General features: G+C 44.4%; 7 protein-coding genes, 1 long non-coding RNA gene and 1 other non-coding gene across 19 annotated transcripts in view; 4 read left to right on the forward strand and 5 right to left on the reverse strand.

The window, feature by feature from the left end:
• Positions 1–4022: 4022 nt before the first annotated feature.
• Positions 4023–31811, reverse strand: arhgef7b (Rho guanine nucleotide exchange factor (GEF) 7b). Of its 3 annotated transcripts, XM_031559176.2 has the most exons (22): positions 30859–31811; positions 29532–29615; positions 24693–24777; positions 24263–24396; positions 22580–22775; positions 20706–20794; positions 17075–17169; positions 16632–16727; positions 16285–16407; positions 15985–16123; positions 15739–15798; positions 12562–12708; positions 12054–12140; positions 11181–11259; positions 10884–11023; positions 10473–10694; positions 10229–10319; positions 9482–9571; positions 7667–7846; positions 5364–5463; positions 5218–5272; positions 4023–5124 (listed from the first exon to the last, which is right to left on the reverse strand). In XM_031559176.2, the coding sequence occupies exons 1-22, from the start codon at positions 31021–31023 to the stop codon at positions 5002–5004; spliced, it is 2580 nt and encodes an 859-aa protein (XP_031415036.1). In that variant the 5' UTR covers positions 31024–31811; the 3' UTR covers positions 4023–5001. The 3 variants fall into 3 exon arrangements, with proteins under 3 accessions (XP_031415036.1, XP_012675125.2, XP_031415037.1); XM_012819671.3 differs by lacking the exon at positions 7667–7846; XM_031559177.2 differs by lacking the exons at positions 4023–5124; positions 5218–5272; positions 5364–5463; positions 7667–7846 and adding an exon at positions 7867–8803.
• Positions 31812–31959: 148 nt separating this feature from the next.
• Positions 31960–45488, reverse strand: eif5b (eukaryotic translation initiation factor 5B). Its single transcript, XM_012819746.3, is given in 25 exon segments — positions 31960–32956; positions 33039–33200; positions 33428–33566; positions 33732–33896; positions 34014–34090; positions 34612–34743; positions 35078–35209; positions 35545–35706; positions 36026–36208; positions 36456–36587; positions 36716–36857; positions 37074–37141; positions 37575–37685; positions 37812–37919; positions 38323–38624; positions 39261–39332; positions 39471–39557; positions 39718–39810; positions 39978–40128; positions 40349–40560; positions 40884–41343; positions 41346–41624; positions 41949–42027; positions 42120–42224; positions 45368–45488. Coding segments are annotated over 25 exon segments (3696 nt in total). The 5' UTR covers positions 45403–45488; the 3' UTR covers positions 31960–32848.
• Positions 41322–51225, forward strand: rpl31 (ribosomal protein L31). Of its 2 annotated transcripts, XM_042702937.1 has the most exons (6): positions 41322–41327; positions 48453–48456; positions 49522–49625; positions 49826–49951; positions 50477–50589; positions 51160–51225. In XM_042702937.1, exons 3-6 carry the CDS (start codon positions 49522–49524, stop codon positions 51189–51191), a joined length of 375 nt encoding a protein of 124 aa, XP_042558871.1. In that variant the 5' UTR covers positions 41322–41327; positions 48453–48456; the 3' UTR covers positions 51192–51225. The 2 variants fall into 2 exon arrangements, with proteins under 2 accessions (XP_042558871.1, XP_031414654.1); XM_031558794.2 differs by lacking the exons at positions 41322–41327; positions 48453–48456 and adding an exon at positions 48696–48752.
• On the reverse strand, positions 46387–47730 carry lipt1 (lipoyltransferase 1). Its single transcript, XM_012819670.2, has one exon. It carries the CDS (start codon positions 47556–47558, stop codon positions 46419–46421), a length of 1140 nt encoding a protein of 379 aa, XP_012675124.2. The 5' UTR covers positions 47559–47730; the 3' UTR covers positions 46387–46418.
• Positions 51226–55256: 4031 nt separating the features above from the next.
• LOC122128597 lies at positions 55257–58017 on the reverse strand. The gene is made up of 2 exons (XR_006151475.1): positions 57856–58017; positions 55257–56895 (listed from the first exon to the last, which is right to left on the reverse strand). It is a non-coding gene; the product is annotated as an uncharacterized LOC122128597 (long non-coding RNA).
• On the reverse strand, positions 57154–57262 carry LOC116218275. The gene has a single exon (XR_004162779.1). It is a non-coding gene; the product is annotated as a U6 spliceosomal RNA (small nuclear RNA).
• Positions 58018–68980: 10963 nt separating the features above from the next.
• chst10 (carbohydrate sulfotransferase 10) lies at positions 68981–74350 on the forward strand. Of its 2 annotated transcripts, none has more exons than XM_031558916.2 (6): positions 68981–69174; positions 70040–70179; positions 70500–70591; positions 71579–71813; positions 72190–72295; positions 72417–74350. In XM_031558916.2, the coding sequence occupies exons 2-6, from the start codon at positions 70077–70079 to the stop codon at positions 72979–72981; spliced, it is 1101 nt and encodes a 366-aa protein (XP_031414776.1). In that variant the 5' UTR covers positions 68981–69174; positions 70040–70076; the 3' UTR covers positions 72982–74350. The 2 variants fall into 2 exon arrangements, with proteins under 2 accessions (XP_031414776.1, XP_031414775.1); XM_031558915.2 differs by having other exon boundaries at positions 68981–69161.
• An 8938-nt stretch (positions 74351–83288) lies between these two features.
• lonrf2 (LON peptidase N-terminal domain and ring finger 2) lies at positions 83289–93553 on the forward strand. The gene is made up of 12 exons (XM_012819767.3): positions 83289–85487; positions 87831–87949; positions 88303–88425; positions 88732–88881; positions 89064–89268; positions 89381–89483; positions 89621–89735; positions 90032–90153; positions 90280–90438; positions 90543–90705; positions 91123–91272; positions 91553–93553. Exons 1-12 carry the CDS (start codon positions 84692–84694, stop codon positions 91709–91711), a joined length of 2364 nt encoding a protein of 787 aa, XP_012675221.2. The 5' UTR covers positions 83289–84691; the 3' UTR covers positions 91712–93553.
• Positions 93554–101947: 8394 nt separating this feature from the next.
• LOC105893325 (mitogen-activated protein kinase kinase kinase kinase 4) overlaps positions 101948–143500 on the forward strand; it is a 53319-nt gene continuing 11766 nt past the window's right edge. For 3 of the 7 annotated variants that reach the window (XM_031558711.2, XM_031558716.2, XM_031558713.2), the window contains exons 1-15: positions 101953–102496; positions 102846–102911; positions 124884–124940; positions 133738–133863; positions 134222–134332; positions 134570–134660; positions 134998–135128; positions 135442–135496; positions 135846–135924; positions 136787–136962; positions 137168–137240; positions 137641–137851; positions 139082–139243; positions 139508–139594; positions 142768–142902. In XM_031558711.2, the coding sequence (XP_031414571.1) occupies positions 102440–102496; positions 102846–102911; positions 124884–124940; positions 133738–133863; positions 134222–134332; positions 134570–134660; positions 134998–135128; positions 135442–135496; positions 135846–135924; positions 136787–136962; positions 137168–137240; positions 137641–137851; positions 139082–139243; positions 139508–139594; positions 142768–142902 (1617 nt within the window). In that variant the 5' untranslated portion in view covers positions 101953–102439. Of the gene's footprint in view, positions 102497–102845; positions 102912–124883; positions 124941–133737; positions 133864–134221; positions 134333–134569; positions 134661–134997; positions 135129–135441; positions 135497–135845; positions 135925–136786; positions 136963–137167; positions 137241–137640; positions 137852–139081; positions 139244–139507; positions 139595–140672; positions 142903–143500 lie in introns of those variants that run through there. The other 4 variants (XM_031558712.2, XM_031558717.2, XM_031558718.2 and 1 more) reach the window with 3 other exon arrangements.

A 143500-nucleotide genomic window follows, 5' to 3' on the forward strand; every position in this document is an offset into this window, starting at 1 on the left:
TTTTTTTTTCTCCTTTGTATTCATGCCTATTGAAAGCGCTTTATTGCTTTCCTTTTGTAACGCTGACAGGGAAGGCTTTTAGAGTAAAACATTGGCAAAAAATATTGCACAGTTATTTTGCGCAATAAGAGAGCTAAAGGGTCCATCTAGTCCCTCTCCATCCCTTCCCTGCTCTCCTTTCTCCTTTCTCTGGCTCTTCTTTCAGGATGAAATGGCAAAGGCTGGAAATTAATGACAGGCTGCAAAGGAAAAAAGCAGGGAGAGGGAGGGACCGAGAGAAAGCCACCAGTTCTGGCCTCACAATACATGTCAAATCTAAATGATCACTAGCCTTTGAATGGTGTGAGTGTGTGTTGAAGGGGCTTTTTTGGTGAACAGTGTATTTATGGAGCAAGAGGGGTGTCTCACCATTGATTGGCTCAGTACTTGAAAAAAAAAAAGAAAGACACCTCTCAGATTTGCTGGGCGTCTCATTGTTAATGGTCCACGTTTGCTTCTGCTGTCACTTTTCTTGTGGAACAAGAACTATCCATGGCAGGCAGCTCTCCGAGCACACAATGCACTCCATTACACCCAGGACGAGAGGCCAGAGCCGGGGTACAGACACACCAATTACCCCTGCGACTCCAGTCCTGATGAATGCACTCTGCTAGGGAGACGAGAGAGCGGAGGGAAAAACTCAATAAGAAAAGAAAGTAGGAAAGAAAAGGAGCCCAATCTGTTCTGGGATCAGTTGCTTGTGTAATGAATGTGATTGAGTGAGAGTGAGTGAGTGACATGGTTAGCTAGACTGGATGGTTGGCTGTACATACAGAAAGAATCAGGGGGCTGACATGAAGGGCTGGACTTTAGGGGCTGGTTCACAGGGAATGACCCAGTCTCCAAGTCAGGATGCTGGAGTTCTGATATTAGTTCAGTAGTCCAGTTTACTGTATAATGAGTGCTTGAAATCATGTTTTTCCAAATAAAGAAATTATGTTCAGTCAATTTCGCTTGGAGCAGAGATTTGTGGGAATCCTCAGGGGCTGCTTGAAAAACAGAGTGAACATGCACTGAACAATCCATCATCATGGAGTCATATAATGATAAAGCACATTGTTTCTGACAGATATTTTACCATACATAGCATTTGTGGACAAATCAAAGAAAAACACTTTATTGCATTAAGTAGATTTAGTGATCCTGAACATATCTAAAAGCATGGACAAAGTTTATATTCTTTAATCAAGCTTCTGAAAGGCTCCCCTATTTTGTTTCAAATGTATAAAACCTAAATCATTGATTAAAACCACTACTATTGTACTGATTAACACTGTTAACTCCAAAACAAAACAACTGCACCGCCATCCTATCCATACATAGACAGACAGACAGACAGCAAAGGAGAGAGGGTGACAAAGGGTGACAGAGAGGGACGGGGTTATCTCAGCATTTGATCTGAAGGCCTAAAGATAGAATTAGATGTTCTTTCATGTTTTTATGGCCCTTTGTGTTTATGTAAGAATATTAACAGTAGACAAAGGTGACTTATCCATTATTCATCCTGCAGGATGGCAGACCTGGCAATCTGAAAAGGCTGACATTTGAGCTTTTCACCAACATCTGCAAAATTATATCCTTTCCCATTGTAAGTCAATGAAGTGGAGGCCCTGCCCATAAAGGAGGTAAATTGCCTTGTCAGTTTAATAAGGCCTCCGTAAATGCAGCCTTAACCCTGTATGGGGAGCCAGGTAGAAAAGGGGACTTGTCTTTCCCTTCTGATGTGGGACCTGACGTCTAGTGTTGGCAGAGTCCGCCTGCTGGTCCATTGGGAAACTGTGGTTAGGACTTGAGAGCGTAAAGATCAGAGTGCTTCCTCGTCATGTGTGTGTGGCCCAGGACGGCCCGATGGCTGGGCTTGGTTCTGCTTGTTAAACAGTGCTTAGCAGCTCAGGCGCTTTTGCACTTGGCTCTAATGTGTCTGACACTTGAGGAAAGTGTTGAATTACATTCACTGGGTGAGTCTGCTGAGTGCATGAGACAGCAGTAGAGCTGGAACCAGTGCAGAGACAGAATCTGTTTGAAATGTGTGGAGCATTTACACAATGTGTATAGTTTATCAACTTGGTAAACTCTGTTTTTTTTTTTTTTTTAAACTATGAAATATTTCATCTAATAACTGCAGAATTCTCCTAAGGCTTTCTTAGGCATTCTGCGACTCTTTACATCCCATTCATGTAGCACCTGTATCCACTGCAATCTCCTCTGAAACAATACGGCCTCTCCTGTGACAGTAATAGCCATCCTGTGTTTGTTTCTCTCTGTGCAGAAGGCAGCCGCCGCACGTCTCTGCAGAGTCAAGGCCATACAGAACATGGTAATTAGATACAGGTAACATTTTCCACTTCTTGTTTGTGAATGCGTGTGCTGGTACACACACACACACACACACACACACACACACACACACACACACACACACATTCAGCAAAGAGTGCTTTGTTTTCATGTAAATGTCTTCTGGGTGTCATTCTCTTTCCTAAATGTCATCTCTGCCTTTCTGAGCACAAAGGGGCCCCGTGCCTCGCTCCACGCCGGTTTCTCTCTCCTGAAGATCAAATCTTCCACCTCACATTCTCTCCAGCGTCATGGAGCCGCCACATTCTCTTCACTCTTTTCATGTTGCGTTTTACAATAAGATGGAGGTGGAGGCGGCTATATTGGCTAAACAAAACCATGTAAACAACTGCTGTTTTTTCTGTTATTTACAGCAGTGTCCTGACGCTGTATTTACAGATAGACCCTGTTAAAGCTTTGAATATCATTTTGTTTTGTTCTGAACGACTTTCATGTTATTGTACGGTCATTCTATTCCACGGTTCTAAATTGACGGAGATGTTCTGAGCAGAGTCTCCCTCAGTTTGGGAAACAGGATCATACACTCCAGGCTTGCCTGCCTGTGAGAACACAAGCCATAATGATGGAGACAATAGTCCAAACCCCGTCCTGCTCCATTTTCTCCCAGGCGTTTGGAGGTAAGGTTCCCTGGGAGCCTGAGAGGCGAAGGGCCTCCAGCCAAGCCCATCAGCAGCAGCAGCAGCAGCAGCAGCAGCAGCACCAGCAGCAGGCAGGGAGCCCATCTCTCCTGCCCCCTCACACCCCCTCTCCAAGCACTCCACCTGCCCACTCTCTCAGAGATCCAGACCCAGCACCCTCCATATCTCTCTCCACCCCCACACACACTCGTCTTTCTCCCTCTCTCTCTCCGTCTTTCTCCCTCTCTCTCGTGCTCTCCGTCCTGCATCCTTCACCCACCTCCATCCCCTGCTCCTCTTCTCCATCCCTCCATTCCTCGGTCTGGAGCTAAAAAGCCTGGATTACTGAGCCACAACAGAGGGAAGAGGTGGGCACAATGGCAGAATTATGTGGAAAGGGACTTTGCGGCTTACACCCCGACAATGACTGGGCACAGCTTAAAAGGTGTCCTCTTGTTTTCCCCGGGGAAAAAAGGTGCAGGGAACAAAGCATGGTTTATCACACAGGCTTGTCCAGCTGGCCAGCCCTGCGGAGGGAAAGCAGGCTTCATCTCCTTCACACGAGCACCTAAACGTACAGCATACACAGTATGCAAAGGAGACCTACGCTATAGAGGTATGATGTTAAACGAGGAGAACAACTCCTTGGTAATTATTCTAGATATTTCCTTGGCTCTATTCTCCTTGGCCCTTATGGTGGCTAAGGGTGCTCCACCTGCTTCACCGTCGGACGTTGGCACGGATCACTCGGCCTGTTTTCTCTCATCTAAAAACAAAACTGAGCCCTCGTGTCAAACAGGAGATCTCAGATGACGGGCATCCAGAGGACACAAAGGGACTGTTCTGAGAGGACGCTGATGAGGGTTGTGAGTGAGAGGCTGCGAGTGCCTGTATGTGTGTGTGTGTGTGTGTGTGTGTGTGTGTTGAGGGTGATGGCATGTGCTGTGCTACTAGGAGCCAAGCTAAAGTTAAATGTTTTTAGGCAACAAAGGAGATAGCACACAGGGCTCTCTTTACAGATTTAATCCGCAGACACAGTGATACAAGCTTGAGGGTGAGGGGAGCGCAGAAAGAGAGAGATGGAGGACAGGAGAGAGAGAGAGAGAGAGAGAGAGAGAGAGAGAGAGAGAGAGAGAGAGAGAGAGAGAGAGAGAGATGAAGTGAACAAGGGGAAGGTGCCATGTGGAGGAAAGAAAGGACAGAGAGATGAGAAGGTCTCCTGAGAAAGGGACAGAAGAGTAAAACTGTCGAAGTGAGCAGGCCTGGGGAGAAAGACTAACTCACCCTCTTATCTGTTACAGTCCTGTCATCAGGATATTTCTTTTAAATACATAAATTAGTGGAAGAATATAGACAATTTTTGACTGTCAGAAAAGTAGATTTGCATTCATTTTTTTTTCTCATTTTAAATGAGTAGTGCGTTCAAAGACCACCTTGAAATGCTAAGAAAACTGCTAGAAATGCAAGCAATTTTAGGAAATTGATTTCAAAGGCACATTTCTTAGCATCATTTCTAATACACAGGGTGTATTCATATATGTACATAATAAAATTACAAAGAGAAATAATCTTACAGAAAATCATCAAAAAGTCAAAAACCCATACTCAATTATCAAGTAACATAAAATAGCTAAAAAACTGAGGTAATTAAAAAAAACACAAAATATCTCAAAGAAATCAAATCAAGTGTAAAAGAAGTCAATGTGAAGAGCTTCCAGTATTGTTCTGCACAGTTTTCCATTGGAAACATCCAGGATGAGATGGAACTCATTTGAAAGGGCTTGGTCCTGACCCAGAGTCAGGTAGGTTTGGTGGGGCGCTGGCTCAACTGACTTGAGGTGACCACCTTTGGCTCCGAGGCTTATCCAACCTCGTTCAGCACTCATCCAGTTTAAAGCTATGGCATGGCTCTGGTCAAGGGGATTCACGGCTTCACCCAGGCATTCTGTTTGAGCCCGTGCAATCCCAAGGTCGACCATGAAAGCGTTCACAGGTTGGTCTCGTCCCAGGGGGGGTCGTTTGGGTTCTTCAGCACTTTCCTGACGATCTTCTCCAGCTCCTTCCGTGCCCTCTGCTCCTCTTCCAGTGTCCTCTTCATCCTCTTGTTGTCCTGTCAGAGCGGGACAGCAACGAAGGCACATCATCAATAGTGTCATCCACCAACAGTGACCAAACCAAACCAGAAGATAATGGGAGCACTCACCTGCTTCAACTCCTGCACCTCATCTCTTAACGCATATACTGTGTCCACCAAACTCCTTTAGAAAAAAACACAAAAGAAAAGTCAGATATCAAATGTCACAAATGATCACACATCACACGCTCTGAAATGTGAGAATCTCTTCTAACCTCTCCTCCACTACGGTTTGGCCATTGCTCTTCGTCTCCTCCACAATTATCTTCTCCTCCTCTGGGAAGAGCATGTGAGGTCCAGACTCTTTCCTGGACCCTGTTTAAAGACAAGAGGCGTGTCACCAGTTAGATGACCCAATGACTGACTGCGCAGCACAGTGACGGACAACCACACCGACTAATACTGGGTGTTCTGGTGCTGAAGGTGAAAGGAAGACCACACTTAAAAGGACACGTGATTGGTTGGTGGAGGTGGTGGGTCATGCACTGACACTGTCACTACAGGCAGGCAACATCAAAGACACATGAAACACCAAACACATGGGTTCACACTCTGGATGGATATCTACCCCAAGTTCCCCCTGGACTGAATGCTATTGAGAGGGTGCTTAAGACCACGGCCATCATCTTGTACGCTAACTGCTAAGGTCTTCTCCTTCCAGCAGTTAAGATGAGCTTGTTGATCCGTTACATCAACCTCTCCAGGACGACTTACAAAAAGTACAAACAAATACTAAACTCAAGAACAGAAACACCACAACAATAATGCATCCTTCAAACAGGGTTGGGGAGTAACAGAGTTACGTCATTCAATTTGAAAATAAATGTAACTGCAATCTTTTGCAGTTACTGAGAAAGAATATGTAATTAAATTACAGTTACTAATCGAAATGTTGGCGATTACAAAGGAGTTACGTCCAAATATATTGTTTTGGATAAAAAAACTTTAAAGCTTATATGTAGAATAAACCATTCATTCTGTTGCTTTTTGCCATCTAGACAGTCTCCATATTCATTTGGCAGCATGCTGATTTTGATCAGTTTAATCTGTAACCTATTACATTTCAAAAGTAACCTGCCCAACCCTGTGCATTAATATGAAAAGTATATGTTGAACAAAAGGGGACATACAAAAAAATACATATTTATTTTAAAATGACCTATTACAAGAAGTAATATAATATAAAATGTGTGTAACACAAATGTGCTTTCTGAAAAAGGATAATATACTGGGTACACATATATAAATACAAAGGCAAATATCTGTTGTGTATGTTTATATAATATCTATTTTGGCCTCTTCATGCTCTTTATTTCGACATAGAGAACTTCTATGCATTTCCGCACAGCACTTTTACAGCCCTTCTTATACGTCTGCTCATAATCACAAGCACTATATGCTCTATCTGTTTGGCCGTTTCATTCTGTTGCATTAACTAGCATGAAACCAATTCAGTTCTATTTGAAGACTTCATAACAAATATTCATACAAACCGTGATTTAACTCTGGGTCTATGGCTTGCCATGGCCTTAGCTCATCTAATGTTTCATTCTGAAACTCAACATTTTCATTGTGTGTTTTGAAGCCAAACTATCGACACTTGGCCAGATGTGGGAACTTATGACAAGGCCTCAAAGTACTGTATCCAAGCCAGTTTGCAGACAAAGAAAACAAACCAATATACGTATATGGGATTCTGGCAAACGAATCAGTGACTGAGAGTCCGGACCAAGACAGGGCACTCAGATCATAATTGAAATAGAACAAAGGGCTGGTTCAATTAGGCCATATTCAAGAGCTGATGCAATTTAAGTAATGGATTCACACAAAAGCTTTATCTGGACAGGTTCTAGAATCAGCTTTTCCATCATCTACTCACCAAGACATTCCTCGTCTATTATTACAACTTCTGCCACAGCACATTTTGCAGCTCATCACAAGAGAACACCCCCGGAGATCTCATGCTTACTGTAATATAGGCTACATGCTGTCATCTTAACTAGGGGATAATTGTGCAGCTTTTCACTTAAATACTTAAAGACCCTGTGAAGACACAATGCAGTACAGGGTGAATAAAGATCCTTAAACCATGAAACCTTAAAAGGGTGCAATCTTATGCTGAGCATAAAGATAGGCAAAGAATGACAGAGACATGTGTAAAAGATCTTCCACAAAACATGACAACATGCTTTCTGAATATCAGAAAAAATGCCACCCCTCCACCCACAACACAAAACACACAGAGAGGCTAGACAACACAGTCCCCACAGTCTAGACAGCAAGAGAATGGAACTACCTATGGAAACACACACAGGTGAAAGCATGTAAGACAACAAGCAGTCTGGCTGATGGGAGACTTCAACAAAAAAGTAGATATATAAACAAAAAGTCACAGTAACTGGGACTACAGACAAAAATAAAAAAAGGTAACACGGTCTACTGGAGTGTAAACTGAAAGCAGAAGGACGAGGGGTAGCGCTTTAGTTCTGATGGGAGATGGACGAGCAGCAGCTCTTACGAGAGATGGAACCCATTCTGTAACTATGGGCTGTCCATATACTGTCATAGTCCGAATCTTCAGAGAGGTCAGAGCACGGTTCCGTGCGAGAACCACCGCTCTGGACACCCACAGCGTCCACGCCTGACTGGTTGACCTCCACCAGCACATGATTATGCATCAAATCAGTCCCCTGCCATGCTGGGATGGGGTGGGGGTCAAGGGTCAAATCATACAAACGGGAAGGAGGGAGGGGCAGATGGGTGCGGGGACGAAACGAAAAATAATATTTACAAAATGGAGGATAAAGGCAGGGGGAGAAGAGAAATCAATCAAAGGTTTTGAGGGACAAAAAAGGGAGTGCAGAGAAAAGGAACAAAGGAGAGAAGAAAGAAACATGAAATAATAGAAAAGAGGAGGAGGAGGAACAAAAGAGTGAGTGAAAGGGGGAAAGAGAAAGAGAGAGAGCACATTGTTAGAAAACACACGGATGTTTCAGGATCATTAGCAAAGGCAAGAGGGAAAGGTATTCCTGCATCCATAGAGATATCTGACACATTTCATTCTGCATGGTCCAATCAGAGTTTAAGGATATGGAATAATCATGTCCTACTTTCAACATCAGTGGAGAAAAACAGTCGCCCGTGGCAATGTGTTTGTGCACAGTGCAGAATGACACAGTTGGACACGCCTTATGTCACAATGTGGAATGGCAAATAGATTTACCAGATGCAACTGAATTCTGACCTTACACAGTAATCACCAGGGTCATAAAGACATCTGAATGTTCGATGTTCGGTGAGGAGTTGAGAGAGAGGTTTTGCTGACATGTTTGATGTTCTGCAGTAAAAATGAGCTCTCCACTCTTCACTCTTAATACTACAGTCATTAGTACTATACACATTAAAGACAATATATCAACTAAAACAAATAAATGTGTGCAACGCTGAACTGAGCCTGTTGGCTAAGGAATGGGGTTTTCAGTTTTGCATGGGCAACCTTTGCCACTGTGAATAAAACCATCCCAGGGTTGTCATTTGTGTCTCTCTCCTCTACTCTATCTGTGTCCATCACTGTCACGGAACGGTCAGCTGGTGGCTTGGCTGCCACATCCTCCATCTTACTCCCCACGCAAACGTCCTTGCATTGCAGTGTTGTCTTGTGAGTGTGAAAGGAAAAGAAGTTTCACTGTTTCACCAAGAGCACGCACCATGAACTTCTTTGCCAAGAGTAAATGAATACTCAAGAGACACTAATGGTCTAGCTCCCATGCAGCAGTACAGCCTATAGTTCTGCCAAGTTGACACGGATATTCTACATACTTTACATGGACCTGGCATTGTTAGCATGCTAATCCTGCTAACAAGTAGCATTACCATATATATGCTAAAGCTTTACACACAATTCTGCAAAGACACAGTACAGCAATGATGACAGTAAGTTAAGTTATAGTCCAAATGCAATGCAATTTGACACAAGGGTGTAAAGTTGTGAACATATTTAAAACCTTGCTAATATCAATTGTATTAAAATCCAGTAATTTCTAGCAACCTAAAAACAATTAACACCCAATAATTCTGCACCTGACATGTCTGGTCTACTGTATGAGATGCAAATACGAAAACCGTATTACTGTCACTTTGGCTGAACTATTCCTTTAGGCTGGCAGAAAATGGCAATATATTCATAGTGGCGCCAAGTGACTAAATTGACTTCTATCTACTATTCTTGTCTACTATCAATATTTCATTGTTTGTGTTACTTTTGTGTTACCATGTAGAACAGTGCTTTGGAAAGCTCAGAATGCTTTAGACAAAATGAGTTTATGTCTCTTACTGGAGTTGAGTGTCTGTCGTGTTTTGGCACTGGTGCAGTAGGCCTCGATCACCTTCAGGATCTGAGCATCTTCCTCTAGAGCCGCCGTACCTGCGCACACACAAGTGGAAGAAGGTGAATACACAGGAAATTGCTGCTCTGCGAAGACCGCGCAAACAAGACATTCTTGCATTTCAAATTATAATCGCGACTTCCCTATTAGACTGGGCTTTTGATATGACACTGCTATCATATGGGACCACAGAAAACAGTGCAACCTTGTATCCTTTTATATTGGCTGAAGTAGACTTCAAGCTGCTATATGCAAGAATTTTAGTTTAAGGCATTCAAAATATAAACAGAATGTGAAGACATAACAGTTGTGACATACAGACCTATGTACTGTGTTGCTGAGATATCCACTAAAGTTAGCATGCTAACCAGCTAGCGTCAGTCTGGCCGCTCTTCTCATCATACTTTGTACCTCAACCTGGTAATTAACGATGATGGGGACACTTATGGTTGCCTTTCTTTCAACTCAGATAAATGTTTTCATGCAATGTGTAGCCTTTAGCCTCCGACATCTTGGACAAATTCAGCAAAAAGGAGAGGAGGTAGGGATTGACGAATGGAGTGACACACCGCCGCTAATCTGCGTGAAGTGGGGAGGATGAAATCATTGAGCTCGCTAGCTGACAGCTAGCCAGACCTGCACATAGCTCTAAAGTGTTTCTGAATAGGAGCCAGAAAGGAGGTGAGGTGACTTACTTTTCCTGACACCAAATTCCTCATCCGACGGCTTCCGTTCAGGTTTGCGCAGTCGCAGCTTCCTCATGCTCTTGGGGCTTTTGCTGAGGTCCTGCGGATAAGACGGGAAACCGATTACCTCATTACCTCATCATGGACTTTCACACTTTATTAGCGGTGTTCCTCCATGACAGAAATCCCATATTCTAATGGCCAGTGATCCTCAGGGCCAGCTCTCCGTGGGTGAGCAGTGACTGATTCTCACCTCTTTGTAGGAGAGAGCTGCCGATGGCCGTAGGGGGGGCGCGGGGCGCAGGCAGCTCAGGCTCCAGGGCTTCTGTGTTTTGGGCGGCTCCAGCGGCCCCCACATCATGGAGCTGAAGGGAGCCCCGTGGGTGGAGTGGTGGGGCAGGGTGTGGTAAGCGGGGGACCCCAGAGTCCCACGGTTCTCTGAATGTCTGGATGGGGTGACCGGGTGGGACGGGAGCTGGGAAGAAAAAGTATTTCTCTTTAAAGTGATGTTTAAAGGTCCTCATGTATGCATACATATGTGTGTGGAGAGGAGTGTGTGTGTGTGTGTGAGAAGAGTGTGTGTGTGTGTGAGAAGAGTGTGTGTGTGTGTGTGTGTGTGTGTGTGTGTGTGTGTGTGTGTGTGTGTGTGTGTGTAACAACTGACCGTGTGGCAGGGCACCGACTGTGGCTTGATGCTGGTTGCACCCACAGATGTGCGTTTGGTCTGTTTGTGCAGGTGCTCCACCCACTCCTGCAGATCATGCGGGCTGTTACACACCACCTGAATCCTGTCAATCATAGTCCCTGTGGAGACACACACACACACACATATAAATATATACACACATTGAGTATATATACATATATAGTATAGTATACCATTTTAGTCAAATACTGGGGATATTTTGAGGGGCTTATACTTCATGAAGCCTGGGCAGTTCTTTAGAGGCAAGTGTGATACCTGATATTTCAAAGGTGTTTTTGAGCTGCTCGCCGTCCTCCAGCCTGTTGAGGATCATGCCCGTCAGAGGCATCTTCCCCTGCGGACACACGGCACATGAGAGTCTGCAGGAGCGTGGAGGGCCGCCACACAACAGGCAGGCCATCGGAGAGGGGCTTAAATGTCCCCCATTCAGAGATTTAACAAAGACGCTGGGCCCCCACCACTCCCTCACAACACAAATGATGACACAAAACACACACAGGCACGGGCAGGAGGATGCCACAGTCTGAGGAGATCTAATCTGCGTAAGTGCTTAAGCCCCACACAGGTCCCAAAGGTGTGGAGAGACACAAGCCCTTTCAGAACAGTGAGGGAGAGAAGGCAGAGAGAGAGAGAGAGAGAGAGAGAGAGAGAGAGCGAGAGAGAGAGAGAGAGGGGGGATAAAATATGGAGATGAGGAGACAGAGGGGGTTTTCAGGTGTGTTTGTGTTTGTGTGTGTGTGTGTGCGAGTGTGTGTGTGTGTGTGTGTGTGTGTGCGTGCTAGGTTAGACACAGAAGCAATTGATGTTCCACATGGCATCAAACTGCTGAGCTTAAACAAGCAATGGGCTTTACACGCAATGGGTTTGTCCACCTCTTATTTTACTGCCCGTTTTTTAAACAAAAGAATGAGCTGTGTGTGTGCGTGCGTGTGCGTGTTTGTGTATGTCTGTGTGTGTATGTGTGCGTGTGTATGTGTCTGTGTATGTGAGTGTGTGTGTGTGTGTGTGTGTGCGTGTCTGTGTATGTGTGTGTGTGTGTGTGTATGTGTGTATGTGTGTATGTGTGTGCACGTGCGTGTGTATGTGTGTGTGTGTGTGTGTGTGTGTGTGTGTGCGTGTGTGACAGACCTGGTAGATGAAGCCACTCATCCTGGAGCTGGCAGAGAGCATGAGGAGAATATGAGGGAACAGCAGGAGGTATCGCTCCTGTTTCTCCTGGGAATGAAAGGAGGACAGAGAGAGAGAGAGAGATACATAAATAAAATATGATTTTACTGCTATATGGCACCATAAACCACACTGCCACGTTATGGGCATGTTATTACGAGGGCCAACAGAGGAGTAATCAGAGGTGAAAAGGTGAAACAATTTGTAGAATCGTCAAATTAAATATAGCTATCAAATATGTGGCCCCATCACTAACTTAGTGATGAGATCCATAGTTAGAGACAAGAGTAAGGGGAACGCTCATCAGTCTCATTCAAAAAGGATGTACACATGACTTCAGTCCAGTCCAGTCCACCTCATAGAGCCCAGTTAGGTAACCTGACTGAACAGAAGTGCAGAGCCCCAGTGTACAGCATGTCTAAGCTCCTGAGCTGGCAGCAGGGCTGGCCAACCAGGGTGGCGCCCTCACCTCACTGCCAGGGCTGAGGATGGACACGTGGGACATGTAGAGCACGCTCCCCAGGGTCCTAATGTCCTCCCCCTCCCAGCAGCGGATCGTCTCCGTCAGAATCTGCAGCTCCAGCTCCTTCCTCTTCCGCACCTCCTGGCACTGCGTCTATGGTGCACACACACACACACACACACACACACACACACACACACACACACACACACACACACACACACACACAGAGAGAGAGAGTCAGAATACAATTTCCAATACATGATAGCCACAGAGTCTCCATATAACCCTGCCTGTTTTTTTGGCATCTAGCTAATAACCCGTTCGGTGGCTCCTTATTTCCATTCTCCTCGTGAAGTAACCCTACCATCCCCCCCAACCAACACACACACACACAGTTGAGCAGCTCCACTAATACAAGCACATTCATGGCTACCCCAACATAAGGCACTCCAATGCCCGGCACGACACAGCCCGTCTGAGAATTGATGTAATTAGCTTGCTGAATTAGCTTACATCTAAGGACCAACCAACCGAATTCTCATCAAATGGAGGAGAGACAAAAAGAAATAGAGCAACAAATAGAGAGAGGAGAAAAAGGGAAAGCGATGGATAGAGAAAAAGAGAGTGTGTGTGTGTACATGTCTGTGTGCGTGTGAGTCTATTTGTGTGTGTGTGTGTGTGTGTGAGTCTGTTTGTGTGTGTGTGTGTGTGTGTGTGTGTGTGTGTGTGTGCCTGTGAGAGAGAGAGAGAGAGAGAGAGAGAGAGAGAGAGAATGAACCCCAGGAAAAAAAGAATCCAATAATAGTGCCACAGACTGTGTGCGATGCATGAACTCCCTTAAGGAACAGCAGGCCCTTGCCATCCCCCTAAATCTCAGCAAGCTGCTTTCTCTGAGAGCCACTGATAAACAGAGCCACATGTGGGGGAACAATGAGAGCAGGAAAGACAGAGGTGGAGAGAGAAAAAGAGAGAGAAAAGAGGGTTTTGTGCGTGCCCAGGGTGGGGTTTAGCCAATGAGTCCACAGCCCAACCCAGTCCATGGGCTTAATACCATCACTCTCTCGCTCCCACACACACACACACACACACACACTCCTCTGCCAAACACCATGTGCCTGTCTCCACAGCCGCACTGCCTTTGTATGTGGGCTGACGTGGAGGCAGGAACACAACAGGACAATCCATCGCCCTGACAACACAACCTGATTCCTAACAACACATCCTGCTTCCCAACAACACATCCTGCCTCAGCACCACCTTCAGTCAGTACATACATACATACATACATACATACATACATACATACATACATACATACATACATACATACATACATACATACATACATACATACATACATACATACATACATACATACATACATACATACATGCATGCATACATACATACATACATACATACATACAAAAATACACCATATTAACACACACACACACCCACACAAAAACAAATCTAAACAAAAACACTGTAGGTCAGGATGTTCACTTCAGTCCTGTGGCGGTCCCCTTACACGAGCACGGTGCACACGCTCCTGTCACACTATAGAAGTCACGGCCAGAGCCCCTGCTAGTCCTCTCTATTCACCCGTCTTCACCCCCATTGGTCAGCAGCACAATGTCATCATACGGGGAAGGGAGAAGGGGTACGGGGATGGACAGATCATCTAAGGGGAGGTGGAGCATTAAACAGAGTAATAGAGGGCGGGAAGATGGAGAGAATAGAGTACGAGTAGGAAAGAAAAGAGAGGCTTGACTTAAGAGGGACTATGGGCTCAGGCAGCAGGGCCACTCACTGGGCGTCATTAAATGGACTGTGATGTGCCTCAGGAGTCCTGCAGGGAGAGCCCACACACCACACATGAACACATGAACACAGGGAGAGCCCACACACCACACATGAACACATGAACACAGGGAGAGCCCACACACCACATGAACACAGGGAGAGCCCACACACCACACATGAACACATGAACACAGGGAGAGCCCACACACCACCACACATGAACACAGAGTCCAGCAGGGAGAGTCCACACACCACACATGAACACAGGGAGAGACCACACATGAACACAGGGAGAGCCCACACACCACCACACATGAACACAGAGTCCAGCAGGGAGAGTCCACACACCACACATGAACACAGGGAGAGCCCACACACCACACACCACACACCACACATGAACACAGGGAGAGCCCACACACCACACACCACACATGAACACAGGGAGAGCCCACACACCACACATGAACACAGGGAGAGACCACACATGAACACAGGGAGAGCCCACACACCACACATGAACACAGGAGGAGAACTAATGGTTCCTGTTTCACTGGGCCATAGGGCTCTTCTGTCATTAGGAGGAGACCGCTTCTTTAGGTAGTCACCATTCTGGACCCTTTCAAGGCAGAAGGGCCACCCCTTTCAAGAATGCTGAGAGATCAGGGGTGCTGAGAGACCAGGGGTGCTGAGAGACCAGGGGTGTTAAGAGACCAGGGGTGCTGAAAGACCAGGGGTGCTGAGTGACCAGGGGTGCTGAGAGACTATTGAGAGACCAGGAGTGTTAAGAGACCAGGGGTGTTAAGAGACCAGGGGTGCCGAGAGACCAGGGGTGCCGAGGGGCTGAGAGACCAGGGGTGCTGAGGGGCTGTCAGGAACACACTCCATCTGAACTCAAGGTGGAACATTCATCAGGCTGCCCTTGGTCACCAGATTTAAGCCACGGGCATTCGAGTAGCCTCTTGAAATATGCTGAGCCACACACACTGTGTGTGCTCACATGTGCCTGTCCTGTGCATGGCCCCTTTTCACAGGCGTTTAAATGTCGTTTAAAGACACGAGTCGAACAGAGAGAAGGCCATTCACATGGTGTTCATTTGGTAAATCTTACTGTACAGCAGGAATATACTGCCTTATTTGATTTGAACTTTGTGTATTCATTAATGTCAAGGTAAAAAAAAAATATGAATGAGGTACCTTAAATTGACCTTTAGAAAAAGCTTTCCTTTCTTTTATAAATTGAAAAATGACTAAGCATCCCATATCTTTTCAATTTCCCAGCAAGAGAGCAGTGTGGGCTTTGTATGTGCACTGAAAAGGAAGATATGTGGATGTGGATGCCTACATGTGGGGGCTGCGGCCATGTTGACTTACAGTGAGGCCTTTGAAGGCAGTCATACTCTTATGTAGGTCCAGGTGATCTGGGTGTTGGTCCTGTTAAAAACAAGAGATGATTAAGGTCCACACACAAACACACATACAATAACTTACACACAGCCACAAACAGGTTCACAAACACGATCCCAAGAGGCCCGCACGCACACGTGTGTGCACTCACACACACACACTCACACACACACACACACACACACACACACACACACACGAGCTGTGCCTCACCTCCACATGTCTCTCTAGCTCTTTCAGGAGGGTGGGGTATCTGTCCAGTCGCATGAAGGGCTTACTGAGGCCTGTCGTCAAGGTGAGGATGCCTGGACTGTTGGCCCCCTTGGACTCCATGAACTCACCCAACTCTTCACTACACACACACACATGCATATACATGCACACACACACACAGAACATACCAGAGGCTCTCAGGTTAATTAATGCTAACAGGACAGGCTAACATTTCCAACACCCATATGTATTCTCTTCTAGGTTCCAATGATATAGAGATGGTGTGGTTGAAGTGTGCACCTGTGCTGGGTGAGCACGCTGACGGCGGAGGGGTGGTTGGAGCAGTAGGCCACATACAGACTGCTCAACTGGGCCATCTGGTTCAGGAAGAAGCCCCCTATCCTCTGCTGGCTTTCTGGAAGTCTAAGAACACACACGCAAACACACAACACAATTCATTTCCCTCAAGACCCTCTACTACCAGTTCAAAGTACAAGAGCCCTCTAACAACTCGAGCACAGTCCCTTTTCCTTCAATGTCAACAGCAGCCACTAGATGTCACTGTGTTCCCGTGAGGCTGAAGGGGACGTGTGCAGGCGGCCTGAATGCGTTTGTGTGTGAAGCACGTGCACATGTGTGTCTCTTGCCTGGTGCATTCCTCCAGTGACTGGACCAGCATCTGCTGGAAGGTGCAGATGTCCTCTATGTTTCCCATGATATGACTGAGATCAGCAGGGTTCAGCCTGAGAGGAGGAGACAGATGGAGAGAGGAGAGGAAGAGAGGATGAGAGGAAGAGAGGAAGAGAGGAAGAGGCAGACGGAGAGATGAGAGGATGAGAGGATGGAGAGAGGCAGAAGGAGAGATGAGAAGATGAGGCACTGATGGCTGTGGGAATCAAATGTATTCGTGTGGCTATTGCTGAGTCTGCTCTTTGCAAGCCCCTCCCCCACCCAGACAGTCTGACACGCACACACACGCACGCACACACACGCACGCACACACACACACACGCACGCACGCACACAAACACAAACACGCACACACACACACACACACACACACACACACACACACACACACACAACTTACTTCTCTGAGGACTGAAGTGGGCGTAGGTAAGAGGACAGCAGGCTCTGGAGCTCCTTGGAGTATTCTGTCTCCGTCTCCAGAATGTTCTGTAGCACCTGTGAAGCAGAGCGCCAGGAGCCGAGTGAGTGGACAGGGTCACCTCCCATTAATGAGACATAACTGAGACATAACTGAGACATAACTGAGACATAACTGAGGGACAGCGTCTCACAGTCTATCACAGGACACAACCGGCCCACAACACTGCAGCTCTTTTTCTCTCAGAGCCACGAGTGCACCCACACTGGGCCAGCCATATCTGCTTGAGCCATGCCTTTTTGAAATGAGAAAAAGAATTGAACTGTACAGACCAACAAGAGGAGTGGGGGAGGAGGAGGTTGACTTGAATTCCTTCTGTATGACTGACAGGGCAATTACATGAAGAGCAGAGTAAGCTACAGCCCCCTCGACTGCAGGCAGGCAGGCAGCCTCACCCCCTCCCATCTCTCTCTCTCTCTCTCTCTCTCTCTCTCTCTTTCTCTCCCTCCCTCCCTCCATCTATAATGACATAAGGGCTTCGCTGAAACGGCAGAATCCTCATCTTTGATTTCCTCCCTCTCCTCCCTCTCTCGCTTTCTCTTCCCTCCATACCAACTCTTCTCTCGGTCCGGTGACAGAATGAGGCTAGTCTGTTCAACCCAACTGACTTCTGCTGCCTTTAACTTTGATGAGGCTCCATTAAGGACTGAATCAATGCAAGAGCACGGGGGGTAGCCTCTCCCATCACCTATGGAACACAACTCCTGCTTGCTCCAACTCCTAACTTTACTGCCTCTCCTGCAGGCTGGATTGATTAGAGTATACAGGGGAAAAAACATATATACTATAACTACAACAGCAGACTGCACTGCTGTTAATTCCTTCACATCTCCATCTTTGTGCTATTGTATTTATTCCATCTGCGCCTGTGAATAGCTTGATCTGATTTTCTGCTGAGCATACCTAAATGTGTGATAAAAATGTATGTTTTAGTATATGTACATACAGTACAAATATATCTCTCGTCCTTTTACTCTCACATTCAACTTCATTTTTTTATTCTACTATTTTTCACTGTACTGCTTCACCAGGTCACATTCCTCTGTGCATTGTGCGTGTGTCAAATAAAAACATGAACTGAAATACCTTCACACACACACACTCACACACACACACACACACACACACACACACACACACACACACACACACACACACACACACACACACACACACACACACACACACACACACACACACACACACACACACACACCATGGGAGCTGTGAGACCTGTTCTCCAGCACAAGTCAAGTCAAACAGAAACCCTGCTGATGTCTCTTTAGACGAATGAAACACTACTACAGCAGGTCTCTGTCAGAGACAGCAGGAGTGGAGAAACCCGATCGAGAGTAAACATCTCTGGAACATTCTTACAGAGAGATGGATGGAGGGAGGGATTGAGAGAGTGTGGGATGAGGGATGGTGAAAGGAGAAGGGATAGAAAGATGAACGCTGACATAGCTGTTGGATTGGGGCCAGGTGGGATGGGCGGAGATAAAGAAGAAAAGGAAAGAAAGAGGGAAGAAGGAGATAAAATAATGATAGATTCCACAGAGTGAGAGGAAGAAGAAGATAAAATACTGATAGATGACACAGAGTGAGAGGAAGAAGCAGACAGTGAGCGAACACGAACCACGAGAGAGGCCAGTGCAGCCAGACAACACACAGCCTCCGGCACAGCTGTCCACATGTCCAGTGAGACGGAAGAAACGACCTATATAACTCACTCATGGCCTCTCCCCCACACCACACACACACACACACAGACACACACACACAGAGACACACACACCACACGCATGCATGCACACACACAGACAAGGCAAGGCAGAGGACACAGGCCTAAAGCAGTGCTGAAGTCCGCTGGTGGGAGAGCTGATTTAGGTCAGGTGTTACACACACACACTCACACTCACATGTACTTATTTAGGTTTTATATATGCTATTGGACGCTGAGTTATAGTATTTAATGTGTTTTAATCTACTTTATATATGCCATTGGACACTGAGTCATAGTATCTTATATGTATTGATGTATGTTTTGTTTACTGTGTCCTGTATGTATGTTAGTGATGCAACAGTACATGGTATTATGTCGAATCGTTTGGTATGACCCATACAGTTCAATACATGAATATTACGATTTGCCTGTTATCGTCCAAAACGTGCTTATTGAGCTGCAGACTGAATGTTGTAAATTCAGATCCACAGAACATCTCTGGAACAGAAGGCTAGCTAGACATAGAGAAGCAAATTTGAAGAGGCACTGCCGTTTTTTTTAAATCCGCTGTGAGGAAACATGAGATTCAGCGTTCAATACGATGACGACGGTAAGAATACTGTAAACTGTACTTCTAAAAAGTACTTCTAACATGATGTTACATTTATGTCACCACTCGTTAGTAGTCCACTCGTAAGTCCACTCGTTAGTAAAACTGTTGCCTTCAAACAATAATTTGTGACAATAAATAAATACATAAATAAATAAATAAATAAATAAATAATAGAAGGGCACTCGGAGAGCACAGACCTCTGCCAAGGCCTAATGCCACATCTTGCAATGTTAGCGAAAGTGAAACAAAATTAGTTGAGCCGCCCCGTGAGTCGGATCTGCTCCAAAATTGAATGGGTTATTCCTTGGCCCATGCCCTTGGCCCATGCCTTGGCCCATGCCTTGGCCCATGAAACACCTTTGCACCAATGGAGCCAGTAGTTTTTGCTTAATCCTGCTTACAGACAGACAAACTGACAAACGGCACAAAAAAACATAACCTCCTTGGCAGAGATAATAACGAAAGCAGTCGGAATATTTACAGTCAAAGAAGTTCAGCCCTATTCAGCGGTTACTGATTGGGATTATGTCTTTTTATGAAGAAGAAAAAAGAACCGCATTACCAAATAGCTTGCCGCACACATTTTTCCACAGCAAGCGTCTATGAAACATCACAGGGAGAAATTGAAAACACATTGACCCTATCTATCTCTCTCCACTGATAACTGCACCTCCAGAGCAAGTGAAAGCTACCTCACTGTAGTAGAGACAGAAACCAGGCATAGTCAGTCATGGTGCCCTTTTTCTGAATAGTTAGTTTTATTTGCTATAGGCAAAATAAATAGTTCATTGTTTATTCATTTTTTTTCTAAAATATAAACATACCGAAACAATATCGTTACTGTGTTCCAAACACCATGATGCATACTGAGCTGTGGCCCACTGTATTGTTGCATCCCTAATGTATGTCCTTATATAGACATATAGAAAGTACTTATTAGGATTGCTACATACTGCACAGAGGTAGCTAGCTCTGGTTCGCCCTCTGTGTGTATTTATGTGTGTGTGTGTGTGTGTGTGTGCGTGTGTGTGTGCGTGTGTGTGTGTGTGTGTGTGTGTGTGTGTGTGTGTGTGTGTGTGTGTGTTTGTTTCTCTAGCTGTGTGTGAAGCAAAGGGAGCAGTAGAGGGCACTATGCGTCTTGCCATTAGGCAGCTTTCACCGAGGACCCAGTGGAAAAAAGTTTTGCACAAACACACACACACAATCATCTCACTCACCACATTGTAGTAGGTCTTGTTAATGGAAGTGGTGTCAGGTCCTTTGGGGGGGCTCTTGAGGGTCCCTGACTTGGGAGAAACGGATTTGTCTGGTAGAGACCAAGAGAGAAGGAGAGAGAGAGAGGAAAAGAAACAATGAAATTGGGTCAAACACTCGAATGAACATCTGGACTCCATTTTATCTCCATTAGATGGAACACTGCAAGTCGAACCCTGCTGGAAGGCCTTAATGGGGGAGCAGGAGACGGGAGAAAATAACATCTACTATTTATTCAGGAAGGATCCGGCAGCGTTGTTTGTGTGCACTGAGGAGAAATGAGATCTCCGGCTGCTCCACTTTATCCCTCTAACCTGAGGCACAGGCTCTTCCCAAATGAAAGAGGGAGCCAGCGATTGGGCCTCGTCCTTCTGAATGTGACCGTGTCTGTCCATATCTATGCACAGCTCCACGGTGCTGCACTTCTGCATTGGTCATTTAGATGGAGGAGATGTTAAGGGTACGTGATTGAATGGGCACAATGAGGCGGGTGACAATAGCTGGAGAGTATTTGGGGAATATTCAGGGATGGGAGAGGAAGCTGCATTCCCCTGGTCCGGCTGTTTCCTGTCTTTGTGCGCAGTGGAGCGTTTCCTTCCTGCTTTTCCAACCCAAGTGACCTGTTGTCCGCCCAACACACAGACACACACACAGATAGACTCCCACATGGATATGCAAACACACATGCGTGCACTCACTCACTCACACACACACACACACACACACACACACACACACACACACACACACACACACACACACACACACACACACACACACACACACACACACACACAAATAACAAATAGCCCACAATACACACAGCTGTTTGGTTTGAATCAACCCCCCCTTCTATATTTTCCATACTAGCCACAACAGAGTCAGGATCTGTGAGTGAGGAGTAGAAACTTTAAAACATCCCATGCTGTTTAATATTCTAATGGTTTAATATGAGGTCATACTACTGGCTCTAAATTTAAGCCAAGCTGGCCTGAATTAATTCAGTCTTGGCACCAGTCCTTTTGGTCAATAACTTTTTCCCTTTCAAATTAAGTCATCCTTTTAATGGATTGGGGTGTGCACTCATGACAGCTTGGGGCCGCCCATCTCTCGCTCTCTCTCTTTCTCTCTCTTTCTCTCTCAAAATTCTTTGGATGGCTGGCCTAAATACTGTCTTGCTCTACCACAAATAAGAGTAAAACTCCAACCGTATCTGCACTCAACAGTGAAATACAAGATTTTAAAAATGAAATATAAGATTTTAAATAAATCACAACATTTGGGAGCAAATTCTGTCAACAGAAAGCAGACACTCCAAAGAGTAATCCGAGCACTAAGGCATCAAAGAGCAGCCCACCAAAAACACAAACAGGAAATGGCTTGCTTAGATTCTCTTCCTATCTGATCTTCTCTATAAAGGACAGACTAGTTTTCTTGTGTTCCAACATTCATTTTCAAAAATAAGCAAAAAGCTACTACTACACAGTTAATTTCACAACAGTTCCATAGTGAATACCTTTTTACAGCAAAAAGAGGGAGTTCTGGGAGAGACTAGGTAGGTTTGATATCATCATTATATTTTATTTTAGTATAAGTTATCTCCTTAAGTTTGCACAAGGATGAATCCCAGCAAAGATCCTAAACGTGCACATACACCCACAAAAATGCATCAAGAAAAAAAAAAAAAATGAAACATACAGACTACTAGACACACACACACAAACACTCCACACAGATGCAACACAGTAACACCACACGGCCCCACCCACCCACACACACACACACACACACACACAGACAGACACACAGACCTATGACGAGAGACACATGGCAGTACCTTTGACCTCGCGCACATAGTTGCTGGGGAACCAGCCGCTCTTGCCGTTGAGCATCCCCTCCCACCAGCCCCCCTCTTCTGGGCGCATGACCTGGATGATGTCACCCTTGCAGAAGGAGAGCTCGTCCTCATTGGTCTGCTCGAAGTTGAAGCGCGCCTTCACCACCAAACACTGGCCCCCGCTCTCAGACATGTCCTAGAGGGACGACGGAGGGAGAGGTCAGACATTCAACTGACTTAATTTCATTCATTCATTCCTTAATTAATTAATTAATTAATTAATGGCATTACAGCCAGTTCTGTCATACAGCTGCGGTATACTCCCGCGGACGCGGCAACGTTTAGGTCTGCATGCGGTTTGCAACATGCAAATTTCATCACCAGGATGGACTGTGTGGACTGTCCCTGCAGCACCAACATTTTGTATCCGCGTGGACTTGTGCTTGTGTTTACTGCACATGTGCATGTACGTTTTGAAGGCACTGGCGGCTCAGGGTCTTTATTCATTTTTATCCAAAGAGACTTACAGTTTGAAGTAGGGGTGGGAAAAAAAAAATCGATTTTTCGATTTCTCTCGATTCTCTCTAGAACGATTCTGTCTCGATTCAGAAAAGTTCATAATCGATTTTTTAATAAAAAGAATACCACTTTTTTTTTTTTTTTTTTACACATCCATTTTGTGTTGAAATGCAAGCTGCATCGATTATTGCATTGTTCATTGAAAGTCATAATTGTGACAAGGGAAAGCTTTTTCTCTAATAAAAAATAGAGAAGGTAATTCATCTGTTGATTTTCTTTAATTATCAAACACAAAGTAGCAAGTGATTTGAGACTCTGAGTAGCAAACTCAAATGTTTTAAAAATCGGCATGCATCGATAATCGTTTTATCGGTTTAGAATTGATAATCGATAATCGGTTTAGAATCGATAATCGGTTTAGAATCGATAATCGGTTTAGAATCGAATCGTTGACCACTGAATCGGAATCGAATCGAATCGTGAGGTGCCAAGATATTCCCACCCCTAGTTTGAAGGCACTGGCTCAGGGTCAAGAGAACATAAAATCTATTTACACTATTTATTCATTTAACAGACACTTTTATCCAAAGAGACTTACAGTACAGATACACATTTTCATTAGTATGTTTGTTCCCCGTTTTAGAGTATACTTCAACCTACTAGTGTCACAGTCTTCACACTGCAAATACTGCCTCTAGAATGCTGTACCAAATGTGATGACGTCTTATGATATCACTAAAGCATGCCAGCATGCATTGTGTTGAATATCACACTGAACAGCTGGACAGCATGCTGACTCTTGTACTGCCTGGGCTGACTATATAACTCATCAGGGATGACCACTTATTCCTATCTACAGTATGGATCTCACAATCACTTGAGACAGGACTTCAGGAAGAGGTTCTTCTTCTTTCTATTGGCTTTCAATTTATGATGCACCTGAACCTTACTCGTTTTTTTACTTTAGCACTGCATTCCATCGTTATCTTTTCTGGATGGTTTTAAATGTTCTTTATGGTCATTTCTACCCATATCTCTTCCAAACTCTTATCAGTTCATTCCTCTGCCTAAGTGTCATGATCTGTCGTACTGGTTCTAAATCACTACTCATCCGAGACTGGGAGACTGGAGTCTGGTTTTTGACAATGGTCTTCTCACGCTCACCAGACTTCGATACTGATTGTGCAGGAGTCTTGAGGAGCGGCTGTGGGAGGTTTGGGAGGAGAGCGACTCGAAGGACTTTATCCGATGGGTGGAGGAGTGATGCCTGCATACGGAGTCTCCAACCAGTCCAATCTCTACATAGAGAGAGAGAGGGGGGGAGGGAGAGAAGGGAAACAGACCACAGAGTAGAGGGAAAGACACCGTCAACACCAAAACACCCAGGATGTCACACATTTAAACACAAAATCAGTTTCATCTTGCGCCATCTAACGTTGAAATATGCCCAAGCACACACACACACACACACACACACACACACACACACACACACACACACACACACACACACACACACACACACACACACACACACACACACACACACACACACACACACACACACACACACACACAGGAAGAGTGTTTTTACCTGCAGTAGCGTTATTCAACGACACCAAGGAATTTAACACCTTGGTGAAGTTCTGTCCCTGAAACAGGTCATTGACCTCAAATGTCTGTAAAACAAAGAGATAGAGAGAGAGCGTTTATTCTTGTCTAAGAGGCGTACATTAAGACAAACACAAGGACAATGTCTCTTCACAATCTCAAATCATTCCAAATGACTCCAACCAACCGAACAGGAACACATTCATATGTTATGTGTAAGCCCCTCAATGATCCTAAAAGCCAATTTACAAACATTAACAGTAGATTAGGGCCTCATTGTGAGACATAGCAGAGCGCATGGAATGCAATTCATTTCAGTCCACCTTTAAATGTCCAAATGTAGTTTATACATCCCTGAACAGAAAATTCAGTCCCTCCAGCACTAGCAATGATCCCCTTGTGGGAAAGCATCCCAGCAAGTAATCAGTGAACTCAGCTTCCTGGCAGACTTCCTGGTGAGCTTTAGATGCAAACTACACACACCAAGACACCACTCACAAGCCACAGTGTACACTGTTAACAGTGCCAAAAATAGCACCTATTGTCTTCTAAACATGACGATACATGTTGATGATTCTGTGCCCTCTTTAACGTGTAGACTTTAGTACCTTGTGCCCTTGGTTTCAGTCGAACAGACTCTTTTTAATGTGTCAGTGCCGAAAAGCACGCAGTGATGGGCTCTGGTACAGGACTTGGGCCTACAGCCTGCTTAGACATCACAGCCATTATTATGGACTGTGATCTTTCACAGAGCATCCCTCTGAAGGTACCCATTGCCAGCCATTACTGCCCAACAAGCAGAAGTTCTATATTAAAATGGGCATATGCAAATATGGTGGTTACAAACAACATCCAAACAAGATCTTCCACTCGCGCACGGCTCACTGGCTATCAGGAAGGAGCACATGCCAAACACAGTGCAGCCTGCTATTGGAATGCTTCACAAAGTGTGCTTGCGTGCGTGCGTGTGTGCGTGTGTGCTTGTGTGTGTGTGTGTGTGTGTGTGTGTGTGTGTGTGGGTGCTTGTGTGTGTGTGTGTGTGCACATGGAGTGAGATGGTTGAAAGCCATCCCTTCATTTCCCCTCTGTCCTCTTTTGAGGGCAAGTGTAACTGAAAATAAATCATTAACACTCAGCCCACTTCAACTACACTACACGACACATCAAAATGATAGTGTTACTCCTCACACAAACAAGCATGAACACACACTCACACAAACACACACACACACACACGTCTGACCTCCCTTGGCCTAGAGGCAGACTGCATCAGATTATCATCAGTCTAATCTGCTACTGTCCACACACAGAGAGCAATCACTAATCTAATCCTGCATGCCCTCTCTCTCAACACCCCTCTACACACACAAACATGCAGGCGCGCGCCGCGCACACATACACACACACACACACACACACACACACACAGACAAAAACAGTTTTGGTCATTTGCCTCCCAGCATCCCTCTAGTTTTGTTAGTAAAAGATAGAGTGAGAATCTAATGCAGTGAGGTCACTTTTTCTACTTCTTCTACTTTTCTACCAGATCATTTTGAAAATGATTCTCTCCTTGTTCTGTCTCAGGAGCATCCCTACACCTGTCCAGTGAAGACTAAAACCTGGGTTGAGAACACGTACCAGTAACGATGACGACAGAGAAGACACACTGTCTGATTCATTTCATTACATCACTGCAGGCAGAACTATCATTTGAACCAGCATGCCTTTTCAGCCTCAAAGGATGCTTCAGTTAGGCTAGCTATTAGGAATATGTCTGTCATGAAACATGAACAGGGACATGCGTAGTACAAGCAAGGTGGCACAAATGGCATTTTTAGCTGTGTCATCATATCATCCATGTCTCCTTTAAGACCAACAACTCCAATATGTTTCCAACACAGGCTTGACCCATGTCTGACTTTCGTTCACCAGGCTAAAACCCCGACAGTCAGTAATCACATATTAATCCTCCAGCTATCGAATCTAACAGCAATCTAATAACAACACAGTTTACAATGTAGATCACTGTCATATCCATCTGTTTAGAAGCTTATAAATGTAGCATACACAATAAAACGATTGGTGATCCTTCTAGACCTCCTGTGACTCCTATCCCTCAAGGCCTCGCTGGTGTAAATACCTACAATGTTTTAAAAAGGTTCATGTAATAACAATGAAAACATGAAGTGACTGCAAGCCTCGCTTCAGCTAACTCAATAGACACCTAATTAGCTAGCCATTAACTGAATTAGGCCTACTACCATTATCCCTGCTAACTAACAAAGGAATAAAGTTGCTATTAGCATGGCCAAAGACATCCTTATGGTTAATGGCTACACCAGTTAGAATGTTTGATCCAGTAGCACCACCACAAGCCAGTCTGAGGAGTTTCTGTCAGTCTGGTGAGCTCAAACTTCCAGACAATTACCCGCCTCTAATTCTGACTTTGTTTTTATTGTCCTCTTGACAAGGGCCAGATTGACGAAACCAAACCTTCTGGAGCTAAGGAAACTGGGCTACGTTTCCCGAAGCCTTCTTAACCCTGCGTCATTCGGAAGTTATACCTTAAGCTGTCCCTTAATGTTTAGAGGTGTTTCACGAAACGACCTTAGCTAAGTATACCTTCTGTAAGAGATACCTTCATAAGGTTGGTCTGGAGCACTTTTGGCTATACAAAACAAACGTCTTAGAGCCTAAAAATGTTGTGTTAGTGTCGTGACGTATGCACTGACTGCAGTGTAATACCAAGATGTGCTTCATTAAATAAAAAGAAAAATACAAAGGTATAAATGAAATAGCCGTTCATTTTTAATGTCTTGCAAATACAAATATATGAGTAACATCTTGCCTACTCCAGTCCTTATGTGGAAATTATTTTTTATTTTGACTTGCCTAGTATTTCTTGTTGACGTTCTTTCTAATAATCCCCTACACTCCAGTCTGGCTTAGGCCCATCAAACTCATCACACGCATGCTCAAACCCATGTGAATGACAAACATGACACATGGATTCAGCCTCTTAAGGTTTAAGTAGGAAAGTTTCTCTTAGAGGAACTCCTAAGAGATGGTTTGGGAAACAGGCGTAGAAACGTAAAAAACTTTAATAAGGCACACCTTTCATAAAATGCTACCCAGATCCTTATATGTGTTTGAATGGCACACAGCTTTGTCATTCATACCTAGAGTGGCACTAACCCACTTGCTAAAGAGACTATGTGTATGAAACACTCTTACATTTGCAGTCAGAAGAAGGCCAAAAAGAGAAGAGAGAGAAATGTGAATCTCCTCACTGCTGCACTGGGACAGTAGCAGTGGGAGAGGCACGACAGGGAGTGGGGAGACAGCAGAGCTCCACACCAACAAATGACACCTCCACACCAAGGCCCACAGTAAGCCGAGGCTCTGAGAATGGGAGCGAGGAGGCATACATACATATTTTATGAAATCTTCGACAGGCATGACACTTGCCTCTTAAGCATAAGCAGTCCAAGTTATAGATAGTCACATAATGGTGGAGACAGATCAAATGTGATAACACGACCAAGAAATGTGATGACATGATAAAGACCCAAAAATATGTAAACACGAATCCAATACCAAATCCTACAGAGCCCCTTAAGGGTCATAGGACTTTTTACAGGGACTTTTTTCTGATGTTCTAGGTTCATTGCCAAAATGTTTAAGCATAGCCTGACTGTCGTAATTTAAGCCTTTTCTTTAGTAGTTTTCACAATGTGTTTACAGGGACTCTGTATTTGTGGTCACTTTAGAGCTTTTTAGACATCTCTCAGAACATGGAAAGTTGCTATAGTATTTCATATCTCATTCCTACCGATATCGAATTGGAATTCAACCTAACTGAATTTAATCGAATTGTTAGCTTGTGAATTGTAATCGACTCAAAGCAGGTCATCTATGCCAATACCCAGCCCAAACTACACACAAACACAAATCACGCTTGGCTTTTTGTATAAGAATATATAGGGATTACTGGATTTTTCGCTCGGTAACAGTAGCCTAGCACTCATCTCCACAAACGACTTAATGTCAAATCTTTAACGAGCCCAAGACAACAATGTTCAATGTTGACCCTGTACTGAGACAACGTTCCTTGACATATTACAGAACTGCGTTATTAGTTCACGACATTACAGAATTCATTAAACCACCCGATAACAGCTCCATGACCTGGCCATGCACCTTGGTTTGGGCCCAGTCACCGCGTGAGCATAGCTAATTGGGAGGAAATGTTCAACTCCATCTGTCACTCTTCCAGCACGAACGGCAGGTGGGGGATACGGCTACTTGCAGAGTCCCTTCGCTAAGTTAACTAATATTTTCAGTAAGAACAATCACCCTGCATTCAGGTTGAAGTGAAGATATTAGCTCCCAAAACGTTTGTAAAATAACGTTAATTTGTAACAGGGAAAAGGATAATCGCTGACTCTGAGTCACCTCAACACATTTCTTAACAGAAGACCAGGCCCACAGGCTACAGATGGCAGCTAGGTAGAGTAAATCCGGGCAAGCAGTGACAGCAGGAGTCATGCTCACTTCAATGTAACAACAGTTGTTTTGAGTATTTTTTTCACCCATCTATATTCATACATGTGCGAAATGATAAGGTGGGCTATATACACAATGAGGAGCAAACTATAATGTTTATTTCACAAACTAAAGAGTATTTCTTGTCCGAACACCCACGGAGCTATGCCCTTAGTTTTGTCAAGTGTAGCGTTAAATATATTAAATTCGTAACGATTGTAATTTTTGCATGATAGCCTGGACAGTCTGACAACAGGTTCAAAACACTGACACTCACCTCCACGCGAAATGCAGTACAACCTTTGAGAAACTCTCTAATATTGGTCTGGCAGTCGGAGTCGTTTCTTGGTTCCTGGCAAATCTGTGATAATGAAAAAGCAAACCGCGTTACCAATCCCGATCCGTACTTTTTGTACAATTTGGGTACTCCAGGCTCACTGACATTCAAAACGGTGACCACTGTATTTTGTAACTTGCATGCTTCATAATACATATACTATAATAATACTATAATCTGCATGGAGAAATAACTATTAAGAATCTGGAAGTAGGCGTTGGAAAGAGGAAATGACGTTTCCTTAATATGCCTCATTCGCTGCTTGGATGAATGCATGGGTTTGATGTGCACAATTACACTAAAACGTTTACAAAAATCACGAAGGAGCATGAACTCATGCAAGACCAGGCTAAAATTGATTATATGTATATGGCACTAACAACATTTCATGCCTCTGCTCGGATAACTGTAGTTTTATGGGATATCATATTATATTATATTGGAGCATTATTCTGGCTTAGCTGGCTTGTTTAAAAATCTGCAAAACAGCCCATGCAACTGATCTTGTGAGATGTGCTAATAAGACCTTAGTGTGTGTTATTTGTCATAGGCATTATTATAGGTTGCTGTAATTGGAGGCAATTTCAAATTTTCAATGGGCTGTTTTCTTATGCAGCCCTAGAGGATTTTTTGGTAGATGTCAATGTACTTATATATGTCCAAACAAACTATAAAGGTCGACAAGACTGTTTTCTGCTTTACATTGATATGGGCTGAATAAACCTGTTATTGAGCCTTAATAACTAAAACATGTTACTGTTGCTTTAAATTTGGGGTATTCCTCCCCTCAAATGATCTCTCTGACAATGGCGGCCAGCTCATGTGGATGAACCCCTAAAGAGTGTTGATCTAAAGGAAATGTCCTAAATACTGATCAAAGAGACTATATTACAGGTTTAAGTTTTATAATAGAACACAGATATCCTTGGCATTTAAAGGGACTCATGAAACCATAAATGATCTACTTAACGACATAAAATTATGCTAAGGTGACGGAAAAGGATAGGCTATAGCCCAATTCACTTCATTTCAGGTCTAGTACTGTTTACACGATATTAAATATTATCTGTTAGGTTACTATCGCTTGTGCTTATGCATGGCTGGTTGATGGCATTTCCTGTTATCAGCACAATAACCTATATGATTAAGACCAACCAACTCCCCCATTGCAAGAGAATCGTGGTGAAGTAAAGCCTTGACAGCAGGGTGCGTAAATACATTAAGGTAAACAGGGTGCCCGCAATATATTGCCTACATATGACCTTACTTTCTCGACGGACCCTGGGCGCAGTCGTTCCAACAGCTTGCAAAGGACCACCCCATCTTTGAGAGATGCCTGTAAAAATCCTTCTGGATCTGAGATGGTCTTTTTCGGGGATTCCAGGACACCCAATGTAATGAGCCACGTAACTGTCTGTTCAGCGGAATTCATGGTCACATTCACAAAGGACGATCACAAAACGTAACCGAATAAAAGTCCAACAGATTAAAACCGAGGTTATACACAACATCTACCACCGGCTACATGAGTGCGATATTTGGAGCCCTCTCTCTCCCAGTGATCCCTCCTCCTGGACGCTGTGACGATGTGCCTAGATTTGTCGGGCAGGTCTAGTTTCGCTCCACGGTTCCCTGTGGCAAACTGTCAACTGTCCGCTGTTAACTGTACTCCGTTATCCAAGTACCCCTGAATCAGCTGCTGTTTGTGGTGTTCAGGCAGATGACATCATAGCCTGCATGTACAATACGTAATATTTATTAGTTTATGGTTGGATCTGTAGGCTACACGTGCAATCTGCCAGTAAGTCACAACATATTGTAATGTTTTAATATCATGAACAACGGTGCCATTATTGAGAATATTCTCTCAAACACAACTCTTGTTTTGCTGAGCTAAGATTGCTTGTTGGTTCCACAGTACGTCGTTGTTCATATTAGTCTACTTTGATAAGCTAAGCGCTAAACTAAACGTCACATCAGAATTTCACTACTAATTTTGCCATATATTAAATTTTCCGAAATATTTAAAGAATGACAACTTCTTAAAAATGACCCGAACTTTAACATTAAATAATAAATCTAGTTTCACTTGTCATAATAGTCCTTGTTTATCACTGTAGACTGGTTCCCCCTGCTGGATGACACGTGCTACTATGTATGGTGGTAATATCGAACGAGCCCTTAAGTGCAACAGACTTCTCATAATCAGTCGTGTTCGAGTGATTAAAAAAAGACAGCTGATTTCTTTATCATGAAATGGCCACTGGATAGAATGTCTATTCATATTGCTGTAAATAGGGGTCTTTAACTCTGAACGCTGAATCCATATGATCACCACAGTCACCAACAACTCAGGCCTGGGCCTTTCTATAAATAATGCCATTTCTTTATTGGTATTTGAATATTCAGTTTTTTTTTTTTAATCTTTTCCTTTACATTTCAGCTCAGTTAGAGGGTTGCCTTTATAACTTTGCCCAGTCATCATAGAAACCCCCAACAGGCACATGGCAGACCACAGGGAGCATGGGATGCTGAGTGCTGGAGTTCACACTCCAATCAGTTTCTTGGTAGGGGGGTGGGGTTACCTTGTAGATTAAAAACAACCCCTAAGATAATAACTGCATTCCAAAAAAAAAAGAAAGAGGGGATCTATAGGGAAAAACACTGAGAAGGTAATATTGAAACATCTAAAACCCCAGAGGGTGTATCTCAGTGAGGTACCCACAGCCCCAGTCCCATTGGCCTTCCCTACACGTCATGAGCAAGACAGAGAAGCAGGCTCGAGTCAGTCACAGCCAGGCCGAGGGCAGCCATGAAATGAAAAGAGAAAAACAACCTAAAAAACTCAGGAGTCAGAAGAACAGGCACATTGGAATAGTGTGTAATTGTTTGTCTAACTGTCACTGTTAAAAACAGTGGAAATAGTTCGGTTTCTCACAGAAAACACTTTTTTTCACTTCATTTTCTTGCTTTATCATTACAATCCCCACCCAGATGCAGGGTAGGAGGAGGGGGGGAGGGGTACGTTGGTTTCCGCACTGCTACCCCCCCATGATGGTATGATGGTGTGAGATGTGTGAGATGTGTGTGTGTCTCAAACCCTTTGTCTCCTTCATTAGAGACATAATCTCAGGAGTGTGCAAAGAGAGACAGGGTCTATGCCTGTATATATATGTGTGTGTGGGTGGGTGTGTGTGTGTGTGTGTGTGTGTGTGTTTGTGGCAAGTCTGCGGACAGGACAGTCATTTCTCCTGAACTCAGATAATTTCAAAGGTCTTCTTGAGCTCCATGATGAGCTGCCAGTCGTTCTTCGTCATCTCGTCACGGAACCAGTTCTTGAGTGCGTCGATGGACTGGCGCGTGATCTGAGAAAGAAGACAGTAGAAGGGTCACATACTCATTAACCAACTCGCACAACATTACGTGCCCAAAATGAGTCCCACCTACCTTGCTAACAAGGAAGTCGGTAGCCTCAAAGTGGCGGCCGAACATCTTGGGCGATTCTCCTGGAATGGGCTCGATCTTCACGCAGATCTCCTGACCCTTCTTGGCAGAGTCCACGTTTTTGTGGTTTATCTCGATGCCGGTGACGATGCCAATATCTACAAACTGCAAATGAGAGACAAGCCATCTTTCAGCTATCTTTCTCCACCTCACTCTTCCATCTTCACTGATGGTTACCAGTGGTGACTACATGGCAGTGATGGTGTAGTAGTATTGATCCTTAAGGTGAATAGCCAGAGATGCATTCGATTCTTAGAGGTGTTACTCTTCAGACTGCGCAGCTTCAAAGGGTATGCACTGGCATAAATACACACTGACACACACACACTTACCCCTTTAGTGGGTACACACACCGGCGTTCCCTGTTTAACGACCCCAGATTCCACAATCACACCCATGACTATGGGGTCCCTGGAGTTGAAGATGAACTGGGGGAGGATTCGCAGCTTGCAGGGGAAAACCGCAATGTGCCTAGCAGGGGACAGGGGAAGGGACGAACCGTCACAACACTGGACACAAGTGGACATTGGAATGACACCGACTTACTCATCTTCATATAGGCATATTATACAACTGAAATTGTTTTCAACCTGAACTATTTCACTACATTTGTAAACTGTGAAAGTAGTTGCGCACTTGAATTCGTCTTGTTTCTGCTTCTTGTAGTCCTCCCGGTACTTGGTGAAGGCGTCGAACAGGTGGTAGATAATCTCGGCACTGAAGATGCGCACACCCAGACTGTCAGCCATCTCCTGCGAGTCTCTCTCCACCTTCACGTCGAAGGCCAGGATCACAGCATACCTGCAAACACACACACACACACACAGGCCCATGTACAACACACAGACTACAGCACACTCCCATAGACATACAAAGAGTACTACAACACCAGAACCATCAACAGCACATTGCACTTACTGTTGATCATGCTCCAGCATAGTGGAGGACTTCATCACGTCCTTCTTGTGTACAGGGCCGATGTTGATGCCTGAATACTGAGAGACACAGGAGAGGAGGCATCATACGACAGCAAAACACTGCAGGCATCACTACGCAAAGTGGGAGTCAGTGGCTCATTCATTACCGCTCCTAATAAAAGCCCAATCCAAACACCCTCATTCACCTAAAAGATCTTGGACCTTTAAGTCGCTGATGAAGTATTTTGGGAAGTCCTCACAGTCACTCTGAACATGTGTGTTGTAGGTAAGCAAAAACAGACAGGCGGAGAAACAGCTTCTATCCCAGAGCTATCATAGCACTTAACAATGCACAAAACTGACCTGTATTTGTCTCTCTGTTGTGTAATATGTCTTGTGTTTTAACTTGTTTTTACTTAAGCTGAGTATTTATAGTGTAAATCTGTATAGTTCAGTCTATATTTTTATTGTTTTTGTTTTATACTTTTCAACTGCCCTGAGTATGAGAGCTGCTACCTGAATTTCGTTGTACTTGTGCAATGACAAATAAAGATATTCTATTCTATTCACACATTAGGAGGCATGCATTGGCTACTCACAGGCACTTTGGAGGTGCGCAGGAACTCCAGCAGGGCCTCAAGGGAGCCGAGGGTGGAGGCCTGGACGTACACGCCCTTCTCCTCCAGCTTTATGGAGCTCAGCGTCTGCTTCAGCTCCCGGATCAGGTCATCCTGCATGAGATGAGCAACACAGATACAGACTGAGAAAACATGCATAATACTGAGACAGAAATCCACATGCAGCATCCTGACATGCTCACACCCCACAGGGCCTTCTTAGACTAGCACACAGACAGCCGTGTAGGACGCAGGAGCCATCTTACCCTAAGACTAGCACACAGACTGACGTGTAGGAGCCATCTTACCCTTAGACTAGCACACAGACTGACGTGTAGGAGCCATCTTACCCTTAGACTAGCACACAGACTGACGTGTAGGACGCAGGAGCCATCTTACCCTTAGACTAGCACACAGACTGATGTGTAGGACGCAGGAGCCATCTTACCCTTAGGACGGGAATCTCGTCGTCCTTGTGGGCCACCAGAAGTGGCAGCCCAGCCAGAGCCTTCTCCAGGTCTTTCCCCAGGATCTTCACGCCCTGGGCCGTGTCCACCTCCTTGTGCTTCTCATATTGGTTCTGGAGGCAAAGAGGGGGAACGGAAGTAAGACAAGGGAGGCACATTCAAAAGGGCACAGACAAAGACAGGTCACAGAATGTGCAGGATCCTTTAAGGATACAAATAATTAGGCAAATACTTCTAACCAATGATCAATTTCAGTCATGTTAGGCTTAAACCTTGTCTGTTTTTAATGATGTTTGGGCTTCTATTTTGTTCCTGCCATTTTCTGCATTGCCATTACTAAAAGTCTTTTAACAAATGTACATATTTTTAGTATTCATCCATTTCACAAAACAATGACGTCATGTTTTAACCCCCCGCTGGGTGAAAGTGCGTCCGGGCGCATGCCCACCTTGACCCGGAGCTCCTTGAGGGGCGGTGGCAGCAGCAGACCCCTGATCTGGGTGACGATGGGCCCCTCCACCCCGGGCACGATGATGGTCTCACCCTCTCGCAGAGTCCCGTTGATCAGGATCACATCTATGGTGGTGCCCATGCCAGGCAGGGCTTTAACCTAAGGATGGGCACATTGGCACCCACACATGCAGACAGCTCAGCGCAGGTTCATATGAGTATTTAAATCACAAACTCCAAGTCAAATAGCCCTTCCATAGCGGAGGGCAAACAAATGTTTCAAGTTGTCTTGTCTAGTGGATACTTGAAAAATGTTCTCAAAAACAAACAGATCCAGATCATATTCAACAGAAGTTATTTGATTATTTGAGTAAGATCATACATCCCAGCCATTACTATTGTATTCCATGACAGTGATGTGATGTGTGACAGTGACAGTGACAGTAATAGGATAGACACGTGCGCTCTAGAGGCCTCACCTCCATGACTTGTGCCCGCAGCTCGTCACAGTGTGCCAGCCGGCGGGCCAGCATGGTCTGGGTCAGGTCCACCAGCAGCCCAATCAGGTTGCCACAGCCGTCTCCCGAGTGGGCAGAGGTGGGCACCAGTGAAACAAAGGTGCGTGGGTCCTTATTCTCGAAGTACAGGGCTGCGTTGAGACCCTGGGATTTCACCACAACACACACACACACACACACACACACACACACACACACACACAGAGTTGTTGATGGCCATTTTGAATGCAAGTCACACTTCATGACTTCTGAAAGTACTGACTGGACCTAATAAAACTACTTTCCACATCAAATTCCTCAGAAAGTCATCGGAAAACTGATAGAGAAAGTTAGTGCTTTAACAGCTGGGTACAGTGATTCCTGTTGAGAGGTTTGTGAGGGAGAGTCTGACCTGCTGGGCAAACTCCACTATCACCGCCTTGGCCCTCTCGTCAAACTCATCCTTGGTGTTCTTCTTCTGCTTCTTCAGTGTGGCCGCCACATCGGACTCAGGACTCCTCTTCCAATCATACAGACGGTCGATCTACACATGCATCCACACACATGGCACAGGGGTCAGAGCTGCTAAACAGCACTTCAGCAGAGCAGATGAAGATGAGGTTCTATTGTTTACATTCCATCACAGGGTGGTACGGGTACTGATGTCCTCACCTTGTTAAGTGCCACTATGAAGGGACACTTCTTCTCCTTGAGCAGGTTGATGGACTCCAGAGTCTGGGGCTCCAGGCCGTGCATGATGTCCACCACCAGGATGGCAATGTCACACAGAGAGCTGCCCCTGTTCCTCAGGTTACTGAACACACAAGGACAACACACAGGTCACACACACACACAGATTTATCTCCAGTTACCAACACGGGTAACACATTAGTGCAATCAAAATATTTGTAAAAGGCCTGGTTGGCTCAGAGGCGCAACACAGAACCACACCTGCTCCAATCCTAACTACCCTTGATCGTTACGCTACACGTGGTACTCGGGGGTTAATCATTAGGGGACGTGTGCATACCTGAAGGACTCGTGGCCAGGCGTGTCAATGATGAGCATTCCAGGGATCTTAATGTTGTCCTTGTCAAACTAGAGGGGGGAAACATAAACACACACACACACACACACATACAGTGTAAGTGGACGATTCATTTATTCTCACACACACACATTGATGGCCTCAAGTGTCTGACACACAATGGAAGTAGGTTCCGAGTCTGCGTACAATTAATGATAAAAATAAAAGATAAGACACAGAAGGACCTAGATTCCATAACCTACTTCAGAGATTCCATAACAACCCAGTGATCCAACATGGCAGCTTTAACACACATGTGGATATAATGCTGTAGATGTCATCTTTGGACCATTTCAGAAGCCTAACTACTGTTCTGTTTGAGCATGGGCTAATGAAGATAGTGGAGTCTGATAGTGTTAGCGAGAGGATGAACATTGGCAGAAAGACCACGGACATCTGCTGAGAAAGCAGCACTGACAGGAAATGCCTTGATAAGATTCTTACATTCTTAACCATCTTAGTCTGCTCGATGATGGCGTCCAGTGGAACGTTTGTGGCACCGATTTGCTGGGTGATTCCTCCAGCCTCACCATCCTGCACATTTGTGTGTCTCAACTGCACACAGAAACACAGGTTTTACCTTAGCACAGGCTATATGCTCATAGACATTCAATAATATTAGCACACACACACACACACACACACACACACACACACACACACACACACACACACACACACCTTATCCAGGATCTTGGTCTTTCCTGTGTCTACATGGCCCAGGACACAGATAACTGGAGCTCGCAATCGGTCAAAATCAGTATTCTTCAGGTTGTCCTGTTTCCGTTTCTGATGAATCACATGGAATAAAACTGCTCAGATCAGACAGTATTAAAACACATCTCAGGATAATCAAGTGCGTACTCAAAGGGTCCATTCTCGAGGAGCCAATCAAATGACACCCTTTCCTTTCATGCTCCTGAAGCAACATGCTGATTGACTGGAATAGTGTACGGCTCAGTGACAGCCATTTTCTAGCAGGGTTGTGCACAAACACCAGAGGATTTTTGAGCACACAGAGAACGGACAGCTAGGACCGTAAGGAGCATTTCACTGACAATGAAGTTTACTGGATTACAATTGTGGAGTACTCCTTTAAGTACACGAGTAACTAAAAAGAATGAGCAATTAAATCAGTTGATACTTCTGTGGATATAGTAATGCACTTTGTGTGTGTGGGTACATGACTTACCTCGATACGTCTCTTGGCCTTTTCGTAGAGTCGCTCCTCTTTGGAGAGTCCATCGTCTGAGTCGCTCTCGCTGCTCGAGTCCGAGCTAGGCTCCTTCTCGACCTTCTTGGCACTCTGCGTCACCGGCTTCTTCTTCTCCTCCTCCTCTGCTCCATCACTCTCTTCTTCGTCCTCCTCATCTTCATCATCGTCTTCCTCATCTTCATCCTCCTCACTGCCGTTTTGGGCCTCTGGTGCTGCAGTCTTCTGGGACTGCCGAGTCTCCTTCACCTCGATGTGGACTTTCTTCGGCTCTACAGGTACTGTCAGAGAGAAAGGGAGGGAGGGAGGGAGAACATGAGTGAACAAACATCTTGGAAACAAACCTACTCGAGTCAGCTCAATTCTGTCACATCCTCAACACAAACCTGGGAGCAGTGCAACAACTAAAAACTGAGACATTGGGTCTGTATTGATTCATTGATTTCTGTTTAAAATATATAATTGATCAAAAAGCCCAACTTCAGTTTCTGACAGATTTCTTTATATTTATTTAAACGTTTTTTTTTTTTTTTTTTTTACAAATTGCTCAGTCATAGTGTTTCACCATCATGGTTCTGATATTAGATGACATAGTCTTGTATGTACATTTCTGAAAAGGTATCCAAAAAATGTTTTTCCTCAATATGAAGGCTAATATAAAAGTTACAGATAATATATGAAATTCTAGCAAATCTAAATAGTCCTGACTGTCCTGAATAAACAACAACAACCAAGTCTTACATTGGGTAAGACAGAATGCTGATGCTGAAAATAGCCCAGGGTTGGAAGTGAAACTATGACTCCCACTAATAGCAAGACAGCCAAAGAGCTACTCAGGAGCATCTATCACATTCATTCATTCATTCTTTCATTCAGACAGGCCTGGGCAAAAGTACCAAAAGGAAAAACAAAGGCACCTTTCTCCTCTCCATCACTGAGCATGGCCTCCCAGTCATCCAGATCTGCAGCCTCCGGCTTCTGTTCTTTTACTGGGAAGAAACAGCAACACCACATTAATAGACAGCTGTATTCATTTTGAATTTTAAGTACTAATGCAGTCATTATCGGAAAGAAAGGAATATGTGAGTGGTGTCATCAAACTTTAGCCAAGTGCTGGATCAAATTACCTGCTTCTACTTTGGGCGTTTCCACTTCCATCTTGACTGTGATTGGCTGTGCCGTTTCTGGTGCAGGTGAGGGAACCTGTGAGGTCTCTGAGGGAATAATATTTAAATGATGATTGGGGAAGTCACTAGCCAATAGCTTCACACAAAACTGACCTCTGACTCTCTCTGTGTGTGTGTGTGTGTGTGTGTGTGTGTGTGTGTGTGTGTGTGTGTGTGTGTGTGTGTGTGTGTGCGTTTTGGAAATCACCTTCAGGAGCCTGAACAACAGGCTTCTTTTTCCTCTTGTCAGAGTAGACGGGCTTCTTTTTTGGCATTGAGTCTTTGGATGGCACCTCGATACCTAAAGACACACACAGTCAAGGTCAAGTTCAAGGTCCCCTCCTGAACATTAGCCGTAATCGATCGTCACATCTCATTAAAACCTTACCGTACACATTTCGATTTTAATGAATTAACGTGGTAGGCACTTTTTCTCCAAAGCAACATAGACGAGAGGTAGACACCCACCCTGAGCCTGCAGAGCCTTGAGCGTGGCCTCCGCTCGAGCGCGCGCCTCTTTCTGGGTCTTGGTCAGGAGCTTGCCCTCCTTCTTCAGCTTCTCCTTCCTCTCCTTATCCTTCTGCTTCTTCTTCTCCTTCCGCTCCTGGTCCAGCTTTTCCTGAGATGAGAAAGAACATGTTCCACCATTATACCAAAGTCAAAGAATTGGCGAATTGGCTGAATACTTTCTGAACAGCATGTGTGTCTTTCCCTTGGTTGTGTGATGCGTGTGTCTTTCCCTTGGTTGTGTGATGCGTGTGCGTGTGCGTGTGCGTGTGGGGTTGTGTGAAGCGCGTGTGTGTGTGTGTGTGTGTGTGTGTGTGTGTGTGTGTGCCAACCTGCTCCAGCCTCTGAGTCTCCATCTCCTCCATGCGTCTCTGCCGCTCATCTTCCTCCTGCTTGATACGCTCTTCCTCATCCTTCATGGCCTTCAGCGCCTCCTGCATGGCCTTCACCGCAGACTTGCTCGGGCCCTTTTTCTTCTCCTCCTTCTCCTTCTCTCCTTTCTTCTTCTTCTTATCCTTTTTCTTCTTGTCCCCCTCGGTCTCCTCTGAGAAAGGACACCAAAGCAGAAACCGTAACTCAAGTGCTACTCAAGAAACCTAGCCTATATGGTTTAACATCATGTATAAATCTGTGCACCAGAGAAACTACAGAGAGCTCTAGTTAAGCAGTTAGAACTGGCAGGAGGGTTTCTTTGCTCCTAGAAAGGTGTGTGTGTGTGAGAGCACATATTAATTTAAATCACCTCTCCTCGCACCATCACCAGATAGTCTATATGCGTTTACGCCTGTGTGTGGAGATGTGTGTGTCATAACTAATCCTCTCTCTATGTACCCATCAAGACAGACATGTGTGTGTCTGGTCCCTCACCTTCTCCCATGGCATCAGCGGCATCGGCTGCATCCTGGTCCTCAGAGACCGTCTTCTCCAGCTTCTTGTCCTCTGCCACCTCCTCGCCCACCTTGGCCTCCGCCGCGGCCGGCTCGTCCTTCTTGGTCGTCGCCTCCTCCTCCTTCTTCTTCTTCAGCTTGGCCCGATCCTCCTCTTTCTTCTTCCGGTCGCGCTCCTTCTTCTCCGCCTTCTTCTGCGCGGCCGTCTTCATCTTGAAGGTGCCGGTGTCCTCCTCCTCCTCCTCCTCACTGTCTGCGGCCTTCCCCTTCCCCTTCTGCTTCTTCTGAGCCTTTTTCTGGACCTCAACTCCTTCATCCGAATCATCATCCTCATCTTCCTCTGCTTTGACGCCGCCGCCGCCTCCTCCTCCTCCTACTCCTCCTCCTCCTTTTGGGCCTCTCCGTCCTCCTCGTCCTCTTCCGAGTCGGAGACTGCTTTCCAGTTGACTTTCTTGCCACCTTTGGCTTTCTGCCACGGCCGTGAGCCCTCATCATCTTCCTCCTCATCATCACCAGCAGCAGCGGCAGGAGCAGCCTCAGGAGCCGCCGTCGCCACAGCCTTCTGGTCCCGGGACGCGCTGTCCGACCCCACACCAGCCGCACCCGTACCTTCCTCATCACCCTCCTCTTCCTCTAGGCTGGTCCGCTTTCCTTTGCCTCCACGGGTCTTCTTTTTCTCCTTGGGGGCCACAGGCTCGTTTTCCTCTAGACTGTCAGATTTCTGCACGAGTAATTTTACAGTATTATAATATAGTAGTATCATCACCCAGACTTTATTTATAGTCATATTACTTACATTATATTAAATGACATTATTTACACAGCAGAATATTATTCCTCAGCTTAGTCAACACTAATGAGGGATCAATTTGATTAAATCGTCTCAACACAGTATCTATGAGTAGCCAATTTAAGGACGGCACATATTTGTAAACCTTGTTCCAGTCCTAAGGTTCTGGCTATTGGGAGGGTTTTAAAGCCTTTCTGAAATGGGCTGGAGCTTGCAGCACATGAACCATTTCTGAGGCCCCCCCCTCTCTGTTACCTTTGGTGGCTCCTTGTTGGCTTTTCCTCCACCGGATTCCAAAGTCAGCTCTTCAATTTCCTTCAGGATTTCATCCTCACTGCAGGAAAAGCAAGGAGAGTGTAAACCTCGGACACGTCCTAAGCAGATGTAAACATGTGCCTGAGCAAATGTGAGGGGAGGAGGACTTACTCAAACTCATCTTTTTGTTTCCCCTTCTTCTTTTTGCCTTTTCCTTTGCCCTGGTCTTTCGCTGCTCCGGCTCCCTCGATCTCAGCAGTTAGGGCATCGATGTCACTAAAACATATCAATGTCACATATCATCTTTGGCACTGAAACACCAAAACACCACAACACACTTACATCAATGCATTTGCATTTTGGGCAAAATGAAAGTTTCATCTGACATCCCATGTGCTACAGATCAGTGGTCACATATCATGTTTACTGTGACCGTTTTAAATTTTAAAAAAATTCCATGATCATTTATTTGAATTATGGACAAATACCAAACTGATTAAATCCAATTAAATGTAATAAAAAAAAAATTGTAATGACAACAATAACCAATTATGACAAAACTGTGACAAAACACAATGGCTTGTTGCAGGTGAGAACAAGAAACGTATCTTACAGCGTAGCTTGCGTAACATCTTATCGGGGACTAACTAAAGCCCCAGCCTTGGATATGAGCGTTGTCTGTGAAACACACATCTGACAACCTTGCAGACCGCTTGGCACACGCTGCTGTACACCTGATCTACACATCTGGCCATGATCTCACAGCACTAGTCACTCTCTACCACACATCATCATCATCATCATCATCGGAAAATGACATAGACTTGCTTGGCAGCCAGGACTACAGCCCCCACAAATATGAACAAACACACACACACACAAAAGAGAACACAGCTTAGCCAAACGAGGCCGAGCAGAGGCCACATTCTTACCAAGGGCAGTTCATCAGCACAGGAGAAAATGAAGCAGCAAAGGAGCCTAGTGGCTTATAAAGAAGGGTGTATGTGGCACCTTGCATGCATGTTGCATCAGCAGGAGAGCACCTCTCACATAGGCCACATCCCATCACACTGGCTGATGAAAATCCTAAAGACCAGCCCTCAGGCTGCCTCACTCAATAACCCCTGTCTAGGAGAAAGGCTTTATAGGTCGAAAGGTTTGATGAGGCCAGGGAATGGGTGCACAACAGAAGAAATCACATGTGTTAGTCTTTCTGTCTACTTTATCACATTACTACAGACACAAACACTGTTCCATTACTCAGTTCAAGTCCCATCTCATCAGTTGTGATAGCTGTGACAGCCAACACAAATCGAGGTTGTGAATGGGAAGTATTTCAAATGAAATATTTCTGCAGCATAAATTCTATCTATGGGAAATGAAAAACCCTTTGAATATGGATCTTTACATCAGTACATAATAGATAGAATCATTGCTCAACATCATCCATTACTTGGACCATTTCCTCAAGTTCAATCAGCCACAGAAAAAAAATCATGTCTGATCAGAAGCGAATGCCATCAGTGCCCTGGTATACCACACACACCTCACTGACAGTGCTGTGAACAGGACCTCCACTCCACAGCCTGCTGTTTTAGTGCGAGCCAACAGCTGCATCTTGGCCTTCATGCTGACTTCTGGAGTGGAGCCAGTGTGTGGGTGACAGCAAACCATTAGCGCTCGTTAGCCTGAGCACTAGCAGTCAAAGTAAAGGAGGATGAGCACCCTCCGGCCCAGGTCAGTCCAGTCGCCCAACACACTCTAATAACCAATCAACATAACCAACTCCAGCAAAGGCTCTGAGCACCCAGTTCTCTTAGCTCTTTATCTGTTTAGGCATTCAGACTAAATTTAGCCCTCCTAGGCCATGTTATTGACATGGGAAAAGGGGAACAATAACATTGGGTCATGACACACTAGAGATCCATAATGTTATATCCGAGGCTCATATCAGTGTGTGTTTGCAGCGGACGAAAGAAGAGACACATCAAAAGAGCAGAAGACATAGGAGAGGATTTTGACCTCAGGGTGGGACTGGGCACTGCTGACACACAATGCAATTGGCAACTACAGTCCCCAACACACATCCACTATGATGATGGCAACATTGGCGACATTGCCGGGCCTTATGTACAACTGTTACGCAGAACTACAAACCTGAGAATGAAATGAGTAGTGTGATCATACCATACCAAGTGAAGATATGTCTGGGGCCATAACACAGGATGCAAGTATTGATTCATATGACTATTTGCTTTGTGCAAACAATTGCATTGTACGGTGAACAGAGGTGACAATACCAGGGGCCAACGTCTATTGAGAATACAACATTGCAACATTTATTACAAGGACAACACCAACATGTTTTAGAGATTCAGAATGTTTCAATACCTCACCGCATCAGAAAGCCTCGGAATAAATAGTCATGTCACAGACCCGTGATCGTATCACACATAACTTGTCAAAACGTCATAAGCTTTATTTGGTGTAAGATAGCTATTCTTATCTTCAACCTTTAAAAAAACAGTACCCTTCAGTTAATTATACTCGGCCCGTTATCGGGCTGGTTTATAAAGGATGCTCTGAAATGAACGAACCATCTAAATGATGCGGTTCAAACTGCTGTCAAACTCGGTCTCTGAGTCGGTCCCTACGCAATGACCCCCGCGAGGTAAAGCCCATCCAAACGGACAAAGGTGCACATGCCACTCTAGTGTTCGCTACAACGGCACAATGCGAGTCAACGTTGGCAGAACAATGAAAAAAGATGATGTTGCACAAGAGCATGGTGAGTGGAGGTGTCCCTACACTACGTATTGTGCCCAGTGAAGTATCGTTCCTGACTTACAAGATCTGAGTGATGGCAGGATTACATATTAACGTTATGGTACTGACTAACAAAGTGTTGCAGTATCATTCGCCGATAAGCTTTTACCAAATAGGTGAAGACAGACCGCTAAATTAGCTTACAACCTGACTACTGACACCATAAAGCTAACACTAGCTAACTGACGTTGACGAGGCTCTCCAATAAGGACACTTTAGCTAGCTGACATCATGTTGCAATTCTTAGCTAGCTACAGTTAAACATTTAGCTCGCCATCTACGTCATGGATATTTAACCCTGTTGTTATTACCAAATCGCATGACACAATCTCAGATTTCTTTCCGCTTTTCAACTGTCTGGCACCTATCTAGCATTAGCCAATTTAGCCACCTTGCTTGCAGTACGAATCAGGCCTAGCGGTAGCTTATCGAAGCGGGTACCGACCACCACATGAACTCATGGCTAGTTAGCTAGTCAGTGGTATACACACAGCTAATACCAATATTAACTCAATTTGTATGGATAACATCATCATTAATAATACTTTTGTAGCAGTGAAAGTATGGTAGAATGAACATTAAAAATAATGTACCTGTCCTCGCCTTTATTTTTCTGTTTCTTCCCCATTATCTCTGTGCTTCAATGTGTCCTCGTTGCAAACCGATACAGCTTGGCTCACAGCAGCACATATGGTTGGTCGCAGAAGAATTGCGCAGGCGCTCTTTAAACAGTACATTTATGCACGTAAAGTTTGCGCGGTTGTTCAGTTGTTTCATAGGAATACATTGGTCTCAGTATGGCCAACACCCGATTCCGTAAGAAAAAAAACTGTATGTGTTATGCTGTCGATTTAGACAGTCAATTCCAAGTTAGGCAATTCATTATTTTTAACAATACAGATGTTCATACATGCTGACAGTACACTGGGTGGACTGGGAACTAACAACAACACTATGCAACAATTTGACACTTTTTGAGGTATGGTTTTCTAGGCAACTAGTTTTGGTAAGAATTATTTTTGATAGCATATGGTCATGTGAAGGACAGATAAACACCTGTGTTGCATCTCCGGGCTGGAACACCCTGCAAAAATGGAAGAAAGGCTTTCACAGCATGACAATGCCAGCTATAAGACACCAGTTAATAATAATAATAATAATTTATTTTATTTGTAATGCACTCTTCATTCAAAAGAATCTCAGAGTGCCAGTTAGTGTGTTGGCAAGCTTCTATCAGTGGCAATCAGTTGGTGGTATTTGCAAGGTTTTTGCATGCCTTATAGGTAGTTAGGTTGCTAGTTTTGGAACAGAACTACTTATTGCTGCTTTAAGGAGGTAGGCCTAAGTATTGAACTGAGGTTCCCTACTGAGTTTGTTGTTTTACTATGTTTTCACCTTGATTTAGTAGTAGTGGCAAACTTACTTTAATTATATTGATATATAGCCTACTGTACTTTTATCGTAAGAATAATTTAACCTGGGCCTAGCTCAATCTTGGGAATCAGTAATCATACAAGTGCAGTTCCACGCAAGACAGATAATAATGGAAAGAATAGCAACACGATGCCCATCAGTTTATGCACTGGGCTATAAATGAACCTGAAACATGTGGTTTGCATTAATTTGTTCGTTTATTGAATTCCATTACACTCTTGCAATTACATTCTCACACAGACTATACATTCTGGAAGAATATTCACCCAAGGGTGTTACTCTCAGAAAAGCTGCAACTAGCATTGCCATTTCATTCGGACAGAACTTGCACCCCTTCAGAAATGAGCCAAACTCTTCTGATACATTTTTCGGCAACCATTCTGTAGACATGTCCATCACACAATTTTCTATGATACCATTCTTTATGTCCAGATTTAATGTGATATTGGCGCTCGATGACAAACCATGGACATCGAAATTAGTGCAAACACTAAACTTTGGCGTTCTTCCGTACACCCACTCCCAAGTCTGAAGTTCTTGGGCCATGTTCTGAATACCTGGCCAACACTCTTCTTCACCAGGATCAACAGCATAAATAGGACTGTCGAATCCAAATTCCATGTTGTACTGAGACGCAAGAGCCGTCATTATGGTTTCAGAGTCCAAAGTAGGGTCTTCGTCAAACAGGTTTTTTACGGAAGAGGGAACACTTGGGGTGGCATTGCTTTTGATTCCCTGATAAGTACTTTTAAGTACTGATGACAACACAGATCGATCTGCAGAACAAAGCAACGTGCAGTGATGGTAGGCAGAACTACGACCCAGTTTGGCAGCAGTTCCCGAGATTTTGTACTGTCCGTTGAGCAAGATATCAAATCTCTCTGTTGACTGCACATCTAGTCCTGGTCGCAGTGTTTTTAAGGCGTTAGTCACTACAGAGAGATTTCTGTGTCTGTCGTAATTTTTCTTAGACGTAAAGAACGTCATGTTAATGTTGCCCAAATCGTGAAAAACCGTGCCACCTCCACTGCGTCTTCTTGCAAGTGGCATCCCCATCGTTGTCATCAATTTGAGATTGCATTCCTGCCATGGGTTTTGGTGTCTGCCAATGACAACTGTCGGCGTATTCCTCCACAGGTAAAGTATGCTTCGTTTTTGAAGATCGATGTTATCGTGAATCCAATCTTCCAAAGCCAAATTTTCAAAAATGTTTGTAGACACTGATTTGATGATGGTGCCTGCTTTACCATCTGCAAACGTAGCTGTCAATGTACTGTGAAATCGTAACGTCAACCACCGAGTGTGGCTTCGAGTCCCCAAACACATGTGGCATAAAGTACGCGTAATCATCCTTTCCAAAAGTCCTTATACCGAAATAACTCAACTGTACTTTAATAATAGGGTAAAACAATATATCTATATACTACATCAAACGAATGTTTAGACCAGCCAAAGAGTAATTATGAGTCAATCAAAGTCATGTTTAAAACCAGCTGGTGCTGTAGCGGTCCTGAACACTTCCGGGTAATGCATTACATGTTTTATATTAAAATAAAAGTGCAAAAGTTTTAAAAGTTCAAAACATTTAAAGCTCAACTGGTAAATTCACACAATTGGTCATTTAAGTTCCGAAATGTAGTGAAATGTTATGGATACTACTTTTGTTCAAGTAACTTGCCATACGACTGCACCATTTCCCAACATAAGAAAAACATATTTTTCCTCATAGGCTTAGCCCTAAGCTTTCTTTTTGCCAAAAGAAGTAGCCAATATTTATCCAGAATTAAGTAATGTTCCATGGTCTATTCTGATGTCTTGTTCACACATTTTCTATTTTACTTTCGTTTAAGGGCAGACACAGAAGGATCAATGTCTATGAAAAATAATATTTTGTTTTTGTAACTGGTAAAGCCCACACTCTACTTAATCATTTGACTGAATGTTGGAGACTTATATAGCAATACATTCATGACAGCCCTTCTCTACAATTGCAAGTTTTTCATCCTGTCCCAGTAATTCATACTAATGCAATATAATTCTCGATTATGTGAAAAATTCCACTCCCACCTACATGAATAAGTGAAAATGTATGGTAAAATGTTTAAATAAACTAAATCCTAATGTAGACATTTTTTTGTATTTTTTTTTGTCAATGCAGACACTTTTGTAGTGAACAGAGAGATGAAGGTTTTGCTTCAAAGGCACATTGCAGAGGAGGATTGTCTGGACACTTCAAAGCGGTAGTCTGGTAAATAAGGGAATGGACTGATATATTCCTCAGTTTGTTAAAAACAATTACTTTCTTACAGATGACTGTGAATGGGCTGGATGATTGCGGTATGCTAACCAAAACAGTAAGTAAGACTTGTCAAATATTTGTTGTCCTTTTTATTTTTGAGAACGTTGACTTTTTGGAGTGACCTTTTTCGTGACTTTTACTTTGACAAGGTCATCATTTCTTTGAACCGGTAACAAACGTCGATTGTTGGGTTTACATTTACCCACAATTCCTTTCTACTTCCTTTCTGATATTCCCCATTCGAGGTATGTACATACTGCAGTTTTCATTTAGTAAAATCCAGCTTCATCGTCAGTTAAATACTTTCTTTTGAATTATTTCAAGTCCCGAAATACTTGTGTTAAGGTATAATCACTCGCCAGATGTGATTATTGTGTTGTTGTGGTCTCTTATTCAGTAACAAAAAGAGTGAAAGCCCAAGCCATGTCTGGTAGATTTGCTCCCTTCCTAGCCAGACGGCTAGTTGAGGCCGATTTGCATAATGCTTTTTTTTGTAATGTCCCGCGACATTGTGAAATTAAGCATATTTTCAAATGGCTCATATTTGACTCAATGTAGCGTATAGTTTTGAGGTCCTTAATCTGAGATACTTCGTTACCTAACTGAGCCAGCAACCTGATTGATGTGGCGGCTTTGGCCCTACACATAATTTAGCTAACATCAGCCTTGTTATGCTATCCATCCTCAAGTTCTTACGTAACTGCATAATTCTAGTAACTGCTAATTTAATTACTTAATGTTTCGAGGCATGCACAACAGATTTGTTTTGCAATTCATTTGATTTTAGTATTACATCCAGGCTGCTGCATAGCAAGCTAGTTGGCGAACATTGCCGACTCCGCTAATGTCTGACGTTTTACACCAACACTGTCATCTACATTGGGGTGTCTTGAGTTCAGCGGGTTTTCAAGTGGGCGTAATATTCTGGAAGTGAAAAACCTGAAATGTCTAAAGTCAGGAAATTGCATAATGAACGATCTTATGTGTTAAATGCTGGCCTTTTAATGTTACTAGATGGCTCCTACCAAGAAGGGTGAGAAGAAGAAGGGACGCTCAGCCATCAATGAGGTGGTGACCCGGGAATACACCATCAACGTTCACAAACGCATCCATGGAATGTAAGTATCCGGCATCAAGGCTGGCCCTGTTGCGAGCGTTAAAATGCATGGTAGTGCAGGTTTTGCACCAGACTGACCGTATATTTAACTCTGAAGAAATCACACACCTAGTTGCATGTGCTTGTCAACCAAATGATCTGTGTGGTCTGATGCCTCTTGTTTAGGACATATCACATCACAATTCAACTTCTTTTCCTCAGCTCTTTCAAGAGGAGGGCTCCTCGCGCCATCAAAGAGATCCGCAAGTTTGCCATGAAGGAGATGGGAACACCCGACGTCCGTATTGACACTCGCCTCAACAAGGCAGTTTGGGCCAAAGGTGTGAGGTAAGGAACACTTTCCCTGGAAGTCGTCAGATGGTTGCGGGCATATTTTTGCTCCAACCCCCCATATAATTCTATTTTAAGGTATTTGGTAGAATGCTTTTGTCCAAAGGAACATGTAAAAAAAATAAAAAACAGTATAAACAAAACTGCCTCAAACAAATGAACTATATAGTCAAATGCTGAGGTGACAATGCACAGTATTAGGTAGGTCATTTCATTACTGAAGTACCACGAATGAAAGTCTTGACTGCAATCTCTGTGGGCATTGATCTTGATTTAGATTAGTGTTATTAAAAATAAAAATGTCATTGTCAATTGTAGTGTATGCTGATAGTATAACATTTTGTGGTCTTGTGGTCAATCTGTTAAAATGCACCATGGCCAAATCTGTACTTCTCTGCCCTCTGTGTATAATGTGTGAATAGCAAAAGCTCTTGCACTCTTTTGCTCAGAGTTTTAAGAGTGCTCTGGTTGTGTGTATAGTATGTGATTCAGTGTCTTAATAGGGTTGCCTTGCACTTCTAGGAACGTCCCCTACCGTATGAGGGTGCGCCTGTCCAGGAAGCGTAATGAGGACGAGGACTCTCCCAACAAACTGTACACACTGGTCACGTATGTCCCCGTCACCACGTACAAAGGTGAGTGTTTCCTGATCTTGACTAGAGACACTTCTGTAGCTTCATTGGAAGACGAGAGCGTCAGCAAAACCTGTGTCATGGATTTGATGTTGAGATTGAATCACTGGTCATTATAAAATGCATGGTTCACATGAATAGCTTGTGATGACTGCTGTCGTTAAGAATTAAGTGGGTTAATTTGTTCATGATTACTGTGGATGAAGAGGTCAATATCTTCCCCTTAGAGCTGTTGTAAGTGTGTGTGTGTGATTTGAAGGATTTTCATTCAGTGTGCAACCACATATTTTTAATCACATATGAAGAAATCAGTTCAGTGATGGAACAGTGTATTTGGACTACCATTTACTGGCATCACAGCTGCTTTTGTATCAAGTCAAAGTGAACATGATTGCCATGTGCACCAGGCAGTCAAGTTGGGCTCTTAAATGAGTTTGCTAGGCCTTACTGTGCTTACTGTTATGAAAGGAGTTGACCAAGGAAAATTGTACATTATGTTTAATTCAAGTTGAATGGTTGAGTATTGCTGTCATTGGTTGTCACGCTGACATTCAATTTGTCTTCTCTTTATAGGTCTGCAGACAGTCAACGTTGACGAGAACTAAATGTTGTCGGTAAAATAAATTTAGAAAAAAATAACCTGAGTTCTGGTGTTTTTTTCCCCACTCTAACTTTTCTGACTGATGGTGGTGGTGATCTTTACCCAAATACACATTAGTTTGACTAGTTTCAATACTAGTGTTTAAACAATAGAAAGTCTGGTATTTTTGTACTTTTTCTTGTTAGTTTTTTTAATGGTCTGCAGATGACAAGGGTTTGGGACAAGTCTTTCCCAATTTTCTTCAGATTGTAATAAAGTCTAAATTCTACCCAAATTCCTCTCAACCAAAGGTATTTTTTTCCTCTGCAAATGCACATAATCAAAGGAGTACCATGTGCTTTTTCTTTCGTTGAAACACTGACAAGTGTTTATCTTTATAGGGCTCTGAATCCAAGGAACGAATCTATGCTAGGAAATCTCCATGTCAAGCATTTTGAGGTTTTTGAAGCATTTCAATTCGTTAATGTGTCTGTCCATCTCGTCAGAGGATGTCTGCCACATACGCGATTTGCAACAATGTTGCAATTTAAAGCAGCAGTAAGGAGTTTGGGTCTTTAAGTAGAAAGTGGTTGTGAAGAGATGTGCAAAATCTTTGGAAATGCCACCACCAGCCCAAATGACACGGCAAAAAGCTTACACGAAATGCCTACTGGTGCCTTGGTGAGTTAGTGATTCGGTGAAAGCTTTTCCGTGTGGGAGCAGACTACATGTTGTCGCTCCTCCATGGCTATTGGGAAAGATGGGTGTGCTCACATGACCACACAATGAAACTAATTGGAAGCTGCTGAAACAAGTTGCCTAGTAGCAAATTGCTGCATGCTGTAGCTTTAAATGGATTGGATCATGCAGCATTCAGACCGAAGGGTGCTGTTTTTTTGTGTTCTGAAAACGACCAGAAAAGTAACTGAAGATTTGGCATGATGGCAATATTTTGAATGGAAGGATTTTAGAATGTGTCTTGTTCCAGTTAATGCAGCTTCAGTGCAGTGGGAATCCAAATAAAATGGCTGGACATTCTTATACGTGTCATTGGGCATAAATAAAATGTATATGTAATATACGTAATGTGTTTGAATTGGGCTGTGAACTACTTTGTCCTGGCTCTGTCCTCCAGCACCTTTTCTTATATGTGTCTGATGTTCAGGGCAGGAGGTGACCAGACTGATCACTTTTGATAGCATAATGACGCAGTGTTGAGTAATTCAAGATGTTTTAAAAAGAAAAGATCTCCTCCACTGTCAAGAAAGCCACGCTAGAAGGACCGGGCCGTTCTGACACTGATGTGATGGCAACTATCTGCAGCGACTACAAGAACTGTCTGTGGACACTAGATAGATGCACACGTCCTTATCCGAAGGGCGTCTGTATCACACCAACAGACACACATACTGAACTTTTGGAGAGTATGCAGTTTTGCATTTAAAGCAGAGGTATGCAATTCACAATCAAATATGTTTATGTGTACCGTGTAGAAGTAGCTGAATGTTTCTTTTCAAACCGTTTGGCAGATGGGTACCAAATACCATCCACTTTTCAAGGAAGTGCAATGAGTTTCGTCTGCCATAAGGGAATGCTATAACAAGCAAATGTATAACATTACCAAGGGCCTGCCTACTATATAAATGATAGTACAAAAAGGTAATTCAGAAGGTATCTTAAGCTTAGTTCTACTGCTACCTGATTACATTTCCCACCATTTTCTGACAAATCTACTTTTCAAACTCCTCCCAGACTGTCCAATAAGGTTTGTTGATATGATTTTATGTCTGTAGCACTTCGTGACACTAATCAAACTTGTGAATACGTAGTGCTCAGTTCTGGCCTATCAGAGTTGTTATGCAAAAGGTATTATCTAAGTTTACTGACATGCTGTGACTTTTACATGTGGTCTCTTAACTTGTTTTGACTACTTTAATCTGGGACGTTTAGGACAACTTCAATGTTGATAAGTAGAACCCCAGAAACTTCACACAAATGACAAGCCTTTTTAGCGTTTCTTATGCTCCATTGAGGTCTTGGTTGTGGTACATGAATGTGCTGACCACCAATACATGTTTCTACCTGCTCTTTTATATGTTTGAAAATCAAATATGGTGTAACAATGTTGCAGACAATCACAAGAGGCATGGCAGTTAATGCAGGATCCAGGATGCCAAGTCCAAATGCATATATGTACAGACCAATGTAAACAAAAGCACTGAAAAGAATGAAAAAAAATAGAAAAGAATGAACAGTAACAGAGAAACACTGCATGACCTTTCTTTATGGTTGTGTAGTGTAGAAAGTGTGTAGAAAAAGCTCCTCTCATGCAAATTTCAGCATTTCCACTGCCCCTTTACAACATTGAAGAGGAGTGTCCTATCATAAGCTTAAAGGCTATGTTGGTTCCAAGATTGATTTTGTAGTACTTGTAGACATTGCCTGTATATGCCAGTATCTACTACAAAATAAAGTGTAATTGGGACTGTGAAGTCAACTGAGCTGCTTGTGTACGAATAACAACATTGGTGCCCTACAAGGCCTGTCTTCAGGTGGGGATGTCCTGCTTGTGATGCATTTCAGTCAATCATCTTCATTCTATGAGGTCAGTTCGGTTAGATTATTTATTCTGGCTCGGTCATTAATAATTAGTAAAGCTGTAAGAAATTAGATTTGTTTTTGTCTTTAATTTTTTTTACATTTTACTAATTAAACCAATGTTTTGCCTGACGAAGAGAAGGGCAGAGTTTATCTGTTTTAATAAATGATTTACATTATTTACAGTATATTAGGTACCCCTAGCGAAAACGAATGCAGTCTAAAACAGTTCTGTAATAAACCCCCCTTCGCGATTATCATAATGTTCAGTTTATGTTGAAACAGTTTAAGACTAAGTTCAACTTTATGATCATTTTGGAGGATGCAGTTTGTGGTGCTGTTGAACTGTATTGAATTAAATACGTTATTTAGCCTAGCCTCACTGATTGGGTAGTCAAAATAATAAATAGAAACACGAGTCAGTAGCTACTCTACTGGTCTGGGAACTTTCAAAATCATGTTCTTCTGAAAGCGAGCGGAAATGCATCTTCATCTTGGATTGAGCTGTTAGACCAGTTACTTTTGTGTATTTTTATTTTCACAGCATAGGTGCATTTATTGAACTGTAATCAAAAAATCAGTTTGTGAGTAAAAACATATGAACTGACAGTAACTAGATTATTATTAACTAGAATATGCATTTCCTGAAGGAAATAACAGTGCATGAAATGCAAAAGTTAAGAAAGGAAGAAGTAAGGAAAGAAGAGTGAACAAGAGTGAAAGAAGAAAGGAAAGAAGAGTGAACAAGAGTGGCTATGGATAAAGACAGCAAAGAGAGAGTGAAGAGGAAAAAGTTTAAAAGAAGGAAACTAAATGGACTGAAGTAGAGAGATGGAGTGTAAGAAAGAGGAGTTAAAGAGGGATAGAAGAAAAACACGTGGATTGAGGTTGGAGAGAGAGGGAATGAGTGAAAAAAGGAAGGAGATGCTGCATTTCACTTAAGAGGTCAGTCATTCCCTAATTCTTTAGGAATAGAATACAATTGTATATCTGGGTTGGCGCATTCAACAACACAACATATCCCCTAGCGTTTTGAACTTTCTGTGGGTTGTGACCATAGGTTGTGACCATAATGTGTCTGTCGAGAAGAAGTCTCAAAGTAAGAAGTCGAGTGTGAACGCAGCCTTAGGCAGCTGCACAGTAGAAGTGAGTGTAAAACACCGGTATACAGATAGCAGTGGTGGTCCTCAATTATAAACCAGAATAAATGTCTCATAGAAACAAGCCTACCTAAAACTCTTTGCTCCTGCCTGCTCATATTTGCAGGCAGCATCTTCATAAATCCATATCAAGTGTCAGAGTAATATGAAGAGAGGTTAATACTTCATGTAGTGCCCTTGTTACATTACAGTTTATCTCATTATACCACAATATCAAGTGTAACATACTAGTCAACAGAGCATAAGATCATACTAATGCATGAAACTTTTCTTCTATTTCCTCTATCCCCAAGATTTTCACTGTCTATATTTCCTGTCTTTTTTTTTTTTTGTGTGCAAGTGCATCATACAATCTTTATAGTGTAAGTCTTAATCAAGAGTATGCTGAGAGAGTAAGTGAAAAATGCTGAAAAGTGCAGTTAAGCCTCATTTTAAGCCAAATGGAATCTAATCAATGTTAAATTTAACTCTGCATATACACTGCAATTTTCACTCTTGTCAGAGCTTTTTGTATGATCAATAAATACACACAAACTGTCACAGACACAAACACAGACCACACTACAACACTTTGAAATTCACACACCTAAGAAAGGTTCCCCTTCAACCCACATGCTATGGCTATAGTGGCTTGTATTTCACATTCAAATCCATTGCAACTTTAGTGCACTAATAGTAGTGTTGGTATGAATGGCAGTGTTACAGCAGGTGTACCACTGGTAGTGCTGGTGGTTGTCAAAGTAACGTTAGATCCATGTAACTCACCCATGTGGTCCTGACTCAGGCAGATCAGCAACACACACAGAGCACAGGGGATGGACGCCATCTTCCTCTCCTGTCAACTCCTCTCCTCTTCTTCTCTGTCTTCTGTGTGTGTACAGAGCTGAAAACTGAATGTGACTCTAGGCTCAGTATTAGTCTTCCTTCTGTGTCTGTTTCCTGTAAATGCATCTATGTATCATAGACACATTTACACCAGCAAAACAGCCACACCAAAACCACACATGCTACTAGATGTAGTTCTGAAAGCACATCCTCACCCTGTAGGATCTGTGCACTAGTCTGTGTGTGTGTTCTTTTCTGGGAGGAGTAACGGCCCAAATCCTGAATCTGACTGACAGTGTTGATCTCCTGATGTCCTTTTGAGCATCTTAAACCTAATGTCTTAAAGTCTACTACGACTCCAGAACTATACTTATATCAGAGTGTACAGTGTGTGAACATTGTGTGTGTGTGTCTCTGTTTGTGTGGTGTGGTTTGTGTACGTACATGTTGTCCCCATTTTCTTTTTTTCCAGATCCCAAGAATAAAACAGAGCTGTGCACTGAGTAAACCTCACTACCCGACATGCTAATAACAGACGCTATCATCATGGCTTTTAGCTTGCTTGCTGGCATGGCCACCTCCCGTATCCAAGGGTTCAAGTTTGAGCCCAGCATTTCTGTGCTTCTCACAATAGATGTCACTTTGATGGCCTGTAATGGCAGTAAGGTTTAGGAGGGTGAGTTTAACAGTGGCCAGTCCTCAGTGCCTTATACGCTGACAAGTTTTAGCCTCTGACAGGCATCAGCATGTTGGGTATGTGTGAGTGTCAGACTCAGAACTCAGACTCAGAAAAACTCATATGTTATAAAAAATAAATGCACATTAGAAATCGTGACAACACACACAAACAGACGTGAGAAACAGGATCAGGTTTTGTACCACTGTCAGGATGTCACAGCTGCCTTGTCCCGGTCCGACAGAGTGCAAAAATGTCTCTGGCCTGCCGTTGGGTGACAAAGGCATGGTGATGCAGGTCTACGTGGGCGTAAACCAGGACCCAGATGCGAAGGTACCAGCACGACAGCATCAGTCCACCATTATGTTGTCAAGTCCGTCCCCCTCGGCTGCGTCCTGCCCGTACTCATTGCCAACGTTCGTGATCCAGGTGGCCATCCCAGTGTCACCGCCTGCAAGCTTTTTGGTGACCTGCAGTGGATGACAAAGCTCACCTTCATGCTGGAGTCAAGCTTCAAGATGTCACCAAAGATGGATGTGACCCTGGCTTTGGTCTCGTCAAGACTTCCCTTTTTTTAACCATTGTCAACATTTTTATACCATTGTCCCCTGGCGGCAGGCTGGTGTGTTGCAGCTACAAATGGTCAAAGGTGTCCTCTGGCGGCTTGTCAGTGTACTACAACCACGAAGAACGTGTTTTCAAAGGAAAATAAAATAAATGAAACCGGCAAAAGTTGGAAACGCTTCACGAGTTTGCGTGTCATCCTTGCGCCAGGGGCCATGCTAATCTTCTCTGTATCGATTCCAATTTTAGTATATGTACTGCCGAAGCGAGTACAAGTTGAGAATCTGTTCGAGATTAATTTATAACCACACTCTGACCTGATAACATAGCCACTGGTGTATTATTTTGACGCATTGTTCTCTGTCGTAAATACGCTCGAGTCAGCACATTCGTGAAACAAAAAATATATGCTAAAAAGTAAATGAACACGTTAATCTAGGTAGGGGTTGAATACAACTTTTTAAATGATTGTGTACTTTAAAATGGCAAAAATACGCTCTGGAGGAGCACTGCATTGCATTATGGGTAATACACAAATAGGGCTTCCCTGTCATGTCATTGGTTCATAGCATAGACCAGCTCCACCGTCCAGGCTGGAAGAATGCGAGCACATCAACAAATATATTTTCAAATAACTTGTATTTCTTCAGTCATAATTCTTCCAGAAGTGTAGTAGATACAGACGTGTACTTCCTCTGTTGAAGACGTATTACCTACGTATACAGAAGTATGTATACATACTCTTAAATGAAAAGCTGCGTTTAAAGTTTGCATTTAGTTTATCATTTAGTTGCATCTATTCTAAATACCCCGTTGCAAATATACTATATATGCACATCATTCTCCTTTGATCTAGCCTATCTTACCTTCGGTTCGGGCCGAAATTCAAAGAGAACACTGCTCCTCCATCTTCAGCTCCGCACCAATCCACCGCCAGATGGCACTCGCATTCAATTACTTTGTCATGCAGTCCTTGAAACGTAAATTTTCCATGCCCATTTTAAACTTTCTTATTCTTCAACTTAATAAGCGGGTCTTTCGTCAAGGGAACTTTTTCTTTTTGTTGCCTTACATGCTAATGAGTAAATACATTTGATACATACACTTTTACTCAAATGTTTTGTTTGTTTGTTTGTTTTGTTTGATCCTCTGTCTTCTTATTTTGTTGTTGTTGTTGTATTGTTCTGTTTATCTTTGCCCTATGTAAAGCGTGTTTGAGTTTCTAGAAAAGCGCTATATAAAAATAAAGTATTATTATTATTATACTTGATTCCTGCTCCACGCACATGCACCGACAGATGGCGCTCCAGGGCTATATCTTACTCTGAAGCGATACTTGGAACATTTCTTTTTTGTGAGACCGATACAACTACTAATCAAATCATCAACTGGGGTTTCTCAAAAGTGTTGTGGTAAAATAAACAAATCAACTGTGCCAGTTAAAAGCACTTGTTTCATGTATGGGGTCATCAATACTCTATTACACAAGACAGGAATCACTTGTTTCATGTATAGGGACATCAATATTGTATGGGGTTTTCAAAACTGTTTTACACAAGACAGGAATCATCTGATCTCTGTATCAATGAGGCTGGTTATGTTTTTCCCTTTAAAAAAACAAAACACAACTACTAAAGATTTATCATCTGGGATTTCTCAAACGCGTTGTTGCACGACCATCACTAACTGGCAAGAGAGCAGGATGGAGTTTATATCTCTCTTAGTTACAATGGCTGTGGCGCACTGGCACCTCCAGGTAAAGCACCTCTGTCTGACACTTGTGTGCAAACCAACACTGTACAGCCGTGTGAATGTAAGGAAAAGATGGATCCGTTTGGCTGCGAAGTTTCAGAGTGACCATGTCATGCCAGTATCGCTGATTCCATCTGAAAAGCACAGGTTGTCTGCACCAGTATCTTCATGTATTGTGGTACAGCCATGATTAGGGCCGGTGTCACTTCTCTTTTCTGGTCTTTTTCCACTGGGTCAGGTACTGCTTCTGTTTTCTGAGTTTGTATTATATACATCTACCCATGTTTTTTTCCCTCCCCTTCTGCCACACAACTCCCCCCCCCCCCCCCCCCCCAATCCCTTCCTATCTCTTCCTGGCCGGCCTCAAGCAGATGGGTCCCCCCTTATGTGCCATGGTTCAGCTTAAGGTTCCTTTCTGATTAACTGGGAGTTTTTTCTTGCCCCTGTCGCCATTGTGCTAGCTCTAAGGGGGTCCAGGCACTGGGCTCTGTGAAGCGCCTTGAGACAATTTGATTGTTTTGGCGCTATATAAATAAAATTGAATTGAATATCCCACCAAAAAAAGATGCAAATGGAGGTAATGTAATTTTTCCAAAACTTTTGCAAAAACTTTTTGTAAAAACACTCCCTTCAAATGACCTCAATCAGTGTGTTACTGTGTGTCATTGACCAAGTAGCTGTATGCCTCCTGTGTTCCAGGGATCACCACGGTGCTCACTATGTCCACTACCATCACTGGAGTTAACGTCTCAATGCCTCGGGTCTCCTACATCGAAGCTTGGGACATTTACCCGTGGGTCAGCTTCGTCTTTGTATATCTGTCTGTGATAGAGTGTGCAGCTGTCAACTACCTGTCAACAGTGCAAGAACGGAAAGAGAGGAAACTGCAAGAGAGTGTAAGAGTTTTCGGTTCAGGCAAATATAAGATGCCAAAGTATTCCATTCCATTTAATACACTCATAGAACTAACCTTCTTTCCTTCAGAATCTTTGATTGACTGCAACCGCTTTATGGACTTCTTTAAAACAAAGGTTGAAAACATCAGGCACAACATCACCCCCAACCAACCTGACCCTCACCCTGATCATGCCCCCCATGATGGCCCTGCCCTTGATCACTTTGCTGAGGTCACTCAACCTGAGCTCTCCAGCATTGTTTAAAAAATGAACTCCTCCACCAGCTCTTTGGACCCCATCCCCACATCACTATTGAAAGCGTGTCTATCAGCCATCATCCCCACTGCAACCTACATAATAAACAGGTCCCTGTCTTCTGGTGAAGTACCCCCCTCCCTTAAACTGGCAGCCATCAAACCTGTGCTCAAAAAGCACAATCTTGATCCTGAGGACCTCTCCAACTACCGTCCCATCTCAAACCTGCCCTTCTTAGCAAAGATCTTGGAAAAGGTCGTCACCCTCCAGCTTCATGACCATCTCCACTCCCACCACCTTTATAAATCATTCCAGTCCGGTTTCAGACCATCCCATAGCACTGAAACTGCTCTGGTGAGGGTTCTAAATTACCTCCTAAGATCGTCAGACTCTGGCTCCCCCAGTTTACTTATATTGCTGGATTTAAGTGCTGCTTTCGACACGGTGGACCATAACATCCTGTATCAGCGCCTCCAGGAGGTGGGACTTACAGGCACTGCCCTCGACTTCTTTCATTCTTACCTCACAGGACGCCAGGAATATGTTGCCCTCGGCAATCTCACCTCCAGCGTTAGATGTGTTACCTCTGGTGTCCCCCAGGGGTCAGTCCTGGGGCCTCTGCTCTTTTTAATTTACATGCTGCCCCTGGGAAATATACTACGGAGCCATACCATGGAATTCCACTCTTATGCTGACGATACCCAAATGTACCTAAGAACTGCACCTGACAAACACCTGGCTCTTTCCCGGACTACTAAATGCCTGGATGACATCCAGCGCTGGATGAGCAACAACTCCCTTCAGCTCAATGGCAGCAAGTCAGAGGCCATTCTTATTGGCACCCCTTATCAAACTAAAAAGGCCAGCATCACCCACATCACCATAAATGGTCACCCCACCCCTCTCTCCTCACTCGTCACAAACCTGGGTGTCAAGCTGGACTCATTATTGTCCTTAGATGAACACATTAAATCCATCTGCCAAACTTCATTTTACCACCTGAGAAACATCTCAAGGCTGAGACCCTCTCTACCGAAACATGCTGCAGAAAAGCTGGTGCACGCATTCATCAGCTCCCGACTTGACTACTGCAACTCTCTGCTGGCAGGTCTACCAGCGAAAACCATTCAGAGGCTGCAGTATGTTCAGAACAGTGCTGCCCGGGTTCTCACTCGGACAAGGAAATCAGAACACATCACCCCAGTCCTCTACTCCCTCCACTGGCTTCCAATCAACCAAAGAATAATTTTCAAAGTCCTTCTCCTAGTTCACAAGGCCATAAACAATACCGGCCCAACCTACCTCCAGGACCTCCTCACCCCTCATTTCACATCAAGGACACTTAGGTCCGGAAACTCAAACCTCCTTGCAGTTCCCCGGACAAAATTTACTAAAATGGGAGATCGTGCCTTCTCCTCACTGGGGCCACGACTCTGGAACAACCTCCCGGAGAACATTAGGGCCTTAGATTCCCTCACTGCTTTTAAATCACACCTCAAAACCCATTTATTTATCTCTGCCTTCACCTAAAGTCCTGGGGTACGTTCGTCGTAGGATTGAAGCTAAGTTAATCAATTGGCCTTTTAGCCCGTTAAGATTAGCGAGCTGATTGAGAACAGCAAATATCGGTTCGTTAACGGCTGACCCGCATCCTAATCATGTGGTTAATTTCAAGCAGGCTAAAGTTATCATGGCATTTGCGCGTGCACGTCCTACTTCAAAAGGCAGGAAAGGTCGATCACCAAAACCATGATTTTCTAACGGTATAATGGTTCTAAACTCAAAGAAAAGGGCTCTTTTTTTCTCCGCTGGCGAGTAGGAGATGAACATGAACGCTTATGAAGAATACAAGACCATAATCATGGCAAAATTCAACACCACCACCGCTGTGAGAGCAAGGTGTGTTGGGATGTTTATAGGGTGATATCGATGTATGAATACCTGACGCCAAGTGTCAGCTGGTACAGAGGTTTCATCTACCGGTTTGCATCTGCATGGTTGCTGGTTCAAATCCCCTCACCACCTTCCTCGATGTAGTTTTACATTTCCTTGGAAGTCGCTTTGAATAAAAGCGTCTGTTAAATGACTAAATGTATTAATAACAAATAGAATAAATTGAAGCAGTGAAAATAAATTTTCTGTATTTCTCTCTATTCTTATCATGAGTCCACCGTAATCATTTTCTACAATAATGATATGCTATGGTGTACTAATAACACTCATATAATTATGAGTGCTTTGTTCTCCGCATCACCGACACTACAAAAATGTACCACTCGCAAAAAAGCGCAAGACAGTCAATGTGGTGTTTGCAATAAATGACTCGAGAAGGTCTTGTAAATTAATGATTCCTTGTCGGCTGAATCGGTAGCGCTCATACAAGAATAATGGATCTTGGCGATCGCAAAGAACTCTCTCCCTCCGCTAATCTAACTCTAATATCAGTCCTTGGTCAATGGGATCCCTCCTTTTTCCGGGGGTGTGGCAAGCTTATCCAGCTACACTTAAGTTACCCTGCCCTGGAGCAGGTTAGTGCTAATCGATATGTAACTATGGTGATTTATCAAAAGTTGCTTCCACGAACCAAAAAGAGGGGCGTTTTTTATCTTAGCCTGAAAATTAGCTCGCTAAACCATTTAGCGAGCTACGACGAATACCCCCCTGGTCTTTGTTTTAGTTTATTTTCTGTGTTGTTTTTAGAATGCATTATTTTAATTGCTCTGTCCAAAATTACTCTGTTTTTAATACATATTATTCGATCTCATTATAATCTTATTAATTATTTTAAATTCATTTATTATCTTTTTTGGTATATTATATTATCCTATTTTCTGCACTTCATTAGCACTTCTATTACTTTGTATTATTGTTGTTGTGACTGTCTATACTATGTTAAGCACCTTGAGATTTCTTTGTATTTTAAAGTGTGCTATACAAATAAAATCCATTATTATTATTATTATTATACAGTAAATGCCACCAAGGAGCAAGGCGAAATAGCACAAGAGACCTCAAAATCAAGTTGCATGATTGAAGTCAATTTAATAATGATCATCTTCATGTGAGTATGTGCTAGAAACACATGAAACGTTTTAAACAAGTTGTGAATTTTTTATATTTTCAATCTACTGTAAATTGCAACAAAGGTAAGGGAGAGAATTCTGACCCAACCACAGTTACTGTACCATTTCCAGGTAGTTTTAAACTCAATAATCAATAATCAACTACATTATCAAGTACATCAAGTTACAACTTGAATCACAGTATGTTTTGTCAGTGTTAGTGTAACAAGCCTTAAAGCAGCACTAAGGAGCAGTATTTTCCCTACAGACCCCCGATGGCAATGGCGGAGAGGCCATTCTCCATATCCATTTTTCTTCAAGCTGTTATTTTAAGGTAAATTGTTACATATTTATAAATTAGGGGGATATTGATTGAATGAAACCCAAAAGGACTGTATGCTGGTGTAATGAATAAGTGACAATCGCCACAGGTTTGTCCGGTCAGAACATGAATGATGTGGATGTCAAGTTCCAATGAAGATGAAATCACTGTATTTATTGAAACACACACTCAAGCCTTGAATGGCATGACGACATGAATGACGGTGAAGTGAAAGTAATCCGTGTAGGATTCTTGTCACATATGAATCCGTGTTTGACTAGCCGTGAAATGAACAATGATCTGTGGTTTCTATGGAATGACAAAATGACAAATATACAAATATTAACAATTAAATACAATAAAGATTAACCATTATATACAAGATGAATGTTATGAATCAGATGAAGATATGTTCCTTGCCGCCGTGCAGTAACGGTGAACATTCTATTTATCCATATCAACCGTAACTTGTTGGTTAACGGTAACAGATTGAAACATGACAAGACAGTGAATAATTACCACACTACATAAACGTACATATATGATATCCACTGATATGAAACAGACTAGATAACTAACACACATATTCACAAACACTCACATTCTCAGTGATGCACAGCAATGATGAAGTGTAATGGCTATGCATGCAACCCGAATTGTCCAACTGCACTCCTTGACAACGACCTCTCCAACTCCAGTTTCTTGTGCCCGACAACTTGGTCATCAGAGGGTCGGACTTATATAGTGGAGATGAAGGGGAGCCTTGAAACCGGCTTGGGGTGACCAAAAGGTCCTTAAATTTCCACTGTGCACTAGGGATGAGAATTGATAAGATTTGAACGATTCCGATGCCTTATCGATTCCTGCTTATCGATTCGATTCCTTATCGATTCTTATTGGGCAAGGGGTGAAAAAAAGAGCACAAACGGGTTTATTTACATTAATTTTCTTTTATATAATTTCTATAATGCTACACACACCATATACAGTATGTATACATACACATTTAAAAAAAATTAAATAACCAAAAACATTTATACATATTCCTCTTGAACTTAAAATAAAACTTACATAACTTAAATAAAATGTATTCTGTTTAATTTAAACATGTTCCTAGAAATTAACCTACCGAAAATCTGGGGCATCTACCGTAGTAAAAGGGTGCAAACCTTTCACCACAAACTTAGTCACTGCTCGGTGACATTCGTTGATCCTCTCCTCGGTCATTTTATTTTTCCCTGCCTCGAAGAAAGGATGGGCTAGAGGTGTACAAGACGTGCTAGCTGTAGCCTGTGACCCAGACAGACTACCAGCCTCTGAACCGGTCTAACTCTGAACGTCATCAGCTAAATTGGATGGAAATGGAGATTATTTTATTTGTATTTATTAAGAGGGGAGGCAAACACTACCTCTGCCTCAATGTAGGGGGCTGAAAATGGAAGATTCTATAGCTAAACTAGCGTAGCTATATGCTAAGTTTAATAATGGATTAAAAGACGATATGCTCAGTTTAATAATGGGTTAACAAGATAACGCGAACGTTTGCTGATAACACACGCCCTCCGATAATTAACACCGTTACGATCAAACATTTCTTTCAATCCAAACGTGAAGTGATCAATAATGGGAGACCAATGCCAGAGCTAAAATGTATGCTTCAAACGAAGGGACAGAAGATAACTTGATCGACTACACACAATAAAGGCAAATTGCTTCACACAGTGAGTGGTTGTGATGACTTTTGAGGAGTTTACCTTGGACAGAAAGAGATGAAGCGCCGGCGTTAGCTGAGCTGCTGCATGTCTTGAAGACATGACATTCCTGTAATTTAATTCCATGCTGTGTGTTCAAATGCTTATTCATATTTGTTGTATTTCCTCCCTTCGACGAAATAGACTTCTGCCTAGTTGCCATGTTTGCTGCAGTCTGAAGAAGAAACTAAAAAAGTTCGCGCATGCGCAACGCCACAGAGGACCGACAGCAGAACCGTTAAAGAATTTGGCTGAAGATTCCAAACAATCGGTTCACTAGGAACCGGTTCTAAAAAAGATTCTCGATTCTCATCCCTACTGTGCACGAGCCCCACGGAACTCTGGGATCAACCGATAGGATGACCTCTCTATGGACCCCAGGTCCCGTGAGTGGCCTGCACAGTGGGGTGCCCAGCTGGATGCAACTGGTGGCCTTTTTAACAACATTGTTACTTTAATACAAAAAAATATCATACACAAAACCTTAATTTGAGAATGAAAATTGGGCATACTCCTACGCAATGTTGCAAAAAAAGCCTCACAACTCGGCACATAGCTGGGCACATTTAAATATATCACAGTTCATCAGCTCTGATGTCAGGCATGCAAAGATCCATTCAAGAAATCCATTCAATGGATAGAGACATTGCCTCCCAGCAAAGAAGTCCCTAACAAGGCACCTGCTCAGCACACCACCTCCGCACATTCCTCTCAGAAAAACCCTGTGTCGTTCCAAACTGGGTACATAACGCAGCCGCGATATCACCACAAGACATTCCATTTATTCTGTTCTCTGCAATAAAACCTGCATATTCGTGCAAAGACATTTTGTTTACGTGTGTCTCATGGATGTCTGACTCCAAATTATGGCTTCAAATCAAATACACCGCCAACTACTGCTCCTGACTGACAGCTCGTTTCCAGATTTTGGTTTTCTCATTTCAAAACGAAAATCCGTTGGCCGCAAAGTACACGGACCGCCATACCTATGCACCACATTGAGAGTAGAGTACACCATCAGGTCAATGGCCACGATGAACGCCTTTCTTGTACCCGGTGCTTAAAAAATCAGAGTTGAACCAGGGTGGTACTGGCAAAGCGACCTGGATTATTACCTGTTCTTTACACTGACCGATGAAAAATAGAAATCACAAGGTCAAAATATTTGCCCTTGTTTATAGTTAGCAGCAAAACCTTGATATGATAACCTGATTTGTTAATGATGAATCTCATGGGACTTTTAGACTACAGCTATATAATAGGCAACGTTAAGGCTACAATATTAACAAATGTTAAATCCAGTGTTTCTCAGATTATATTGAGCTACCCGAACCGAGACCGAGACTGACAGGGAACACAAGAAGCGCTGTCCAGAGTTCTGGAATCCTCATTGACGTGCAAAGTTCCTTACATCTGCAGTCTAGCACGTCCAAATTGTGCAACAGTTCTCAGCCATTGGTCGACACACCCAGATTAACATATCTGCTCAGAATTTACATCAAAACACCATTTCAAGTCCAATCAAATTATGTTATTAGTTATGCAATCTTATAAATTGACCATCCTTCTCAAACTACATAGCTAGTCCTTTCTGGTCCTCACTGGCGGTGGAAGAAAGAAATTCCCCTTAAAGGAAGTGTGCTTGCTTGCCCAATGCTGAGGGAGTGGTCATCACAACTCATAAGCAAAAAACAAAAAAAAACAATTGGACTGGGATTGTAAATTGAGGTACTGATGTAAGCGTGTAATTACCTTTTTTCCTGATGCTTTGATACTGTAGCAAGCTTAGTGTGGTAGAAAGGCAACGTGAGGCCCCATAGGCTATACAGCACATATTTCGATGAAAGCTGTACAAATTATAGATATTTTTTTTTAAACAGATTAACACTGACATCATGGGATTAGAATAATGTCCTACAGAACAAATATGTATTGTAACATGAATACAGAGCAAGTGTCTTTTATATAAGACTAGATTGTACCATTACAATACACTCTCAAACCCCTGACCTTTCTACCCTTGCAGTTTCTCCTGGGATCAGGAGCTAACGAACGAACAGGTTAAAGAAAAGACAAGTGCGCAAACTCAACGAGTGAGCAAAATAAAAAAGTCCAAGGTAAGGTCAACATTGGGTATATCCAATAGCTAGCTCTGTCTTTGACCTTGTTCATATTTCGATGAAAGCTGTACAAATTATAGATTCTTTTTTTTAAAAACAGATTAACACTGACATCATGGGATTAGAATAATGTCCTACAGAAAAAATATGTATTGTAACATGAATACAGAGCAAGTGTCTTTTATATAAGACTAGATTGTACCATTACAATACACTCTCAAACCCCTGACCTTTCTACCCTTGCAGTTTCTCCTGGGATCAGGAGCTAACGAACAAACAGGTTGAAGAAAAGACAAGTGCAGATTAATGTTATAGCCGTTATTTTTAAAGCAAATTACCGTAAAAAATATGGTGACAATGTATAAGACATTACGGTATGCTTTTTGGCAACCGTATTTTTTACGGTGAAATACTGGCAGCTGTGGTTGCCAGAAATTCACCGTAAAAATACGGTGACAATGTATAAGACATTACGGTATGCTTTTTGGCAACCGTATTTTTTACGGTGAAATACTGGCAGCTGTGGTTGCCAGAAATTCACTGTAAAAAATACGGTGACAATGTATAAGACATTACGGTATGCTTTTTGGCAAACCGTATTTTTTACGGTGAAATACTGGCAGCTGTGGTTGCCAGAAATTCACCGTAAAAAATACGGTGACAATGTATAAGACATTACGGTATGCTTTTTGGCAACCATATTTTTTACGGTGAATTTCTGTCAGTATTTCATCGTAAATTTTACGTTTTTTTTTTTTTACAGTGTACGCAACAAAGTTTCTACGTTAAGCGGTTCAAGCTGAATTAAGCACAGAAGTCAGTAAAAAGAATAATAATGGGCTTAATGGGCTAGGACCAAGTTACATTGCAAACTCCCTAGTCAAATACTTGCCCTCAAGAACACTGCGATCATCGAATGCTGGTTTATTGGAGGTTCCCAGCAAAAGCCGTGAGAAAATCGGGGACGCAGCATTTGTTAATTACGCCCCAGTGCTATGGAACATACTGCCTATAGACATCAGGGAAGCCAGCTCGCTTAACATCTTTAAAAGAAAACTAAAAACGTACCTTTTCACATTAGCCTTTAACTAGCTACCACTTCGCACTATATATATATATATATATATATATATATAAATAAATACTTTTAATTTAATTTAATTTAATTTAATTTAATTTAATTTAAATCTCTACTGGTGATATTAAGGGGTAATTTTTTTTTTTTTGCACTATATCTGAGTTATGTTTCTTTGATGTCTATTTTTATGTGCATGTAATTTCTTTGTGCATATTATGTATTTGCTGTAAAGCACTTTGAGCTGCATTATTTTGCATGAAAGGTGCTATATAAATAAAGTTTTATTATTATTATTATTATTATAATAAGAAGAAGTACAAGAAACGTAGGAATAACAATACAGGGCATTGTATGCACTGTAATAAGAAGCCTAGGAATAACAATACAGGGCATTTCATGCACTGTAATAAGAAGCCACGTAGGAATAACAATACAGGGCATTTCATGCACTATAAGAAGCCTAGGAATAACAATACAGGGCATGTCATGCACTGTAATAAGATGAAGAAGAATAAGAAGCCACCGAATAACAATACAGGGCATTTCATGCACTGTAATAAGAAGCCTAGGAATAACAATACAAGGCATTTCATGCACTGTATTAAGAAGAAGAATAAGAAGCCTAGGAATAACAATACAGGGCATTTCATGCACTGTAATAATTTGAATGCTTGCATTAAGAAGACAAAAAAAATCAAAAATGATATGCGTTCCAAACCTCACGTCTCACCATTTAGTTGAATTTAGCACTTTTAACGGCAGGGGCGATGGTGAGCCTGGCTATGGTCTGTGGTCATGATGAAAGAGAGTTTGTTCTGACCCATGTGATGTGATGTAGCTACTGACAACATGTTAACTGAGGGACAGCAAGAAAACCAACTTGAAATGTATGGACATCAATTATCTTGGAGAGGTGCAGTTAGCACATAAACTACGGTAATACATTATGGTAATATAATTTCATACATCATTGCAAATGTTTCGATAATTTTATTGACCGTTTATAACTAGCACCAGCTATCCAATGTTAATGTTTTGACACCTCATACACCCTAAGCTAGCTCCTTAACATGGAGCATATAGGAAGTAAGTTAGCTAGGATAGCATACCTAGCTAGCCACCTAATCTAGTGTTCAAAGTGTCCTTGTTCCATGCTAACCGTAATTTCAGTCATTGTTCATTAGATGTGGAAGATGAATTTCTAAATCGTTAAATGTGGGTGACTTCAGAGCCTGTGTGTTTTGGTTATACCACATCCCTCTGTGCATCTGCCCACTTGTGATTTAGCTAGCCAGCTAGCTCCATCAATGGTAGCTCCATCAACCAGATAGCAGGAGTATCTTGTAAAAACGTATTACGCTCACGAGGAATATTTTACTTGCAAGGCAACTGTCGTGTTTAGTTGTATTCTTGTTACTGAATTGCCAAGTTATTATCAGCTAATAGATTATTAAATGATCAGCTAATAAAGTATTAACTGCTGCTTGTCTAGCTAACGATTGCTAAATAATATTAGCTGTCAAGACAACTTGCTGTTGACATATATTGGTCAGACTCATTCTAAACTTCGAACTCGCTGAGTGTTCTTGTGGATACATTTAATAGATTGCCAGATCAAGTCATCGGTGTTTATTTAAGTAACGTTAAGTTAGCGTTAATTAACTGGTTTACTTTAAAACCACTTCAGTTTTAACAGCATTATGACTCAGTTTTCTCTCAAGATTACTGTGAAGTCTGCCTGTGGATGGTGTTGGCTGTACTTTAAGGATTTATTGTTTTCATGTTTTGACTTCTTGTTTCTTTTTATTGTGCAGGTGCCGTGTGGATGGCTGTCAGCTGGTACATTGGGAGATGATGCGTCGCCACTGGTTGCTAGTGGGCGCATGTGGCTGGGTGCTCCTGCTGCTCATGGTTGCTAGCCGCTTTATCAATTTCAACCTGCATGTACCTGATGGTGAGTGACACTCAGGCCTTATACACTGACAAACAATGCACCGATTCGCTGTTGTACACCCCATGGAGACTACTATAGTTTTATACTTTGTGATATCGTTTTTCTGAAAAGAAAACCAGAGGAGAATCTGTTTTGCTTGAAATGATGTGTGGTAGCAAACTAAAACCTACCTCTCAGCCAGCCTTTTGTCGTTTCCAACAGTGTTGTCTGTTTTAAACATTTTGTGGATTACCAGTGCCTGCTCATGAATCCAGTAACACTGCTTAAACTTCTGTAAACTGTAGAATTCTGACAGACACGTCTTCTTTTCTGTGTTGCAGACTATGGGGGGAAGGTGGAGGCACGGACTTGGACCGAGCTGTCGGCCAGAACAGCCAAACCTCAGAGAACAATACCGCAACCTAACAGTATGGTAAGGTCGCCTTATGATGTTTGTCAATGACAAATATGTATTTTCTATGACGTGCTGGTTGCCCAAAGTAATAGTTCTGTTTACTTGGTTGACTGCCTATTTAGATATGCATTAAATTCATTGCCCTAATGATACTACATGTATTTTTTATTTTCTTTCTTTTCTGTTACAGACAATTTATGATCTCAAATTCTTTCTCCCCCCTCTTTTTTTGGAAGGCTGACCAAAAGAGTAAATGATTTGAGTACAATATTTCAATAATTGTATATGTATTAAAAATTCTAGACATCAAACCTAGTATTTTATTTTATTTTGATGTACACAAGCCACATTTAAGCTGTCTTCATCAGGTTGTATACCAGTATACAACATCAGCTCATCACACTGACCCACTGTGAATAAACTTGGCATGGCAGGGCCTCAGGGACATGTGGTAAAGTCCGAGTTGTAGGTGTTGGGAAGAAGAGGAGAGGGCAGAGATGAAAAGGAATCATTTAATCTGCCTCACTCTCAGGGTTTCGCATTCTGAATGCCGAGCCAGTTCAAGAATCCTGCTGCAGTTTTAGCTGCTCTTTTCTTCTCTGGCCCTTGAACAGCAAGGTCTTGATTTACTGTAAGGTTGTGGGTGCTAATCTCTATCATCCATACTGTCACCCACACCTTGATGATATGTAGGTACAGTGAATTGTCCTGTCAAGCTCCTCTTCACCAGCATTTACAGACTATAGTCATTGTAAAAAAAAAAACGAGCAAGAGATGCATAGATACAAAGGGGTTATCTCAATTAACCTGCATATAATGTTCTTATTTCTTTTTTCTTTTGTCAACTGAAAATGATATCACTTCTGTTATTATACAGCATTAGTAAGGACAGATGTGTGGTCAGCCCTGATAACTCCGTATACATGTACACGTACTTATACTGTATGCTCTTGTGTTTTTGCATGTACACTTATGCGTGCATCTTTCTGTGTGTGTCCACCGTAGTCCGCCGTGGATGTGTTCCCCACTATCCCGTCCGACTGGCGCTCTGTGGAGGAGAGGCGTCTGGACCAGCTGGCCAGTGTCTGCAGGAACGCCTCCCTCAGAAATCTCACGCACACTTCCATCAACAAGTTCGTCCTGGACCGCATCTTTGTGTGTGACAAGCAGAAGATTCTCTTCTGCCAGACCCCCAAGGTTGGCAACACACAATGGAAGAAGGTCCTCATTGTTCTCAATGGTGAGTGTCTGTGTGTCTGTGTGTCTGTGTGTCTGTGCTTGTTGTATGACCCATAGTGAGTGAACACCAGTGGCCTGGTTGTGGGAATGTACAGCATGTGTACATGGTCGTTATTAGCCACAAAGGTATTATTCTTAATGTAATGGCCTTGTCATTAGTTTCATGAAGGCAACATATGAGTATAAATCCTGTTCATATGGCAGTTGGTCCAGGAAATACAGCAATGCAATTGAAAGATGCTTGAAGATGCTGTAAATGTATGAACTATTCATTGCTTATTAAAAATATGCACAGGATGAGTTCTCTGTCCTATACTGTTGTGACTCTGCCTAAGAGGGGATCTTACTATTTTGTCCATGCTCTTCTTGTGCTCTAGGAAAGTACTCTAAGGTAGAGGACATCCCTGAGGATATGGTCCACGACCATGAGAAGAATGGCTTACCCCGCCTCTCCTCCTTGAAGGAAAATGAGATTAGAGAAAGGTTTGAAAGAATCTACACATGGTTGATCAAATGTGTTATAATGGTATATTAAGCATCTGATACTGTGTTTACAATTAAAATGTATTTTGTTATTTACATTGTATTTTATTTTTTTTTGCAGACTGGACACTTACTTCAAGTTCTTTATTGTTCGAGACCCTTTTGAGCGCATCATCTCTGCCTTTAAGGACAAGTTTGTGAAGAACCCTCGCTTTGAGCCCTGGTACAAGCATGACATTGCACCTGCCATCATTCGCAAGTACCGCAAGATCCATCGAGACCCCGACGACTCCTCTAGCCACGAAGCCCCCGGACTGCGGTTTGAGGATTTTGTGCGCTATCTTGGTGACGTCTCTGGACAGAAGCGTCTGAACAGGCAGTTTGGGCCACACGTAATTCACTGGGTGACGTATGTGGAGCTCTGTGCCCCGTGTGACATCTCCTACAGCATGGTAGGCCACCACGAGACGCTGGACCGGGATGCGCCCTACATCCTCAAGGCTGCCGGGATTGAGCACCTGGTGTCCTATCCCACCATCCCACCCGGCATCACGCTCTACAACCGCACCAAAGTGGAGCGCTACTTCTCCGGGATCGGCAAACGTGATGTGCGGCGCCTCTATGAGCGCTTCCAAGGGGACTTCAACCTCTTTGGCTATCCGCGGCCCGACTTCCTGCTGGACTGAGAGAGGCTCCAGAGCGAGACCACACCTCCAGTCAGTTTCATGTAGCATCAGTCTTAGCATGAGGGACAGATGGCCTCTCCGAGCTGATGGCTTTGGCTGTTCTTAGGTCAACCTGTAGAACCCTACTGGTACTAGACTTTCTGGCAGACAGACGTGATGCCCGTTTGGTCCAGCATGCGATGATGCTGGACGATCTCGCGCGAGTTTGATGATGGATGATTGACGAGTGTTGTCGCTGTATTGGCCAAGCAATTGCTGCTACATGCTGTAGGGCAGCAACATTATTTAACAAGACTACTGTAACCTAAATATTTAATGTAGTTATCTGCTCTGACCCTGTCTCTTCTTGGAGAAATCTGCAACAAATTGAACTAACCATCACAATATCTCTCTTTTATAGACTATGGTAAACACTCACGCAGCACTCTTGATAGATGAAGTGCCAGCAGAGGATGAAGATTTGGATAACAGTTGACCTCACCAACTAGAAAATAAAAATGACCTGTGTGAAACCAAGATCGTGATCAGGGTCTGAGTTACAATTCAGGTGTGTTGTGGTGATGAGTGTTGGGGTGTGTATGGCAGACACTGAAGGGTTGGTGTGAGCATCTTCTATACAACTGAGATATTGTTCTGCACAAGTCAACTGTACTGTAGTGCCTCTGTTTCTGCTGACAAAGTGTCCTTGTAGACTCAAACTAAATGGCTGAAACAACTCTGAATGCTTCCTTTGGGCTACGGTGGAGTAATGCTGGGTGGTGTCGTGGTGAATTCATATCCTTTCCTTTGTCCAAAAGGACTGGAGCTGCAGTGTGTCATGCTAGCTATGTTATGAGAGCTGATACAACTGTTCACAATGTGGTTGTATTGACAAATATGTATTATACTATAAGGTAATATAATATAATATCAGAATTGGAAAAAGACAGTTGCAACATTTGCTCTTCAGTCATAAAAAAAGAGATATGTTTCATTTAAAGAAGGCCACTTCACAGCTGCAGTGTGAATCTTTCACATTCCCATCCCTTTTCTCAGCAAAGAATCATATGAATGAAGGTATGAAATGTGACGAACGACTAATGAAGTTCTAATCCAGAGCAGTGTGGACTGGGATGCCTCCCATATGCCCTTGTAATTACTGCACAACATCAGACCTGAGCAGTCTCTTCATAGCAGTGCGGTCAGAACAGTACCAAGAACACACCCAGCCTGCGCATGACCTCACTCCATCTGTGTGATGCCATTTCCTGTTCACCCACTCCCTTCATGATGCTCTAAATATGCTCATGTCAGTCGCAGTAGGACCAGGGGCATCGAAAGCTGTTACATTGCACTGAAATGACTAACTAAATGACTCAACTAGAACCCCTTCAAAGAGTGTCGTCTCTTTCTTTAGCAAACAATATTTTCTTATGTGCCCGCGTGGAATGCTGGTGTATCACCAGATCGTGTTTTCACATGTTAGCTTTATACACATTTATTAAGACTTCAAACCTGTCTTAGAGTGTTTTGGAATCTATATTGTGCACACCCTTAGCACTGAGTATGCCACAATCACTAACTGTATTGCTAATGTTTATTCGAACATTGTACAGAAATATGTTATAATGACAGGTACAGACAAAAGCCACCTAAATCTACAGACAGACAGGCCACATGTTAAGGCCAGAGGATGGGGAGTAGCCTTTTGGATTTATGTTTTCAGGTCAGCCTCCCAGCATCTAACAGATGAACCACTCATGATCCACAATGGAATGCTAGAGCAATGTATGTCTATGTTAATGTGTTTATTTATAAGTTTGAACAGGAACATTGTTATGGTTATGGTCTAAGTATTTAGATGCTTTTGTCCGAGCAACTTATAAAACATAAAAAAAAGATTAGAAAATGGATGAATATGAAACTAATAAACAATGCAGTAATAGAAATAAGAAAGAAAATATTAGGCACCAATCAATAACATTATTAATAATAACAATAACAATAGAGTAGGCCTCAAGTAAATTAACTTATTAGACAGATGATAATTAAAAAGGTTAACTGGCTAGAAGCGAAAATCCTTCATTTGCCAACACCATCAACAGAACAATTGTCTGACTAAACGATGTGTTTTGACAAAATATTTGGTAACTTTGGGCTGTAAAAGCAAACACATTTTCGCTGGGTTTCTGGCCCAGATCACAAAATGGCATATAGCATGGGCGGCTAGTGGGAATAGTAGATGTTTCTCCTATCGTATGACCATATACCATCAAAATTATACCATTTTAAATGTAAATTTAGCTGCAGAATGCATAGGGTGGCTTTAAGCTTGTTTGACGCTCACTGCTTTTCCATTCATACACCGACCACTTGGGGGCAGTATTTCACCAAGTTTGCACCTGTGCTCCACCTAACGGATGTAATGTAACTCAACATTGTGAAATGGGGGCCAGTCGTCATCAAGTACAAGAAAATATGACAGGCTGTTGGGAAGTGAGTCTCTTCAGTGAAAAAAAATCTGTTTTGTCTTTGAAACATTGGTAGTATAATATAATAATACTCTGTTTAATAAACATATCTTTTCTCACATTTTTGGTACAACCCTTAAATGTTCTGCTTAGTCTGCTCAACTTCCTCTTAAATAGAATGTTTTCCGTTTGACTATGGGAACAAGCTGAAGAAAGTCTTTTGGTCTTCTCTTCAAGAAAGAAATTTATTTCCCATGGAAAGAGGCTGCAGTACTGACAGCATCATGCTGCACCACATGACGTTCTATCAACCATCAGGGCACTGTTTGTCTATTTCTAACAGGATGCTGTCAGATTTCAGAAGGTAAGGCTTTGTGCGATGTATGTCAGGTCCAATGTACAGAATACTTCAAGGCCATTTTCAAGAGCAACAAGACGCTGAATAACAGCCCACAGTGAATGTCAAGACCAGGTTGCTATAGCTACATCTCTGTCTCGTGGGGTTTTACTGTGAATGGAGAAATGTCTCAATCCTCACAGTAAAGGCCCAAGGTTCCCTGAAAGGCTCCATTCAAGATTGCAAATATCCCTGTGTCGCATGAAGATGCGGGTTTCTCTGAGGTGGCTTATTTGATCAGGTGCATATACGACCAGTCTGAATGGAAAGACCCAGGCTCCAAGGTGACTTATTAGTGTCCCAATTCATCTCAGCATTGTGATAATTTGACACCCCTTTAATAAAGTAAAGGCATATCTATGAGATAATTGTTTAGTTTATCTCCATAAGGTATATAACAGCTACAGTTGAAATAATCCACCCACAAAGTCGGATGGGAACAGAGAGATGGTTGACACCTCTGCAGCTCCAATGTGTGTGTGGTGGCTATCTCTGAAAGGTGTACGTGTGTGTGTGTGTGTGTGTGTGTGTGTGTGTGTGTGTGTGTGTGTGTGTGTGTGTGTGTGTGTGTGTTCAACAGTTCTGTAAACTGAGAGGTAGTCACATGTGCCCGTGCTGAACAGCATGTGCTGTGGGATTGAGGGTGGTCTGTTCAGAACCATATCATCTGACAAGTGGTACTGGCAATGCGCAGGTGCTTTTGTGTGTGTGTGTGTGTGTGTATGTGTGTGTGTGTGTGTGTGTGTGTGTGTGTGTGTGTGTGTGTGTGTGTGCGCATCGAAAACCACAGACACAAAAATCTGACTAAGCATGTGCAAATCGTGAGACTTGGGACTGCTTATAAATACAGTCAGTACGAGTAAGATATCCCTCTGTGAGCAGAAATGCACAGAAAATAACAATGAGTTATAATAAAATATAGAACTTGGTTAAGGCTTAATTTTCCTGGTGATAAGGCACTGTATCTGTGATCTTCATGTAGTAAAACATCATTGAATGCAAACATACATCTCCCTTAGTTTCTGTTAAGGAAAGCTGCAAAATATCAGAACGTGAATCAATTCTACTACTAAGCCGACAGAGGCGAGGAGAACAGTCTAGGCTAGATGTGTTGCTGTGTATCCATATCATCCTCTTCTCATAGAGTTCATGTTTTAAAACAGACTTGGCCTGTAGCTTGCCCCAGCATTGTGTCTTCAGTTGTCATTAAGGTTGGCCTGTTGATTTTCAAAAATAAGCTGATAGATTTGATATGTCTCATGCGATATCAGTTTACACCTCCACCTCTCGACGTTACATGCATGTGGATATATGATTAGCGTATTCAGATCCATACCAGATAAGGGCCAGATCGTTCAGCAGTTAGTTGCTCTTTGGGTGGTGTCGACGTTTGCTAGGTGTTAAATGCATACAGCGCACAGATTAAAGGGAAGGCCAATCAAGGCTAATCCTTTGCTTCCTCCCTTCAGCAGGAGCACAGCGATGGCAGAGTTCCCTCGTAAGGAGCCGGTGAAGGCAGGATTCTGGGAGTAAGCTGCCGTTAAACCACCCCTCACGTGCAGCCCTCATCTGCACGCTACCACATCTACCTCAGGTGCATGCCATTCATGTATGTGTTGCCTTTGTCTGAGTTGATGTATAAGTCAACACAAAGTGCAGAAATATTTCATAAAAATATATAGCATGGTTTTATGCCATGACTATGACATGCAAGATAGAGCCTTGGGATGACGTTGTGCAACATACTAAAGAAGTTAAAGAGATACAATTGTATTTAGCAGAAAATTAGTTACTTACATTTTTCAAGTAGAGGGCCTATCCTGTAACTGAAACCTGAATTTGCAAGCTCTCAAAATTTCAGTTGGAGGTATCTCAGGTTGAGACCATTGTTACTGCACAACATATGTCTCATGTACAGCCTGAATACAGAGGTAGTCAGGGACAGAAATGCTTTCGCCATTTCTGATTAAATCTTTTGTTTGAAGGAGATGGGTGGAAAGAGGAATCGGAACATTTTGACTTAATATCTATTGTATACTACTGCTCAAAAGTTCGAAATTACTGGGAAATATCCCCATTTTCATATATATAAATAAAATAACAATAAATTGGTCAATCCTCACTGCAGTAAATAACTATTATGGCTAGGAATGGTTGATTGTGAATGTGATGTCTAGGCATACAAAGGCCCATTGCCTGCTAACCTTCACTCTTGTAACCTTGTGATTCTAGCTATCAATTTGTTGAGGTGATATGCAGACATTTCTCCCCATGCACTTTCCACAAGTTTTTTGTATCCTTCTGTCAAACTGCTTCCCCAACAGCTCACACCAGGTCAATAGAGATGAAATCCTGTCATGTGCTAGCCAATCCATCACAGACAGAATACCAGTTGACAGCTTCCTCCGTAAATAGATATTGCATAGCATTTGATCAGTGCTTTGGGTCATTGTCCTGTCATAGGGTGAAATTGGCCTTCAATCATTGCAAAATAGTGACAGCCTTAATTTTTTCAGATCCCTTTCACACAGTCAAACTGTACTGCTTTACCAGCACCAAAGCATTCAGACCATCACAATCCCTCCACCATGCTAGCAGATAGCGTCAAGTGCTTTCTCCTTTTGTTTGTTTTTCACCTCACAAACTTTCTACTGTGTGATCCAGACACCTCAAACTTAGTTTTTTGTTCATCCATAACACTTCTTTTTTTCAGTCAGCCTGTATCCAGTGTTTATGTTCTTCTGCCCATCTTAATCTTTTCCTTGTCCTTCAGAAATGGCATTTTCTTTAGAACTCTCCTCAGAGGGCCAGCACTCTGAAGTTCTCTTCACTGCTTAGCCTAATCACCAAGGCGGTACTAAACTGATTTCAGTGTACCAGAGACTGTGGTTAAGACTGATATCTTACACTGTTGGAAAGGGCTGTTTTAAAATGAGTAACTCATATGAAACGGCAAAGCCTCACAGCAACCATTACTGTTGTGTCCTAAGGGCTTCTGCTGGAGAATAGACACAGCACTGGAACCCCCCCCCCCCCGTAGAACTTGAGGTAGTCATGCAGGTTATTTTCCCTTGTACCCAGCAAGATGCTTGTCTCTAACTTCTTTTTCCATGAAATGTCTATGCACCCAATGATTCTCTTCTCCTATATTCAGTAGTTTGTTGTAAAGGTGGGAATGAAAAAATAGTAAAATTAGTTTTGGATAAGCTACAAGCCCTCAGTGTCTGACCAAAACCACATCCGAATGCACTGCATAATTCACTTCTGGCATTTGACCAGCAAGGGGTGACTGGCTGAATCTAACTTGCGAATGCCTGACCATTGAATGGCAGGCATGACACTTGTCTACCCTAACAAGTCACCTGAGATGATTGAGAGACATTTGTATTATTATTAAAAATATATATATACTGTATTTGTGGGGTGTGTTTTATTAACTCCACATCTAAACACATACAATTTTCTAACTCTGACAACAACATCTACACAATACAGCATAGGTACTGTAATGTAGACTGGGAGCAATACACAGGTTTCTTTGGCTTCTCTGCCATTTATTGTGATGTGCACAGGAAACCCTTATACTGAATGAGAAAACACACCAGGTCTTAACTCTACAAAACACACTGGGTAAGGGAGGACAAATACGCTAACAGGGTTGGGAAGGTTTCTTTGAAAATGTGATAGGTTACAGGTTACTAATTACCTTTTAAAAATGTAATAAGTAATGTAACTATTTTACTTACCACATCAAAGTAATGTAGCTTATTACATTTGATTACTTTCGATTACCTTTTGATTGGAAGAAGAGAGGCGCAAAATTTGAGAGCATGTTGCTAAATGAATGGAGCCTGTCTAGATGGTGAAAAAACGCAGAGCAACAAAATGAATATTCTACATATAAGCTTTAAAACTTTTACAGAAAAAAATATGTTTTGATGCAACCACTTTGTAATCACTTACATTTTGATACGTAACTGTAATTTAATTTAATTTACATATTTTTTCTCAGCAAATGTAATGGATTACAATTTCATTTATTTTGTAATTGAATTATGTAACTCCGTTACATGTAACTAGTTACTCCCCAACCCTGTATGCTCACTACACAGGATCTAACACACAGGAATCAACACATATCACACAGACTAAAAATAGTAACAGAAAGACACACACAGAAGGAGGACACATTCCAAAATCGAATACAATAAAACATTAACATTCTCACTACATTCAGACAGCATTCTGGGATCACTACATCACATACACACATATGCAAACGATGCTACCCCCCTGCATGCTACATAGCCCCCACCTAGCTGGTCAATTGTCCCCAACGACCCAGGCATTCAACACAAAATTGCTGCTGATACTGAGAGCACTCCTGGGGTTTGAGCCAAAAGGATGGGGTTAGGTGGCTACATTTTAGTCTCAGTGCCCCTGTCCGGATGAGCCAAGGACCGGCAGAGTACAAGCTGGCCTCAGTGTAGGACCACTGCTCAGTTCTATCTGACCAGAAGCTAAATGTTATGGCTGCAAAATCCAATACAGGCATTTCCTCAGAACAGGAGAATCCACAGGATTACACCGCACAGGAATCTCAGGTTAGCCCTGGATTAGCTCTGGGATTATATGCTTCCTCAAAGGTTTCTTACCAATTGCCACGGACAATTCAATCTAAATTGTACTGTGAGGTGCATCTGTTATTGCATCTGTGTATGTAATCTCTCATGGCAAAATATCTACAATATCTGCTTATTCAGAAATATGAAGCTGGAAACCCAACCCTGGATTCATGTGATGTCAATATTCTATGATTTCAAAGTGATTTCACTCACTGATGTGGTGTCAAAATACAAACACAGAAGTAGAAACTCTTAGATCAGATAACATTTACATTTAGTCATTTAGCAGACGCTTTTATCCAAAGCGACATATAGAGAGCGAACAATCACGGTCTGATTTTGCGGATGTTGAATAGCGCGAAGCGGCACGACCGGGAGACAGAGGCAATGTGGTCAATGAATGTTAGTTGGTCATCGATAATGACACCTAGAGTTCTTGCTAACACAGCTCTTATCTAACAGTATCTTGAAACGTGAACAATCGTGCAACAATTTAGCTGCAAACTCTTCGAGGAAAATAAAATTATATTTCCTTTGAATTAATATTGTGACTGACATGTTGAATAAAAAACTATAAATATTGGCAAAAAATTGTCGAACATTATTGTTTAACACAGCGTTTCACAATCTTTTTCCAGGAACTACATCAATACTCTTTGTAGGCGTCTCCTTTGGTCTGCCACACCTTGTTCGTCATGCTGGCTGCATCTGAAGCGCTCCATGGATGATATGATGTGTTACATCAGGTCTTATGCAAGGGACACAACTAAACTCTGTGGGGTCGGGGTATTGGGAGTCCCTTTGAAGACACGGCTAATAGTCATTGCATATCTAGTAAGTTTGGGATTTTTTTATTTTATTTTTATAAACATAGGCCTGTGGAATAAAAATGATGTATATTTCTAGTCAGTGAATGTGGACTGTGGATGGATAGCCATACAATTATGTCTTATTATATCCTTACTGAGTTGTTCCATGTGCTTTGTATTGTCAGCATTTAGTCATATGATGCAAGCTTATTATGAAAGCTATCAGGCAGGAAACACTGATACACACTGAGTGAGACGGAAGGCAGGTCTATCTCTGACATGAAAGATGCTGGCGTTGCACAGGTACGCTAACTAACAGAGGGGCTAACACAGACATGAAAAACATTGGACACAAAGGGGAGGTATAAAACACACCAATTCTTATCTGAAACACTCTCAGTTTCCTAACAAACCTTCTACTGCCTTGCATGCTGGGATCACTCAGAGTCTCTCACCTCAGCAATGTGGAACCTTCACTAACCACCTGCACATTAGTGATGGAGATCATTTCCAAGCACTGTTAATGACTTAAGAATATATGAATCAAGTGCCTTGTATTAATATATTCCTTGTATGAATCATGTGCTTATGAAAGCAGGAACATGGCTTTTCTGTGTTTCTGTGTGTGTGTGTAACTTAGATTATTAGGTGCCACATAGTCTGCATATGTACAAGAGCATGTTTAGACGAGAAGTGATAAGAAGGGTCGAACCGTGCTTCTTCCAATCTTGTGCAAAACTTCCATCCTTGCCTCGGACGTCAAAAATCCACCACGTGGTTTTCCCTGCTGAACGCTAAACTTCTGTCTATATAAACCTTGTGCGATGTGTTTATCCTGGCTTCACTTTCATCATTGTGCTGTGAGTGAGCCCAATTGCAATTGTTCTTGTTGAATAAATATACTGATTGACAACTCCGGAGTCCTGAAGTAACTAAGGTGAATTTTCACCTAACAATTAGGCCTAGAGTGTCTTTACATATTCAACACACCCATCACCATTACAAGTCATCCTTACACAACCTTTACAAAAACACAACAGCATGATAATGCAAAAAAGTCAAGCAGCCATTGGGCTGGGCAAGTGTGACAGCTTGTTCAGTGAAATGTATTTTCTTTGAAATAATATTGTGAATGACATGTTGAATAAAAAAAACTATAAATATTGGCAAAAAATTGTCGAACATTATTGTTTAACAAAGCGTTTCACAATCTTGTTCCAGGAACTACATCACTACTCTTTGTAGGTGTCTCCTTTGGTCTGACACACCTTGTTCGTCATCTGAAGCACTCCATGGATGATATGATGTGTTACATCAGGTCTTATGCAAGGGACACAATTAAACTCTGTGGTGTCGGGGTATTAAGAGTCCCTTTGAAGACACGGCTAATAGTCATTGCATATCTAGTACGTTTTTTTTTTTTTTTTATATATAATCATAGGCCTGTGGAATAAAAATGATTTTCTGATATTTCTAGTCAGTGACTGTGGACTGTGGATGGATAGCCATACAATTATGTCTTATTATGTCATCACTGAGTTGTTCCATGTGCTTTGTATTGCCTTTTCTTAAACTGTGTGTTTAAGAAAAGGCAAACTTGTCAGCATTTAGTCATATGATGCAAGCTTATTATGAAAGCTATCAGGCAGGAAACTTGTAGAATACTTCCTGCGGAAGCGCTGGGATGCATCATCAGTGATGTATCCTGGGGTCATTGGGTGTTTCGGGTCTATTCGAACATCAGACACAACATGATAATGCAAAATAGTCAAGCAGCCATTGGCTGGGCAAGTGTGACAGCTTGTTCAGTGAAATGTTTGGTAAGATGTTTATTCAGTTTTTGTACTAAGTAATCTGTTATCCATAGAATATGGCAGAGGTAGGAGTTATTAAAACAGCTAAGCTATAAACAGTGTATTGTCTATGTATACAAAGTGTCTAGGCTATAAAACAACGAAATTAAATTGTAGGCTATGTAATATTATAATACAAATTAAAATCATTAACCTTTGAGACGTTCTCTATAAAATTAGCAATCTAAAAACTGAACAATGACCTACACGATTTCATAGCGTCAGCGCTAATTTATATGTAGGCCAATACATATGTTATATAAAGTAACATATTACATAAATCTTTGCATAAGCAAGGGGTTGCAGTGGGGTGGACTTCGTGTATTCCCATCCACTAATAACAAAAAGTCCATATAGTGTTCGAAAATACATACTTATATCATAGTGTAGGCTACTAAACTGTCAAATAATTCATTGACCACCGATCGCATGAATTCTGTACTCATTCAGGTTCTTCAGTTAGACCTAACTATGATTATACAACCATTTATGTGGTTATATAATGTAGATATTTAATTCACCAATGAAGTTATTTGCTGCACGTCACGTGCTGCTTACGTTATCCTGGGGGACGGTGACGATGTGAGCAGGCTTCGTTAGCCAGCTATGTTTTGTTGTGTGGTAAGAGTGCCTTACTAACGGATACATTCGAATTCCAAATCAGTGAGACCAAATATACGAACAGAAATGAATCCGGAATCGTGACCAGAGCGACGAAACATGTATGGGGAGTGTAATGCGTGACCGAAATCAAGAGAAAGGCTACAAGACTTGTGTTGGTTAGATAACCGTTAACGTTAACCATGGGATACGTCACGCTAGCCGAGTTTACGCAAACCCCGGCCCTTTGGTCGCTATCGGGTCTTATTTAAAACCGATACCTTGTGCGAGGTGGACGTCGAGTGGTTGTTTCTTTAGCAAATGAATGATATTATTCATGAACAAAACGGGGACGAAAGATGTTGCCTGTATTTGAAATGATCAGGTTAACCCGGTAGACTTCCATCAAGCTACGTTAATGTGTTGTGAAACAACAAGGGTCAAGCTTGTATAAGCTTCAAAAATCCCAATTAAGGCGTATCGGCATTGGTTAGATCGTAAGTAAGTTAAGTTTGCTCGCTTATCGCTAGTACTGTAATATTTTGAGTATATAACGTGGGCTTCTTGGATGTAAGTGTTGGGACTGGACCACTTCAATTCCAAAGGGTAACGTTTCGCAACCACAACAACTAAGTTAGGCTATCGTTACCTGATGACTTCTTGGCAGAGCATCATAGTTACGGAAGCGATTACGGGCTATATCTGTTGGTTATGAAACATGTCTGGGGTATTAATCCACAGACAACAGTAACTTTAAGTGGGGCTCCTATGCTCGTGGGCTGCTCCACTTATTTTGGCAGTTTGGCCAGTCTGACTTTTGTAATGTTTAAGGGCAGGGCCTACTGTTGCGGTGGGTTCATTTTATAATTTACTGGGACAGGGGAGGTGCTCTCCGTGGTAGCACAAAAGCTTGTGTAACGTTGTTAGCCAGATAGCTATATCATTTAACCCACCTTTTGCTGCCAACTACACAACGATGGACACGGGAATACAGAACCACACGGAACATTTCGTTCATGACATATCGAACCCTAGCGCACTGGGTTTGTGTCCTGAAATGCTTCAGGTTGCTGAAGAAGCTTGTCGGGCTGGAGACTTCGACCTTGCTGTGGAGATCTATAGCTCCCAACTGGCCGACCTACACCAACCGGACCGGGGGCTATGTCTACGCAAAGCGGACACTTTAGCCCGAGCGGGTCGGATTGGAGACGCTTTGGACTCATATCGTGTAGCTGCAAACATTCAGAGGCTCCTACCTGATGAACTTGGCCTTTTGGTTGAAAGTATTGCTCGGACTATACGCGGAAAGGAGCTGAGTGACCACAAAACTGAGACCTCTGTCAGTGGAAGAGAAACCGCTAAGACGGACACTCTTGACTCAAAAGCAAGTGGCAGGTCGAACAACAACGGGGCCACGAGCGGTGACAGAGATGGGTCGGAGGAGGAGGAATGTTTAGACTTATTTACTTGTAAACTTTGCAAGTGTCTGCTATCCGAACCAACCACATTAGAATGTGGCCATACCTTTTGCAAACGGTGCCTGGAAGACACTGGTGTGAAGGAATGCAGTAGTTGTCATTCCAAAATTAACAACTCGCTCGGAGAAGATGGTATTCATGGATTTAGAGTTAACGTTGTACTCAGCAGTCTGTTGGATAAATGGTTTGAATCGGAAAGCAAATCCAGGCGATTTTGGTTGGAAGCAGACGGAATATGGAAGAAACATGACCTGGCCAACGCTTTGGAAAAGTTCAACAAAGCAGTAGAAATAGGTAAGAGCACCGCAAGTCATTTACATTTCCTCTGAGGATCTGGTTTTGTAACTGACCTACATTATGCTGTACTGGTCACATAACAACTACAGGGGTCGCCACTTCAAGTAGGCTGAGCTAGTTACGACATGATACGTTACGCACTGCAATGCATTTGGACACACTTTCGCTATTAACCTGTAGACTTTAACATCCATATAACCCGCATTGTTGATTTAACTGCGTAATAATTATTGAAATGTAAACACCAAATATTAAGGGTAGAAGAATGAAATATTTCATGGAGTAAATATGTTTGTTTATTTTGGACTTCTCTTAGTATTATGAAGAGGGGGTTATTTAAGTAAAATTTTGGTCAGTTGTTTTGTTTGCGTGTGCATGTACTCCCAACAGTTAGCCTATTTGCCCGTGTTTTTAAAAGAGTCTTTAGGCTTGGAAAATGTAATGTGTCCTCACCACAACACTGCAAAATATTGAGCTCTCGCACAGACGTGTATGTGTTGGTACAGCGCTTTCACACTCTCGAATGTTACCAAACAAACACGACAGGCCTGTTGGCTTCCACCACACGTCACCCCAGAGAGACCATCTGCTCTTTTAACGTCATCCATGCAGTATGGGATTGGGGTGAAATGGTTTGGCTGCTTTCTCCACAGTGGAGTATCAAGGGCAAAGTGGGTTCATGTTTGGGTCTCTAATTTCATAAGAGGCCATGTGCTCCACCTATTACCCTCCTGCAAAAGTAGGTCAGGTCACAGACAGTCCTCTGAGCATCTCTCCAATGCCCCGTCGGAATGCAGTTATGAGTAGAGTAACCTCAATAGAGGTATGAGGATGTCAGAAGGAAATACTCATAGTGAGTCTGTCTAACCTTACAGTGGGAATCAGTCTTACATGTGTGTTTTCCACTCTGTTAGCACCCTGAACACATATCAGTGACAATTCATAACTGAGTGCTTTGTCAATCTTTTGCCTGTAAGTATAATTTAGCAGGGAGATTTGCCGACAGATTGATTAATCTGGCTGGGATCCTGCATGCCAGTGCATCTGCTCTGGCCTGACCTGGTTTTGCAGACGGGGTCTCTGGATGTTGACCTGCTTATGTAAGGGAGTGGCTGAGGGGGAATGCAGTAGAGCTGTGCAGGAGGGGAGAGGAGATCTGCATACTAGGTCATTAAATGACAGATGATGGTTCATCTGTGTCTATGTGGTTGGTCATCACACTGTGAACAGAGACATATGCTCTTCTGACTAAGTATGTTAGCTTTTGTAACCTGTATTGTATAGACAAACTCCACCTCAAGCATGGGCCGGGGGCGGCGTGCTAGCCAGGACGCAAAAACCTCACTAGCACATCTTTTAAGGTTTCGGGGAGTGAGGTTTACTCACTGCACAGCACCCTACCCACTGGCAACCATTACACTTAGTCCGACATATGCTCCACACTGGCTATCAGTGATCAGTTATTAGAACAAGCATTGGACCTTGTTGGGTGGTCAGTTGTCCCATTTGCAATAGAGGAGCCATTCATAGCTCGTTTTATGTGTCTAGTGTGATTCCAGTTTTTCCTTTCAACAGACCTAATGCCAACCCATTTGTATCACCATTCAGTCACTTCTAAGATGAAGTGTTATTGACATGATAACTTGACATGATGTGTGTGTGCGGGATAGAGAGAATCCACTGTGGCGCGGTATTTTCCTCCCGCACTGATACTATAGGCCTGTGTTTTTAGATGATTTAAGTGTTCATTTAGTCCTGATCTCTGGTCCTAGAAGAGATGAGAAAAGCTGGGTCATATAGTATTACAATTCAGCCTGTAACGGTAGTAGCCACAGGTGTGCATGAGCCAGAATGTTCCATGAGGTATGGTCAGGCCTGTGGCGAGACGTGGAAGAGGGGGGGCAGGGCTGGTCCACTTCTGTGACCTGGATTTTATGCAAGCAGATTGTCTGCTTATGTGTCTGGGTCCAGAAATATAGGCCTGACTTTGAAACTCCTTATGAATTTAGAAGTTAGAGTGTCAGCGAGCTCTAATATTAGAAAATTCCATCACGGCTTAAGTTTTTGTGCTTCTGGGAGGTCACAATAGGACGTTTATATAACGTGTTACATCAACACTTATATAAGCCATTTTTTTCTATCAGAGTGAGGGGTTTGCATAGTCTTTCTTTTGGAGTGAGTCATAATTTCAGTGTATGCCACGGGGCAATTAGATTAACCTCCCCTCTATAAATTGCGCTGATGATGTCAAGGCATAAGCTTTTTAGGGGAATTTCTTCAAAACATCTTGTTCTGTGGTTCACTCTTAACAGAGGCACCTGCTCTCTCTTTCCCCCACAGCGCCCTCTATATGCAGGCTGCTGGGACGGCGGGCTGAGCTGCACATGGAAATGAGGAATTTCAGCCAAGCCATCCAGGACGCTGACAGTGTGTGTCGGCTGAAACCTCAATGCCCCAAAGTAAGTATGGTCACTTAGACATAGACAGGCCTATACCGGTCTGACCCACTTTCAGACCAGCAGAAGTAATCCTGACCTCCTAACCTCCATGCCTCACACTATTCATAACATGTACTGACCTCATTCCAATACACTATCCTGTTGCATTACATCACACTATTGCTCTATATGAAAAAGAGTTTGAAGGTTATTACACGCGTACTCTCACTAACTGCATCTCACTGAATCTGCCATTGTTCTCTTAACTTTTCTCAATTTCTTTCCTTTACCATCTCTCCGTCTCCTCTGTTCTCTCTTTTCCTCTCCCTCTCTCCCCCCTTTCTCCCTCTCTCTTTCCCTCTGTAAATCACCAGGCTCGCTACACCAAGGCCAAAGCCCTGAGCGGAGCTGGAAGGGCGGAGGAGGCCCTGCAACAGTATTTCTACTGTGTGGCTCTGAAGCCGGACTGGACCGTGGTCAAGCTTGAAGCTCAGAAGGTACCATAGGAACACACAGTCTCCTATCCATCTGTGACTAACCATCATTTGTCTCCAGACTTGTTTGCAGTCTAGTTAGAAGTATCCCGTTTATTCCTAGTTATTTCTCAAAATGGTACTTGAATAACATACTCTGAAAAATTAGGAAGATTGTGATTCTTGGCTAGCTGATTTGGTAATGTTGTTCCTGTAAGCAAGTTAGTAGATTGAGTCTTGAGACGGGATCTGTCAAATGGAAATACTGATGGGAAAGCTGGGTTCTGTGCCACATTCTTAACTTGAGGGTGTGTGTTTGTGTTTCCACAGGTCCTGAGTGAGCTCTTCTCTTCAGTGTTTGAGGAGGATGGGCTCTCTGCCCCCCTGCCCTCAAGGCAGACCGGACCCTCCTCTCGCCTGAAGCCCTCGTCCCTCCTCAACTCACTGCCCCCCTCCTACAGTACACCAGGTTCCTCCAAGGTGAGCGCTCACACCCAATTCGTTTCTTCATGCACATCCAAATACGGCCAAGCCCAATACGGAATTGAATTGTCTTCATCAGTGAATTCCTATGCTGTTTTTCGAATGCTACATAACTCTTACTCTTGGCAAATGTCTTACTCAGTCTCACACTCTCACCTCCTCTGTGGCCATGCCTATAGGACTCCAGTGCCACCCTGCCTAAGAGTGGTGAGGGGAGCGTGGGCACTGGCAGCTCCTCTCTGCCCCTTGGCAAAGCTGACGGCCAGTTTGAGAACCCCAAGAGTCTGTCGGCGGTCCTCTCGGCACTGCCATGCCCCTCCAGCCTCAAGAGGAAGGGCTCTACGGAGCACAGGCACGCCCCCCCCTGCAAACACCTTCGGCCAGGTACGGTTCACCCTGGATTTGGAGATTTTGTTATCTTCCTGAGATAAGCCGTTTACCTGTGGGTTTCTGTGTTTTGGGTGAGCTAACTGACGGATCGTGTGTCTATTGCTAGATGGTTCCAGTTCGTCCACAGCCGTGACCACGTCTTCAGGAGTGAGGCAGGTGCCTACTGAGCTCTTGGACAGTGGAGATTTGGAGTGCTCTCTGTGTATGAGGTACAACTCTCTTCCTGTTCTCACGTCAGACCAGAGCTGCTGAAACTGGTATTTTCATGTTACTAACTCTCCTCCCTCTCTCTCTCTCTCCCTCTCTCTCCCTCCCTCTCTCTCAACCCTCCACTCCATCTCTCCAGACTGTTCTATGAACCAGTCACCACCCGCTGTGGACACACATTCTGCCTCAAGTGTCTGGAGCGCTGCATGGATCACAACCCCAACTGCCCACTCTGCAAAGAGAATCTCTCTGAGGTAAGAGTGTACTCCATACACACACACACTTCCTCATTTTCACTCCCTCACAGACACACACACACACACACACACACACACACACACACACACACACACACACACACACACACACACACACACACACACACACACACACACACACACACACGGATGCAGACATGCACATACACCCTCACACACATCCAGAAAGTTTTTTTTCTTTCAGTCTCTCATACTCATACACTACACACTGCAGTTGCTTAGCGTGTGAGATGTAGCTTAACAATGGTGTTATGAACTGTGTGTACTTGCAGAGCGTGGCCAGCAGGGGGTACAGTAAAACATTTCTGATGGAAGAGGTACTCCAACGCTACCTGGGAGAGGAGCTGGGAGAGAGGAGGAAGGTTCATGAGGAGGAGATGAAGGAGCTGTCCAAGTGAGTCTCACAGACATGTGCAGACACACACACACACTCACATACATGATCACAGAGTTGAATACAGCGGAGTTGTTCTGGGAATAATTGTTATTCTAATTGTTACTTTGTCTTCCATCTTTTCAGCTTGAACCAGGAAGTGCCCATTTTTATCTGCACCATGGCGTTCCCCACAATCCCCTGCCCCCTGCACGTGTTTGAGCCACGCTACCGCCTCATGATCCGGCGCTCCATGGAGACGGGCACCAAGCAGTTTGGCATGTGCATCGCTGATGATGTCAAAGGGTGAGGAAACACAACCACGCGTACACACAAGGAAACATATACACACAGATATATATACGCACACGCACAGAATGCTGACCGCAGGTATGGTGTTTTGGCTACAGGTTTGCAGCTTACGGCTGCATGCTGGAGGTAAAAGATGTGAAGTTCTTCCCCGACGGGCGCTCGGTGGTGGACACGGTGGGGGTGGACCGCTTCAAAGTCCTCAGCCACGGCCAGAGGGACGGTTACCACACCGCCAAGATCGAGTACCTGGAGGACAAGAAGGTACCGTACCAGCAGCTTTGGGGGGCATACTGGGGAGTTTGGGAGATGAAGGAGATTAAGAGAGAGAGCAAGGGGAAAGGTCTGCTTGTGACAAGTGTTAAGGGAAAAATAGTGAGAGAGTGAGTGAGCGACTGCGTGTGTGAGCGACTGCATGTGTGAGCGACTGCGTGCGTGAGCGACTGCGTGCGTGAGCGACTGCGTGCGTGAGCGACTGCGTGTGTGAGCGACTGCGTGTGTGAGCGACTGCGTGAGTGAGCGACTGCGTGTGTGAGCGACTGCGTGTGTGAGCGAGTGTAGAGTGAGCAAGTGCGTGAGTTCTCTCTCTCTCTCTCCCTCTCTCTCTCTCTCTCTCTCTTTCTCTTTCTCTCTCAATCCTAGTCTTCCAGTCTGATGGACGTGTTTGTTTGTGAATTTTAGGCGGAGGGTGACGAGCTTGCAGAACTGCAGAAGCTGCATGACTCGGTGTATGATCAGGCCAACACCTGGTTCACTTCCCTCAGAGACAACATGAAGAGCCAGATCCTCAGCCACTTTGGGCACCTGCCCACGAAAGACCATGATCCACAGGTACACATTATACACAGTTCATCTTTTCACTGTCTGCTAAGACAATTCAATCACTTAGTTACATAATCAGCAATGTGATTCAAATTTCAGGTTGGTGTATAGACAAGTTTTTTTAAAGCAACATACCGATCTGTACAAATCCCTGTATACTTATGCATTACAATCTAAGGCAGAATCTTTATTTAGGGATCCTGAATAAAGTGATAAAATGATTACCACTCACAGTTTTGTGGGCTGAAGACTGACGTGTCCTCCCGCCTCCCCCCCCCTCCCTCCCCAGGCCAATCCCAGTGGGCCTGCCTGGTGCTGGTGGCTGCTGGCGGTGCTTCCCCTGGAGAACCGGGCGCAGCTCACCATCCTGGCCATGACCTCGCTGAAGGACCGCCTCATCGCCATCCGCAGGGTCCTCATCTTCGTCACACGCAAACGCCCGCGGTAACCTCAGCCTTCCACCCTCCCCCCCTTGTGCCCCTCCTCTCTCACCGAGCCCAGAGGGGGGAGTGGGAGAGGACGGGCCCTGCAGTGGCAGGTCTGGGATTGGAACACTATATACCCAAGTTTTTGCTGCTGCTGTTGCTGCTGCTGGTGCTTCTTCTCTTAGACCAAATGAGGGCTCCACGGAACAGATCAGCTTGGGCTCTGCTTTGCTCTCCTCAGACCCCCCCCCCCCCCCACCTACTGCAAAATGAGCCCCCCCAGTCAAGCTAGTGTTTATTTCCCTCATCTCTCTCTCCCTGAAGTGTCTCCTCAGGAGCCCGGCGTTTGTCCATCCCATCTGTGGGACTGCTAGAGCACACAGGCATGTGCGGTTTCTTTTCAGTGCCTGCTTTCCTCGTAGCGAAATGAAGCGGAGTCACCGTAGCAGCTGAAGCCAGCAGAAAAGCCGTACAGATATGAACACTTATCTGTCACCTGGATGAATGAGACTAGCTATCAGCTTCATCTTAGTAATCCTGGAGTAAGCTCGTCTCTCTTTCATAGAGACACACACACACACACACACACACACACACGCACACTGGCAGACCTGGTTTGCTCTGCACTGAAGCCTCTGTAGCAACACACTTCTTCGTTCCGAGGGACCGGTTGACTGGTCTCCGTCTTCGTCAGCAGAGTGAGAGCTAGAGACCTCAAGAGGCTCCTGCTTTGTTGTATAGTAAACCAGAAGGGTGTCCTCCCCCCCCCCTGGTCCAGATATATTCCCCTCTACCTGTAGTAGTACTGAGGCTCGTCATGTGGACACACAACCCCTCATCACTGCAGCAGCTGCACAAGTGCACAGTGCCCTCGTAGTTCATAGCCAATCAAAATGCTTCCCTTTTTCCTGAAAGTTTCATTTGGTTCTTCTGCAGCTTTAACTGAAATAGTCTTAAAACGTGAAATAAAAACATGAAATGAACTTGTGTTGAAACCACTCATCACAGAACACATCTCATTTTGGGAAAGGAGCCGTCATTACCCCTGCTGGGGTGGAGACCGCTCCCCCTGCTCACGTTGGCACAGTGTACATACCAGAGAAACCCTCTGAATGTAATGGGACTTCCTTCTCCTTGGCTCTTTGCTCAACACAAATACCTATGCCCTTGCCGAAATGCATATGAGATTAAAAGAAGCTAGAGGATGCCGTCTAAGACACTGGACAGCTCCTGCTCTCCAAGCCTCCTCTGGAACGCGGTCTATCCCAACACCCACCCGTCATTCACACTACGGTGATCGCACGCAACAGAGTGGGTTCTCTACTCAAAGCCACTGAGAGGACAAAAATCAGAAGCCTTAAAGTTATCATTACCTACCTTTTAACTCTAATAAGTAGCAAACATTCTTAATTATGGGGTGACCTGTTGTTCCCATGCTGTGTTCACCCTTAAGTAAATTTAGTGTAAATTGAGTGGTTTTGTCAGTGCAGTCTCTCTCTGTATGGATACTGTGTATGTCAGTTCTTTGTTAATGCGTGGAAGTCAATTATGTTTGTTTGTGTGTGTGTGTGTAATTGATATGAATACATGTGTACTGTACTGTAGTTTACTAATATGTCCATTTGGTTTTCCAGTTGTTTGTGATTGGATTGATGTACAATTGGAGGCCTTCGCTATTTTCTTTGTTGAATATTTTTCTACCGTGTCCATTTGTTTATTATCTTTGTGATCGTGCACGACTTAATCTTTGTGTTCATCAACCCTCTTGTGTTTAGGGATGTTACACAAATGCTGCATTTTTTCATCCAAGTTTGTACATTTAAGATAAGATGGAAATAAAGTTATTTTGTATGATGAGATGAAAATGAGTTTCAGTGTTTTCTGATTTATTTGTGGGGTGTTTGTGAGGTATAGCTGTGGTTGGATATTTGCGTCTCTCCTCCAAAGTCAAGGGGGCTGCCTGTGCTGTTTTCAGCCAGGCAAAGCAAGTTTGTGCATTTTTATAGATAATGACATACTTGCACACGGCCAGAAATCACATCTGTAAGTCTTTTTAAGAGTACATCACAACATGGTTTAAGGCAAGTGTGGTTTTTGATTATGTTCGTTAAGTCATTTTGGTACTTTCTAATCATTCTAATAATCTTTAAAACGGTGAATACTCTGCTATACGGAATCTCTACATTTATCCAGAGATGTTTCACTTCCATCCCTCTTGTGGCAGATATAATCATTTTTATTGCTGCATTTGAAAATAATTCCTCCTTCGTCATCATCTAATCCACCCCCTATAGCCCATTGATTCGTCTGGTAGAAAATCTGGACTAATCTCTTTCCGGTGTAGGGTTACCAGAACGTAAAAATGCCAGTCTGCCAGTATAACCTTGCCAAAGTCCCTGTTAATAGGATGAGTGGTTGTGCCACAGCTTAGCAGTTCACCATAATTAGTCGTCACAAGTACACTGCAAATGTCTGGGGATTCTGTATTTTTAAAGAGAAACACTTGCACACGATATAGAGTGTATTGAAACCATCTGCAGTAACACCTTGTCTCCACATGGGAACAGTAGTGAGTTGATTCAGAGAGGGCATACTTTATCACAACCTCAGCAGGGCGATAATAAGTGTGTATCAATCAGTAAGTATGTTTACGAATACAGCGTGTGTTTAACTGTCGAGAATGCCTGTGGCCAAGTTTGATTTCATCTTTATCACACTAAAGTACTAACGGTTGAAATGTCTTTGGTACGATAAGCAGAGGCTTGTTTTAGCCTTGAAGTTGTTTCACAGGGTGATAAAGTCTTTTGAAGCAATGTTTAGATAAATCATGAGAATAGTTGGAATCGTTGCTGCCCCCCTGATATGGCTGTGGTCAGCCACTGGTGAGTCCCCATCTGGGCTGGGAGACTTCAAGCTAACTGTCTGAGGCTCTGGGGAGAGTCTATCATGTTGCAATGGCACATTAGAACTAATTAAGATTCAATGCCTTTTCTTTGGTGCTAAATGATGTGCTGTCAATCATACAGTCAATCATAAGTCAGGACTTTCACTGTTTATGTTTCCAGTCCAAACACATGAGCTCAGGGTAAACACTGAGGGGGTTCAGTGGGTGACACTTGAGGCAACACGGCGTGGAGATAATAAACTTGCCACGGAGCTGCCTCTTAAACAATCTACAAGTGCCACTTGCATTCTGAATGAATGCTGACCTTTTCTTGCAGGCTCCCTTTGTGCTCATCATCTCATTTCCAGATACAAAGCCAGATTTTAAGGTTAACTATTTTGACCTCATAGTTTGAATATTCCTACAGTGGCCTTGTGGGGTTAGAACACATAATTCGGTAGCCTTCATGTGCCCTTGAGTGGTAAAGGTAACACGTTTTTAAAAATCCTTCTGTGCAGTCGGGTGCGCATGGCTGGTGTCAACGGTTTCCTCTTGTGTTGGATAACCTTGTTACTGTGTTTTCACAACACTTCAGGGGAGTATTGGCCCATAACCAAAACATTAACAGCCTTTTTCATTCTGCTGCCACTAAGAGAACTGCACTCCAAGTAATAATAATACAATAAGAAGAAGAAGAAGAAGAAGAAGAATCTTTTCCATTACAAAATCAGAGTGCTGCATAACAACAGACTCAAATATACACATTTTTGACAACACAAATGTATAGTATGCGATAGGAAGTATTTCACAGTATGCTTTTGTACACTAAACTATATAGTCCCATCTACAAGACATGGGATCTCCCTTTAGTCATCAAGAATGACCGTAAAGATGGCAACTAAGGATGATGCATTGCCGAGTGTCTGACGAGAGTCTGCTCCCTTTACCAGTCACAAACACAGTTGAGTCCCTGATGACATCATGATGTGTGTTACAGTCGTATTCTTCTGTGAGAGCTGTCTGTCTGGCAGGACTGAACAGGGCATCATGAACACATCTGATAAAGTGATGGCAGTACTGCGGCAGACAGACACACCCTGCATTAAAAGCCAGCCAACATGTCCATTTATTTAATGAGGATAGATGTTACAACTCAGTGTCCAGACCAGTTTTGAGGAGACTGATAACTTACTGAAAGACCAGACTGGAAATGTTTCTGGTGATTGTCCCAGACCAGCCGGAGCTGTTATTTGTTTCCACAGAGCCCAGTTTCAGAGCTCTAAAGAATATTGGTGAGTTAGGATACAAGATGTGTGACATCCTGTTCAGCAAGATTAACATAAAACCACAGCCTGGGAGTGTTGCATTTGAGGCTTAGCCCATTTGTCACCGCCAGGGGCAGGTATACGGAAAAAAGCACCCGTGTCAAGCACTGACATTGCGCCACTATCTTTTACATATATTTACCATAATATCAGCTAAAAAATACAGGCCCCAAATATCCCCATCAAGCGCTGGTAAGCACGGGACGTACAGCGCTCATACTCTCTCATTCTCATCAGTTGCAGGGGCGTTGCTAGGAGTTCAATTACAAATTCGGGCTTAGCCCAGACCTGTAGGGGGCTCCGGGGGCATCCTCCCCCGGGAAATAATAAATACATTCTGGCAGCTAAATGCACTATTTTCACGCGGTCGGTTTTAGACACACAAAAAATAGTAAGCCTGAAGACAGCCCGTGGCATGCAGGGCCCGCCGTCTGTCTTACTTACATGAACATTAGCCCATCCATAATACCACACTGCTTGTCTACATGAAAACACCTAGGTCACACTGACACAGGACATTGACATCGCCATAGGTAACCCATATAAAACATTTACGAGGCTTTTATAGGCAGAAAATACATTTCATGTGAACATACTGTTTGAATATTAGAAAACAATGTCCGCTTTTGTTTGGTAAACCCAGATTTAGATAGGCCTATAAAATGCTGTGTGGAGATCAATTTTATTGGATATATTACAATTGAGTCTAAACGGTTCTCATCAATTCGTTCCTTTTTATCTTGCTCTAGTCTAGGCCATGGCGTTCAGCGTTATTATTTTGATAGATCATTTGAAAATTATAAAAGGTAAGGCTACATGATGAGAACAGAATAAAAAAACACTGACGTAATTGGTCAACTTTGCATGAACCGTAGAGATATGAGTGAGATTCGTTGGTATCTGGTTGAGATTCGCTTCCGTTTTGGTGCACTGTCTCTATTCTGTGATTGGTTGATCGATACAACTACTTTTCCCATGATGCATTTGTGTCCCAATGTAACACTTTGCGAGTGTTACATTGTTAAAGGAACATTATGCAACAATCTGACACTTTTTGAGGTATGGTTTTACAGGCAACTTGTTTTGGTACCATCCTCAAATTAATTTTGATAGCATATGGTCATGTGAAGATAAACAGATAAACACCTTTGTCTTTCCCACAAGCCATCCAGGATATGCCCTATGTATTTCTGTGTACCGGGCTAGAATACCCTGCAAAAATGTAAGAAAAGCTTTCAAAGCATGACATTGCCAGCTATACTGCCAAAAGACACTGGTTAGTGTGTTGGCAAGCTTCTATCAGTGTCAACTGGGCTGTTGGGGGTGTTTGCAAGGTTTTTGCATGCCTTTTAGGTAATTAGCTTGCTAGTTTTGGAACAGAACTCCTTATTGCTACTTTAAGTTGAGCAGGCACAGCAAAGAGACAGCAAGTGAGTGAGAAAGACATTATGCGAGGGAGTGTGCATTGGAAGTTACACATGGAATAGATATTTGTGTGCTCAAACCAAGTTTTCCTTTTGCGGGAGAAAAAATGATGTACAAAATATAATGACGTGCGTGCAAAAACTATTTTTCAGGTTGACTGGTCTGACTATAATAGAAACTGCACAGCCTTCAAGTGGCTCCCTGGGCATGCACCATACGTCCCATACCCATACTGTGGGAGATTGACCATCTGGTGACCTGGTGTGGACAGAACAATCTGGAGCTCAACGCGCTGAAAACAGTGGAGATGGTTGTCGATTTCAGGAAGAACCCAGCCCCTCCCAACCCCATCACCCTGAATGACGCCCCAGTTGACAGTGTGGAGTCCATCCGCTTCCTGGACACCATCATCTCCCAGGACCTCAAGTGGGAGCTAAACATCATCTCCCTCACCAAAAAGGCACATCAGAGGATGTACTTCCTGCGGCAGCTGAAGAAATTCAACCTGCCAAAGGCAAAGATGGGGAACTTTTACACCTCCATCATTGAGTCCATCCTCACCTCCTCCATCACCATCTGGTACGCTGCTGCCACTGCCAAAGACAAAAGCAGACTGCAGCGTGTCATTCGTTCTGCGGAGAAGGTGATTGGCTGCAATTTGCCATCTCTCCAGGATTTGTATGCATCCAGGACCCTGAGGCGTGCAGGGAAGATTATGGCTGATCCCTCCCACCCTGGACACAAACTCCTTGTGCCACTCCCCTCCGGCAGAAGGCTGCGGTCCATCAGGACCAAAACCTCACGCCACCTGAGCAGCTTCTTCCCGTCTGCGGTTGGCCTCATCAACAAGGCCCGGGACCCCCGCCCCCCAACACGGACTCTAATCCCTTTTTTGCACACTCCTGCTGTAACTTAATATGTGTATTGTTTATTGTTTATTGTGTATATTTATTGTTTGCACCAACGTACCACAAAAAGTGGTGAAAACCTACTTGGCAGTAAAAACCTTTCTGATTCTGATTCTGATTCTGATTCTGACATCATTGTACACAGTCTGTGTTATCTTTAGGAAAGCGATACAGTTAGTTCATGTGCAGTATTGTGTCCCGCACTGGACTCAAAGAGACATATGCTCTTCTGACTAAAAACGTGCATTCATGTAACCTGCGTTGTGTAGATAGGCACTGTCCCGCACCGGACTCAAACTCGAAACCTCAGGCGTGGTGGGTGGGCGTGTTAGTAAGGAGGCTAAAAGTCATGGGTGTTAGCGTCTGTTACTAGCATTTTTTCTAAGGTATCGGGGAGTGATCTAGTTTATTCACTGGACAGCACTATACCCCAAACTAAACCTCACTCCCAATCCAGATCTTGGCACTAATATAACCTGCGTTGTGCAGTCAAGTACCGTCCAGCGCTGGAATGGAACTCACAACCTCGGGCATGAACATGCTAGCAAAGAGGCTAAAACCCATGGGTGATAGCGTTTGGCTAGAGCGTCTTTTAAAGCAACATTATGTAACAATTTTACCTTAAAATAACAGCTTCAACGTCGTTTTGGTGGTACACTGAGTAATACGGAGAATGGTGCCTTTGCCACTGCCACATCATGATGCCAGCTACGGCTGGTTTTACACTATGTAACTTTGGTGGGCAGGGCTCGACACCTCATGCAACAACAACTAGACCCATCTGCTAGCTATAAGAAGAAGCTAGCGCAGTATTCTCTGAATGGACATCATGGCAGAGGTGATGAAGAACGCTAGGAAGACGTTGTCAGAAGAAGCGAGGAAGAGAAAAAGAGAGAGTAACCAAGCAAGAGACAGAACAAGAGTCAGTCTCGGACTGGCTTTCACTCATTGGCGAGAGCTAAAAGAGACAGAAGAATGCAAGCTGGCCTTCTTTTTATTGGACTAGTCAGTAATAACATATAAACTGTCTTGCTGTCTTTTGCTGCGCTTGCTTGATGTTTGGCTGGGTTAGGAAAGTTGTAGACTTGCTATTATAATCATCCCTGCCAATGTTATTTATGAAAGAATGCAACGTAGGATGGAAGTTTATCGGTGTCATCCCTGTCTCACTGAGATTTTTAGTTTTTTCAGTTGACCAAAGTCATCGACCTCACTCCTGCCTCAGGCTAACATCCAAATAAATGAATCTCATGCCAAAAAGTTTGATCAAGTTTTCGTCAAGCTCACGCTGAAGTTTGCAACCTAAGTTTGAAAACCTAACTCAGCTAACTTGTAATAAATTACACTGTCCAATATATATTATGCACAATATGTGCCTTTATCATGCCGCCAACAACATCTTATTAGATTACCTATACTCCACAATCAAACGCTTGGAAAACCATGTAAATAGGCTGAAAACGCGAGTAGTATATCAGCAAAACAAAAATGTCTCATATTTTTTGTTATTCTTTTGGTCATGTTAGCATTCATCTATTTTGGTCATGTTAGCATTCATCTCTCACAATAAATGAAACATATTTCTGTAAAATCTTGCAATATTACTCTACCTTGTCAGTCAACATGCTTTTGGTGTTGTCTTTGCTGGTTCCATATCTGTCAACAAAAACACAATGTACCACTGTCCATTATGGGGTCTCAAAGTACGATTTGTATTGAGGACAGTGGTGTCAAAGTGAGCTACACTCCACAGCTTTAGGGGGAGCTCAGTAGCCAAAAATACCAATTCCCTCGTAATGGGGCTTTAAATGGAAACTTCTGGATTTTTCAACCTGGGCCCTATTTTTGAATCTTTTTGAGTCCAAACTTTTGCTAAGGACAAGTGACAATCAAAGTCAGTCCAGAACTGAGTCAGAACGCTATAACTGGCAATTCAATAGAATCCCATGACGCATCTGCTTCAAGGTAAACTGCTAGTTTTCGCAAATTTCTGTTTAACTTTTTAGGCTTACTCACTGCACAGTACTGTATCTTCTTGCTACTGTTACATATGATTATAATGAATACCTGACAATATCATGAACAAGATAGAAATATAGACCAAATCTGTACAGATAATTGGAAGCTTTTCATTGTTCCCATTTCCTGTCTTCTTCCCTCTGTGAAGTTGCTGACAGAAGTACAGCCAGGGGCGATGCTAAGAGATGAAAACATTCAGGGCTTAGCCCAGAGAAGTTGTCGACGGGGGACCGGGGGTGAGTGCTGACGGAGTTGTTGACTGGGGAAGGGCGCTGTGTTGATCGTTTTGATCAATGATATCAAGTTATTTTGGAGGGCTTTAATGCATGATCTGAATGATCTGGGGCTACTCTTAATACATCCAGGGCTGTAGCCTCGGATACCCAGGCCTAACGACGGCCATGAGTACACAGGGGGAGAGAAAAAAAAAACGTTATCAGTGAAACTCAAACATGAGCTCATCTCTGGGCTTTGCACCCAGCACATCCTGCCACTGACCCCTTCCCCTGTCCTGAACTCTGACCCCTTTGACTGTGAGCATGACCGGCTGGCATATGTGAGTTGCCTCTGACCAGCCCTGGGGTGCATCTCCACACTGCAGACACAGAGGTGTTGTGAAACAGATGCATTTCAACAACCCACACATGCAACTGTCGCTGTATTCAATAACAGCAGCATGTTGTGAAATGCAGTGAGTAGAGTTCATTTTCCACAGTTCCCTTTGTTGGAGAACTTCCTTGTCCCGGTTGCCCGCTTTATGGTTCATGTGTTTCATAAGATGAAAACATTTCTTTGCAAGGTGTGTGAGGTGACTCACTTTATGAGAAGCAGTCTCTCTGACTCACATCCATAAAGACTTAACTTCAATACTCTTACATCATATCCTGTTAATGATGCCTTTCGTAAGTCTTCTAAACAAGCCTATGTTGTATATTGCCATATCGCCTTCTCCAATACAGAGATCCACAGAAGACAATGCAATGCATTACAAAGGGAGTGGGATTCAGTTTTTTCCCCCTAGAAGGCTAGATGGAGCCTTGGTTTGTGTCCTGTGTGCTTATTGCAATCCTGAGAGTAAGGCCTTCCTGACACAGATGTGTTCTGTTCTGAGAGACAACCAAACCGGTCTGTCTTGATGGGCAGCTGAAGAGTCAGAGACCCACCTCTCCCTGGCGAGTCAGTTTTGCAACTGCTATGGCTTGGCTGTAGGCTACACACCCTGAAGGCTTTAAGTAACTAGACACGTGTGTGTTTATGTGTGTGTCCACATACATGGATAAGTAGGATATGGAAGTTTAGCTTACAACCACTACATATTTGTGAAATAAGATACCATCCATAGAAAAGACAGTGGGTCACAAAAATACTGAGAGACTGTAACCTGGATTTCCTTACAAGTTATCCCTACAACTACATTCGTAAAGATTCGATGACACATCTATTCATTACCCGCCTATAACTGCAGCGACGGACTGCTCAGCACTGTCCACTCGCTAGGCGTGACTGTCTGTCTGTTTGACTGTCTGTTTCAGATGGTTTACATTTTTACCGTGTAGTTCGGTAGAGGGTGACAATAATCACCATACATCTGATAGTATGCTTACACACAATATCTCCTTTTCAGTTTTTCTCTGTATTTTGTGAGTAGCCAGCCTGCCTCGGTCCAATTGTTCCCTGCCACACCCAATCATTAGAGCCTGTAGTGATAGCCTGACGTGCGCATGTCCGAGAACCTAGCGGCAGCTCGGCTTAACACGACGCGGCGTGGGTCTAACTCTTATTTGAGGGCAATTGCTTTGTAGTCTGTGGCGAAGTATGAGTCGAACTCAATCCTAAACTCTTCTCTCCACTCTTTACGTGCCCATGTCTACTCCCCCTTGCTCTGTTGCTACGCTGAGGCCCTGCCCTTTCTGTGTGATTCCGCCGACCGGCTTCCTGTGTTTGTGCGACTCCAAGCTCGATCTAGCGGAGAGAGAATCGGGACCTAACGTTAAGGCTAGGCTAGCCTGCCACCTCAACATGGAGTAGTTTTGTCTCCTCGACAACAAAAGTAGAGCATTACCGTAAATTACCATCGGCACTTTTTACATTGCTGAAGGAGTGGCCGCAAATGTGGAGATACGGCTTCGAGGACACCCTGTCAGTGTAACGGAAGGATAGATATTTCAATTTTTATTTATCATTAAAAAGATGGCGAACGACTCCCCGGCTAAAAGTCTGGTAGACATAGATCTCGCCTCATTGCGGGTGAGTACTGGAAGAGGGGGTTACAAGGTTTAATAGACATGTAGTTATGTTTTAACTTGTGATTCGAATGTTTACTTACTTGAAAATCCGAGTGAGTACTGTTTTTGTGTCGCTTCAAGCAAGTAGGGCAGTGTATTTCTCACTATTTTGACGGAGAGAGTGCTATCGCCGCCGAGTTGTGAGCTTTCCTTTGTTTGCAATGCATTGGCATGTGTATGCGATGAGCGCAACAGCTGCGTTTAACGTTACCTTCGTCTCTCTTAAAACCGTCTTGACTGTCAAATGATTTGTAATTTTTGTATCTGATTTGGACCATTTCTTGTAAATCTGAACATATCTTTGTTTGCAGGATCCTGCCGGGATTTTTGAATTGGTGGAAGTGGTAGGAAATGGAACCTATGGACAAGTATACAAGGTTAGTTCCTCTTAGCCAAGTTCCCCCTATCTCAAGTTGTAATTATTGCCCCATGAAATGTGTTGGAAACACAAATAATCTCAAGGATTAAGGATGCACATTTCAAATTAGCATTTTATCTAGTAGTCATTGGCTGCACAGGTTGACTGTAAATATTCTGAAGAAAATGCCCTCGAGAGTTAGCAGTTAATGTTTTTCTGTATCCGGTGATATCCATCTGAGGCAGTGATGCTGATTGTATTTTTTCATTAACATATGTTACAGCGTCAGTGTCAACAGGCTGGGTGTAACGAGGAATCATTTAAAACAGCTAGATTAACCTATGATCTGCCGATACATTGTTTTTTTGTCTGTCTAGTAAGATCTTCCGTCAGTTATTTACTTGTTCTAAATTCTTGATTGTGAATTCTATGCTCAATTCACCAGGGATGAGTAAGGCACTAAGAATCTCTTAGATTGGATTCTCAGGGTAGCAACTCATTCGCCTGTGGCATCTTACCTCATCATATCCTGTTTTTAAAGCTACATCTTGGGAAATGTGTGTGTACTAAACTAAAAATGCTCGGCCATGTGCCTTGCTATGTTTTTAAAGAACAGAGGAAAATGTCACATCACCAAGTTGGCCTTACACAGAAGTTTAGCATAGTTTAAGTCCAGGCTGAGGGTAGCCCTGTAGAACCCAACAATGTAGTAATTTCCCGATAATTCCCGATTACATTATCGGTACAAATATTATTACATTATTGGTAGCTCATTACATTATTGGATTTGATGAATTTAAGTGGCAACATTTTTTAGATTAATGGTAGTTATGGCATTGGGAAATTATTAAGTTATAGGGCTCTACAAACCCTTACAGTTGGTTTTATCTCTGGCTCACGTGTAAATGTATTAAACACAAATGCATAATTATTGTGCAGTCAAGACAAACCCAAGTCAAAACATAGAGGAAGAGCATGTCCTGTTGTTGAGTGCATTGTTAACAATGCAAGCCTTATTCTCTACATTGAACTACTTCACCTCATGATCTGCTCTGTGGAGATAAGACGGCAGCAGCCTGTCTGTGTGACTGCAGAAGGCCACATGTTGGCAAGCCAAACCAGTCAACCTTTCAGTGGAAAGCACTCTTGCTAACTTTGGTTGCACCTCTCCCTGAACTTCTGCTGCACAGCACATAGCCGCCCTCATCTGAGGGAGGGGGTGTGGACAGGGTTGTTTACCTGCCGTTATTCCACCTTTGAGTTCCCTTGAATCCGCTCTGAACTCCAGTGGTAGCACAGTCATAGTGTGTGTTGCTCTGAACTCCAGTGGTAGCACAGTCATAGTGTGTGTTGCTCTGAACTCCAGTGGTAGCACAGTCATAGTGTGTGTTGCTCTGAACTCCAGTGGTAGCACATTCATAGTGTTGCTCTGAACTCCAGTGGTAGCACAGGCATGTGTGTTGCTCTGAACTCCAGTGGTAGCACAGTCATAGTGTTGCTCTGAACTCCAGTGGTAGCACAGTCATAGTGTTGCTCTGAACTCCAGTGGTAGCACAGTCTTGTGTGTTGCTCTGCCCTGTGTCTGGTTAGGCAACATGCATTTAGCTGGAGAGTGTTCAAGTGTTCCTAAGAGTATGCCTGAGGGTAGCCGTTCTCTATTGTTGGAGCGTGATGATTGCCATTGGTGGCTGGTCACCTGTGATGACCCTTGACCCAACAGTGATGATGCAGAAAGGGCTGAAGGCTTTGCCTGGAGACTTTATCACTAACTGAGAGAAAATGAAAGACAAGGGGCTCACCTGGCTCTCCAGAATAAGGGCTTGAGCGCCACTGGTGCTAGAAGAGTACAGTACATGGCACAGAAGAATCATTCTTTTCATAATGGTGATTCAGCTAATCCATCTTCAGATGGCTGGGGATGTGTGACTTGGGTTAAAAAAAAGCTCCTCTAATGGAAAACTTGCATGCATGCCATCTTCCCCATATGAGCAGATGGCCATTTGGACCTGATCAGAGAGTTATCTCTCTTTTTCTCACGCTCTCTCACTCTCTCTCTCTCTCTCTGCCTCTCTGCCCTTTCTTCATCTTACACCCTCTCTCCCTCCCATTACTCTGTTCAGAGAAAATGACATGGCTTTTGGAATGGGAACTGCGGCTGAATTGTTTATCAGAGAAGAGTAGGCTGTACATTATAGCTATTTATAGATAGGTGAGTGAGGTAGCCTTTACATCCCCTTTCAGCTGAGCTAGGCATCTTTCTTGAAGACCTCAGGGTGGCTTTTTACTAATGTGTTCTTTCAGGGAAATAGAAGGGGTCTATTTGTGTATTGTCACCAATAATACAGTTAAAATGTGCATTCAGGGAATGACTACTTGAAATAGAATCCGGGGTAGCTACTTTTATGTTTTCCAAACAGTACAAGTGAATCCATGTTGACTTGGAGTGCAACACTAGCCAGAACAGTGTCATAATAGGATATTTTTTTATGATGAGAGACACAGTATTTCATTCTTTTGGATTTTGACCAAAGAACTTCACTTAGCGGAGAAGGCACAGTCATTTTTCTTTGACGTTTACCTAATTGGAGCCTTTTTCCTGGGTTGCTGCTGAAAAGTTGGATGCGCTAGCTGGCAACATGTCCAAGTAAACGACTTTGCCAGAAGAGCTGTTCATTTCAATCAAGACCCCCCCCCCCTCTTCCTCAATCTTTCTGAGATGTGTGTTAGTGAAAACAGTGCTTATCTGTCTCGACCTCTTTGATTGGGCTGTGCATCTGCTCTCTCCTCAGCTTGACCAATGGTCAGGCATGACAGTGGCAGGCGTTGCTGACTGGCTGAGCAGCAGCTGTGAGGTTGAGGGGGGAGTGGGAGGGTTTCATTACAAAGGTGTTTTTGTTTGGCTTTCTGTGGTGCTTTTGGCCCTGCTGCTGGGCCCAGGCAAGAGAGAAGAGAGGGGAGAAAGGATGGGCCTGTCTCTGAGGCTTTAAATGGGGGGAAATTACCCAGAGGTCCGTTGAGCCCTCAACTCACTCAAATACTTCTGATGTCTGTGCGGTTGAGAACTGCTTTTTCTTGTTCACTGTCAGCATCTAACTTAGTTGTCAGTAGATGTGCTGTGTATGGCCAATGATTATCTCTGTTTTGTTTAAAAATGGAGTTCTACGTTGTTGTTTTTTTTAAAGTTTTATTTTAACATCAACATCTCAGTCGCTTCCTCTCAGGAACTTCTTCATCTTGAAGGTCTATTATCCTGTTCTACTCAAGGCCTACTGTTCAACTTTTACTGCTAGGGGACCTGACTGGTTCAGTTTCTCTCCTGTCCATTGCAGTGTGTCTGCATGCGTTGGTGTGCACGTGTGTGTGTATGAATGTGTGTATGTGTTAGTGTGCCTGTGTGTGTGTATGAATGTGTGTATGCGTTAGTGTGCACGTGTACATGAATGTGTGTATGTGTTAGTGTGCCTGTGTGTGTGTATGAATGTGTGTATGTGTTGTAGGCAGGTGTGTTTGCAGTTTGGGCTGGGTGCATACTGCCCATTTCCCCAATACTGATTAACTTTCACCTAATGATAAAAGACAAGGACCCTGACAGTAGCACATTCTGGACCAGGTTTTGCCCTAATGTGGCCCAGATCCATTCCCTGAATCTCTCCTGAGGGGAGTATGGGGCTGGTGGAGTGTTCTGGATTGGCCAGAAATGAGTGGAGATGGTCGTGACTGGAAGAAGCCGTGAACAAGCGCTGTGCTGAGTGGGGCTCTGAGGCCTTTGTGTGGGTGAAGTAAGACCACACACACAGATTACCTCACCCACATGGACAGCCCCTCCTCTTGCCTTTTCCTATCGCAAAAAAAACCCTCCATCAATTTTTCCATTCCTTCTGTCTCAGCTGTGGTGTTTCAGGGGAAAACTCTCTTCTCTCTTCTTCTTCTTCTTCTTCTTCTTCTTTTCTTCTTCTCTTCCCTCATTTAGGTTTGCTTCTCGTTTGTGTGTGTCTGTATTCGTGCATGACACATATATTATCACCCAACCTGTGGTCCTTGTGATGTTTTTCCATCAGGCTACTAAGTCAGTAGGTTGGTGTCTTACCTCAGAGATGTAACAGCTTTATGTTTTCCTTTTTTTTTTTATCATTTTGATCATCATGTTTCATGTTCCATGTTTAACTGGGATTTCCATTTTCCTTACTGAATTCTGCGATTCCATCCACATTTTTTGCATCGCAGAAATCATAGGGCCCTTTCTCCCGACACTGCCATTATGAGAGGTTCCAGCCTTTATATGTCAGGCTGTACATCACGGAAGACTGGAGCTGTCTTTCCAGAGGGTTCGAAGTGCTGAAGCCTTGCTGAATTGGATTGTCACAGTGCTTTATGTTTATGGCCCACTGGCAGGCAGCAAAAGTCCTAGCGCGCAGAGGGAAATTAGTTAAACACATAGCCTGCCATGATGGACAAGCCAATCTCCAATATGGGCTATAACTTATCCTAAAACCTGCTCAAACATTGTTTGGGTATGTTTATTAGCTTAGCAGCTGCCGTTTTGTGAAGTAGTTTTGTGAAGTAGTTTTGTGAAGTAGGTGCATCAAGTTCCCAAGTGTGTTTCTAATGAAGTTCAGTGAGGAGGAGGTCCCAGCAGAGAGAGTGTAATAAAACAGCGGTTGAACCCCAGCGCTCCTAAAAGCTTCTTCCTGGTCCTCATTAGGGCTGATCTGGAGCAAATCTGGATCTGCTGTAGCAGTCGGCCTCAAGCACATCTTTGTCCTAGGGAGTCCTCTGAAATCATTGCCTCCAGAGTAAAACGGTGGAATTAATTATTTTTACAGGGTTGCCCTCCTGTTATGGGTTGCCTGCCACAAGGAAACGTTAGCGTGATCCCTCCTACACACCGTCTGCAGAGCTGCGGGGTGGGTTTCTTTCTGCCTTAGAGAGGAGTGAGGCATGGATCATGTTCTGTATGACGGACGAGGCATAGGCTAGTCTGTAGGATTTGTTCATGTGTAATCTGGTCAGTCTTTAGTAAGTCCTCCATTTTATCCTCTGTTAATGGTTTTCTTGTGTTGGAAATACAGGCTCATGATGTTAATGCATGGCTCATCAAAGCAAAACTATGAAGTTCATTTGGGATTTGTAAAAAGCTCTGTATACCCCTTTCCACCAACTAGATGCCTGGTTCACAGTTGGTTCAACTTGCAAGCCCTCTAAGAACAGGTTTGCTTTCCATATCACTGTATACGTCTATATTTCCCAGCAATGGTGGACTAGCATGCAAGCATAGCTACCAATTTCTCACATCAATGTTTTGAACGTTGAATGTAACATTGATTTGATTTGAGCTTAATGTTACCAACATGTGCAAAATTAGTACCTATGCTTCCTTGGATAATGTTAGCTGACCAACATCTAGTTAGCTAGCTATCCATAAATGTTACATTCGTAACATTGATGTGAGAAATGAGTAGCTTGCTAAACAGCTGTAGTTTATAAAAAACTGGCGGTCACAAAGCTTTAGTAGGTCTTGTTGGTCACACTAATCCTGCCCCCAGCCCCTGACATAAGCGGTTCCTGGTTCTAGACCAGCAAAGTGTTTGGAACCAATTTTCCTGGTTTCCTGGAAATGCGAAGAACTGGTTTAAGATTAGGCACCAGCTCTGTACCGGCCCCCGGACTGCCTCTGTGGAAAAGGGGTATGTGTAGCCCACACCTCTCTGGTTCATGCAATCACTGCACCTTTTAGTGTTATCAGCCCCTCTCTGAGTCTTGTATTGATTTCTTCCTGTATGTCTGTTGCAAGGAGCACTAATGCAGAAGCCACATGCAGTGTTCATACCAAGCCCCCCTGGTCTTCTGTAGGTGAGCATGTGGATAAAGGCTTGATATCAAGACACAGAGATCGTTTTGATCAAGATCTGACTCTGGTTTATTAGACATTTAGCTAGATTGCATTTAGTGTAGGCATCTGTGGCTGCTCCGCTCTCATCCTCACTCAGACCTGGGCCATCTACTGAGGGAAGGCCTGACAAAGGTGGAATGGATGCGATTCCAACAGCTGGGGCGCTGGTGTGGATGGGGCGCTGGTGTGGATGGGGCGCTGGTGTGGATGGGGCGCTGGTGTGGATGGGGCGCTGGTGTGGATGGGGCGCTGGTGTGGATGGGGCGCTGGTGTGGATGGGGCGCTGGTGTGGATGGGGCGCTGGTGTGGATGGGGCGCTGGTCTCTGGGTGGAGTGGAGCTTCAGTGGGCATCAGTGGGCATCAGGGGTGGTAGAGGAGGAACCTGGAGGAGTTTATCACTCTGGCTGGGGACCAGCTGGCAACAGTCGTTGGAAAAGACTGGTGGCTCAGCAGAGAAAAGCATAAGCAAAGAGTAATGATTAAAGTAAAAAAGAAATGAATTAATGGGATCTCTGTCTTTCTACAGCTTTCTCTTTCTCTCTCTCTCTCTCTCGGTGGTTGGGGTTTAGTCAGGCATGGTATGGCCTTATATAGTCAAGTCCATGGATAGGATTCATACTCTCTCTCTCTCCTTTGCCATCCCAGGGGTGTGCCAGTTCTTTCCCATACACTGTGCCCTGTGGGCCTGGAAGAGCTGCGGGCTATTCAGCATGCATGGGAAAACCCAATATTTCCCACTTTTCTTTCTGATTCCATCCCTTTTCAGACTCTCTCTCTCTTTGTCTGGAGATCCGCATGTGATCTCTCTCACCATTTTGTTTCCTTTTCGCCTTTTTTGCTTCCTTTTTCACAAAGCAGCTTTCCCTGGCTGATTTTCCTTGCAGAATGTCCACTATGTGTGCCTGTGCTGCCTCAGACACCGATTGTCTGTGTGGCAGAGAAGGCTCCATGTAACAGAGCTGCCATAAATAGCTTGGTCCGTTTCTGTCTGCCTGAGTATCCCACAGGTTGCCAGCTGCACCCTTTCACAGCCCTCCAAGTGCCCCCCACATGCAGCACCCCTACAGGCAGAACCCACACCTATTCCCCCCTCAGAGACCCACACATTCCTGGAGCCTCTACTCTGTGCCTGAATACCAGCCAGTAGGTGCAGGCTGAGAAATAAGGGTGGATATTTCAGGTGGTGAGATTTGAAATGGGGAGATCTTATCTGTGTCAGTTATTAAAGGCCCTAATTTGATGCTAGAGTTCAGTTATTCATTTAAGCCTAGAGATGATGTCCATATGAAGAAGGCACTGATGAGTTCTTGAGAAGAAGATAGATGTGTTACATGGATGAGAGGAGTCAAGTGCATGGTTTTGGTTGTTGTCCTTGGTTGCTGTGCGCTACCTTAAGTCGTCAGCTTGCTGTTGTGTTTGTGGAGAGGGCCTTGGCTTGCCTCCACACTTAGCCTCTTGTCCCAGTGATCATTAAGAAAAGCCTTTGGCCGCTGTTGAGTTGCTTGGTCCCATGGCAACTAGCGAATCAGGAAAGGTACTATATTTGGCTGCTGTGTTGTCCTGTAGGTGTGTGTGTGTTAGGGGGTTGGGTGGTCACGTGTCTGTACCGATGCCATATGTTAAGGGGTTTATTTTAGGTGCTATCTAGACATATTCAGAGCTGTAGTTTTCTTGCTCAGCTTTTCTTGTTTTATGGCTGCCTGCCCATAACAGCTGGCCCAGGAGCAGCTCTTTCCAATCCTTTCTTAAACTCCAGCCATTATGAGCAAAGCTCTAAGACTGTCCCCAGACCAGTATGAAATGATGTGCTGCAGGCTACTGTAGCTTCCGTCACTGGATACAAACGGTCTTTTTCCTCACCCTTTCTCCTGAACCTTCATGAATCGAAAGGGTCACCAGAAATGTCCTCTGCATCCGACCTGAAGCAGAAAGTGAAAATGAGGTGGAGAGAGACCATTGAATAGTAGCAGGAAGTCAGACAGCACAGGCCCCTCGCTCTGGGCTCCAGCCATCCTCTTAGCACAAGCTGTCTAATGCTGTCTAATACTCTGGCCATATGGAGCTCGACTCCCTGGGGGGGTGGTGTGAGCGGGGGGACTGGAGGCTTCAGATCCACATACAGGGCTGGCAGAGAGCTCAGCCTGGCCCGCGGTACAGAGAACCCGGCAACAAATCATCAGCTCTGTCCCCCTACTGATTTGGGTTGTTCACATGACTAGTTAGAAAAAAAAGCCGTACCTTTGACACCCTGCGTTCAGTCGTCAGTTTTTGAGATGCTTGTCATGTCGATGGATGAAAAGCAGGCGGATGAAAAAAAAAAAAAAACACCCCAAAACTCAAAATGAGTTGGCCAGAAAACAGAGAAACCCGATACCAGGAAAAACAGCGACTGTAATTGGTGTGGAGGAAACGGGAAGGTTTTCATTGGCCCGATTGCATGAGATGGTTTGAGTGTGGAAAAGAGGGAGGAGGAGGAGGAGGGGGTTCACCCGAGTTGGGTTCTGTTTTGTTTTGAACCCAGTGAAACGGGAGGGGGAAAAAAAAGCGAAGCGTGATCTTGGCTCCTCAGCCGAAGCCCCCTAAAACACAGGGAACACAACATGGACGTGTTCTCATAGCTCCTCTCTTCCTATTGTCTTAATGCTAGGCCTGGCCTGGCCTGGCTGTGCTTATCACTCTGGCCTGCTGGCTAACTGCCCTCTTCCCTGACTGGCAGGGGCTGGCCTAACCCTTGTCACCGAACGGCAGTTGAGTCATCTGTTTCTAATCACTCAAAGATCTCATTTATTGTCCTAGAATTCTCTCTCTGGCTCTCTACCTCTGGCTCTCTCCCTCTGCCTCTCTCTCTCTCTTTCCCTCTGCCTCTCTCTCTCCCTCTGCCCCTCTCTCTCTCTCTCTCTCTCTCTCTCTCTCTCTCTCTCTCTCTCTTTTTCTCTCTCTCTCTCTCTCTCTCTCTCTTTTTCTCTCTCTCTCTGTGAATCCCCCACAGGGCTGCCTTTAGCTGCTGCTCCTCCCTAAAGCCTGGGTGGGTTGTGCTTTTTACAGTCAGCTTAGTCTCCCTCTGCTCCCTGGGCTGAGGGCTGGTTCCCCTGTCGGTGGTCAGATGTATGGGATCGCTGTGTGAGCCGTGGTGAGGAGGGGAGGGGAGCGGTTATCTGCCCCCACCCCCATCAGCAGTTGTTTGCATGTGAGCTGTTTACTTTTGAATCACTTCCTACACATATGCTCTGTTGGCTAGGCGCGGTTGCAGAGCACTTCTTCTCTGTAGGTTTACCCTCGAACCATAACAAAGTTTTAATATTTTAGAGCTTTCTACATTTGTAAAGTAGGCCGAATTCAGGGTTTGCAGTAAAGTGCCTATGGCTGGTAACTATATAGCTAATGTTTCCCCCTCACCCGTCTCTAATCAGCTCTTGTCTGGGTTTGGGACTTGGATATAGGACCTTTAACAAATCTTGGCCTCCACTAACATAATGCACAACACTTTGAAACCGATATGACTGTATATGGTTACATGAAGTTAGAAAGGCAGAAGAGGACAGAGAGCATGTGCCTTTAAACACAGTGTGCTTGCTTGTGCGTGTGAGAGAGAGAGAGAGAGAGAGGGGTATATTTCTGGTGGAGTTAGGGTTAAATGGCTGGAGCTGTGGGTTAAAGTCTATTTATAGCCGGTGAGTGCTGTGGAACAGGGCTGTGGGTTAGTGTGCTGGGCTGGGAGGCTACAGGCACATGTGATTTTACTCCACTGGGTGCCGGGCGCCGGGCTCAACCCAAGGCCCTCTCGCATACCACACACTCACACGCACTCATTAGCACACGCACGCACACACACACACACACACGCACACATTAGCACACACACACATTCACTCACAACAGCACACAAGCACAAGGCTTTGGGTTTCTTTGCTTAATAGAGCCTCTGTGTCCCTACAGACACACACAAACACACAGACTCATACATGGACTTGTGTATGCCTCTGTATAGGCTATACTGTACTGTACTGTGCCGTCTTGAACATGTGGCATTCTTTCTCATGGCTACACACACACACACACACACACACACACACACAGTGGCTCAGCCCTTGTGGTTAAACTGCTGAGACTGGACGCGGGGGAGTGAAACGGTGAGATTTCACCTCGTTCTACAGGCGTTCATTTTCAGATTTGGTGACCTTGATTTGGTTGCCACCATTGAGCTGTGTGTGTGTGTGTGTGTGTGTGTGTGTGCAGGCATGGAGGGCTGGGCTCTGGCTTGTTATGTAAAGGTGACCCCCATCCTTCACCATGCCCAGTGGTGCTGCTTGTGTAACGGGGCTGTGGAATGACCAGGGAGGGAAGGGGGGACCTTTGGAATGGGGTCAGTGGAGGGAAAGTTGGCTGCTCACATGGTTCGAGGTCACACACACACACACACACACACACACACACACACACACACACCACACAAAGTGTCTCTCTAAGAGCTCTGGCAGAGCGATGTTGAACGTGTGTCTTGCTGTGTGATTCTTTGACCCATACAAACACACTTGGGAAGAAACTCAAGGTTGATATGACACCCCCCTCTCGTTCTGTCTCTCACACACACACACACATACACACACACACACACACGCAGAACCATTCATCTCAGGCAGCCCTGTAAGCTTGGTGTTTATCAGTGATTTAAGCTCCTGGTCAGGACTCACCCCAACAACTCATCCCCTCCCTTCTCCCTCTCCTTTCTTCTTCTCTTCCCATGTGGCGGCCCCAGCTCTCTCTCTCTCTCTCCCTCGCTCCACACCTCCTCTCTCTCCCTCCCTCCCTCTCTCCCTCGCTCCACACCTCCTCCCTCTCTCTCTCTCTCTCTCTCTCTCTCTCTCTCTCTCTCTCTCTCTCTCTCTCTCTCTCTCTCTCTCTCTCTCTCCCTCGCTCCACACCTCCTCTCTCTCCCTCCCTCTCTCCCTCGCCCTGCACCTCCTCTCTCTCTCTCTCTCTCTCTCTCTCTCTCTCTCCCTCGCTCCACACCTCCTCCCTCTCTCCCTCGCCCTGCACCTCCTCTCTCTCTCTCTCTCTCCCTCGCTCCACACCTCCTCTCTCTCTCTCTCTCTCTCTCTCTCTCTCTCTCTCTCCCTCGCTCCACACCTCCTCTCTCACTCCCTCTCTCCCTCGCCCCACACCTCCTCTCTCTCTCTCTCTCTCTCCCCCTCGCCCCACACCTCCTCTCTCTCTCTCTCTCTCTCTCCCCCCCTCGCCCCACACCTCCTCTCTCTCTCTCTCTCTCTCCCCCTCGCCCCACACCTCCTCTCTCTCTCTCTCTCTCTCCCCCTCGCCCCACACCTCCTCTCTCTCTCTCTCTCTCTCTCTCTCTCTCCCCTCGCCCCACACCTCCTCTCTCACTCCCTCTCTCCCTCTCCATGCACCTTCTCTCTCATGCTGTTACTTTTCTTCCAGTGTCTCCCCCTTCCCTGTGAGGCCTACATCACTTTCCCTTCTACTTTGTGTCCGCTGTGTGTTTTATGTCGTGTGTGTGTGTGTGTGTGCCCACGCATGTGTGTGCTAAGGAAGTGAATCCACCCCTTCATCATGCAGTCTGTATTTATCCCAATCTCCTGTTCCTTTGAACGAGCAGTGGGGGAGCAGGGGCCCATCCGATTGGATGTTTGTTTGAAGCCCTAATCCTCCTCTCCCCAAAAGTAGGGTGGTTGTGTTGCTCTCCCCACCGGCCTCTCGCTCTGTCACCCACCGTGGAATCTCTGAGCTGGACGCTGCTTGGGCTGAATGATTTGTGGTTCTTTTGGGCCCTGACTAGCTAGTGCTATGCTACCATAGAGGGAGCGCAACAGCTGTTTGTTTGTTTGTCTGTTTGTGATCGGTCGCGTACTGACACACAAACATAAACAACTGACCATCATTGATACCTTTTTTTTGGACCTGGTGTGCTTGCATAGGTGATGACTTTCTTCACAGCTTCTACCTTCTAGTAGGGCCTGTCGGCTCAATTTCAGTCCTTGCATGAGTCCTTACTGTAGGCTGTGTACTATGTACTTTTCCTATGCATGCCAATTATGGGGCTTAAGCGCCTGAGTGTGCTGAGATTGGGATGCTGATTCTCCAGACATGGAGGGCTGACCCGGTCCTGCTTGTGTCCACTGCCCCGGGCTGTTAGCTCTGTCCTCTCCAAAGCCTCTCGGTTGAACGAAGGCTGCGGAATGCCGCTCTTTATCCCAATTCCCATCTGCTTGGCTGCATTGGGAATGCTGCGGGACTACAGGGAAGAGACGAAGCCCTTTAGATGCATCAAAAGAACCCCCAAATCTGCCCTCATCCTCATTACACAATACACATTATGTGCTTAGTCATGAGAGGGGCCTTGCTGGAGGATCCAAGATACAAGCCTCTTGGCTCGCTCCATCAGGCGCACACACAGGCACACACACAGGCACACACACACACAGGCACACACACACACACACACACACACAGGCACACACACACAGGCACGCACACACACACACACAGGCACACACACACAGGCACACACACACAGGCACACACAGGCACACCAGAGCATGAAATGCACAGTCGTGAGTGTTTTCACTCCAAAGACCATTAGGCCATTAACCAACTTGCAAATCCTTGTAGCTGCCGATTTGCATGTGTGTGTGTGCGTGTGTGTCTGTTGAAGCACGTTTGTGTGTGTCTGTTGGCGTACATGTTTTTGTGTGTGTGTGTGTGTGTGTGTGTGTGTGTGTGTGCGCGTGCGTGCGTGTTGGTGTACAGGTTTTGTGTGTGTGTGTTGGTGTGTCGGTTTTGTGTGTGTGTGTTGGTGTACAGGTTTTGTGTGTGTGTGTGTGTGTGTGTGTGTGTGTGTGTGTGTGTGTGTGTGTTGGTGTTCAGGTTTTGTGCAACAGTGCAGAGTCTGTGATCAATAGGATCTCCATTATGAAGCCCCCCCCACCCCCCACAGTATTGCTGTGTATTCTTGGCCCACACTCTCAGACCCGCCTCCCCTATAAGAGCAACTATATACTCAGCACTTCCTCCAGACTTCACCCCTTCTCTCCCCTCCCCCCCTCTCCCTCTGAACACCACCACCTCTTTTGAAGTGTGTGTGTGTGGGTGGGTGAATACTTTTGGAGTCCTTTGGTGCTCCTAGCAATGGCTTTGTTCCTCTTGGGGAAGTATACAAATGTCAGTGACAGCGAGTGAGTGAGTGAGAGAAAGAGAGAGAGTGTGTGTGTGTGTGTGTGTGTGTATGTGTGTGTTGTTTGTCAAACTGAGCAGGCCCATGAGTAACTCCTCTGTGTCACTGTGACAGTCTCGGTGTTAAACAGGGTCGCCCTACTAAGGTTCAAGGCGCATCTGTTTGTGTCCATCTGCTGACTTGTCTGTTCTCAGGTCAGAAGGTGTTTAACTTTGGTTTGTCAGTTTTCAAGGATTAGTCGTCAAGGATTAACACCTTTTAAAAAGAAATCTAATGAAGACGTTAATGAAGCCCTATTCTCACAGCTCCGCAAAACAATGGCTGTGTGCTGCTTCAGGCAGTAGGCCTAGTTTGTTAACACACTTTAGTTGAGTTTACTTCTCATTCAGTGGGCCAGTACATAATATCCCACAAGTTTTAAACTGGTGTGCAAAATTCTCTCCAGGTAGTTAAACTTGGCTCCAGCCTCAAGCCAGCTTTAGTTACGAGGAAGCTTTGAGCGATTCTATTCTGGTGGCATGATTGGTTTGAAGGCTAAGTTCGGATGTGTTTGTCACGCCATTGCTAGGTCACTGTGTGTTGTGTTGTCTTTCTCTGTGTATACTCTCCAATGGCTGTGCTCGCCATGACCTATCACACATTTTCTCCTGGTTTCTCCCTTTTCAGTCCTTCTATCCTTCCTTTTTTTTCTCTCTTTTTCTCGCACTCTCTCCATCTCTGCTCAAATGTCACCGTCCATCTTTCTCACCTCTGTGCTGAAGCAGCTTCTTGCCCCCGGGGGCTGATTTCCACCCCCTGCTCCGCGCACCTCTCTTTGAAAATGGCCTTTGATGCCCCTGTCTTTGAGCAGTGGCGCGGGGCGCGGGGCATCATGCCTGACTGACGATGCAGTTATTACCCAGTGACTCATGCTGTTAACGTCACCCAACTGAACACGTGAGCCAAGCAGTGTGTGTGCTGTCGCCTCGACACGCCACAGCGTTCAGGCCAGGCCTCTGATGCATTTGGTCACAGTGAACGTTACATTTTAGGCCTTGCTACTCGTTTCTTTTTTTTTTTTTTTTTTTTTTTTCTCTCCCTGCACAAACTCTCAGTTCTCTTGGCCAGCACCTGTTTTTCGTTTCTGTTGTGATGGAACAGTTTCATCTTTCCGTGCACAAAGACGTTACATTCCTGTAAGCGCGAAAAGGGGAACAGTCTGGAGCGGTGTGTTGTAGAGGCGGGGGCCACATCTGCTGATGGTTCTGGGCTCTGTGAGTGATGCCTCTCCGCCCGCCTCAGATAACCCTGCTAGGGTGGGGCCTTTGAGCTCCTGGAGGGGTGAGGCACTCTCTCTCTCTCCATCACTGGTGGAGGGGGATGGGAACGTCCAGGAGTGTACTCGTTGGAAATCTCTGTGTGTTTTGCGAACAACAATTAGGTGTAGGTCAGCCTCAGACAGTGAAGGGAGCTACATGGGGGTCAATGACCCATAATAGACATTTCTTGGGCAAGCAAGCTGCAGGTTTGTTTATTAGTCTCTCTATCTCCCTCCCTTCCTCTCTCTCTATCTCCTATCTATCTATCTATCTATCTATCTATCTCTCTCTCTGTCTCTCTGTGCCTGTGCTACTGAAGTAAAGGTAGAGCCGGGTGCTTAGCAAATATTCAGGCAGTAATGGAGTGGAGCCTCACAAACTAAGTGTAGACATCAGCCATATGTGAACCATCTGGGACCTGTAACTGCCTGTCTCTTAGGCGCTCTCTTTCGACTCTCTTTCTTCCTCTCTCTCTCTCTCTCTCTCCCGTTATGTCTTCTTTCTCTCTTCTTCTGGCGAAGGTCGTGTCTCCTTTCTTGGGGCCCCTCAAAGGTTAGTGCTGCAGTGGAGACTGAGAGACTGAAACAGGCCCTCACAGACTCATCTCCCTCCAGCGGCGGCCCAATCCTGGGACTGATAGAGATCCTAACTCAGGGAGCGTGAGGAACTGACAGGCCACACCATGCCCTCCTCCTCCTCCTCCTCCTCCTCCTCCTCCTCCTCTTCTTTATCCCATGACCCCCCCCCCCCCCCCCCCCCCACCCCGTTTGGAAAGGAGGTCATCTGCATTCCTCCTCCAGTGCCTTATCAGATCCTGTGCTGAGACTGAGACTGAGAGAGGTGCCTGTGCTTGTGCTTCAGCGTCAGCGTCACCCATTTTATTCAATGGGTGCTGCTGCCTGGGAATCGAACCTCAGGGTACTAGTGCAGCTATGGAAGTATGCATGGAAAATAGCGAAGTGTACTGTAAGATGGCTCGAGTTTCTTCTCAGTTTGCCTGTGATGTGCTATGAGGGAGAACCATGAAGAAGAGGAAGCCTTCTGTGTGGAGTTACTTTGGGCATGAATGCTTTGATATTGTAGGTTGGATTTCTGATGTATGACACACACGTATGTCCTGAGGAGGGGGTCTGATTGTGCACCTGTGACATCTGACCCCAGCTGAGTGTGTGTGTGTGTGTGCGCTCTTATGTAAGGTTACTGTGTAGAGTCTGTCTGTCTGCTCATAGACGGGGAGAACAATGGTGTGTGTTAAGGATGATAGCTTGTTGAGGGTGAGGCAGAGAGATATGTTATGGTCCCTGTAGACAAATCAAAAGATTGGCGCATGTTAAAGCAGGGAGTGTGTGTGTGTGGTGTTTTTTTCCCCTCTATCGTCTTGAGAGGCTAAGCAATTTACAATCCAGGGAGTGTGGACATTACTCATGTGTGTGTACACACACACACACACACACACACACACACACACACACACACACACACACACACACACACACACACACACAGGGTAATCCCCTGTGGCTGCGCTTTCTCAGCAGTTGGTGCATCAGAGGCCACTAGCCATTAGCAGGCTTCAGAGTAGGGCTGAACGATTAATTGCATTTGCGATTTAATCGCGATATGATAGAACGCGATTTTCTAACCGCAACGTTCGCGATTAAAAAACGTGGTAAAAAAAAAAAAAAAAAAATGTAATAATTTTTTTTTTTTTTTTTTAAGATGGTACATTTTGCACACAGTGTTTAAAAAGTGCATGCCTAGTGTTTATACTTAAAATTACTTTTTTAAATTACTTAAATGCACAGTGGCAAAGCCACCGATTTGTTGTTCTTGTTTCTGTAATGAGCAGTTAAATAAAAATGTAAAATGTGGGAAAGAATATTTTACACTAAATGTATCTAATATTGTGTTGGTCATATTTAAATCATTCATTACGTTTTGTTAGGAAAAAAAGAGGATAAAAAAAATCGCATATCGAATCGCAATCGCAATATTTTGGTAAAAAATCGCAATTAGATTATTTTCCCAAATCGTTCAGCCCTACTTCAGAGCCATGTGCCGGCAGGCTTGATCACGTGACCTGGGGTGGGGGGGTAGGTGTTGCTGTGACGACCCCCACCTCTACCACACACACACACACACACCTCCTCCCTGTACAGAAGTGATGCACTGAATGGAAAAATCCCATGGGCTCATTATTGTTCAGCCTGTGAGCTGGCAGCGGAGGTAGTCACAGAGCAGAGCCTGACCGATGTCTGTGTAAAAGAGAGACCTGGCATGGCAGGGTTTAACGCAGCCTAGCAGCTAACAAAAAAGAAGCAAGACTACTGTGTTGCAGGGATGGACATTATTTTTATCTTCATTTTGGCGGGTTGAAAAATATACCAGCCACCATTTTGTAATCGCACTTTTTTGTGTAATTACGTCTTCTATAACACCTGTCTGCTTAAAAAACAACACCTAATACACATTTTCCAATAGAAATTATTCATTTGATATTTATTCACTTTGTATTTTCCCTCACACCACACCCACTTCAAATGCACAGACACAGAACTTAAACAAGTCTTTTACATCAAACTTGAACAAACTCAGAACTTGAACGAACACACACACACACACACACACACACACACACACACACACACCTCTCTCTCTCCCTCTCTTCAGTCCCTCCTCAACAGAGTCTGAATCAGATTCCGTTCTTCCGGAGTTGACTTCCACAATGCAGACCCCCCCCCCTCCTTGTGGCATTGGGAGACTTTGTGGTCTTTGGTAACCTCCTATTTCAAATGTTTGGTGCCCACAGTAAAACGGTTTGTCCTGCACCTGGCCAAAGCATGTTTCCGACACGAAAACTAGTCAGTCACGTCATTTCCCACTGTTAAAATGACCTCTTAACTTTTGGTGGGTGAACTCGAGTGGTGTACTCTTGTGTGTGCCTACTGACATCAGCCGCTCCCTTTGCACCTGTGATGGAAGGCCACATTGTTGTTCAAATAGTCTGTCAGATTAACGAATGAAAGATTGACTGAATAAGAGGCTCTCTCTGGCTTTGAGTTTCATGTCCACTCAAATAGGCGTTCAGTGGCCTTTTACCCGACCGCTAGACAGTAACAACTCTATTTCGGTAGGCTGCCTGGTGATTCGAGTTGACTTTTCAATCGTGTCAATTATATTTGTTAAATGCCCCCTTTTGTTTACCGGCCACAGTGGCATGTAGGTCGATCAAATGCAAATGCTAATTTCCGTCCCTACTGTTGTCAGAACACACAAATCCGACATGATGTTATGGGTCACTCGAAATGTCAAACATATTTCCCAGCTCCGACTTTAATGCGCCCAAGCCAGATATAAACACAATCATTGTGTGGTGACTCTTCAGTGGATTTTCCCTCTATCTGCTGGGTATCAATAATGATGTCTCTGTGAGGCTCTGTTAGATACGTCGCCATATTGATAACGATGTGAAATTGATTAAATGACACGCCTCACTGAAGTCAGAGACAAGCTCCGAATTCAAGTGTCGCTCTAGTGCAATGTTCCGAATTCAAAGTATCTGAGTCTCAGACGCGGCGTTATAGACGCCATGTCAAATGTCACAGCTCTGCCACTGGAATGTTGCCATGGTGTCTGAAGACAGCAGTGTGTTTGGTGTGGTTTGACAAGCAAAGCCGGCGTAATGAGGGCTCTTCTTAACGGAAATATACTAGGATCTCTGTTTAAAAGGGGCTTAAATTACACTTAGGGTTGCTATAGGACGTCACCTGTTTGAGGTTGAGTGGTAAGTCGTGACAATCTCATTTTAAGGCCGTGTCTAATTTTTACAGACGCCTAAAGTCTGTTGAACTCACCTGTTACCACAACAAAGCTGGTTTCAGGTCAGATTTGACATTTGGCTCTTGTTTGTGAAAGTGGAACAGCTGGTCTTGGGTCACCATGGTGAGGGATCCAGTGAAGTGTGATGTGCCTGTGCTGGAAGGGTTAAGCATGTGTGCTGTGTATTTTTAACAGAGCTGTTAAACAGACTGAGCAGACACAGCTGAGCATTCTGGGAAAGGCAGCCTTGCTGTGAACTGTGACCTACTGATCTGGATTCAGTGTCTCCTCCTCTCTTGCTTGCTCGCTTCGCTGCTTTGTTCCCCCCCCCTCTGTCTCTCTCTCTCTCCTCTTGCTTGCTCATGTACAAACACACCACCTCACTCATGTAAAACCCATTCCCCATATGCGTCCATTTTGAGTGGAGCCTCTATGTGTCTGTGTGTGTGTGTGTGTGTGTGTGTGCTTTTCCTCGGTCTCTTGTGTGAGATCATGAGGCTTTGTGGAACTGCCTAGCTGCTTAAACACACACACAGTTGGCTTTCTGTGCCTTTTAAAGGATGAGTGTGTTTTCAGCGAGGATGAATTACTGTCTCTTTCTCTGCACACAGAATCTTCCTCTTCCTCTTTATCTCCCTCTGTTTCTCCCTTTGGGTCTGTCCATATGACTCTCCTGTCCTGGTATTTCCTTGGGGAAGTCCAGCGCTCGATGTGTGATGTTATCGAGTGCTGAGCTCCTTTGAGGCTCGGGACAGTATGGGCCCAGCGTTTCCTGTTGGTCCTCCTCCTCTTCCTCCTCCTCCTCCTCTTCCTCTCTGAAACCCATTTTGCTTTCTCTCCGTCTGCCCTCTCTCCCTCTCTCCACCTTCTGTGACCTCCTTTGCTCATTTTTCCTTTCTGATGATCTTATCCTCCTGGCATTATGAGTCTAAGGATGTGCACTCTTCCAACTGACTGCTACGTAGGGTTCAAGGCATGTTTCTGTAAATAGCTAACATGTAGCCTACTGTCGACCCTCACACACACACACACACACACACACACACACACACACACACACACACACACACACACACACACAGCCCACACTGGCACTGCAACACTCACCAGGGAATTACAATGTGGCACAAGCAGCATGGTTGAGTTCTTGGCTTCAGGATGGGGCTGCTTCCTGGAGCGAGTACCGTAGATGGCCAGTGCTTCAACCGTCCTCGAGCCCAAGTGGTGTGTGTTTCTGTTTGGCACGGCTTGATTGAGGGGATATTTCACATTCATACTGTATGTTGGGAGGAATGTCAAGATGGAGTCATTCTCATCTCCTCTGAGTCACAAACCACGGCAGATTTGGGGGAGCGTCTTCTGGTATCCAGACTCACGGCGAAGACAGACAGCGTCTGCTCAGGGCGTTTCCTCAGGCTTTGTTCAGTCCGTTGGCTGGAACACGGAGGATTATTTGGTGGTTAAAATGGAAGCACTGTAAGAACGGGCCGATAGAGGAATAAAAAGCCCTGCTGCAGGATTAGTCCGACTGGATCATGTGACCGCGGCGCTAATAGGCTAGCACTTACTGGCGCTGCCCATTATGGTCTGAAGTGGAAGTGAATGAATGCTAATGTCTCATGCTAATGTCTCATCCCTGTGGCTTTGGCCTCGGGTGCAGTTCATCTGGGAACTGCTTCCACACTGAGGTCACTCACTGAAACATTGAAATCAGGGAGTTGGGAAGGTAGGGCTTCATTGTAGGTGAGCGTCACATGATGTCACCTTATGAGTATGATGCCTACCTGGGAATAGCTGATGCTGAGTATTTTACACACACACACACACACACACACACACACACACACACACACACACTCCCTCTGTGTGTTATTTTAAGACTCCATGCAGTCATGTTCTGCGGAGTTATGTCTTCCCAGTTCTCTGGCTTTGAGAGCTGAGGCCGATCCAGCCTGTGCATAAATCAGCCGTGTTGCAGCTCACAGCTACATTGTTTCCAGGCTGTTTATTTTCTCTGCTTTTCTCTCCTCGAGTGGCTCTTTTGAAGTCGGCTCAGATTGGGGTCACGTTTTGGCCCCCTGCTGTAGATTGTCCCAAGTCATTGCCTTCATCGTCCATGATGTAACCCCATGCTTTCCTGGGAAAGTGACCACAGACGATGAATGAGGTGGCCTGTAACTTAACCCGACACCCCCCCCCCCCCCGCCTGAAGTCATTTAAACTGCAGCATTGTCTGATCTGTCATCGGTGAGGCTTAGCCCCCTACACACTCCTAAACTTGCGCTGTACACACACACACACATATATTTACACATCTTATGACTCGTGAATATACACACACACAAATCCAGACACATCTAGAGAGAGAGAGAGACACACACACACAAACAAACAATCTGGCACACACACATATTTACACATCTTACGACTCGTGAACACACAAACCCAGACACATCTTGAGACACACACACACACACACACACACACACACACACACACACACACACACACACACACACACACACACACACACACACGCTTGTTCAGGTCAGCTCTGAGACAACAGTATGAAACTGTGGTGGCCCTGGGGCGTTGTGCTGTGTGAATCCACCATCATGTGAATGTGTAATCCCCTTCACTCTCAGCCTGGGCAGACATCATGAGTCGCCACTGAGGGTCGCCTGCCTGAGGGGCCGTCCTGTGGCCCCGGACCCCTGTTGGCATGTGACTGGGATGTCATGAGTGAGATGTACCATTAGGCTCTGTGGGCATCTTTGTGCTATTGTGAGCAGAATGTGGGTGACTTGAGATCACAGAGCATCTCCTTGGGGACTGTGAAAACCATATTGGATTTTCATACAAATGTAAATCTTATCCTACTTGAACAGGTTTGTAGGATGCCTCCCTGAAACCTTATCGGCTAGGAACATACAGTAATTCACTTCTGAAGTTTGTATTCGCCGATACAGGTCTCTTTCCTGTGTTAACACAGACCTCTACTGTCTGACCCTTCTTCTGTGCTCCAACTCCTAATGACCTGGCTATTTGACCACGTGCTCCAACTCCTAATGACCTGGCTATTTGACCACATTTCTCACGAGTTCACACCGCTGCCACTGTGAGTTAGCGTGTGCCGTCATGGTCGGGTGTCATGTGCTTGACCCACATCGTGCCAGTCCGCCTAAAATAACATTGATCCCCAGACACCTGATAAAAGAGATGAGGCCGTCTATTTCCGTCTGTGTTTATGTAAGGAGGGGAAAGCGAGGGAGGGAGTGAGGGGAAGAGAAGCAGAGATGGGGAGAGAGGAGGCTGGAGAGAAGTGTGGGAATGTTTGTGGAGGGGTGCGGGGGTCGGGTCCCCAGACGGCTCCTCAGCCGTCTGCAGACAGGAGTGGTGGTGGTGTGGGGGGGTTGGTTGGCCCTTATGACTTCATCCAGCATGAGAATCACATGTCACATGAGGGTCTCCCTCTGTACCACTGCAGAGCTGTAGGACTCTCGAGGGCAGAGTGTACTCCCCTAGGCTGGGAGTGTACATGCTTAAACATGCATCCTGCAAACGAGTTAGTGCACTAGAAATGCACACTAGTACACACATGAATGTGCCATGTAGACTCCCATCTGTGTCAACCCACAAATATGTTCACACAAACAACCACCACACACACACACACCACACACACACACACACACACACACACACACACACACACACACACACACCAAAATAAGTATTGCCTGTAGGCCAACAGTGATGACTGACACACTCATTGTCTTCTTCCTCCTCTGCAGGGCCGACATGTCAAAACCGGACAGCTTGCTGCCATCAAGGTCATGGACGTCACGGAGGTAAGGCTGACCCTGAACCCCCACCTGTTTCCTGGCTGTGGGAAAGTCCTGTAGCTGGTCCCGTCCCGTCATGGCCCAGCCTGCCTCAGTGGCCCATGCGGTCTCTATAGTGAGCTGCTCACAGAACACAGGGATGGGCACCTTCTCATGAGCTCCCACATGACCTGAAATAGTCCTGGGGAACAGATAGGTGGGATAGTTCAACCCAGACCTGTCCGTGTGTGTGTGTGTGTGTGTGTGTGATATTCCAACCCAAGGAGAGCTACCTGCTTAACACCAGACCTGGTCTCTCAGTTGTCACACATAATGTATCTGTAAGTAGCTTGGTTCTCACATATGCAGACAGCTGTGGATTATTGTGTGTGTGTGTGTGTGTTTTCTCACTGCATACTTTGGGCATATATGGGCATATTTGCCTGCCTGTAAATGACAGCAGTCTTGTCTGGGTGTTTCAGTCTCACACATTTAGTTTTTTAACAGGCTGTTTTGCACAAGTAGTTTTGGAGTGGAGACATTTTGAACTTCATCTTTGGTAAAGCATACTGTTTCCACAAGAATGTGGATATATTTACCATATTTAATCAGAAAGAATTATATTTTTTAATATAGCACTTTTTAACAAGAGGGTGTAGAATGCACTTTATAGAGCTGCATTATGCAGGTTTTTGCCAGGGTGTAATGTATGTCACTAGCTAGATTTATAGTCTCCTCAAATAAAAATCAATGATGGTCATGTGAGGGAGAGAAACACACCGGTCATGTCCACTAGCTGCCCACGTGTTCTTCACTATGTAGTTTTGGCTTCTAGGTTGAGAAATCAGTTCAGTTAGCAAGTTGGCTACCTTTTTACCAATGCTAGCTGTGCTGTCGGTAGTGTTTTGCAAGTCAAGTTTGTTGGCTGTTAGCTAGTCAGTTTTCAACAGAAACTCTGTAATGCCTCTTTAATACTGAAAATAATACAGTATAGGATGCTAGCGAACAGTTATATTACAGAATTATGACTCTGGGCACACAGATGAGTCAGTGGCTTGTACACACACACACACACACACACACACACACACACACACACACACACACACGCGCATATAAACAACAGACTGTCTTGTGCGGACGCAGGGTAGGGAGAGACTCTTTACTCGCATGCATGCAAACGTATGAGAGTGTAAGGCAGAGGAAAATTATCTTAAAATGACCACATTTACACAATGGACACCCAGACTTCCTAAGCCTGGCCAGAGGGCCGAGTGGCATCTTATCAGAGGACCTCTCTCTGATCCTCTCACACCAAAAGACCTCCATTGTGTGGATTCACAGCAGCCCCATGCATTGAGTCCTATCAATCATTGCCTGGCCACAGTTGAACTATTTACCACATCCTACATTCCTAACACCTGGTTGTTTGCTACAAACTGTCCTGATGTCACAGAGAGAACCTAAGGATGTTTGTGACTTCCAAGTTATGTGCAAATGTATATGAACGTAGACTATTCATGTTTGGTATTTAATTGATCCTTGTGATGTGGGCATCAGTCTGAAGTACCTGCCATAGTTGTATTATTTAAATAGAGTTTTCACTTTAGTTCTGCCTATTAGTCAGCCTCCAGGACTGTTAAGCCTTGCTGGCTGTCTGCAGCTCACTTGAGCCAAAGGTCATGGCCTTATGTCACAGGACATTACGCTGGTGGAAATGTGTAGAAATGGAGATTATGGTATTTAGCCAGCCATTGTAAGATATTTGGTCTTCCTCTTACTATCTTAGGCCTTGTGCACTGCTGTGTTGCGGTCTTGGTTGCGTGTGTGTGTTCACACTGCAGATGTTAGCGGCGGTGCTGCTACTGCCAGGCCTATCTTTCTGCATTGAGTTTTCCTTTGATCATGGCCGTCAATACACAATCAGTTTGGTGTCAGCCATCGTAGATGAGTGGTCCAAAAAGTGTAGACCACAAAGTTGTAACCAAAGTTGTGATTTTTATTGCCCTTAACTTATATTTCTGTCATGTCTGACATAAAGCCCAGCCCACACATCGAAATGAAAGGTGTCGGTTTATGCAATGTTGCTGGTATGATGTCAATATGACGATTAAAACATCTTTTTATTTTTTGCTGAGGACCGCTTTCCTCATGCTCACCTCGTGTGAAAAATCGGCTCCATGCCAAAACGACATGACTTGTGTCTGCAGTGTGTCTCGAACCGTGCCAGAGACACGTGGCTCACACAGGCAGTACGCATGCTCTAACCTGTTAACACCAGCAAGGTAACGCAGACGGTACGCATGCTCTAACCTGTTAACATCAGCAAGGTTATCCAGATGAAGTGTATTTCCCACTATATTTACCACTAGCTTATTTATTGCTTGAGAATATTGAAGGTTATTTAATCATTTCATGGAGTCGGATTAATCGTATTTCCCACTATATTTACCACTAGTTTATATATTGCTTGGGAATATTGAAGGTTATTTAATCATTTCATGGAGTCGGATTAATCGTATTTCCCACTATATTTACCACTAGTTTATATATTGCTTGGGAATATTGAAGGTTATTTAATCATTTCATGGAGTCGGATTAATCGTATTTCCCACTATATTTACCACTAGTTTATATATTGCTTGGGAATATTGAAGGTTATTTAATCATTTCATGGAGTCGGATTAATCGTATTTCCCACTATATTTACCACTAGTTTATATATTGCTTGGGAATATTGAAGGTTATTTAATCATTTCATGGAGTCAGATCAATCGTATTTCCCGTAATATTTCCCACTCTAATGAATGCAGACTTCTGTGTCATTGAGTTCAGACACGCTTAAGCCTTCCAGCCTAGTGTTTTCAGTCGATTTGGTCACACTTTCAGAACAGTACACATACAGTACAGATGCACACACAGACACAATGCGGCCTCTTCCACTGTGGCTGGTGTATAGGCATCCGGCATGGTGACCTGTGCGGTAGTTGTGTCTGTGGGCAGTGCTGGGTCTGTGGGCAGTGCTGGGTCTGTGGGCAGTGCCCAGAGGGTGTGTCCCAGAGGCGGAGAGGGAGGGGCTGAACAGTGCTGAGCAGAGCTGGGTTTACTGCTGCGTCATAGCAGGGGAAACCACATGCAGGATACACACACACACACACACAGCGCACCACATGCACGTATCCATACACATGGACACACACACAGCGCATGAAAAGCTATTAAACTTTTTTTCCATCTTGGATCGAAGCTGAAAGTGGTGCGACCACCCACGTTCATCTTAACGAACCTCTTCACCTTGTACACATTTAGACATGCGCACACACACACACACACACACACACACACACACACACACACACACACACACACACACACACAGTGGAAACTAGCTGAAATCATAGCCCTCATGCCTGGTTAATTTCAGGTTCTTTAATTGAGCTGTAATATACGGAGGCCCATCGCTCCTCTTTTAGCGTGAGCAGGAAGTGCCCATTCCCCTGCATATGGGCTGCCTGCCTGAGCCTGCCTAAGCTCCTGCCTGACCTCCACACACACACACACACACACACACACACACACACACACACACACACACACACACACTCCTGCCTGACCTCTCCACACACACACACAAACACACACACACACACACACACACACACACACACACACACACACACACACACTCCTGCCTGACTTCTCCACACACACACACACACACACACACACACACACACACACACACACACACACACACACACACATACTCCTGCCTCTTTTAGCGTGTAATGCCTCTTTAATACTGAAAGTAATACAGTATAGGATGCTAGTGAACAGTCATATTACAGAATTATGACTGGGCACACAGATGAGTCAGTGGCTTGTACACACACACACACACACATGCATATAAACAACAGACTGTCTCGTGCGGACGCAGGGTAAAGAGTGTCTCCCTACTCACATGCATGCAAACATATGAGAGTGTAAGGCAGAGGACACACACACACACACACACACACACACACACACACACTCCTGCCTGACCTCTCCAACTGCATCTGAAGCAGAGGAATGTCAGAGCTCAGCGAACGATGGCCTTGTCTCAGTGGGGGAAGAGTCTTCTCTCTGTCCGTGCCAGAGGCCCTAACAATGCCTTCCCCTCTCGTCTGCGTTTCACACAGTTGGCTCGTGTCTTATACACACACACACACACACACACACACACTCCACTGAAGGGGAAATCATCATATTGAGAAATGGGAATTTTCGGAAGCAAAGCCAATCCAAACAGAAGTACGGTCATCTGAGACCAACTAGTCTTGAAAGGACATGGATGAACTGAGCCCCAGCGGCACTGTGATCTTGCAGTCTTGCTCTCCTTTTCTGTCTGTCTGCCTTGCCACTGTGATCTTGCAGTCTTGCTCTCCTTTTCTGTCTGTCTGCCTTGCCTCGCCTGCCTGTCGTCCTTGCGCTGTCTTACATACTCACACACACCCTAATGTTGGGTCTGTGGACATAACCAGTGCTCTGCATGAGAACTAGGTGAGGAGGATGGAAACCTCTTTTTTCCTGTTTGATAGTTATGTCTAAATCATGCACTAGTTCCATCAGCTGGACATATATCTGCACTCCTCTGTCTTTTAATATTCTATAAAACCACAGATTTAACTTCATTCTGGCAGAAAGCTGTATATTTCACCGCAGCAAGAGGGCTGTGGTATGCTGTACAGCATTACTTTTCCGTTGGGTGTAGGAGGTATCGGTTGTTTTGGAAAGGCAGAGTCAGTTTGATAGCAGCTAGCAGTGTACACACAGATGACTGGTCAGGGTTGAGGAGGGCCTGTGAGAGGTGGTTGACTGGTGTGATGCTTGATGACTGGTCATGGTTGAGGAGGGCCTGTGAGTGGTGGTTGAGTGGTGTGATGCTTGATGACTGGTCAGGCTTGAAGAGGGCCTGTGAGAGGGCCTGGTTGACTGGTGGCGGAGGGAAGGGTGTGCTGCTTGAGGCCGTCTGCTGCTCCTGGCTGATGACTGTGAGTAACACATGAGCTCCGTGTGGGACGTCAGAGGCAGGATCCTGCTCAGGGTTGCGCCACCACTTCCTCTCTCTCTCAGCAGTCATGGCAACAGCAGCCTCCCACCCAGTTCTGCCTCGCTTAATCTCACACTCACACACACATACACACTCACTCACTTGCGCACACACACCACACACTCGCACACACACACACACACACACACACACACTCACACACTCACTCACTCACACTCCTGTTCTAATCATGAGGGGGAGATAAGCAGCTTGATGTGCTGAAACGGAGTGGCCCAGACTGATGCTGAGGGTCAGGAGGTCTGTGAGGGGCAGGAGGTCTGTGAGGGGGCAGGAGGAGCAGGAGCAGGAGGAGCAGGAGCAGGAGGACATTGGCCTGTGTATGTTCATGACACAGTGGCTGTACGAGTGGGTGGGTGCCTCGGAGTGACCAGTATTTGATGAGAGAGAGAGAGAGAGAGAGAGAGAGAGAGAGAGCATCTCTCCTGTGAGCGGCTCAAGAGTGCAGGGTGAGCTGTCTTCATGCAGACAAACTGCCTATCGGTCTGTCTGTCCATCTATTGGAATTACCATCAGTACATCGGCCTTGTCTGACACACGCACAAACAAACTAGGGATGCACGATATTGAATTTTAGCCGATATCCGATATGCCGATATTTACAAGCTCATTTTGGCCGATTGCCGATATATACACCTCTGCTTTTTAATTATTGAAAAGTCTCTCCTGTACTAGAATTATTCTGTTATTATGATAGGGTATTGCTGTAGATACGGGACATTAAAAACTTGATTTGTATCATTTTAGAAATAGACATTCACTCATGAAAACTATTGAAATTATTTAAAATATGGCAGATTTATATATATTTTCACGTCACAATGTTCATACTTGAACAGTACCTCCTTGAACTTGAACAACTACACTCTGGAAATGCAACTTGGCAAGCTAACATTGGTTAACTGACTTACAGTTTAATAACATCCCTTCTAGGATTTCTAGACTAATCTATGAAAGGTTATTGCCAAGTTAGCTATATAAATTCCATATATGCAAAAGTAAGCCATGTACAGATAGTGTGGGCTCGTGACATAACGTTTCACATCCCGTCAAATGAGATCATCAACTTCGCAGGTGTCACGTAGCATGCAAGCTAACTAGCTAGTGTTGTCTAGCTAACTAGCAACTTATTAACTTCTATTAGCGCGCGACAGGTAATGTTGCAAAGCGTTGCACGCGGGTGGTCTGCATCTATGCAACACGGCCAAGCTGTCGTCTCCTCTTCCATCTCCTGAAATGTTTCCTGACAAATAGCATGTCAACATCCTCTGATACTGTGAAGTATTGCCACACAGCCGACGTGTTGAATTACGTTGTTGGCGCTCATAGTAACCAAAACATTTGCTTCGCGTGCGCATAATTTGAACGTCACCTTATCGGCCAGGTACATCGGCAGAAATGTTCATATCTGCAGATGCCGATAATTAAGTTTTGAAGCTTTTATCTGCAGATACCGATGTCGTGCCGATATTATCGTGCATCCCTAAAACAAACAAACAAATCCATACCCACTCTTTCTCCCTTCACACTGCCTTAAAGAGAGGAGTGTTGTGGCGTGCATGTGAAGCTCGCTGGGCCTGTTAGCTGGGCCTCCTGTGCCCTTGTGGTCTCTGCAGATGGCTGCTGGTAACCAGAGGAGGATGACATCATCTCAGCTGCATGATTTTTCACAAAGCAAGCGAGTGAAAAGGCTAAAATAACATTGAAGAATGTGTGTGTGTGTGTGTGTGTGTGTGTGTGTCTGTACATACGTGTGAGTGCTCATACGCTAGCTACACAGTCATTAATAAAAACGGGATGCTCATATTCCCCGTGGGCTCAATGGCTCTTTGTCAGACGTGTGTAATGCATGTCACATGTGTTGTTAAACTTGCTCTGTGGAGTTAATGTCTGTGTCTGTGTGTGTGCATATTTGTGTGCGTGCGTGAGTGTGAGTTAGTGTTAATGGTCTACTCCCGGGGGTCTTGTGACTGCTTTTTGTGACTTCCTCTTACAATGGCACTGTCTGTGAGACCGCAGCAGGGACCATCTCCTGCTCTGTTACTCCTCTCGGGGAGAGGGAGAGGGAGGGGTGGCTCTCTGAAAGGTTCAGGAACCCAGCAACACATGCACACGCACACTAATGTTTCCCTGGATGGGGTATGCCATCAGCTCTAGGCCTAAACATTAGCATCCTGGAAGAACGTCTCTTAAAGTTCTTATCAACACAGTCATAAAGAGTGACGCTGTTCTGTTCTGCGCCAGATTGAATGGCAGTAGCAGCCATAGAAGGCCCAGCACCTGAAGGCAGTCAGACAGACAGCCATAGAAGGCCCCGCACCTGAAGGCAGTCAGACAGACAGCAGCGCTAGAAGGCCCCGCACCTGAAGGCAGTCAGACAGACAGACAGCCATAGAAGGCCCCGCACCTGAAGGCAGTCAGACAGACAGCAGCGCTAGAAGGCCCCGCACCTGAAGGCAGTCAGACAGCCATAGAAGGCCCCGCACCTGAAGGCAGGCAGTCAGTCAGACAGACAGATAGCAGTGCTAGAAGGCCCAGCACCTGAATGCAGTCAGTCAGACAGACAGCAGCCATCAGGGAGCCTGAGGCTAGTGTTCCAGACAGGGGGCTTAAGCCCGGGTCAGAGCTACACGAGGGTTTCCCCCCGGCTGATCTCCTTTCCCAGTGGCCTTTACTCCCAACTTTGCTTCCAGACGAAACTTAATCTTTCAGGAAACTAGACCTTGGAGCACACACACCCACACATTATTGCACCCAAACACACACTATATAAACACAGAGGAATTCTGAATGCCAGAACTTTAAAGGACCGTTAAAAGACTCATAAGTTTCAGTCATGTGGTGGTGGCGGTGTTGTGTGTGTGCGTGTATTATTTTCACACACGTCATTGATAGCTGTGTTTTATCGGCCTGCATGCATGCGCTAAGCCAGAAAGGGCTAAGAGGATCATGCATAATTAGGGGAAGCATGGCCGGTGAAACGACACTGCCCGTTTCTGTCCGTGCCATCTCATTCAGCCGCCGTTCACAAGCTCAAGTCCACAGCTTTTAGTGGAGTTAGCATTATGCTACCGCTATGAGGAAATGAACGGTGCCATTCAGAGCAATAATCCCTCTGCTAGCTTTTATAGCTGTTGACTGAATGAGACGCTCGTGAGATGAAAATGTGATTGTTTGAGGGGGGAAAGTATGTCGGGGATTCCCATGATGTGTGAGCATCTGTACTGCGGAGTGTAAGAGCTGCTATGAGAGGGGGAGGTGTAGCGAGGGTGGGGGGCGGAGATAAGGGAGGATGGAGGAGAGAGAGAGAGAGCGGTGGCCAAAGAGATGTTGTCTGGTGCTCTGAATCCCGTCAAGACTGGTTTCGTTTGTTTACGAAAAATAAAACCATGACCACGGTGATCTTGTTCAAAAAATGTTCATGTCAAAGTATATCGTAAGCTATATAAACATAATTAATTTACACTAAACTCTTTTGTCCAAAGCAGGTTAAGTAGCATGTGCATTTAATTCATGTGTATTCTCTGGGAATTAAGCTCCACACAGGAACACGACATGTGGTCTTTCATATTTCAGTGACAAGTTGATACCTGTATAATGGACCTAATCCTTGAGGAAACATGGAAACATGGTCATAGAGGCGGAATGTTTTCAACCCAATAAACCTGCTTCATTGTGTGTGTGTGCCTGTGCTGTGTTGTGTTAATGCAGGACGAAGAGGAGGAGATTAAGCTGGAGATCAACATGCTGAAGAAATACTCCCACCACAGAAACATCGCCACCTACTATGGAGCCTTCATCAAGAAGAGCCCTCCTGGGAACGATGACCAGCTCTGGGTCAGACACACACACACACACACACACACACACACACACACACACACACACACACACACAAAGACTAAACAATGAAGGAATTGCAAACTCCATAACCTTGTGTGTGAATCAGGTGACATTATCCAGTGGACTTTATCCATAACAATTGAACCACAGAAACGCCAAGCAGGATGTGTGTGACATACACACTTCTCTACGTATTGTCTTATTTCCCTTCCTCTGTGCCTTTCTCCGTGGCTAATGTTTGCTAACATGTACCTGCTGCCATTTGAGTAACACCCCCCCTTCCTTCTCTACTTCTCCCCACCCTTCATCTCTCGCTCACTCTTATCTTTGTTTTATTTGTGTGTGTGGGCAGCTGGTGATGGAATTCTGTGGAGCTGGCTCCATCACAGACCTGGTGAAGAACACGAAGGGAAACACACTCAAGGAGGACTGGATCGCCTACATCTCCAGAGAGATCCTCAGGGTGTGTGCATTCTACACACACACACACACACACACACACACACACACACACACACACACACACATTCACACATACACTGCATTCATACACCCCTTGGCACAGACAGAAACAAGCTAATTGACCCATTCCCTTATGTTTTGTGTTAGTGGTCAGAGTTGCATACTTTCCATATACTCATCCTCCTTGCCCTCTTCTCTCTTCCTCTTCCTCCTCCTCCTCCTCTCTCCACCCATGCAGGGGTTGGCCCATCTACACGCTCACCATGTTATCCATCGAGACATTAAGGGCCAGAACGTGCTGCTCACGGAGAACGCTGAAGTCAAGCTGGGTAAGATGCCCAGACCCCAGGCACTAGATCAACTTGAGATCCCTGAAATGGGAATGGTGACACACACAGCTGAACCGCTTTGAATTATTTGGCATTAAATCTCCTAGGCCACAAACCTGGAGCCTGAACATGTAGGTGCTCCCACTGTGGTCCGATATAGGAGCCAATCACTGACTAGAGATTTAGTACAACTGTAGACTTCACACAAAGGCAGTCTCTTCAGGTCTTCTCTCACAATGATGCTCATTCATTAATAATTAAACACCCCTTAACCACCCAGCAGCACAGTCTATGCTCACTGTTGGCATCTTGTGTTCTCTTATCTGTGTGCCCACAGTGGACTTTGGTGTGAGTGCCCAGCTGGACAGGACAGTGGGCAGACGGAACACCTTTATTGGCACGCCCTACTGGATGGCACCAGAAGTCATCGCCTGCGACGAGAACCCTGACGCCACGTATGACTACAGGGTATGCGCACAGACTCACACCAGTGCCCACACACACACACCTAGGACACATGGGACAAGGGAACAGAGACCTACACACAATACATGAACATGAACCCACCCACAAGTGTCCACGACTAAGTCCACAAACAACTGGATTCTAGGACTACATGCTCACATACTTTGGTTTGGTATTTGTGTGTGTGTGTGTGTCTGTGTTTCTGTGTGTGTGTGTGTGTGTGTGTGTGTGTGTGTGTGTGTGTGTGTGTGTGTGTGTGTGTGTGTGTGTGTGCGCGTGCGCAGTGTTTGACTGTCTCTGTTCTGTCTCTCCTCAGAGTGACCTGTGGTCCTGTGGCATTACAGCCATTGAGATGGCAGAAGGGGCCCCACGTAAGTGCCACTGTTGAATTTTTCCTTTACCCACATTCCTTCTCTGTCTCTCCTCCTGTGTGTGTGTGTGTGTGTGTGTGTGTGTGTGTGTGCGTTTTTACGACTCCTATGTCTGTGTTGTCTCTCTCTCTCTCTCTCTCTCTCTCTCTCTCTCTCTCTCGCGCTCTGTCTCTATTTTCTCTAGATATCCCTCCTCCCAATAAATGCCATTTTCTGTTATTTTGGTCTTTTCCATTTTTTTCACTCACTTCAAGCAATGTATCTTACTGAATTCCTACTTTGTCTGATCACCGATAAATCCACCATTTTCTTTAGATTTAATCCTGTGTGTGTGTGTGTGTGTTTGCAGCGCTGTGTGACATGCACCCCATGCGAGCGCTGTTCCTCATTCCCAGAAACCCTCCTCCGAGACTCAAGTCCAAGAAATGGTGAGTCAGAGATGAGCTCTCCTGGACTGGCAGCAGTCACCAGCTCACACACACCTTTCATGACCTCACGCAGATCAACATGCAGTGGACAAGGCATTGTTTCATACGCGCTCGTTTATTTCTCCAGCAAATTCCACGACTGCCGCAGTGCCTGTCAGCTTTGTCTGAGTAAGCACTGCTATTGTTCCAATCAAGAACATGGAAATTCCCAACGGCTGTTTGATATGTTATGGCTTCTTCAGGCAAATTAAAGGAGTACCACTTAGATCCTCAGTCTGAGTTGAGGTTGGGATGCAGGCCTGGCATCTGTGGCACATCTGGTCTGGTCTGCCATGCTGGCCCAGGCTGGCATTGGCACAGGAAGGACCTTTCTCTATGTCTGCTTCATACCTGAGCCCTGACCGTCTCCTCCACACATCAAAGCCACCTCTCAGAGTTTCCATGATATCAGCTCAGGGACACGGCCCCCAAACACAGCCTTTGCAGTGGAGCCAAGGCCACTGTCTCTCTCTCTCTCTTTCTTTCTTTCTTTCTTTCTTTCTTTCTTTCTCTCCCTCTCACAGACACACATCCACATGTGTACACACCCACAAACCCCTGCCACTCAGTACCCCCCCCCCCCCCCCCCCTGACTGCTCCATCTCTGCAGTGTCTGAGCTGGGAGGCGCTTAATTATTTAGTGCAGCTCCGACTGCTTGGTGTGTTTTGGAGAAATAGGAGTGAATATTTCAACATGCTTTCCTTGTATGATGACCTGGCTGGTAGGAGTGTGTTTGTTTTATTTCTCAACTGCTTTGTCTCCCTTTCTTATTTGTTCTTCTCCCTCCCTCCCTCCCTCCCATCTCCCTTGATTGTCTCTCAGGTCTAAGAAGTTCTTCAGCTTCATCGAGGGCTGTCTGGTGAAGAACTACACCCAGCGGCCCCCCACAGACCAGCTGCTCAAGCACCCCTTCATTCGGGACCAGCCCAACGAGAGGCAGGTTCGCATCCAGCTCAAAGACCACATCGACCGCACGCGCAAGAAGAGAGGAGAGAAGGGTGAGTGGCTGAGCATGCACACTTCAAAGCACACACACACACACACGCGCACATTCACTAAAAGGCCAAACTGACTGCAACAGAAGAAAAGAGATGAAGTGTGTGTGTGTATATGTGTGTGTGTGTTATGGGTGCCTGTCTAATAAACACAGAGTTCTGTTGTAATGTGTGATGAGTTTTGATTCGTCTCCTCCTGTGCTTGTAGATGAGACCGAGTATGAGTACAGTGGCAGTGAGGAGGAAGAGGAGGATCCCCCTGAGGCAGAGGGAGAGCCCAGGTACCCCACTGCCCCACACCCCACTGCACCCTGCCCCACACCCCACTGCACCCAGCCCCACACCCCAGCACATTCACTCTGAAGCCTCACAGAACACACCCTGAGTACCATTCAGTCCAGTGTCCTGGAGTAATATAGCATTATTAACAACAGACATGGTCTCAAAGCACTTCAGAGAGCCTGAACCACTTTACCCTTAACACACAACAGACTGAGCTACGGTGTGGAGTCTGAGTTCACTTTTGTGTAACAAAAAAAGAGTAGGTGTTAATGTGTGTGTGTGTGTGTGTGTGCGTGTGTGCGTGTGTGCGTGTGTGCGTGTGTGCGTGCGTGTGTGTGTGTGTGTGTGTGTGTGTGTGTGTGTGTGTGTGTGTGTGTGTGTGTGTGTGTGTGTGTGTAGCTCGATTGTTAATCAGCCGGGTGAGTCGACCCTGCGGCGTGACTTCATCCGGCTGCAGCAGGAGAACAAGGAGCGCTCAGAGGCCCTGAGACGCCAGCAGCTCCTGCAGGAGCAGCAGCTCCGCGAGCAGGAGGAGTACAAGCGCCAACTACTGGCCGAACGACAGAAGCGCATCGAGCAGCAGAAGGAGCAGAGGAGGCGGCTGGAGGAGGTAATTATTAATAATAATAATAATTCATTTAATTTATAACGCACTCTATATTCACATGAATCTCAGAGTGCCACAGTGAGAACATAGTTAAAAAAACATGGTTAAAACAACCTATAAGAAAACATAGTTAGAAACATAGTTAAAAACATGGTGGTGTGTAGCACTAGCCTCCCTAATAATGAGGCAGGAACACAGCAATGACATTGAACCTTAATAGGTCAAGATTATTATGAATTCATCTTTATTTCGTATTCCCATCATTTTGTACATAATATTGTACATAATAAGCTTCATGTCAAACTAATTTAACCTTGGGTAAAGTGTAAATTAATCAAATAAAACCATGCCATTCACTTAACTGATGCTTAGATCAAATCAAACAAGTGGAGAGAATCCTGATGAGCCTTGGGACTGGGCAGCCACCAGACTGGAATTAAACATTAATAGTTTTCTTTTAAATATTTAGTGCGTCCCTGTGGCACGCCCTGCCTAAAATTCAACAAAACAGCATTTCTGTGTCACGCCCAAAACAGCGTTGATTTATCACATTTGTTGTTCAAAATTGTGGATAACAGATGTTGAGTGGTTATAGACATATATCTTCATTAGACAAAAACATGTGCAGCTTTAAATAAAGAGTATTTGGTTGATAGAGCTCAATTAGGATTTCCACCCAAATCTGCTTTTATTTAGCTTACAGTAATTGCCTACTACTGTTTGTCAAATCAGCTGATACTCAAGGCTGGGGTTGAGAAAATCAGAACTTGAGTAAGACATGTCTGGACATGTCAGCAGTAATGGACCTGTGTGTGTCTGTGTGTGTCTGTGTGTGTGTGTGTGTGTGTGTGTGTGTGTGTGTGTGTGTGTGTGTGTGTGTGTGTGTGTGTGTGTGTGAAAGAGACACTCCCGGTGGTTATGCCTGTTGTCATCGAGTCTTGTTATTTCCTGTGAGGCAACGATCTTACATTGATAACAGTGGAAACTCCAGCTTTAGCACAGATGATAGTTGCCCTACCCATATGCATTAGAATACCGGTCTCTCTATGAATTACCGTGGCAAAAAGCAGAACTCTATACTATTAAATATTAAAGTGTATATTTGTCCAGTCAAAACTACATATTTTATATATTATTTACCCATAAACCCTTGATTGTGGGATACAGTTCCATACAGACAGCATGTGAGATGTGGTGCTGTGCTCACTCTTGCCCCCTGCTGGTGTACTACAGCAACAGCGCCGCGAGCGCGAGATGAGGAGGCAGCAGGAGAGGGAGCAGCGGAGGAGAGAACAGGAGGAGAAGAGGCGGATGGAGGAGATGGAACGCCGCCGCAAAGAGGAGGAGGACCGCAGGAGGGCTGACGATGAGAAGAGAAGGACTGACCGTGAGCAGGTACGCTGGGTGGAGGGTGCTGCTCTACCTCCTCTCTAGTTGGATGGATAGAATAACATCATCATGTCAAGAAAGTAGTATAATGAAAAATGAATTTACATTCCCAATCATTGCACATTTCTCTGTATCTGTATGCCATGTGATGTCCCTTACCTAATAGTTTCTATAGTTGTTAGGTTTTTGCATGTGATCTTTGGTCCTGCATTTCCCATGTGTTTGGCATGTGAGTGAGGTTAGTTGGTAATGACGGTGCTCTCTTGCCAGGAGTATATCCGCCGTCAGCTGGAGGAGGAACAGCGCCACCTTGAGATCCTGCAGCAGCAGCTACTCCATGAGCAAGCCATGCTGCTGGTAGGGCCTCCTCCTTCATGACCTGCACCTCCCTCTCTCTCGTCTTTCACCTGCTCTCTCTCTGTTCTGTCTCTCTCTCTGTTTCTCTCATGGAGGCTAAGCTCCGTGCCCAAGCGACTATTGGAAACTGTGAAGTTGTTTTTAAAGTTTACAGTAGTCTCACTCAGGAGTTCAGACCTGGCTTTGGGCTAAAGCGTGTCTTGAAAACACATGGTTTCCTTGGCAACCATCCAGAGCAAGGCCCCCAGGTCAGGAATTGAGGTAATGAGGTCGTCAGGAAATGACTTTTTAGGCCGAGTGGAGGTTTCCCACAGTGCCTTGCTGGCTGTGAGGTCAATGAGGTGTCTAATTGTTCCTCTAGCAGACGAGTTGGCTACAGCGTAAGAGAAGGGCAGCTTTATTTAGGGACGGTAGGACATAGTGTATGCAGACACCCTGAGAAGCACCTCAGATCTGGACCCCTCCCCCATCCTGCCTGTTTGGCCTTCCTACCCCCTCTATTCCGTGTGTGAAGATATGAACGTTTGAGCCTCTGTTCAAACAAAGGTTTTGGCCTCCAGGGATAATTATGTGAAGCAGTGGTCTGCTTCATGGAGTTTTTAGAGTAAATTCATATAGAAATAGTTCATTTGGTCCAGACAAAACATCTTCTTTTGTTTTGTACCTTTTTTGATTTCTCATCTTTACTCTCTTCTTTATATATCCATTTGTTTGTTTATGCTGTTATTTCTTTTTCTCAGACGCTTAAACAACAAAATCACAATCCTGTCTTGAAGACCACTCCGTTTCTGTCTCGCGTTAGAACGCCCAAAATATCCAGTTGCCGTTATGGAAATTGATTAAATGAAAAAAGTGAAATGAAAGATATAATATAATAATATTCTAGCTCTTTAACAGGCCGTGTGTCTCCATCTTGAGATGTGTTCTCTTAGTAAGTGGCAAAGCAACCTTTCAGGCATGCATCACTCAAATCTTTCTCGATCCAAATGCATGACAGTAGAGGGAATCTGATGGCTCTCTGCCTCCACTGGTGCCCCCTATGGGCTGACCGCTGGTACTGCGCTCCCCTGTACCCCAGGAGTTCAAGTGGAAAGAGCTGGAGGAGCAGCGCAAAGCGGAGCGTCTGAAGAGGCAGCTGCGGCAGGAGCAGGCCTACCTGCTGTCCCTCCAGCAGCAGCAGCAACAGCAGCCACAGCAACCGCAGCCGGCCCTCGATTGGAGCAGGACCCCGGTCACTCGCCTTAAAGACGTCCCCCGACCCCCCCAGTCTAACCCCCCAGACGACGCTAGCCTGCCCCAGACCCCCCTGGCCGAGCTGGCCAAGGCCTTAGAGAGACGCCCCTCCTGGGAGCCGAGCCTTCCACAGACAGCGCCCCCTGCAGACAGCTGCAGCTCCCCGCTTGTAGAGCAGTCTGTGGACGAGGCGGTCGCTGAGGCCCCGAGTCACGTGACCACTGAGCCCAGTCCTCCACTGCTGGAGCCCCCAGACAGGACCACACCCCCACCACCAACCCCGCCCACAGAGCTGAATGGTGCCGCCTCCGCTCCCGAGGCGGATGGAGAGGTGAAGGCCCACCCCCGTGCTCCCCCACCCCACCCCCCCCGCCCTGCTGCCCGCTGCTTCTGGCTGCTCATGTAAAACAACACCCCTCGGTTTGGCTGCTAGTTTGGCTCCTTGTTTGGCTCCTGGTTTGACATGCCAAATCAGTGGTTGTGTGAGCAGAAGGGTTTTGGTTTTTTCGTTTTGCAATAATACTTTATGGACAGTTGGCTTTTTTTTTTTTTTTAAACGTGTTTCTTTTTACATATCATCCATTTCCATTTTTGTTTACAAAATCAGACCAAGTTGGACCAACTGTATTCAACTCCAAATAAAACGTTTTCAATAGGTGGCTAGAGACCGCAAAGCGAGGACAGTAGGTCTGCAGTTGAATTGGTAGTTAGCTTTGTTTGAAACCCCCATCTCTCACAACCATCAGTCTGAAAGTGACTGGGACAGAAGTCCCCTTGCGTGCCTGTGTTACTGAATGTGCCTCTCCTCCACAGATACTAAAACCTCTGCAGATGAAACATCTCGTCAAACTTGATTATTTTCAGCTCCTTGTATGAGAGACTTGACCTTTTATATAATAATGATAATAATAGTAAAATACAAATGGATTAGGTTAGCCTTTCACACCACAGCTATTTTTTGTTTGGTTCTGAACGAATTATTATTCCTGACAGTATCATTTCATTGTTGATCTTCCTTTTCCAAGTTCCACACTTTGTCATTGACTTCAGCAGATATAGTAGATTTTGTGTTAGACACGTTTAGGTTCCCTGTAGTATTTAACTTGGAGTCTGGAGTAGAAACAGAAGGGTTTGTTGCTTTATGTCACTTAGGTTTCCTTTTCAAAGTAATTCAGATTAGATTCCAACATTCTGAACACTAATGTCCCCATAGAGCCCATGACTTGGGGATAGGTGGGACTGACGGGTGTGTTTATCTCTCATTCCTACATATATATATATATATATATAGAACGTCAAAATGATTTTGAGGATGTTATAAAAACGTTCCTACCTAGTGAGGTGACTACCCATTGGAGTTATCTGGCCTGACGTAACTGTTGGGATGCACGTGATGTTTCGTCTGTGGAGTTCTGTTGCGTCTTTAACACATCCCGACTATTCCTGTGTTTGTCAGGCATGGAGTCATGGAGTTCCTACTGTTATCTGTGTTTTCTGAATTGTCTCGAGCCATTTATCTGAGAACCAAATACTCCGATCGTCTCTCATTTGTGCGCTCTTCCAAGTACACACACACACACACACACACACACACACACACACACACACACACACACACACACACACACACACACAGTCCTGGTTCAGTCTTCTCACCCACTTCTACAGACCACTGTGGAGGATCTCTTCTTGGCTCGAGTGCAAGCCACAAACCCTTTGCTAACCCAGAATGAAACCTTCCAGTGTGTGTTGTCCTTCTCGTCCTGGTGGCTGCCGTCTGTGTCTCAGCCAGGTGTTTGATGTGGAGCATGGCATGGACTGGCTCCGGGGGACCCCCCCCCCCCCGCGTCTCCTCTCGTCCTCCTCCGTGTTCTCTTCTTCTGCCCGTCCTCCTCTCCCAGATACTCATTCTTCCTCCTGTCTTTCCCCCCCTTGCCCAGGCTGATGATCGCTTCCGAAAGAACGTTCAGGGCTCCCCCCAGGCCGCCCCACCCAAGCAGCCCCCTGTCCCTCCCCGCTCCGAGCCCTTCTCCAATGGGAACTCTGAGGCTATGCACAGGCCTATGGAACCACAGGTAACCAGGGCAGCCCTTAAGTGCCTTTCTATTGTGTCTGTCTGTCTCATTCTGTTATTTCCCTCTCTTATTACCATGCCCTTACTTCCTAGGTTGGTGTTTCCACTTAGTATCTCAGCTGATTTAGTCAACTAAGCATTGGAATTGACATTTTCATATTTGAAATGGGTCCGTTAGGCAGTGATGCTTAAGTGATGTGTGGGTTATTTACTCAACAGCATACACGTAATCTTAAGATGTGGGTTATTCTTCATTAGCCTTTGGTTCTGCCCTATAGCTAAACAAACCTTACTAGCCTTCCTAAGAGAGGACTAAAGCCCTTTCACACTGTCAGCTGCATGGTGTTGGCCGTCACTGGCTTCCTAGACCCATACTTCACCTTACCTGATCTAGAACCTAGAACCTTACCTGATCTTGCCCTGCCTTTCCTATGTTTCATTTCTAAGCTGTTTGTCAGATGACACTGATACTCACTCAAGTGAGTTCACTGCCTTTTAGGCCCTTCTGCTTAATGCAGTTGAGTTTTTGGCCCAAATGTCTCTTTGTGTAACCACCGTGGCGCATGTTAATGTTTTATGTGTGTTTGCGTGTATGTGTG

Source organism: Clupea harengus, chromosome 21, assembly GCF_900700415.2.
Source record: "Clupea harengus chromosome 21, Ch_v2.0.2, whole genome shotgun sequence".
NCBI classification, from domain to species: Eukaryota; Metazoa; Chordata; class Actinopteri; order Clupeiformes; family Clupeidae; genus Clupea; species Clupea harengus.

Coding starts and splice junctions, on each gene's coding strand:
- arhgef7b (XM_031559176.2), bottom strand. CDS start 31,023: ATGAATTCCGCTGAACAGACAGTTACGTGGCTCATTACATTGGGTGTC. Junction 9,572..10,228: donor GGAATTTGGTGTCAGGAAAA/GTAAGTCACCTC, acceptor GTGTGTGCGCAG/GTACGGCGGCTCTAGAGGAA. Junction 5,125..5,217: donor AGGTGCAGGAGTTGAAGCAG/GTGAGTGCTCCC, acceptor CCGCTCTGACAG/GACAACAAGAGGATGAAGAG.
- lipt1 (XM_012819670.2), bottom strand. CDS start 47,558: ATGATTACGCGTACTTTATGCCACATGTGTTTGGGGACTCGAAGCCAC.
- rpl31 (XM_042702937.1), top strand. CDS start 49,522: ATGGCTCCTACCAAGAAGGGTGAGAAGAAGAAGGGACGCTCAGCCATC. Junction 49,626..49,825: donor CACAAACGCATCCATGGAAT/GTAAGTATCCGG, acceptor TCTTTTCCTCAG/CTCTTTCAAGAGGAGGGCTC. Junction 50,590..51,159: donor CCCCGTCACCACGTACAAAG/GTGAGTGTTTCC, acceptor TTCTCTTTATAG/GTCTGCAGACAGTCAACGTT.
- chst10 (XM_031558915.2), top strand. CDS start 69,115: ATGGACATCAATTATCTTGGAGAGGTGCAGTTAGCACATAAACTACG. Junction 70,180..70,499: donor CAACCTGCATGTACCTGATG/GTGAGTGACACT, acceptor TCTGTGTTGCAG/ACTATGGGGGGAAGGTGGAG. Junction 70,592..71,578: donor TACCGCAACCTAACAGTATG/GTAAGGTCGCCT, acceptor TGTCCACCGTAG/TCCGCCGTGGATGTGTTCCC.
- lonrf2 (XM_012819767.3), top strand. CDS start 84,692: ATGGACACGGGAATACAGAACCACACGGAACATTTCGTTCATGACATA. Junction 89,269..89,380: donor CTGCAAACACCTTCGGCCAG/GTACGGTTCACC, acceptor GTCTATTGCTAG/ATGGTTCCAGTTCGTCCACA. Junction 90,439..90,542: donor ATCGCTGATGATGTCAAAGG/GTGAGGAAACAC, acceptor TTTTGGCTACAG/GTTTGCAGCTTACGGCTGCA.